The following is a 131,022-nucleotide window of genomic DNA, read 5'->3' as shown; positions in this document are numbered from 1 at the left end:
GTTGTAGTAAATTACAGGATTTAATATTTTTTGAATCCTGATTGACTAAAAGTGCTGCAGTTCAGAACTAACTTGTATAAAAGCTGAACACAGTTACTGTAATCACTGAACTAAACTCATGTGCGATAACTTTTAAAAACAGTGTAATGTGTTGAACTTTCATTATATATTATATATCTTTACATTTCTATTTTTATACCTGTATAAACATTTTATATCTCTATATTCTTGAAATCTGCTGAAACGTTTATCTTTTATCTTATCTACTTTTATCTTCTCCTCTCTTCTTTTATTTTCTTGTCTTTTCTTTTCTTCTCCTCTCTTCTCTTGTCTTATATTGTTTAATCCTATCTTGTTTTCTCTTCTCTTATCTTCTTTTATTTTATTTTGTCTTCTCCTCTCTTGTCTTATCTTATCTTACTTTACCTTCTTATCTCTATTTATCTTATCCTAATTAAATTATCTTGTCTTCTCTTCTCTTTTCTTCTCTTACCTTACCTTCTCTTCTCTTTTCTTATCATATTTTATCTTATCTTGTTTTCTTGTTATCTCTTATCCTATCTTGTCTTAATTTATCTCTATCTTATCCTAACTTGTCTTGTCTTCATTTATCTCTATCTTATCTTATCCTAACTTATCTCTGTCTTCTCTTTTCTTATCTTCTCTTATCTTGTCTTCTCTTTTCTTATCTTCTCTTTTCTTATCTTATCTTACCTTGTCTTCTCTTATCTCTATCTTATCTGGTGTTGTCTTACCTTACCTTATCTTGTTTTATCTTATCTTACCTTGTCTTCTCTTATCATATTTTATCTTATCTTGTTTTATTTTCTCTTATCTATCTATCTATCTATCTATCTATCTATCTATCTATCTATCTATCTATCTATCTATCTATCTATCTATCTATCTATCTATCTATCTATCTATCTATCTATCTATCTAATCCTTTTCTTTTCTTATCGTATCTTGTCTTATCTTACCTTATCTTATCTTACCTTGTCTTGTTGTCTTGTCATGTCTTACCTTATCATATCTTGTCTTACCTTACCTTACATTATCTTACCTTATCTTATCTTGTCTTGTCTTATCTTATCTTGTCTTCTCGTTTCTTCTCTTTTCTTCTCTTATATTTTATCTTATCTTGTTTTATTTTCCCTTCTCTTCTTATCTTATCTTAACAGAACGTGTGTAAAAAAACAAACAAGTGTTTTTAGTGTGGAAGGGAGTTTTGGTGCAACCATGAATCATTTAAACCCATTAAATAAAGTCACTGTGAGTTTTTATAATAAAATATATTTCTTTTTCTTTTTTGAATAAATCGACAAGGATTAAAGGTTGGATTTAAAAAATAATAATTTTCTCAGCGTGAGATGAAGCGAATTCATAACAGCGTGAATTTCTTATAACCGTGTTTACTCATCTTCAGCAGGAATGCCAATAATTATGGACAGGATGTTTTTTTGCTCGTGTTTACCCAGGGCACATGTGATTCTGGAACTGACTGTATAGAGCATGGTGGTGTTAATACTGGGGGATTTTTTCACATACATCATTGATGTGGCGACGTTTGTGTTGGCCGATTCAGGATACTGAAAACAAACGACGTTACTGCGGTCATTGTGCTCTGAACGTTATAAACCAGAGCGGTCAGTTTTTCCTTCACCTCCATTGATTCACTGGTCAACAGAGATTTTGTTTCTTGAACACTTTTGGGTGTGTCTTAGGTATTTTGAGCTGCTGATAACAAAAATCACCTCAAATTTTTCCTATCACGTACCATTTTATTGATTCATGCCTCAAGGCTGTCTTGTTATACAGTGACAATGTCTATCCTTCAGTACCTGTTGGTATGCTGCACAAATGAGGGAAACATACCAGAACATGGAACTGTTGTTGAAACACATCAAGTACAGCAACTACAACTGAAACAGCTGGAGATTTAGAGTGGCACTGCTTCTTGGATTGCAGCTCAGATATACCAAGTATTGCTGCTTCATTTGCAATTGGGACAGTCATAAGAAGAATCATATTACACTAAAAATAACTGGCCAATTCATCAGAATTTGACCCCAGGGCAGAACAATATTGCACATAAACCACTTGTGGACCCAAAAAAAAAAGATATTCACTTCACTTAAAACTCGGGCTGATGAAAGATTTTATAAAGGCAACGAACAAATAAAAAGCAAGAAGAGTTCGCAAGAATAACTGATACCATGATTAGTGAAGGCATTTCTGTTGGTCCACAAATGCGACACATCATGAATGATCAGTTCAAAGAGCTGGTGGTGAGACCTGAGAAAATCACTTGGAAATCATTCCAGGATGTTGTTGAAAAATTCTTTTTTTGCAACTATCGAGCGCCAAACTTCATCAAGCTGGGTGACAACCTTCTTCAAGCTTACAAAGTGATGAAGTGCAACGTCACTGAAAATTCATTTCCTGCATTTCTTCCCTAATCTTGGTGCAGTAAGTGATGAGCATGGCGAATGCTTTCACCAAGACATTGCCACAATGGAAAAATGTTACCAAGGCCACTGGAATCCGTCAGTGCTGGCTGACTATTGCTGAACACTAATACGAGATGCACCAGATGTTGAATAGAAACGAAAATCAGCAGCAAAACACTTTTAGCTCAGTTGAACTAATGACACGTATAAGATTTAAATGTGTTATAATCAGTAAAGTTAATCTCATGTTTCTCAAAATTTCTATGTGATACAGACAATCAGAAACTACATTTGTGTTCAGATCAAATGGGTCTGTCACAATCACCAAAAAAATTCAAGGTAACAGAACTTTGGCAAAAAATTGTTGTCCAGTGTTATTGGTGTATAAAATCAATTACATATAAAACACTGTCCATAAAGAACTGCACAGAATTCTGACCTCTGACCTCAACCCCATTAAACACCCCTGTAATAAACTGGAACGTCGATTGCGTCCAGCGTCCACGTTAATCAAACACACTCCTGGTCAGATGTCCACATACTTTTAGCCATATAGTGTTTTACAAGAGCTCAAACAAGCGAATATAGCATTAGTATTAACTCAAAATCCAAATAATTATGATAAAATGATCTCTAACTGGGTATCAGTGGGTAGGAACACTCAATTAATGTACAGTATATATTTACATTCATGCTCATTTTAAACTGAATATCTGCAACACGTTCCAAAATATTTATCTATCTACAGCTGCTGCTGTATGTCACGAATCCAGCCTCAATGAGCTCCTGGAGCTATGTTTAAGTGCCACGCCCCTCTCTCCAGGAGCACATGTTAGAGGTGTTTTCGTTTGGGTTTGAAGCCAACGCCCCTCTCTATGATTGGGCCCATGCTAAGTATCCACAGCTGCACCTTGAGAGGTAATGCTCAGGACATTTAAGAGGTAGCTGTGGATCCTGCATTGGAGACTATTTTGATTTGGTTTGGTTGTTGACCTTGCTCATGTTAGCACCTGTCTGTTAGCAGCTGTCTGTTTTCACCTGCAACAGGGTTCATACGCACATAGTGTCACGCACCGATCTCCATTATCCCCCGTCTCTGTGCAGCACCATCGATCAGCCAGCAGAGGTCGTAACTGCAGCAGTAATGAGAAACGAGCCAATCATTGTTTGTTTAGGCATCTGGCTGCCAAATATCAGCTAGTTTTTGGATGTAATAATCTATCACATGAGTTACTTTTAATACTTTTAATAAAGAGTTTTTTTTTTATAATGTTTTGGACTGTAGATGTGAAATCACTACATTCCTTACAATAGCGGGTTTAAAAAGTTTAATTGTTGGACCGTTCACCTACCAGTTGTTCTTCCATGTGCGGTTTATAACAAAGTAATGCCAGTAAAATAAAAACTAGAATTTTATCATCATTTTACTCACGTACAGCGTGGGTTTGTACATCTACAGCCTGTCAGGCTTCAAAAGCAGAACGTAAGAGTAATATTCATAATAAAAACTGTAAATATAGTCATTAGTCATGTTTTCTTTAACCCTGAAACTGAATCATCCACTGATTTACACACACACACACACACACACACTCACACACACACACTCACACACACACACTCACACACACCTGTGAAGATTTAAGTAGATCTTCTATAGACGAGTGTGTGAAACCTACGATACCCAGAATAGAGAGAAGCAGTAAAGCTGAACCGAGTACAGATGGCAGGAAACACACACCAGACCAGCACCTGTGTGTGTGTGAGTGTGTGTGTGTGAGAGCGTGTGTGTGTGTGAGAGCGTGTGTGTGTGTGTGTGTGTGTGTGTGAGAGTGTGTGTGTGTGTGTGTGTGTGTGTGAGCGTGTGTGTGTGTGAGAGTGTGTGAATGTGTGTGTGTGTGTGAGTGTGTGAGTGTGTGTGTGAGTGTGTGTGTGTGAGAGAGTGTGTGTGTGTGTGTGTGTGTGTGAGTGTGTGTGTGCGTGCGTGCGTGTGTGCGTGCGTGTGTGTGCGTGTGTGAGTGTGTGTGTGAGTGTGTGTGAGAGAGTGTGTGTGAGTGTGTGTGTGTGAGTGTGTGTGCGTGTGTGTGAGCGTGTGTGTGTGTGTGCGTGCGTGTGTGTGTGTGTGCGTGTGTGAGAGCGTGTGTGTGTGTAAGTGTGTGCGTGTGTTAGCGTGTGTGTGAGAGCGTGTGTGTGTGTGTGAGTGTGTGAGAGTGTGTGTGAGAGTGTGTGTGTGTGTGAGAGTGTGTGTGTGTGTGTGAGTGTGTGAGAGTGTGTGTGAGCGTGTGTGTGTGTGTGAGTGTGTGTGTGTGTGAGAGTGTGTGTGAGCGTGTGTGTGTGTGAGCGTGTGTGTGTGTGAGTGTGTGTGTGTATGTGAGAGTGTGTGTGAGCGTGTGTGTGTGTGAGAGCGTGTGTGTGTGTAAGTGTGTGCGTGTGTGTGAGCGTGTGTGTGTGTGTGAGAGCGTGTGTGTGTGTGAGTGTGTGTGAGAGTGTGAGAATCTGGTACAAATCACACCTACACACGCTAATAAACATTATGAAAATTGGAAAATACCACATTTGGCTAAAAATAAACAAAACTATACTATCATCACAGAAGGATCTGTTTCTCTGTGCCATTTATATTCCTCCGTCAGAGTCTCCATACTACTCTGAAGACATGTTCTCAGAGCTGGAGAGAGAGACCTGCCATTTCCAAACCCAGGGAAACGTGCTCGTCTGTGGAGACCTGAACGCCAGAACAGGAACCCAACCTGATATTATAAATGATCAGGGAAACAGATTCATCAATAACAACCAAATTCTTAATACTAATTCCACCCTAAACCACAGAAACAATTATGATCATGTTACTAACAAAAATGGTAAAGACCTCCTGCAGCTCTGTGGAACTTTAGGTCTGTACATCGTCAACGGTAGAACTCGAGGGGACTCATTAGGAAGGTTCACGTTCTGCTCACCTCTTGGTAATAGTACAGTAGATTATGCAATAACAGATTTAGACCCTTTCTCTCTCAGTGCATTTACTGTTAAACCTCTAACCCCTCTGTCTGATCACAGCCAAATTACTGTGTTCATCAAAAAGACAGAAACTAACCCCACCACACACACACGGCCCAGTAAGCTGTACAACATCTCCAGATCCTACAGATGGGCCGAGAACAGCGCAGAGGAGTTCCAGAAAGCAATTAGCAGCACAGAAATCCAAACTAGCTTAGATAACTTTCTGGACACTGCGTATATTCACAGTAAAGAAGGAGTAAATCAGGCAGTTAAAAATATTAATCAGATCTTTAAAAATACAGCAAATAAAGCTCAATTACAAATTAAATCTAAATCAAAACCTAAATCTACAAAAGATGACAGCTGGTTCGACAAAGACTGTCAAATCCTAAGAACAGAACTCCGTAAAATATCAAACCAAAAACACAGAGACCCAAACAACAGTAACACACGACTTCTTTACTGTGAAACCCTCAAACAATATAAACGTACACTCAGAACCAAAAAAGCTCAGTACACCCAAAAACAACTAACAATTATTGAACAATCAATCAACACACATCAATTCTGGGACAATTGGAACAAATTAAAACATAGAGAACAGGAAGAATTGGCCATTCAGGATGGGGATATCTGGACAACCTATTTCCAATCACTCTTTAAAAATGTAGAATTAGATTCAAATCCTGAACAAAATCAAATTATTAGTAAGTTAGAGGAACTGGAACGGGCTGTTAAAAACCACCAGAATCCTCTAGACTCTCTCATTACTGAGCAGGAACTTAAAAACAACATTAAAAAACTAAAAACAAAGAAATCATCAGGACCTGACGGGATCCTGAATGAAATGATCAAACACAGCAGCTCCAAATTTCACCTGGCGATGTTAAAAGTCTTTAACCTGGTTCTGAGTGTCGGTTCCTTCCCTGAAATCTGGAATCAAGGTCTCATAACACCCATCTACAAAAGTGGAGATAAATTCCACCCTAATAATTACCGGGGCATCTGTGTGAGCAGTAACCTGGGGAAGTTATTCTGTAGTATCATTAACTCACGATTATTACACTTCCTTACCCAACACAACGTCCTGAGTAAAAGTCAGATTGGTTTTCTACCAAATTACCGCACTACCGATCATATTTACACCCTACACACCCTGATCGAAAAATATGTAGTTCAAAATAACTCATGAAGGATTGTTTTATAAAATGTTAGAGAGTGGTGTAGGGGGTAAAACATCTGATCTTATTAAATCCATGTACACAGAACACCAGTGTGGAATAAGAATCGGCAGTAAGAGAAACATCTCATCTCTCAGGAGCGTGGAGTGAGACAGGGCTGCTGTTTAAGTCCAACTCTATTTAACATCTATATTAATGAATTGGCCTCCATGTTAGAGCACTCAGCCACGCCCGGTCTCACTCTACATGACTCAGAGATTAAACTCCTGCTATATGCAGATGATCTGGTCCTGCTGTCCCCCAGCGCTCAGGGTCTCCAGCACAAACTGGACCTGCTGCAGCAGTACTGTCAGACCTGGGCCCTGACCGTCAACCTCAAAAAGACCAAAATTATGACCTTCCAGAAAAGATCCAGATCTCAGGGAACCAAACACACATATAAATTAGGACACCATGAAATTGAGCACACTAAAGATTATACTTACCTCGGACTGAACATCAGTTCCACAGGAAACTTTAATCCGGCAGTAAATGAACTGAGAGAAAAAGCTCGCAGGGCGTCGACGCCTTAAAACGTCAAACATTCGTGGAAATTCCGATTAGAATTTGGCTTAAAATTTTTGAATCAATAATTGAACCGATTGCTCTATATGGCAGTGAAGTTTGGGGTTCACTTACACACCATCAATTCTGTAATTGGGACAAACATCCATTAGAGACCCTGCACACAGAGTTCTGTAAAAGCATCCTAAAGGTGCACAGACACACCACGAACACACACCAACACACACCAACACACACCAACACACCACTAACACACACCAACACACCACTAACACACCACTAACACACCACTAACACACACCAACACACCACTAACACACCACTAACACACCACTAACACACACCAACACACCACTAACACACACCAACACACCACGAACACACACCAACACACCACGAACACACCACTAACACACACCAACACACCACTAACACACACCAACACACCACGAACACACCACTAACACACACCAACACACCACTAACACACCACTAACACACACAGACACACCACGAACACACCACGAACACACCACTAACACACACCAACACACCACTAACACACACCAACACACCACGAACACACCACTAACACACACACACACACCACTAACACACACCAACACACCACTAACACACACCAACACACCACTAACACACACCAACACACCACGAACACACCACGAACACACCACTAACACACACCAACACACCACTAACACACACCAACACACCACGAACACACACCAACACACCACTAACACACCACTAACACACCACTAACACACACCAACACACCACTAACACACACCAACACACCACGAACACACCACGAACACACCACTAACACACCACTAACACACACCAACACACCACGAACACACCACTAACACACCACTAACACACCACTAACACACCACTAACACACACCAACACACCACTAACACACACCAACACACCACTAACACACCACTAACACACCACTAACACACACCAACACACCACTAACACACCACTAACACACCACTAACACACACCAACACACCACTAACACACACCAACACACCACTAACACACACAGACACACCACGAACACACACCAACACACCACTAACACACCACGAAGACACACCAACACACCACTAACACACACCAACACACCACTAACACACACCAACACACCACGAACACACACACACACACCACTAACACACACACACACCACTAACACACACACACACACCACGAACACACACCAACACACCACTAACACACACCAACACACCACGAACACACACACACACACCACTAACACACACACACACACCACTAACACACACCAACACACCACTAACACACACACACACACCACTAACACACACCAACACACCACTAACACACACACACACACCACTAACACACACCAACACACCACTAACACACACACACACACCACGAACACACACCAACACACCACTAACACACACCAACACACCACGAACACACACACACACACCACTAACACACACCAACACACCACTAACACACACACACACACCACGAACACACACCAACACACCACTAACACACACCAACACACCACTAACACACACACACACACCACTAACACACACCAACACACCACTAACACACACACACACACCACTAACACACACCAACACACCACTAACACACACACACACACCACTAACACACACCAACACACCACTAACACACACACACACACCACGAACACACACCAACACACCACTAACACACACCAACACACCACGAACACACACACACACACCACTAACACACACCAACACACCACTAACACACACACACACACCACGAACACACACCAACACACCACTAACACACACCAACACACCACTAACACACACCCACACACCACTAACACACACCAACACACCACTAACACACACACACACACCACTAACACACACCAACACACCACTAACACACACACACACACCACTAACACACACCAACACACCACTAACACACACACACACACCACTAACACACACCAACACACCACTAACACACACACACACACACCACGAACAATGCGTGCAGGGCAGAATTAGGCCGATTTCCACTAATTATAAACATACAGAGAAGAGCATCAACTTCTGGAACCATCTAAATAAGAGCGACCCCCAAACTTACCATTATAAATCCCTGAAACACCAAGAGCTGAGCAAACATACCAGTCCCCTCATCCAACTGGTCCTGAGTCACTACACCCATACACCACTAACACACACAGATACACCACTAACACACACAGATACACCAGTAACACACACAGACACTGTAATAACACACACAGATACACCACTAACACACACCGATACACCACTAACACACACTGATACACCACTAACACACACAGATACACCACTAACACACACCAATACACCACTAACACACACAGACACTGTAATAACACACGCCGACACACCACTAACACACGCCGCCACACCACTAACACACACAGACACTGTAATAACACACGCCGACACACCACTAACACACACTAACACAATAAAGACTCAGGAACAGGAGAAATATGTAAACCCAATTAGAATAAACCAAATTACACAAAAACTCCGAACTAAATATCTGAATGATTGGGAAACTGAAACTAAAACTCAAAGTAAAATGCAGTTATTTATTATTTGTTGTTATTTATTATTTGTTGTTATTTGTTATTTGGCCCTAAACAGACACTACAGTGCAGCAGATTATCTGAGCACAGTATCCGACCCTAAATTAAGAAACACCCTGACGAGGTACAGACTGAGCGCACACGACCTGGCCGTGGAGACGGGGCGACACACCCGGTCCTGGCTGCCCCGGGAGGAGAGGTCGTGTCAGCACTGCACTCTCAGTACAGTAGAGACGGAGCTGCACTTCCTCACCCGGTGTACCAAGTACCACCACGTCCGCTCCCAATTCTTCCCTAAATTCAACAACATCATCCCCAACTTCACCTCCCTCCCAGACCCCGACAAACTGCCCCACCTACTGGGGGAGCACAGAGAGAGCTGCACACTAGCAGCACTCTATACTTACACCTGCCACCAGGTGAGGGACAGTGGGTGACCATGTCTCATACACACACATACACACACACACACACGCACACACAAGCACACATACACACACACACACACACACACACACGCACACACAAGCACACATACACACGCACACACACACACACACGCACAAACTGATTGTTTTACTACCTCATTAATGTAAATATTATACTTTTTATTGTTATTATTTTGCACTGTTTTTATTAATATTTTATTCTATTCTATATTTTTTGCACATGTAACTGTTCTGTATATTTTTGTTCTTTCTTATTTTTATTGTTTACATTTCCCTGTAACTTGCTTTGGCAATACGAATGTCCTTATTTGTCATCCCAATAAAGCTTCTTTTGAGTTTGAGTTTGAGTGTGAGAGCGTGTGTGTGTGTGTGTGTGAGAGCGTGTGTGTGTGTGTGTGTGAGAGTGTGTGTGTGTGTGAGAGTGTGTGTGTGTGTGTGAGAGCGTGTGTGTGTGTGTGTGTGTGTGAAAGTGTGTAAGAGTGTGTGTGTGTGTGTGTGTGAGAGAGAGTGTGTGTGTGTGTGTGTGTGTGTGTGTGAAAGTGTGTAAGAGTGTGTGTGTGTGTGTGTGTGTGTGTGTGTGAGAGAGAGTGTGTGTGTGTGTGTGTGTGTGTGTGTGTGTGTGCAGGCTATTTCAGCCTGAGAAAACCCAATAAGAGTGGAACTAGATTATGCTCCTACAGCACGACCTCAACGAACCGATCAATCAAACAGAATTAAAGTTTAAAATGTAAACAGTAAATTCAGTCGAACACAAACGTTTAAGCATCAACGTTTAAAGTCGTCATGATCACTGTGTAATAATAATAATAATAATAATAATAATAATAATAACAACAATAATAATAACAATAATAATGATAATAAAATAATGTTTAATATAATAATACTAAAAAGAATAACTAATAATAATGTGTAATAATAATAATAATAGCAATAATAGTAATAAAAATACTAAAAATGAAAAAAACAAATGTGTAATTTAATAATATTGTGTAATTATAATAATATTAATGCTAATAATAGTAGTAGTAAGAATAGTAATATTAATAAAAACAAGTGTTTATAAATATTAATAATAATAATTATTATTATGTTTAATGATAATAATAATAATATTTTAATAATAGTAAATAATAATAATAAATATAATAACAAAAATAATGTTTATTCATAATAATAATAATAATGCTATAATAGTAGAATAATAGTAATATTAATAATAAAAATAGGGTTTATAAATATTAATAATAATTATAATAATGATTATGTTTAATGATAATAATAATCGTAGTAGTAGTAATAATAACAATAATAATAATAATAGTGTAATAATAATAAAAAAAGTGTAATAATAAGAATAGTGTAATATCAATAATAATATCAATAATACTAATACCAATGATAATAGTAGCAGTAATAATAATAGTAATAATAATAATAATATCAATATTAATAATAATAATTAAAATGATAATAGTAGTAGTAATAGTTGTAATATAATAATAATAATAATAATTAATAATAATAATGGATTGTCGCCTTGTTCAGGATATTCCTGCCTGGCGCTCAGTGTTTCCCGCTGGAACAGGACTCACTGCAACCATGACCGACTAAAGCGTTTGATGAAAATAAAAAGATCTGCGAACTGCAGTAGCCGAGATCAGACAGCAGAGGGAGACATTTAATAACATTTAATATTTATATAACTGACTCTTCCTGTACGCTTACCTGTTTCTTTTTTAATTCATTTTTTTTACATGTTGTAATACAGTGGAACACAAATTAAAACAAAATAATTTGCAGAAACGTGCAATAATATTATTATTTTATATTTTCTTAAAAATGGGTGACAAAATTACTTATGGTTATTAATGATAAATATTTCTGTATTGTAGGTGATCATTTCCTGTTTTTTCTTTATTTCTGTTAATATTTATAAAGAAAATGTGTCATAAAATGTTTTATTAGCCCCCAACACCTTCATAAAAAGAAACAAGCGGTCCATATTCCAAAATGTCTTGTAATATGCGGTTAAATAGACAAATGTTTATTTAATGCGGAAAATGTTTATATTTTTATTCTGAAATTTGACATTTTTGTGTCACAGTAATAAAACACTGCAGCACGTTTGCACCCAGTGTAGTTTCAATACCGTGCAGCTCCAGCGACCCAGGTTTGATGCCGTCCCTCAGTAGACCTAAATTTCTGTGGAAAATGTAAAAAATGATCCGAGGAGCCATAAAAGTTATAATGTACACTGATCAGGCATAACATTATGACCACCTTCCTAATATCGTGTTGGTCCCCCTTTTGCTGCCCCGTACGTAACAAACTGTGATGCTCGGTGTATTCCGACACCTTTCTATCAGAACCAGCACGAACGGTGGCTCGGTGGGTAGCACTGTCACTTCACAGCAAGAAGGTCCTGGGTTCGATTCCCAGGTGGAGCCGTCCGGGTCCTTTCTGTGTGGAGTTTGCATGTTCTCCCCGTGTCGGTGTGGGCTTCCATCAGGAGCTCCGGTTTCCTCCTGCAGTCCAAAGACGGGCAGTCAGGTTGCCTCTAGGTGTGTGTGTGTGTGTGGGATAGGCTCCAGCACCCCCGCGACCCTGATCAGGATAAGTGGCTTAGTGAGTGAGCCTCATATACATATACAGTACAAAACCATAAATATAAATGAATAGTGGAGAAATGTCTCCCTCTGCTGTCTGAATAAATAATGCAGGAATTAATTCTACCACCATCTCTACTGATCCGAGAACCAAGAGCACAAGCAGGAACACCCAGTAGAGGGCGCCAATCCATTACAGAGATAGTTTCTACACTCACTGTCCATGTTATCAGCTCCACTTACCATATAGATGCACTTTGTAGTTCTACAATTACTGACTGTAGTCCATCTGTTTCTCTACATGCTTTGTTACCTCCTTTCATGCTGTTCTTCAATGGTCAGGACCCCCACAGGACCCCCACAGAGCAGGTATTATTTAGGTGGTGGATCATTCTCAGCACTGCAGTGACACTGACATGGTGGTGGTGTGTTAGTGTGTGTTGTGCTGGTACGAGTGGATCAGACACAGCAGCGCTGCTGGAGTTTTTAAACACCTCGCTGTCACTGCTGGACCGAGAATCGTCCACCGACCAAAAACATCCAGCCGACAGCGCCCCGTGGGCAGCGTCCTGTGACCACCGATGAAGGTCTAGAAGATGATCGACTCGAACAGCAGCAATAGATGAGCGATCGTCTCTGACTTTACATTATTATTATTACTTTATTATTATTATCGTCTCTCTGATGTTGCCTCCGCTCGGGTACGTCAGCAGGTCCGACCCGAGGAGGCACCAGAGCGGGAGGCAGAAGTTAATGATTAAAAACAGGTTCCGGACAGCGAACTAGCGTCTATTTTGGCACCACAGAATATTCGGTTTATCAGCGTGAACCGTGACGTCATCTGTGGGCGTGTCACCGTGTCGAGGTTTGGGTGCTTCCCAATTTTATAATTATAACATTATATAGAATTTAAACCACTTTCAGCTTCTAAAGTCACCTGATTACATCCTGATCCAGTTTGTCGCTGATATTTTTAAAGAGATGGACTGTGTGATACGACGCGGTAAAAGTGACCCGGACAGAACGAACAAACGCTTAACGTGAAAAATAAAGCGTAACGTGGCTTATTGTACTAAAACAATGACCGATAAATTTGGGCAGCACAGAGTGCTTATAACCAGTACAGAGAAACTTATAACCAGTACAGAGTGCTTATAACCAGTACAGAGAAACTTATAACCAGTACAGAGCGCTTATAACCAGTACAGAGCGCTTATAACCTGTACAGAGCGCTTATAACCAGTACAGAGCTCTTATAACCAGTACAGAGCGCTTATAACCAGTGCAGAGCGAGCGCTTATAACCTGTACAGAGCGCTTATAACCAGTACAGAGCGCTTATAACCAGTACAGAGCGCTTATAACCAGTGCAGAGCGAGCGCTTATAACCTGTACAGAGCGCTTATAACCAGTACAGAGCTCTTATAACCAGTACAGAGCTCTTATAACCAGTACAGAGCTCTTATAACCAGTACAGAACACTTATAACCAGTACAGCGCGCTTATAACCAGTACAGAGCTCTTATAACCAGTACAGAACACTTATAACCAGTACAGCGCGCTTATAACCAGTACAGAGCACTTATAACCAGTACAGAGTGCTTATAACCAGTACGAGCGCTTAAACCAGTACAGAGTACTTATAACCAGTACAGAGCACTTATAACCAGTACAGAGTGCTTAAAACCAGTACAGAACACTTATAACCAGTACAGCGCGCTTATAACCAGTACAGAGCACTTATAACCAGTACAGAACGCTTATAACCAGTACGAGCACTTATAACCAGTACGAGCACTTACAACCAGTACAGAGCGAGCGCTTATAACCAGTACAGAGCGCTTATAACCAGTACAGAGCGCTTATAACCAGTAAGAGCGCTTATAACCAGTACAGAGTGCTTATAACCAGTACAGAACACTTATAACCAGTACAGCGCGCTTATAACCAGTACAGAGCACTTATAACCAGTACAGAACGCTTATAACCAGTACGAGCACTTATAACCAGTACGAGCACTTACAACCAGTACAGAGCGAGCGCTTATAACCAGTACAGAGCGCTTATAACCAGTACAGAGCGCTTATAACCAGTAAGAGCGCTTATAACCAGTACGAGCACTTATAACCAGTACGAGCACTTATAACCAGTACAGAGCACTTATAACCAGTACAGAGCACTTATAATTAGTACGAGCACTTATAACCAGTACGAGCACTTATAACCAGTACAGAGCACTTATAACCAGTACGAGCACTTATAACCAGTACGAGCACTTATAACCAGTACGAGCACTTATAACCAGTACAGAGCACTTATAACCAGTACGAGCACTTATAACCAGTACGAGCACTTATAACCAGTACAGAGCACTTATAACCAGTACGAGCACTTATAACCAGTACGAGCACTTATAACCAGTACGAGCACTTACAACCAGTACAGAGCGCTTATAACCAGTACAGAGCACTTATAACCAGTACAGAGCACTTATAACCAGTACGAGCACTTATAACCAGTACGAGCACTTATAACCAGTACGAGCACTTATAACCAGTACAGAGCGTTTATAACCAGTACAGAGCGCTTATAATCTGTAATAACAGAGTAGTTGAGAGTTCCTGTGTGGTACTGTTAGCAGAGCGGTAGAGAGAACAGAGCGGCGACTCTCCCGTATAGGGAACCGCTGTAACGGGGGCGGTGACATTTATTCTGCGCAGCTTCCGGGTCGTGGAGCTCTGAATAGTTCCAAACATCCCATAGAGCCCCGTTCATCTCCACATGTTGCTTTGTTTTAACAAAATTATGAATGTAATGTCATTAATATACTTAATCCTGTTATTGTTTAGCATTTGCTCAGCACTAAATGTTACATGTTTATCTTCATTAATAACCGAGTCAGTTAAGCTTAATTAATGCCACTAGAGTCTTTTCACCTAAAACGAGTCTTGTTACAGAAATGATCATAAAACATCAGAGCCATAATAAATCATGATACTTTTACTGTCATACTTAAGTACATTTGAAGGTAAATACTTTAGTACTTTTACTCAAGTGGAGGTAAAGAGTATTTTTACTTTTACTGGAGTAATATGTTACCCTGGATATCTCTACTTTAACTCACCTGCATGGTTTGTGCACCTTCACCACCACTTACATCAGACAAAATGAACTAGTGCATATTAATAATGAATTCATTCATGTGTTACATGTAGCTGCACTATAATGTTACAGGTACGGGAGTGTGTTTATAACCTGTTCATTCAGTGCAGGTAAACCTTATGAACCCAGCACATGACTTAGTGTTTAACCAAAATGATTATTATTATTATGAATCCTCAGGAAAGTGAAGGGAGATTATAGTTTATGTAAAAAACTAAACATACAAAAACTTTAATCTCTGTGCTGTGTATCGTCTCTACTACTTAATGATATGGCATTATGTCATGTATGCTAATATAATGTACTGTGTGTTATTAGTCATTATAAACATCAATCTTCCACTTTATATACCAGATTGACATTAAAGCAGATGCAGTAAATGTAAACGCAGGTGAAAACACCCAGAAATTGTAGAAATGTTTATTATTTACGGTTTAATATTTAATTCACTGCTGCCGGTCCCATATGAGAACGTGACGGCGCCGGGTTTGTTTGGAACTATTGGAGGGTCACACGAAGGAATGTCAAGGAGCGTCGCAACTCTCTCTCTCTCTCTCTCTCTCTCTCTCTCTCTCTCTCTCTCTCTACGCCTCTGACTGTTAGTACATTCGGCCACGTTACGCTTTATTTAGTTGAAGCTCTTTGTGGATTCAGAACCTGGAGCTGCAGAACCAGCACACGTGAAGTTAATCCAGTTGAACACGGATACACGTGGAGCTGTTAGACTGGGCTTGATGGGTTTGATGGTTATTCCACACAGACGTTTGTTCGTGTCGTGGAACTTCTCATCACCGACAGCTGATCCACGCAGCAGCACAAATCCCCACAGTCGATCTACACGCTCCGCCATCGTGTTACTCTTTACATTCGTTATGCGACGCACGTTGTTGGTTCCCAAAAACTGGCGGAAACGCGGGTCGGTTCTCTACAGGACACCCGAACGGAACCGGTTCAAGAACCAGAACCAGGGTTCTTTTTTTCCTCCCCTTTTTAGCGCATCCAATCGTTCAATTAGCATCGCGCTTCCTCTCCGTCTATGCCGAACCCCGCCCCGACGGAGGTGACCGAAGCCAACCCGTATCCCCTCCGAAACGCGAGCAGCAGCCGGATGCATCTTTGCCACCCGCACGTCGACGGGTTTGGCGCCACCCAGCGTCGCATGGCGGAGAGACACACCCTAAGGGCACCCCCTCCCATCTCTGTGCAAGCGCCTCCAATCGGCCCGGCAGAGAACGCGATCGCATTCCGACAGAGAGAGACCCACATCCGGTCCTTTGTCCCGCCCCCCCGCACGAGCGACCGGCCAATCGTTGCTCGTACAGCCGCTCGGCCTCGAACCGGTAAAGCAAGGCTGGATTCGATACCACGCTTCTCAGAATCCAGCCCTGGTTGCAGCGCGTTTATTTTGGTGGAAAAGCGCTATCTGCGGACGTCGTATTTAGTTCCGCTATCCCTTCGTTACTCTGTATTTATTAACTGGGCGCTTAATTTTTTATTTATTACGGCTTCGTAGCCACAGTGTCGCTCGACCTTGGACTGAATATCTATTTTACTTCTGCCCGGTGTGTGGGGATTTGCCTCGCTCTACACCCTTACAGCGAAACCGAAGGTCAATAAAAAGACAGCCGGACGTCACGGTGATCGTTTCTCTTCGATATTTCAATGGACGTGATTTAAACATCTTAGCAAGTGCAAACAACAACACAAAGCGAAGGAATGTGATTTTTTTTTTACAGCAGCCTATCCTTGCCAATATAATAAAGGATCCGTACAATCCATAATCTGTAAGAGGCCAAAGTTATCGTTCATCTGACCACTTCAAGTGGACCAAAGTGAAGCTATCTCGTCATATCAAGGTTCCTCGTGAATGGAGACCAATTGGGTCTCGGACATCACGGACCTAAATGCTGGTCTGCAGGTCCCCATTGAGCAGGGCGGCGTTGTGAGTCTCCGTCGCGATGTCGTTGACCGTGCGCGTCCTGTCCTGCCGGCTGTCGCTCCGCTCGATTCCGTCCGGCCCGCCCGCCCGCCTCAGGCACAGCACGTTCCGGAAGCTCTTCTTGAAGTTGTCCGACAGGAAGGCGTACAGGACGGGGTTGGCGCAGCTGTTGGCGTAACCCAGCACCACCACGAAATCGAAGGTGCTCTTCAGGACCGGCGTGGGCACCAGGACGCTGGTCACCGAGGCCACGTTGAACACGTAGAACGGCAGCCAGCAGAGCACGAACGCCGCCACCACGACGGACACCATGCGCGTCACCTTGCGCTCGGAGCGCCTGCGCTTGCTGGAGGACACGCGCGCGCCCGAGGACCTCACCTCGATCACGATCAGGAGGTAGCACATGCAGATCACGATCAGCGGCAGGAAGAAACCCAAGAGGAAGGTGTAGAAGATGAAGGCGGTGTAGTAGGTGCTCTGGGGCTCCGGCCACAGCATGGTGCACGTCCGTGCCTCGTTCTTATTGGCGTTCAGGCCGCTGAAGATCATGATGGGCAGATTGACCAGAAGGGACACGCCCCACATGGCCAGGCTGATCGTTTTGGCCACGCGAGGCTTGCGCCACTTGGTAGACTTTATGGGGTGCACCACTGCGAGGTAGCGATCGATGCTCATCACGGTCAGGAAGAAGATGCTGGTGAACTGGTTCAGCGAGTCCATGGTGAGGACGACGCGGCATACCGCGGCGCCGAACGGCCAGCGCAGCAGCGCCAGCTGAATCGCAATAAAGGGCAGGCTGAGCATGCACAGGACGTCTGCGACAGCCAGGTTCAGGATGTAGATGTTGGTCACCGTTTTCATTTTGGCGTAGCGAAGGATTACGTAAATCACCAGGGCATTGCCACACAGTCCCACGGCGCACACGACAAAGTAAACGAACGTGATCACGACCGAGCTGGTCTGGTCAAAGGCGTGACGGGTGATGTTGTGAGGGGAGTCCTCCAGGCCGAAGTCGGACTCGTTCCCAGGGAGGAAGCCGTCGTAGAGAAGGGGCTCGGGAGCGGCGGAGAGGTTCGGGAGCGCAGGGGGTAGTGTCCATGATTCCATCTTGATCGTGTGTCTGTTCGCGTCTCCTATGTCCACGTCATTGCGTAAAACCTGCACATACATGCGGAGAAAAGGACACAGGACCGTGAGCAAGAGCCGCAGAAGCGCCGACGAAACGACGACCTGTTCCTCAAAACGGGACGACGGGCCGCGTCTATCTCCGCCCCGTGCTTTTTAAACCGGACGACATCCATAAATGCAGGTGGAGATGCAACCCGGGCTTCATCGCTATTCAAGAGCCCCCGTCCCGAGTGATTAAACACGCACGGCGGATACGGGGGGGGGGGGCAGATCTGCAAATGTATTCCGCTCTGGGGTAACTTGATACTTTGGACACGTAGGACTTTACACCGAGAGTCGCGTCCCCTCTGTTGCGCCCGCCGCGGCTTGCGTACGGGGCTTCGGCAAATGTTGATTTAATTGATCCGTGTTAAGCAAACGATTCGGAGCGCCCTCGGAGACGCTCCGACGCGGCGTAAAGTTTTGCGAGCGCTTTGCATTCGGGTGATTCTTCAATTGGGGGGAACTTTTACGTCCCTAGGTTATAAATCTGTGTTAAAAATACTTTATTACAAAACAAATAGTTTAGGTATTAAAAAGATCATTCATTAAAGATCAATATTTTGCTTTAAAACTTCTCTGCTCTAATAAAATGCTAAAAAGTCATCAAGTCATTATAAAAATCACAATATGAGTTTTATAATAACTTAAAAAGAAACAAAATGTAATTTTTCTTTTCATATTTGTACAACCTGTGCATATTTTTGAGCAATATATTACTGTCCCCGGCGTTATCGTCATTACCGCAGCAGCGTACGGTTTCTGTAGGGAATCGTTTGAAGGTAACACTTGTTTATGTTGTAACTAGAGACACACGAGTACCGATACTAGTATCGGGTATTATCCCGATACCGCGCTCATTAACTCGTACTCGTACTCGCAAACGAGGCTCCGATACTAAACATCCGATACCGTGTGCCTGGTGCACGTCGCTGCGTTAACGCCGGGGTTTTCAACCTGTGGGGCGCGAGTGCCTGACCGGGGGGGGCGTGACATTACGAGATTTTTTTACTTCTAAAACTAAAGCGATTCATTTTTCACCCACGGGAGACAGATTGAATTATTCTCACTGACCGCGACGCTCACACGCACGTTTAATGTTATTTAGTTCCGTTTGAAAGAAAAACAAACCTTAAAATAGAGCTAACAGTGAAGATAACCGGTTACAAAAGCAGCGACCGCTGTTACAGGACGTGTTTGTGTTCAATACTCTGTTCACAGTGTCGATACAAGTGATTCAGGAGTCGACTCATTTTAAGCTTCTTTTCTCAGTCATCTCTCCGTGTTTACTGTTATAATAAACGATGCGGTTGTAAATAAACACCGACTACTACAGAACATTCTGTGCGACTCGCTTACATTATAAAGCTCAGGCTTAATTATACTGGTTATTACCACAGAGCGGGAGTCGACTCGGAGTCGTTTACGATTTACCGAGGTGAACCACGAATGTACAGTACGTGCCGATAGAATCGGCTCAGATGGGATCGGACCGTATCATCCTTTTTAAAGTAAATATCTCAATCAGCAGAATCGCATCGCGTGTACGATGCGCACAGCGTTAATGACGTGCGTTTATTAATGAACGTTAACGTTAGCTTGTCGGAAGCTTTCTCAATCATGTCTGTTCCACTGCACTATTTTACACTAAAAACTACACTATCCCATAATGATCCAGATTGCATCATTCTAAATAGGTATCGGTATCGGCGAGTACTAAAATACATGCACTTGTACTCGTACTCGGTTGGGGAAAAAATGGTATCGATGCATCCCTAGTTGTAACCATGGAAACAAAGACTCGCAAGGAAGCACATGCTTAAAAGTTAAGATGGTGAAAAGAGCCAGTAAGGTGTCGGTAATAAAAGTATATTAATAATATAAGCTCGCTAAGAGTCGCATCTCACGCTCTCATTCACGTTTGTGTACGGATTTGACCTGGGATAGGATTAATAAACGTTTCTGACCACAGCAGGAGAAATAACGCACATTTCACTGATCTGAAATCAGCCAGTGACGTTTCATTACGACCTCGGTCATCAGTTCTGCCCTAATTCTGCGGCTTCCGTTTAGACGTTTTACAATCCACAGACTGCTTTCATGTCCTGCCGATCGTTACTGATATATATGGATCGATAAAGAAGTCGTGAGTACTCGAGAGTAATTTAAATACTGAACCCGTTGCCACAAAAGTTGGGACGTTAAGTAAAACACAATAAAAAGAAGAATCTGTGATTTGTTAATTCTTTTGTCTCTTTATATAACTGATATAAGTAGAATAGAGACACGTTCGGAATTTGATGCCTACAACACACTCCAAAAAAGTTGGGACGGGGACAGAATAAGAGCATTCAACAATGAGCAAGTGAGTTGGTAACAGGTGAGGGACTCATGCTCATGTATAGAAGAAGGATCCACCTGGATCAGGATCAGTCTGTACAAGCAGTGATGGGTCATGGCTCACCACTGTGTTCCAAACTTAAGTAGAAAATCATCAATCAATTAAAAAAGAGCAGTCTTTGACCATCTACAGTACTGTCCATCATATTGTGAAAGATTGAGGGCATCTGTAGCGATCCCAGTCCAAGTGAGCTGCCGTGATGGACAAAGCCACACGGGCGTGTGAGTACCTTGGAAAACCATTGTAACTTCACGCAGTCCACCGCTGCGTCAAGAGATGCAACCTGAAACTCACTCACTCACTTTCTTAACTGCTCGTCCAGTCAGGGTCGTGGGGGTGCTGGATCAGCTATCTCAGCTTTTCAATGGGCGCAAGGCACACGGTAACACCCTGGGCCCTGGGCCCCCCCCCCCATATCTAACTACATTAGATATCTTTTCTTTCTACTTTCATCAGCTGAATTAAGATTTAAGAGAATGAACACATCACAGATTCTTCTTTTTATTTCACTTCATAAAATAAACTCAGTGAACGAAAGTCCCAAGTTTTCTGGAAATGGGATTTGTAATAAATAATAATAAAGATGTACCACAGCTTCACCTCAGGATCGCTGTACGGATTACTGTTACTAATAACAGCAATCCGTACAAAGTGTGCTTCAGTCAGTCAATATTACACTTTATTTTTCATTAGACTGATCAAAACTCAGGTAAACTGGACTTAAATACATTCTAAATTCTTGCTTTGTCATAATAAATTGACATTTTCCTCAAAAAGTGTGAAGAATCACTGAAGTGTGCGGAACACCGTGACATCGCGCTAATCGTCGTTTCCAAAGAATTATTAACGCATCATAAATTCCTCTTTTCTTGGGCTTTATAAAACGTCCCAGCTTTTCTGAGAATGAGGTTTATAATAAACATTTACTATGATGGTTAAATGTAGGTTATAAAAGTACCAGGTCGTGTTAACTGACGCTGTACGGATTACTGTTACTGATAACAGCAATCCGTACAAAGCTTCAAACAGCTCATTTTAGACTTTATTGTCCATTAAAATGATCAAAACTCAGGTAAACTGGATTTAAATACATTCTAAATTGTTGCTTTGTCATCATAAATTGACACTTTCCTCAAAAATGTGGAAAATTACTGAAGTGTGCGGAACACTGTGACATCGCGCTAATTGCCGTTAACTGTCTAGATTTCATCAAAAGTCGATGTGTTTTGTTACCTGTTCGATGGAGCAGGATTAAAATGGTCATTTTATCCACTTTAATTCATTTAAATCCGTATTAGTTGTGGAAATGTAGTAAAAACTCCCCAAAACATCTCCGCGTCTCCTCAGCGCACTTCATACACCTGCTTCACTTCTCCAGCCCGGATAATGTACCGTTATTCCTGACCGAACCGCTACATTCGAGTATAAAACAGCAAAATCAGCTCTGGAATACAAAATAAGCAAATAAATCCGTCGATATTTAAGAAATTTAAGCTTTTAAATGGATTTTCCGGCTCGTCTTGGTGAAGCAGCGTTAGCGTTCACTCTTTACCTCGGGCTGCTTTTGAGAGGCGCGCGACGACTGTTCGCCCCGAGCGCGCGCTGCAGCTTTCAGTGGCGCGTGCAGATGGAGCTGCAGCTCTTCCAGTCGGTGCGACCGAATAAAGTCCGTGCAGAGAAACTCTACAACTCTTAATATATACTCTATATATAACACAAAAACACGGTACGTGAATCTGCACCACGATCAAATCCAGCCTAATTTAGGACATTATCTCTTGTTCTTCCGATTAGGACCAATAACAGGGCTCAAAGCAATCCGTCACGAATCCAAGCCTGGGAAAGAGCCCTTGGATGTGGGATTAAAATAAACGCATGTGGGAAGATGTCACGAGGTCTTGGCATGATTTACAAACCACACCAGCCAGACCTTGGCACACCGTGTATGCATTGTGGGTATTGCACAAGGTAGGAAAACATTGGGTGTCCTAACATGAAGAAAACTCCATGCTTTGTGCAACTAGAAGGTTCTACGCAGAGATGGGGGTGCAGTGGTGTGACTAGGAGCTCATGGGCCCCAGTGCAAAAAAACTTTTTGGGCCCCCTCAACAAATGTCATATTACACACGCATTATATATGTATATCAGTGGTTGTTATATATTTCTTGTTTGGCTTGCCATAATACATGCATAATACGTTCATCCAATGGGAGGGCAGTGAGGTGACCCCCTACCCCCCACAGTGTAGTTACGCCACTGTGGGGGTGGCACGGTGGCCTCACAGCAAGAAGGTCCTGGGTTCGATCCCCTGGTGGGGCGACCCGGGTCCGGGTCCTTTCTGTGTGGAGTTTCAGATCAGAGCAGATTACTTAAATAAAAGTCCCCAAGGGGCAATTAAAAGGGCATAAAAGTAGTTTAAGAACACACACAACTCTCAAGACACATAACAGCACACACATTACAATGGACACTCTCTGCACCAACCAGTCGACCGCAAGAGCAGTGCCCCGGATTCTACATGTCCACTGCAAGTGCATGTTCTCCCCTCGTTTGTGTGGGTTTCCTCCGGGAGCTCCGGTTTCCTCCGACAGTCCAAAGACGTGCAAGTGAGGTGAATCAGAGATACAAAATTGTCCATAACTGTGTTTGATATTAAACTTGAACTGATGAATCTTGTGTAAGCAGTAACGACAGTTCCTGTCATGAATGAAACCCAAGTGAGTAAAACACGACATTAAAACCCTAATAAATGAATAAATAAATAAGGTACACAGAGATGACCTGTAGGTTTGTTGCACTTGAGGTGAAAGTTTGAACATGGGCCACTTAGAACCCTTTTATACCTATTAACATATTGCCTGAATCAAAACAATATATTAAATTCACATTTGGACGGTTTCGGTGTCAAATAATTTGGGTAAACATAAACGGTAACAGCGGACATGTTAGAAAGCTCTCAATGACTTACACCAGCAGTCCTCAACCTTTTTTGCACCACGGACCAGTTTCATATAAGATATAATTTCACGGATCGGCGGGGGCGATTTAAAATGGAATAACTGTACTACTCACAAATGAGCTTTTTTTGCTGCAACAAGATGCTGCTCCCACCTAGTGGTGATTGGAGACAATAACACTACAATAAAAAAGTAGTGTTTTCATTGCTGATGTAGCGTCTCTAATTATTTATTCTTTCTGTGCGGCCCGGTAATAAATGACCCACGGACCGGTACCGGTGGTTGGGGACCACTGACTTACACAACAGCTCCACTCGGGTGGAGTAGAGGTCTAACGTGCTAGCTCATCACCGCTGATATCTCCAGCTCTCAAGTTTGAATCTCAGGTGGTGCTATCAACCTGGCCGGGTGCCCAAACAAAAACAGCAACGTCTGCTGTCTGATCAAGTCACCTGCACTAGCAATGGGGTATACACGGAGTTCATAGGGTGACTCTCTGTGTGCAGTATGGCTTTTTGTGAGAAAAGATATGCCTTGAGACTGTGTTCATGTCGGAGGGTACACGTGATAGTCTCAGCCCTCAGCGGGGATGGTACAGACAACAAAAGGCTGATGGACGCTGTCATCTAAAGCTGTCTGTCTCATGTCACTTGTAGCAGACCAGCCCTGATTATGCACTTCACGTCGTGATGTTGGAACTCAGGTCTGCTGTTGGCTTTCTTTGCTTTTTCTTCCCACTCAGCTTGTTCGTCTCGTCTGAGCATCTTCTGCATTTGGAGATTCACTGTTTGTTTATTCGAGATTTAAAAAGATATTAAGACCACAAAAAGCTTAATGTTCTGCTACGTGTAGAGTAGCTGACCACTTCTCTTCACCTGCACCAGCCGGGTTCATACGGAGATCCGTATTGCGCATAGAGAGTCGCACACTGATCTCCTTTATCCCCCGTCTCATTATGTTAGTGCCATCGATCAGCCAGCAGAGGGCGTAACTGCAGCGGTTATTATGAATCTACTCTTGGCCAATTTTTCGGTCTGTTATCTCTTTAAGTTTGCCACCACATGACTTTACTACACGTTCAAATAGAAGTCGTAAAATGTCATGAATGGACATAGCTGTCTAATCTGACATGCTGTTGGAAGATCTACGGTACTTAGCAGACACCTTTATCTAAGCAACTTTAAATAAATACAAGCTATTAAGGTTTAAAGACCTTGCTCAAGGGTCCAATAGTGGCAACCTAGCAGAGGTGGGGCTATATCCGCAACCGCCAAACCCAGACTCGTCCATCAGAAGACGGAGAAGCGTGATTCGTCACTCCAGAGAACACGTCTCCACTGCTCTAGAGTCCAGTGGCGGCGTGCTTTACACCACTGTATCCGACACTTTGCATTGTGCTTGGTGATGCAAGGCTTGGATGCAGCTGCTCGGCCATGGAAACCCATTCCATGAAGCTCTACACACTGTTCCTGAGCTCATCTGAAGGCCACATGAAGTTTGGAGGTCTGTAGTGATGGACTCTGCAGAAAGTTGGTGACCTCTGTGCACTATGTTCCTCAGCATCCGCTGCCCCGCCCTGTCATTTTACGTGGTAACACTTGGTGGCTGAGTTGCCGTCGTTCCCAATCGCTTCTACTTTGTTATACCAGCACTGACAGTCGACTGTGGAATATTTAGTAGTGAGGAAATTTCACCACTGGACTTGTTGCACAGGTGGCATCACGGTACCACGCTGGAATTCACTGAGCTCCTGAGAGCGACCCGTTCTTTCACTAATGTGTGTAGAAGCAGTCTGCATGCCGAGGTGCTCGGTTTTATACACCTGTGGCCACGGACGTGATTGGAACACCTGAATTCATGGATTTGGATGGGGGAGTGAATACTTTTTGCAATATAGTGTACATGCAAACCTACTGTATTAACCGTCCCAATTGGGCGGCTAAGTGGGTAGCACTGTCGCCTCACAGCAAGAAGGTCCTGGGTTCGATCCCCAGGTGGGGCGGTCCGGGTCCTTTCTGTTTAGAGTTTGCATGTTCTCCCCGTGTCTGCGTGGGTTTCCTCCGGGTGCTCCGGTTTCCTCCCACAGTCCAAAGACATGCAAATGAGGGGAATTGGAGACACTAAATTGTGTTTGATATAACCTTGTGAACTGATTTACATTTTCAGCATTTAGCAGACGCTTTTATCCAAAGCGACTTACAGTTATGACTGAACACAATTTTTTTTGAGCAACTGAGGGTTAAGGGCCTTGCTCGGGGGCCCAGCAGTGGCAACTTGGCGGTGGTGCGGCTTGAACCGGCAACCTTTAGATTACTAGTCCAGTACCTTAACCACTGAGCTACCACTGCCCTGATGAATCTTGTGTAATGAGTGTAGTTCCTGTCATGAATGTGGCCAAGAGTGTAAAACATGATGTTATAATCCTAATAAACAAACAAACAGTGCGAATTAAGCAATTGCATTTATATTTATGACATTCGACCAATTAAGGGTTAAGAGCCTTGCTCGGGGGCCCAACAGTGGTGATGGTAGGGCTTGAACTGGCAATCTTCTGATTGCTAGTCCAGTATCTTCACCACTGAGCTTCCTGCACAGGTTAAGGCACAGGACTAGTAATCCAAAGGTCGCTGGTTCAAGCCCCACCACTGCTAGGTTGCTGCTGTTGGGCCCTTGAGCAAGGCCCTTGACCCTCAGTAAATGTAAATATGAGATATAAGTGAATCTGTGGCTTGTTCATGACAAAACTGCAATGGCTAATAAAAGTAGATGAATAAAATGAAATATTTATTCCCACTGCTGGACAGAGAAGAGTTATTACCACTTTTAAGTCTTGGTTTCTCTTAATAACTGTGTAAATGTGGTACAAATGACTAAAACATTGCTCCATGTAGTCAGAGCACCTCATAAACCTGCCTTACTTCATTAGCATGGATGATTTTACATTTCTTCTAATAATATGTTTTAAATACAGTTTATAAATCAAATTCCAGACTCCCAGTTTCTCCCAGTGAGCATTTTTCCTTTTCTTATGAAGTGTATTTTTCCTGCCAACAAAATGGTTTAACCTACACAGAGTGTAAGTTATCAGTCACACGGGGTCCTTCGCCTTTAGCTCGAGTCCATCAGTCAACCAGAGCAAAGAGACGCTGGGAGTTTATAGAAGTCGATGGCGACCGATGGCTGTTGGGGCTTGAATAACCTTGGTGGAAGGTAAACGATAGTAAAACAAACATGCGAATGCCGGGCAAACACTGCAGTACAGAGGTACCTTGTAACTCGACGCCCTTTGAGGAGAAATTTGTACCTTAAATTCGTCTTGAGCTGTAAAACGTGACCAAAGTGTGAATCTGAGCTGAATCTGAATCAGTGTGGAATAAGCGTCAGATCCAGGGTTACAGCTCCACATGTATCTGTGTTTATCTGGATTCTCCTCCCTGTTTCACTTTTAAACTTGTGTTACAGCTCCAGCTTCTGAGAAATGGTGAGAATCAGAATCAGCTTCTGGTTCAGAGTCTGAAACGCTTCTGGTTGAAAATAAAGCTTAACGTGGTTTAATGTAGTAAAAGAAGGAGACAGGAGCACTAAACTTCTCTTCATTATTACTGCTCATAAGTTCCTCCACTAATCACATTCCTCACTCGCTGTTTTACTACAGTAAGTCACGCTAAGTTTTGTGCACCGCCGTCACACTTCATAGGAAATAACGGCACAGCGGCTTCTCATGTGAATGCGCCGGTGCTCAACGGAAGATCGAGCATCTCCACCATTAAGAAGTGTCAGGAAACAATAAAGAAGTAAAACTAAAGTGCAGCTTTTATTGTATTTTTATTGATGGTTAACTGTTAGTAATTGTATTTCACTGTGTTTATATTATATTTGTGTTATTTTCAGTGTTTAAGTGTCAAAAACAACCTCATTATTTTACATGAGACTAAAATATCTGCAGCTCCACGGGACCATGGACGCATTAACAGGTTCTCCCAAACATCCTTATGGGGAAAAATACCTCGAAACTCAACGTCTTTAAAACTCGACGCCACTCCCAGAACCACCTGACGTCCAGTTTAACGTACCACTGTATATTTATTGACTTTTTGTTGTATAAGCCTGTCTAAAAAAGATTGTAAATGATATGTTCAATGAGAAATGTTCTGAGCGGAGCATGTATACAGTTTTAGGAGAAACGTTGGAGGCTATCTGTGAAAGCTTTTATTTTAGTCCTTATCTGAAGGGTTTCTAAACAAAGCTTATTTTAGGGAATTTGACATTTGGAGACTTGGAGTCTTTATTGTGTGGAGTTCATGCTGATAGGGGTTTTTGTATCATACAAACCTGTCAAGTCTTTAGGCTAGAGTCCGAGTCTAGTCAGGAGTCACTATAATCTACACAAAACATATATTATAAATGTAGCGTAGAAATAAAGAAATAATCTGTAAGTTCAGATAAAAACAACAACAGATTAGCGAGTGTATTTAGCCGTTTTACTTCGTGTCTTTACTTTCCTCCTCATTGTGTAAATGAATGTAATTTCTGTAACAAGAAGGTTCCAGTTAAAAGCTTCAACTGATACGTTTTGTTTTCATTACAGAACAAAAGCGCTCGATAAATCACGGCACAGCGGCCAAAATCCCAAACACGGCAAAAACCATCATAATCGCTGCTTACCTTAGCTTCTGTTCTTCCAGATGCTATTACATTTATAAGCGTGCGTCCCATTAGGAACAGAATCCGTTATTTTCTAAATGTGCTTATAATTAAAAACCTCCAAACTTTTCCCGGTGGTGAAGTAAAACAGGAAGTCGTTAGAAAGCCGATCGAGCGTTTCATTACCGCGTCATCTGTGTGACGCAAACCGAATAAATGCAAATAACAGCATTTCTTACTAACAATTACAATCAGAAGCTCTGATTGGTTCAGAAAGCGTCTTTCAACCATCAGCACCGATTCTGTAGGAGCGTTCCATTCACCCCGGTCGTTCCTGTGAAGTGCACTACGTAGGGTACTCCACCATTTTAAGTGAGATTCCGATCCAAAGGTAACGAGAATGTTCAAATGAAGTGAACTTCAGACTGTGTAGGGAGTAGGGAGCGACGCTTCATCACTACACGGGCTAAGTGGGTAGCACTGTTGCCTCACAGCAAGAAGGTCCTGGGTTCGATCCCCAGGTGGGGCGGTCCGGGTCCTTACTGTGTGGAGTTTGCATGTTCTCCCCGTGCCTGCGTGGGTTTACTCCGGGTGCTCCGGTTTCCTCCCACAGTCCAAAGACATGCAAGTGAGGTGAATTGGAGATACTAAATTGTCCATGACTGTGTTCAATATAATCTTGTGAACTGATGAATCTTGTGTAAGAGTAGCTACCGTTCCTGTCATGAATGTAACCAAAGTGTAAAACATGATGTTAAAATCCTAATAAAACAAATCATCACTACACCGGAAGCTGCTGGAACATTTACTTATCGTGTGTGTTGTGGGTTCAGACGGCCGGAGCGTTATTATTATTAGAGAGCAGAAAATGACACGATCAGAATATAATATATAATTAATTATTACACGTAACTAATGTTGCTGACTTTTGTTGTCTACGAGTTATTTTTTTGTGAGTCACGAGTCGAGTCTGAGTCATTTGAAACGACTCGAGTTCCCCATCTCTGCTGCTACGTAGGAAGCGTGTACTGATATATAATTTTACATAGTTTGGTGCAGTGCTAGCACAGTGGTCAGGGGCGCTGAGCTGTCGAATAGAACGTCAGAGCCATTAGAACGAGCCCTGACCTCTACACACAACTTAACGAGGGTAGAACAACAACATCCGTTACCGACATGTTTGCTTACATTGCTCAGAATGTATTTATTTAATATTTTTGTAATGAGAAATGAAAGATATTCATCTCAGATTTCTCTCATGAGAACGTCGTGACCTCACGGTGAGAGAGATCCCGTAATCTCATGAGAGAACTCGATTAAACAAAAGGAGAAGTTGTTTATATGCGAGGATGGGTCAAGATTTGGCAACTGCACGAGTCGGACAGTTTAAGAAAAACATTATTCCTCATAGTTGTAAGAAATTTAAGAATTTTATCGTCTACAGTGCATGAATTATTGAAAGATTTAGAGAGAAACCTCTGCATGAACCTCCAGCCACTACTTCTGCTTATGACTTGCGGGTATTACATTTATCTGTCACATTAACATGGTAATAACATGGCGTAATAACATGTGTGTAGTTCTGGTATGAGTCTATCAGGTGCAGCAGTGTTGTTGGGATTTTTAAATACTGTTTAAACTCCCTTTCATTAGTAGTCTTTTATTAGTGGACATTTTCTGATCATATGACTTTTGGTTTCCTCCAGGCATTCACAGTAAGTGTGCAGAAACCCCAACAACACTGCTGCACCTGCTTCACAACACTCACTACCATGTCATTATCACAGAATTGTTACTGCAGTCTCGAGAATGGTCCACCATCCACATAAAACGTGGTCACCGGGGGTTCTATGGGGTGGAAGTTCGATTGATAACTGGGGTACAAAGTGTACCAAGCAACAGCTCTATACAGTGGGTATACAGTCAGTAATTGTATACCCACAAATGTCATCTGTATGGTTGATTTTACATCAACATTTGCAGCATTTATTTACATTACATTTACATTCTCTGCATTTAGCAGACGCTTTTATCCAAGGGCCTTGCTCAAGGGCCCAACAGTGGCAACCTGGCAGTGGTGGGGCTTGAACCAGCGACCTTTTGATTACTAGCCCAGTATCTCAACCACTAGGCTACAACTGCCCTAAGATGCTTTTATCAGACACTTGTATCCAAAGCGACTTACATTTATGACTGAATACAGTTTGAGCAGTTAAGAATTAAGGGCCTCGCTCAGGGGCCCAACAGTGCCAACTTTGCAGTGGTGGGGCTTGAACCAGCTACCTTCTGATAACTAGTCCAGTTCCTTAACTGCTCAGTGGTTAAGATACTGGACTAGAACTGCACTAGGGACGGTGAGTGGTATCTCAGTGGTTAAGGTACTGGACTAGTAGTCGGAAGGTTGCCGGTTCAAGCCCCACCATCATCATGTTGCCACTGTTGGGCCCCTGAACAAGGCCCTTAACCCTCAATCATTCTAAGTCTTGGATAAAAGCATCTGCTAAATGCCACAGATGTAGATGTAGAACTCAGAAGGTTGCCGGTTCAAGCCCCACCACAGTGGCCAAGCTGGCACTGTTGGACCCCCGAGCAAGTTCCAGATGGTAGGCAGAGTGTTGGCGACACCATGTACGTACCTCACATCCAGCATTTCCCTCAAATGAGAGTTAAGGGCCTCGCTCAGGGGCCCAACAGTGCCAACTTAGCAGTGGTGGGGCTTAAACCAGCAACCTTCTGATTACTAGGCCAGTTCCTTAACTGCTCAGTGGTTACGATACTGGACAAGAACTGGACTATAGAACAGTGGTATCTCAGTGGTTAAGGTACTGGACTAGCAATCGGAAGGTTGCCGGTTCAAGGCCCATTATCATCATGTTGACAGTGTTGGGCCCCTGAACAAGGCCCTTAACCCTCAATCATTCTAAGTGTTGGATAAAAGCATCTGCTAAATGCCAAAGATGTAGATGTAGAACTCATAAGGTTTCTGGTTCAAGCCCCACCATTGCCAAGTTGCCACTGTTGGACCCCTGAGCAAGTCCCAGATGGTGAGCAGAGTGTTGGCGACACCATGTACGTACCTCACGCCAGACGTTCTCCTTTATTGGTCGTTATTGCTGGTTTCCTTGGCGCCCCTCATTAGAGCAACGACTTTCCACCCAAAGTCTGAGCCGAGTGCGTCTGAATTTCGTTACACACACCATTAACTGGCACGTCGGTGCCAGAGCGCCGGCCATAACATTAAAACCACCACCTTGTTTCTACACTCACTGTCCATTTTATCAGCTCCACTTACCATATAGAAGCACTTTGTAGTTCTACAATTACTGACTGTAGTCCATCTGTTTCTCTACATGCTTTGTTACCACCTTTCATGCTGTTCTTCAATGGTCAGGACCCCCACAGAGCAGGTATTATTTAGGTGGTGGATGATTCTCAGCACTGCAGTGACACTGACATTTACATTACATTTACATTTTCAGCATTTAGCAGACGCTTTTATCCAAAGCGACTTACACAATGAGTGGAACACGATGAGCAATTGAGGGTTAAGGGCCTTGCTCAGGGACCCAACAGTGGCAACTTGGTGGTGGTGGGGCTCGAACCGGCAACCTTCTGTTTACTAGTCCAGTACCTTAACCACTGAGCTATCACTGACATGGTGCTGGTGTGTTAGTGTGTGTTGTGCTGGTATGAGTGGATCAGACACAGCAGCGCTGCTGGAGTTTTTAAACACCTCACTGTCACTGCTGGACTGAGAATAGTCCACCAACCAAAAATATCCAGCCAACAGCGCCCCGTGGGCGGCGTCCTGTGACCACTGATGAAGGTCTAGAAGATGAGCGACTCAAACAGCAGCAATAGATGAGCGATCGTCTCTGACTTTACATCTACAAGGTGGACCGACTAGATAGGAGTGTCTAATAGAGTGGACAGTGAGTGGACACGGTATTTAAAAACTCCAGCAGCGCTGCTGTGTCTGATCCACTCATACCAGCACAACACACACTAACACACACTAACGTCTGGTTTTTAACCAGCCCAAACACTGCCACATCACCCCACTTCTGCCACATCATCACCCCACTGCTGCCTCATCACCCCACTGCTGCCACATCATCACCCCACTGCTGCCACATCATCACCCCACTGCTGCCACATCATCACCCCACTGCTGCCACATCATCACCCCACTACTGCCTCATCATCACCCCACTACTGCCACATCATCACCCCACTACTGCCTCATCATCACCCCACTACTGCCTCATCATCACCCCACTGCTGCCACATCATCACCCCACTGCTGCCACATCATCACCCCACTGCTGCCTCATCATCACCCCACTGCTGCCACTGCTGCCACATCATCACCCCACTACTGCCTCATCATCACCCCACTGCTGCGTTCTCTTCACTGGCTTCCTGTAGCTGCACACATTCAGTTTAAAACACTGGTACCACACAACCTCCGAGCCACCAGTCTCGCTTGACTTGAGCCTCCACCCAGGACTCAAGGAAGACGAGCATCAAGGCTCTTCTCTGTTCTAGCACCCAAGTGGTGGAATGAACTTCCTCTGTCTGTCCGAACATCTGAGTCTCTTGCTGTCTTTAAAAAACGATTAAAAACCTTCATCACCTTTTTACTGAACACTTAAGCTGACTTGTATTTATTTACTAACATTTTTTCCATTTCCAAAAAAAAACAAAACACTTTGGTTCTAACAGGTTTTAGCAGATTTGTATCTTCAACTGTTGTTTACTAAAACTTGAGAAATGAAATGTTTACTATGGAAGCTCTTCTGTAAGTCGCTCTGGATAAGAGCATCTGCTAAATGCAGAAAATGTAAATGTAAACACACCACCACCATGTCAGTGTCACTGCAGTGCTGAGAATGATCCACCACGTAAATAATATCTGCTCTGTGGTGGTCCTGTGGGGGTCCTGTGGGGGTCCTGACCATTGAAGAACAGCATGAAAGGGGCTAACGAAGCATGCAGTCAGTAATTGTAGAACTACAAAGTGCTTCTATATGGTAAGTGGAGCTGATAAAATGGACAGTGAGTGTAGAAAAAAGGAGGTGGTTTTAATGTTATAGCTGATTGGTGTACATACTGTATGTTAAGCCACACAACGATGGAAAACAGCTTCAGAAAACATTTAGTAAGTAAGTAAGTAAATTTGATTTATAAAGCACTCTTAAAACAACTTACGTTGACCAAAGTGCTGTACATTGAACATTATGTAAAAAAAAGTAAGAACCAAATAAAAATAAGTAAGAAAAAAAACAAAAAACAGATACAAATAGACTAAACAATTATTATTACCACGGCTCCTTACTGTTCAAATTCCAGCTTATAAAGGTATGTTTTTAGGAGTGATTTAAAAAAAAAGATCATCATATAAAGTTTAATATTTATAACTGAAGGTTAAATGATGGAAATATTACAGATTCATCAACATATAAAAGTAGAAAAATAATAAAAGTTACTGTAAAATGCAACTCAGACAAAACACAAGTATGTAAAATATATGTACACGACTGTGTACACTAGTAAATACCCAGTCTAGATCGTATGATCGTATGATAACTTCTGCATCCAGGGCTTCTCAGCGCCCACATTTTTCATTCCTGTAGAACATCACAACAGTCCAACAGTCAGTCCTCGTTCCCAGCTATCAGCCATGGCAACATTGACATATTATTATTTCCACAGCGGGTTGAAACCACTTGTACGGAGGGTCAGGGCACGGCAACCGGACACATGATTTGCCTAATCTCCCCTCGTCCTTCGTGATATTCCACCCCCAGAGGTGACAAAGCAAATCTACTTTGTTGACAACCTATGAGTCTGTAACGACGCTGTTTGCAAGCAAATCTCAAAAAATAAACCGTTTTTATGGCCTCACAAATGTGAAGGAGGAAATAAGCACAACAGAAACAGGTTATCTATAAGTCAGGTTATATATATATATATATATATATATATATATATACTGTATATATATAGTATATATACACATTTTCTGATTGTATTTGTGAAGTTAGGTTGGCACACTTACATCCTGCGCGTTAGTATAGGGTAGGTCGTAACCCTCGGTCTCTCTGTTACAATGCATGCTGGGAGAGTTTTTGTGAGGGCAGAGCAGCGTGCGGAAGTACCTGCCGAAGGTCTCCGAGAGGCAGGCGTACAGGATGGGGTTGGCGCAGCTCCACGAGTAGGACAGGAGCACGGCGATTTCGAAGCCTCGCGCGAACGCCAGCGTGGTGTTCGTCCCGTACAGAGAGCAGAAGTTGAAGATGTAGAACGGCAGCCAGCAAATCCCGAAGACGACGATCACCGCCACCACCATCTTGGTGACCTGCTTCTCTAACCTCTGGCTCTCCGGTGAGGTGGAATTCCTGCCACGCTGTCGAGACGACCTCAGAGCGACCACCAGGCTGGTGTAGAAGATAATCATCAACAGGAAGGGCAGGACGAAGCCCAGCACGAACGTGTACGTGAGGAACGTCATCCACCACTTCTCCACGAACATGTCGGCCATGCACAGGCCGTACTGCACGGTGAAGTGGAGAGCCATGGGCAGGACGGGAATCAAGGAGAAGAGCCACAGGAAGGCAGAGATTATCTTGGCACGCTTGGGCGTCCTCCAGCGCGCAAAGCGAAGCGGGTCCACCAGCGCCATGTACCGGTCCACGCTCATCACCGTCAGGCAGAACACGCTAGTGAACTGGTTGATGCCATCCAGCACCATGACCAGCTTGCAGGCCAGATCGCCGAAGATCCATTCGTTGTGGAAGTTCTGGAAAGCCACGAACGTGAGTCCTACCATGAAGAGTCCGTCCGCCAGGGCGAGGTTGAAGATGTACACCGTCGTAGCGGATGCCATTTTATCCAGCTTGAGGATGGCGACGACGACCAAGAGGTTTCCTCCCAATCCCACCACGCACACCACCAAGTGGAGGACAGCCATGCTCACCCTGAAGGCGTCAATGTTCTCTGGAATGTCAAAGCTGTGAACTGAGTTTCGGTTCACGTCCAGAGCCGACTGATTGTCCGAAAGCATCCGGAAAAGTTCTGTGGTCTCCATCATTCCTTTAAAGTCCAGCATTGATGCCGGTCAGTCTTTAAACGGAGAGAAAGAAACCGAGCTGGGTGTCAAGTCCAAGTCCGGTCTGTCCGTGCGATATCAAGCAGATATTGGTGTCAAGTTGGAAATGAATGAATAAATAAGAGTTGGATTAGATGTTAGGTGAGCAGAAAACCTAAAGAGCAGCGAGAGAAAGCCCTTCAGAGAAAAGTCCAGAGAGAGCCCTCCCGAGGAGTTCTTATATAGCTCACCAGCCTCTTCCACGGGGCGCGCCGTGCGTCCTGAGAGAAGTAACAGCTTTATTCCGTCCCGGCTGTTTATTTGATAAGCCGCGCCGGCTCACTCCGATCCGCTGGCATGTGGTTTCCAAGGTGCCGCCACGGTTCCTCCACTTTTCCTTGTCATAACTCAGGGCTTCTTTTTTCTCCTCTCCAGCATTTCTTCTACACGTTTCCTCCCTCCGTGGTCTCCTTTTCTTGTCCATTTCCTTCCTCCCTCCACCCCTCTATTTCTCCTCTTTCCTCCCAGTTCAGTGGGGGGTCAGTCTGAGAGTATCGACCCCCAGCTTCCCCCTTAAGGCCACCCACCTTCCAGACGCAGCCGAGAGGACTCGAGATGGAGACACTCCGGGTTCTTACCCTCCTCTGTAATTTATCATTATCGTTATTATTGTTATTGTCATCGACGCCGCTGTTAATTACCCCGGCCGTCTTTCTGAACCTCTCGCGTGGTGACCGGGGTATCATTTATCACCGGGAGGCGGTGCACAGAGCCGCGGCGCGGTACGAGGAAAGGCAGGGGATAAAAGAGAGTGAACGGTGAGTGATTACCTTAGTGCTGTTCCTTCTCAGACACGCATTGCTGGAATGCATGCCCGAGGCATGGACTGGCATGCAAACCCATTATATCCCCCTCTCACACCTTTCATGATAGGAACACAAACATTCTCGCCCAGCGATGTTTTCACACCAGACCTCGGCTGTACTTTCCTCCAATTTCTAAAGAACATGAGATTCCAATCAGTGATTAAAATATACAACCCCATTTATTAATAAACATCCATTCCTGCATTTCAGACCTGCTTAACATTCCAAGTAAAGTTGGGACGGTAAAGCATTTACCGACACCTAAAAGACGTTTCGGCACCGAGGACGCCGAGCGATGACGTGTTTCCGTTATTTTGTACCGTTCTTCCTGCAAACACGTCTTGTGGTGAGAGACAGTTCGGGGTTCAAAATTCTCCTCACGTCCTCTATCGGGGACAGAGAAGTTGGGATAGGGGCAATTTAGGGCTAAAAAGCAGCGTCCACAAAAGGCTTCAGAGTCTCTGAGGAGCAAAGATGATCAGAGGATCCAGTTCGTCCACAAATGTGTGATAGAAGGATTGAAATGATTAGAAACGACGTTCCTCACAGAAAGATTGGAAGGGATTTGCATGTTCTCCTTCTACAGTGCAGAATATCATTAAACCATTCAAGGAATCTGAGGGAAGTTCAGTGCATAAAGGTCAAAGCTGAACACTTTGGCACAGAATTGGACAAAATAACGGAAACACGTCATCGCTCGGCGTCCTAACTGTCCCAACTTTTTTTGGAAGGTGTTGCAGGTCTGAAATGCAGGAATGAATGTTTATTAATAAATAAATGAAATGAAGTCGAGCAGAGAGAAGATGAAACATCAAATAAAAAAAACTGCATTTTATATTAATCTCTATTTTCCATCCTGTCCCAACTTTTTCTGATTTGTGGTTGTACTTCTTTGCCCCCCCCCAAAAAAAAAAAATTCACTAATGTATGTTCTCTATAGATTTATGTAATCATTTCTGAAATCTGCTCTGTCAAAAATATACAGAACAGGTCACTTTATGCTGAGAGGAAATTTGTCTGGATTGTTAGATGTCAGAACCACCCAAAAAATCCACTTCACCCATAATTGGAAGCTTTGATAACACTGACCACAGTCAAGCATGCTTTACTTTTCACTTTAGAGGCTGATACATACATATGTACACAGTGGGGGCCTACATAATTGTGTGACCACATATAAAATGATTCTATTTAGCATTTTTTTTAATTGAATTTAATAAATTTATATGGCCAAATATATGTGGACACCTTTCCTAATTATGAAGTATCAGGTGTTTCAGCCACACCCAAAGCTTACAGGTGCGTGTAGAACTAACTGACAGTGCACATGTTCCAACATTCACACTCCAAAGTCTTCTGCCTGTGGTTTTACACTTGGATATCCAACATACTCATGGTCGTGGGTACACTGGACACCTGACCATGAGCTTGTCGGATGTCCCATTTAAAAAACAAATGGTATTACAGTAGAGCGACCTCTGTGTGATTATTTCAGCTAGAACAACAGCCAACATTGGAAGTATGTGCGTATGGGAATTTGTGCCCGTTTAGTCACAAGATGACAGTATTTGTACGGCTGGGCGCTGATTGATCAGTCGATGTTCTGGATCATCTCAGAGCTGTTGAGTGGGGCTGAGCTCAGAGTTTCTTGGTTTGTCTTTATTGAGCTTTCTTTATAAGGAATAGGAAAGGGCCTTCCCTAAACTGTTGCTGCAAAGTTGGAAGCACAGAATTTCCTTGATATGATTGAAAGTTATGGCTGAAACACATGAATTCCATCATTAGAATGGGCGTCCTGATACTTTTGTGCGTCTCTGGTACCTATTTGTTGTGAAAATTGAGTCAGTGATTGTTCTCGTGTTTGGAAAACCAGAACCATGGCTACAGAACTCGTAAAACTGGAACTACTCGTGTGATTCAGTATGTGTTTGAACATTAGTCATTATAACCCGATTATACGTGCACGGCAGAAATGCGATTACGCTCGGGGGGGGAGAAAAAGCCTGAAATTTAAAAGCTCGGCACCATGTCTCCCAGTCGCCACCGTAAACTTACAAATGCCTCACGGTGCGATTGGGTTGCAAACTTAACGAGTCCCACATGGCTCGTGTTTCCAGACAGGTACGTGTTTATTCGTATCCGACGAACCTGAAAGTGGATGAATTCGGTTTCATTAGTCTGGGCACCAGTGTTTACTGTAAAGTACATTTACTGATCAGCCATAACATTAAAACCACCTCCCTGTTTCTACACTCACTGTCCATGTTATCAGCTCCACTTACCATATAGAAGCACTTTGTAGTTCTACAATTACTGACTGTAGTCCATCTGTTTCTCTACATGCTTTGTTACCCCCTTTCATGACCACCACAGAGCAGGTATTATTTAGGTGGTGGATCATTCTCAGCACTGCAGTGACACTGACATGGTGGTGGTGTGTTAGTGTGTGTTGTGCTAATATGAGTGGATCAGACACAGCAGCGCTGCTGGAGTTTTTAAACACCGTGTCCACTCACTGTCCACTCTATTAGACACTCCTACCTAGTCGGTCCACCTTGTAGATGTAAAGTCAGAGACGATCGCTCATCTATTGCTGCTGTTTGAGTCGCTCATCTTCTAGACCTTCATCAGTGGGCACAGGACGCTGCCCACGGGGCGCTGTCGGCTGGACGTTTTTGGTTGGTGGACTATTCTCAGTCCAGCAGTGACAGTGAGGTGTTTAAAAACTCCAGAAGCTGATAAAATGGACAGTGAGTGTAGAAACAAGGAGGTGGTTTTAATGTTATGTGTATTATGATCAGTATATTTAATAAAGACAAAAAAACCCTGGTAAATTTCTAAGAACGATGATAAAATCTGTTTAGAGAAACGTTTATCGGAAGAACCGAGGAACTAATTAGAGCCAGATGTGTTTCACTGAAGATACGTCTGTCGTCATGCTGAGCGTTTATATAATTAATTACCCTTAAGTAAATCCATGTGCTGATGTGAAGCGTGCTGGCTCGCCTTATTCATCGGTTTGTCAGCGTGACCTGTGCTTGTTGACAGTAGGATGTTATTAAATATGAAAATGTCCCACACACTTAAATATGCCACTTAAATATGTTCCTCATAAACATATGTCCACTTTTAGCGTGTATGTTTTGGCAGTCTTGGAGCCTGATGACTGATTTCAACACTTTGACACTCCAACAATGTTTATAATGGGTCGTGGATTTACATAAATAATTGTTAGTTATTAATTTGATAGTGAGGATGTTTTTATGAAGTCATTGTTAGTGCTGATGATGAACTACAGCTTGACTGTATTTACTTTTTGCCCTCATATCCAGAGCTAGTTCGACTTCACCATTACTGTCAGAGAGAAACAGAACTGCATTTATCTAATCGAGAGACCACCAAAACATTCATACATGTACACTATATTGCCAAAAGTATTCACTCACCCTCCAAATCACTGAATTCAGGTGTTCCAATCACTTCCATGGCCACAGGAGTATAAAACCGAGCACCTCGGCATGCAGACTGCTTCTACACACATTAGTGAAAGAACGGGTCGCTCTCAGGAGCTCAGTGAATTCCAGCATGGTACCGTGATGCCACCTGTGCAACAAGTCCAGTGGTGAAATTTCCTCACTACTAAATATTCCACAGTCGACTGTCAGTGCTGGTATAACAAAGTAGAAGCGATTGGGAACGACAGCGACTCATCCACCAAGTGTTACCATGTAACATGACAGGGCGGGGCAGCGGATGCTGAGGAACATAGTGCACAGAGGTCATCAACTTTATGTAGAGTCGATCACTACAGACCTCCAAACTTCATGTGGCCTTCAGATGAGCTCAGGAACAGTGTGTAGAGCTTCATGGAACGGGTTTCCATGGCCGAGCAGCTGCATCCAAGCCTCACATCACCAAGCAGTGGTGTAAAGCACGCCGCCACTGGACTCTAGGGCAGTGCAGACGTGTTCTCTGGAGTGACGAATCACGCTTCTCCGTCTGGCGATCCGATGGACGAGTCTGGGTTTGGCGGTTGCCAGGAGACGGTACCTGTCTGATTGTATTGTGCCGAGTGTAGAGTGTGGTGGAGGGGGGATTATGGTGTGGGGGTGTTCTTCAGGAGTCGGGCTCGGCCCCTTAGTTCCAGTGAAAGGAACTCTTAATGCTTCAGCATACCAAGAGATTCTGGACAATTTCATGCCCCCAACTTTGTGGGAACAGTTTGGGGATGGCCCCTTTCTGTTCCAACATGACTGCGCACCAGTGCACAAAGCACAAGGTCCATAAAGACGTGGATGAGTTTAACTGTCCTGACCCCACCCCCAATAGAACACCTTTGGAATTAGAGTGGAGACTGTGAGCCAGGCCTTCTCGTCCAACATCAGTGTCTGACCTCACAAATGTACAGTACTTCTGGAGGAATGGTCAAAAATTCCCATAAACACACTCCTAAACCTTGTGGAAAGCCTTCCCAGAAGAGTTGAAGCTGTTATAGCTGCAAAGGGTGGTGACATCATGTTAAACCCTATGGATTAAGAATGGGAGTCACTCAAGTTCATATGAGTGTGAAGGCAGACGAGCGAATACTTTTGGCAATATAGTGTGTTTGTTCATTCACTCTCTGTTTTACCACCAGTTCATCCTGGTCAGGGACGCAATGGGTCTGATTCATTAAACGAAAGGCAGGAAACACCCCAAACAGGTCGCCTGTATGTCACAGAACACATTCACACTTAAAAGGAAACCGGAGCATCCAGAGGAAACCCATCTGATGTAACGATCATGATTAACTTGTCTGTCGTTGGCTTATGAACACGTCAAAAGAAACTACTGGTATTTCACTGGTTTAAAGCTCCACTCTCCGTGATCACGTCCACCTCTGTACTGTGGAACGTCCGGCCCTGAAACACTCGTTAATCACTAAGTTTTAATAACCGTCACGCTGTCGACACACCAAAACTAAAACCAGCGTCCAGCTCTGAGTGTCGCTCAGCACCGACTCAATTAGAAGATTCAGGAAAGATGAATTTCAGGATTTTTGTACTAAAGTCACAAGTCGAGTCTAAATGTGGTGAGAAGAACCTTCATTACTGTGCTGATTTATACTGAGTTTAGTTTCATCACAATTACATCAATTCAGCTTTTAATTCTGTGATGTGGAGATGATCCTGACTAACCATTGTCAAGTCCGAATTTTTGGGGGTCTGATGTTCCTCCTTTTTTGGGGTCTGATGTTCTTCTTTTTGGGGTCTGATGTTCCTTCTTTTTTGGGGTCTGATGTTCTTCTTTTTGGGGTCTGATGTTCCTTCTTTTTGGGGTCTGATGTTCCTTCTTTTTGGGGTCTGATGTTCTTCTTTTTGGGGTCTGATGTTTCTTCTTTTTTGGGGTCTGATGTTCTTCTTTTTGGGGTCTGATGTTCCTCCTTTTTGGGGTCTGATGTTTCTTCTTTTTGGGGTCTGATGTTCTTCTTTTTGGGGTCTGATGTTCCTTCTTTTTTGGGGTCTGATGTTCTTCTTTTTGGGGTCTGATGTTCCTTCTTTTTGGGGTCTGATGTTCCTTCTTTTTTGGGGTCTGATGTTCTTCTTTTTGGGGTCTGATGTTCCTCCTTTTTGGGGTCTGATGTTTCTTCTTTTTGGGGTCTGATGTTCTTCTTTTTGGGGTCTGATGTTCCTTCTTTTTTGGGGTCTGATGTTCTTCTTTTTGGGGTCTGATGTTCCTTCTTTTTGGGGTCTGATGTTCTTCTTTTTGGGGTCTGATGTTCCTTCTTTTTGGGGTCTGATGTTCCTTTTTTTTGGGGTCTGATGTTCTTCTTTTTGAGGTCTGATGTTCCTTCTTTGTGAGGTCTGATGTTCCTTCTTTTTGGGGTCTGATGTTCTTCTTTTTGGGGTCTGATGTTCCTTCTTTTTGGGGTCTGATGTTCTTCTTTTTGGGTTCTGATGTTCTCCTTTTTGGGGTCTGATGTTCCTTCTTTGTGCGGTCTGATGTTCTTCTTTTTGGGGTCTGATGTTCTTCTTTTTGGGGTCTGATGTTCTCCTTTTTGGGGTCTGATGTTCCTCCTTTGTGAGGTCTGATGTTCTCCTTTTTGGGGTCTGATGTCCTTTTTTTGGGGTCTGATGTTCCTCTTTCTTGGAGTCTCATGTTCCTCTATTTTGGGGTCTGATGCCCTCTATTTTGGGGTTTGATGTCCTTTTTTTGGGGTCTGATGTTCCTCTTTTTTGGAGTCTCATGTTCCTCTATTTTGGGGTCTGATGCCCTCTATTTTGGGGTTTGATGTCCTTTTTTTGGGGTCTGATGTTCCTCTTTTTTGGAGTCTCATGTTCCTCTATTTTGGGGTCTGATGCCCTCTATTTTGGGGTTTGATGTCCTTCTTTTTGAGGTTTGATGTTCTTCTTTTTGGGGTCTGATGTTCCTCCTTTTTAGGGTCTGATGTTCCTACTTTTGTGGTCTGATGTCCTTCTTTTTGAGGTCTGATGTCCTTCTTTTTAGGGTCTGATGTTCCTACTTTTGTGGTCTGATGTCCTTCTTTTTGAGGTCTGATGTCCTTCTTTTTGGGGTCTGATGTTCCTCTTTTTTAGGGGTCTGATGTCCTTCTTTTTGGGGTCTGATCTTCTCTATGTTGGGGTCTGATGTTCCTCCTTTTTGGGGTCTGATGTCCTCTATTTTGTCCTATATTTCACCCAAAAAACCCACTTCACCCATAATTGAAAGCTTTGGTAACACTGACCCCAGTCAAGCATGCTTTACTTTTCGCCTTAGAGACTGATACATACATATACGTATATGACCATGCAAAAAAATGTCTTTCAAAACACTGTTTTATTGAACCAGGTACACTAGATGGCCAAATATATGTGGACACCTTTCCTAATTATCAAGTACCAGGTGTTTCAGCCACGATCAAAGTTTACAGGTGAGTAAAGAAAATGCTGTTCTTCAATGGTCAGGACCCCCACAGGACCCCCACAGAGCAGGTATTATTTAGGTGGTGGATCATTCTCAGCACTGCAGTGACACTGACATGGTGGTGGTGTGTTAGTGTGTGTTGTGCTGGTTTGAGTGGATCAGACACAGCAGCGCTGCTGGAGTTTTAAAACACCTCACTGTCACTGCTGGACTGAGAATAGTCCACCAACCAAACATGTCCAGCCAACAGCGCCCCGTGGGCAGCGTCCTGTGACCACTGATGAACGTCTAGAAGATGACCGACTCAAACGGCAGCAATAGATGAGCGATCGTCTCTGACTTTACATCTACAAGGTGGACCGACTAGGTAGGAGCGTCTAATAGAGTGGACAGTGAGTGGACACGGTATTTAAAAACTCCAGCAGCGCTGCTGTGTCCGATCCACTCATACCAGCACAACACACACTAACACACCACCACCATGTCAGTGTCACTGCAGTGCTGAGAATCATCCACCACCTAAATAATACCTGCTCTGTGGTGATGAAAGAGGACTGACAAAGCATGCAGAGAAACAGATGGACTACAGTCAGTAATTGTAGAACTACAAAGTGCTTCTATATGGTAAGTGGAGCTGATAAAATGGACAGTGAGTGTAGAAACAAGGAGGTGGTTTTAATGTTATGGCTAATCAGTGTATATGAATGCATGTTGTTTTACACTGAGATGCTTATTCAAAGCTTATCGAACGCCCTTAATCTTAATCGCTAAGCCTGAAACTTTGTGTTATTTTAATGCTTTTAATTGAACACAAGTGTAATTACAGGTCCAAAAAAGATCAGAGATTAATCAAACCGTAAAAGTAAAGCAGAGAGAACAACAATCAAACCGGAACTCAACGCGTTTACATTTTCAGCATTCAGGAGACGCTTTTGTCCAAAGTGACTTACAGTACTGTGACAGTATATAGTCAAAGCAATTGAAGGTCAAGGGCCTTGCTTAGGGGCCCAACAATGTCAACCTGGCAGTGGTAGGCCTTGAACCAGTGACCATTCGATTACTAGTCCAGTACCTTAACCACTAGGCTACAACAGATGGATACTTAATTGAAGTTGAGCGAAGTTTAAAAGTGGAATTCGTATCTAAACTGGAGAAGTGCAGTTAAATGTTCATTTTACAGGTACATTTATTAGTTTTATAGTGTTAATGTGTGATTTTATGCTTTAAACCGTGTACAGTTAGCAGTTAGCTTCCTCAGAGGCTTAGCGCCACAGTCGTTTGTCTCTAGTATCGCGAGAGATCCGAGTCTCGCGTGATCACGAGAAGACACGTGTACAGAGGAGCAGGAAGTAAATACGGCGCACTGTTCGACTGTAAGTAGTTCACATTTAAATAAATGTATAAATTAATGCAATTACACCTGATTATGATTGTATAATTTATAATAAATTAGTGCGTTTAAAATCGGGCACTTTGGTAATGCTGTTTTGAATGAAACTGACATAAATGATGCATTAATAAATCAGATAAAATTAAACAGCGATTATTTTCAAATCAATACAAATGAAATATCTAATGTTTAAACTATTTAACTCTATTTTTCTTTTTATTTAGTATAAGTATACACTTATTTAAAAAATTTGGCTGCAATACGTTCCAAAAAAGTTTGGACAGGAGCGTGTTTACCAGTTTGTTACGTCATCTGTTACGTCATATTTCCTTCTAACGCTATAATTTTCAAACTGAGGACACTTGTTGTTATTGTTGTTGTTTTTTTACATTCTTACTTGCTATAACACTTCAGCGGTGTCTGTGTATCTGCTGTTAATTACTGCGCTGCACGTTTTGAATATTGGAGAGATCTGGACTGCAGGCAGGCCGTTCAAGCACCTGCACTCCCTTTCTATTAAGCCATGTTTTTGTAGCTTGTGCAGGCAGAATGTGGCTTGACGTCGTCTTACTAAAACAAGCAGGGAAGTCCCTGAGCGAGACGTCACACCAGCGGTGTATTTACAGATGCTGAGTTTTGCTTTTATATTAGTAACAAGACACATTTTTATTTTCCTTTTTGGTAGCACACACAGCGACTTCAGACTCGACTCAGACTCGTTTCAAATGACTCATAAACAACAAGAGTCTCTAGCGTCAGCATGTGTTAACATTAGTTACGTGTGATAATTATATATATATATAATTATTATTATAATAAATATTCTGCTCTCTAATAATAATAATAATAATAATAATAACGCTCCGGCCGTCTTAACCCACAACACACACAATGTGTAAATGTTCCAGCAGCTTCCGGTGTAGTGATGAAGCGTCGCTCCCTACTCCCTACACACTCTGAAGTTCACTTCATTTGAACATTCTCGTTACCTTTGGATCTGAATCTCACTTAAAATGGTGGAGTACCCTACGTAGTGCACTTCACAGGAACGACCGGGGTGAATGGAACGCTCCTACAGAATCGGTGCTGATGGTTGAAAGACGCTTTCTGAACCAATCAGAGCTTCTGATTGTAATTGTTAGTAAGAAATGCTGTTATTTGCATTTATTCGGTTTGCGTCACACAGATGACGTGGTAATGAAACGCTCGATCGGCTTTCTAACGACTTCCTGTTTTACTTCACCACCGGGAAAAGTTTGGAGGTTTTTAATTATAAGCACATTTACAAAATAACGGATTCTGTTCCTAATGGGACGCACGCTTATAAATGTAATAGCATCTGGAAGAACAGAAGCTAAGGTAAGCAGCGGTTATGATTGTTTTTGCCGTGTTTGGGATTTTGGCCGCTGTGCCGTGATTTATCGAGCGCTTTTGTTCTGTAATGAAAACAAAACGTATCAGTTGAAGCTTTTAACTGGAACCTTCTTGTTACAGAAATTACATTCATTTACACAATGAGGAGGAAAGTAAAGACACGAAGTAAAACGGCTAAATACACTCGCTAATCTGTTGTTGTTTTTATCTGAACTTACAGATTATTTCTTTACAAGATATGTTTTGTGTTTATTATATCGACTCCTGACTCGACTCGGACTCATATTTTGTGACTTGTGAACGTCTCTGATCGTAGGTTACTGTGACAGCACACAGTCGAAGCAATTGAGGGTTAAGGGCAGTACAGACCGCTTCTTATCACCTGCAGCCGGCGGGTTCATACAGAGATCCGTATCGTGCACGGAGAGTCATGCACTGATCTCCGTTATCCCCCGTCTCTGTGCAGCACCACGATCAGCCAGCAGAGGGCGTAACTGCAGCGTCTTTATCGTTTAGTTCTAGCGCTCTCACTCGGTTTTTTAGACGTTTATTCTTTGCGGAGCTTCTTGAGCTTCTAAGCAAACAGAATTTGGTTTCCACCCCTCCTGTAAATAACGTGCCGACGTTTTACATCCTGCTCGTGTTCAGCTCTGGCTTGTGTTGACGTTAGGTTCGGCGCCATGCTCGCACACTACAGTCCTTTGCTGCAGGCTCTGCTGGGGACGCTGTTCACGTGGGGACTGACGGCGGCGGGGGCCGCGCTCGTCTTCGTCTTCTCCGGCACGCAGGTAGGTTTGGGTAGATCTTTTTCTGCTTCTGTCTGAGCTAAACAGATTTTAATTGAGTTATTTGTCGTATTTGGATCCTATTTATGTAAACACATTTAAAAAAACAAGATGGGACGGGTTTTATTCTGAGAAAGAACTTAAATATCACATTAAATTAGGTTCAAATTGAACACTTTGGGCAGGACAGCATTTATGGCTAAGAAATGTACAGGCCCTGCTTGTATAATACCCTCCCTACTGTAAAGCATGGTGGTGGCAGCATCGTACCACAGAGACGCTTTTTAGATGCAGGGACACGGAACCGGGAAGGAATTCAGGGACGACTAAATTGTCCTTGGTGGAGCACCAATCTCAGCTGGGCGCCCCCTAGCGGGCACGATCGGCAGTGCAGACGGTGCAGCAGACAAAATCGGCCACTAGTCTGCTGTGTGGGAAAAGCCGGGACTAAAAAGCGGGCGGGGTCTTTGAGGCTGTGTAAGGACCCTGGTTAGTAGCCCGAGGCGCCTGTACAGAAGTGGAGATCGGTGCGAGGCCGACCTCAGACGCAGATCCACCGAAGTACGGGGGGATAAAAAGGAGTCGCCTCGGAGGGAGGGCGTGTCTGGAGAATATACCCTCCTCAGTACGCCATCGGGGTCTCCAGCAGAAAAAGAGGAACTGGATACGACTAAACTGGGAGAAAAAGGGCAACACGTGAAGCAAAACGATCGCAACAACGCTGGATCGGCTTCAGGGTCGAGTCGCCGAACGTCCTCGAGTGACTTAAACCAGACTCTCGCTTTCCAGAGGATCTGTGTTGAAGAATGAGATAAACCGCCTAAATACAGCGTGCAAAGCTTGCAGGGTTATGCAAAAGGGTCTGAATACTTTCCGAGTCCTGGCTCACAGTCGACATTCCAATTCATTCTGGAGGTCTTCGATAGGGATTACGGTCAGTGGACCAGAGGGGATCGGTCGTGCAGGAACAGGAGAGGATCTTTTTCAAACGCCTGACCTCAATGATTAGGAGTGGTGTCCACATTTACATTTTCGGCATTTAGGAGATGCTTTAGTCCAAAGCGGCTTACAGTTCTGTGACCGTGTACAGTCTGAGCAACTGAGGGTTAAGGGCCTTGCTCAGGGGCCCAGCTGTGGCAACCTGACAGTGGTGGGGCTTGACCCAGCAACCTTATGATTACTAGTCCATATATAGACATACACGGCATTTAGCAGATGCATTGATCCAAAACGACTTACAGTAGCTTGGGCCTTGCTCAGGGGCCCAACTGTGGCAACCTGACAGTGGTGGGGCTTGAACCGGCAACCTTCTAATTACCTAAGCACTTCCAGTATCCTAACCACTAAGCTACCACTGCCCTGTCCGCATACTTTTGGCCATGTAGTGTTTTTTACTATATGTTGTCGTTTATTCCCAAAAAATCACACAAAATTGATGATGTGTGTTAACTAGGGCTGAAACGATTCCTGGAGAAACTCGAGTAATTCGATGACTAAAAATCATTGATTTCACATCGAGGCGTCGTTTACTCCACACATCTACCTACATACAGCTCACGGTGTTTCACACTTTTGCACAACGCGTTGGCGCTGTAGGCAGGTAACGTGACGAAGCCGAGGGCTGCGTCCGAAATCTCATGCTTAAACAGGACTTAACAGGACTTGATCCGGCTACTTTCCACATACAGGTTAATGAATACTACGTATTTGGACACGCTCACCGCTGCGATTTGAGACACAGCCGAGATTTGACAGCGCGGACTGCAAAATATATAGAGGGAGAGAGAGAGAGAAAATAGCGAGGGGAGAATGGACGAGAACGGACAGAGAAAACCACAGAAAGTTTGAGATCATTTTAAGACTCAGAACAACATCCGCACCATCAGAGCGTCGTGTCGATACGCCGACATTTCTTCATTGCAGCCACCGCACACGCACACAATCACCAGATCTACCTCATCTAGGAGATACGATCCTGACAGAACCTCCTACAAACGCCACAGACCCTCCCAACTAAATATTAAAGCTTTATGTTCTGCGTGAGCTGGAGCTGAAACGTTTAGTTCCGATAGTTGCACAAATTAGAGGCGATGTTCATGTATTATTGTTTATTATTATTTATGCCTTAGTTTACATTTTAAAAGTAAATTGATTATTTTTGCATTTCAGTAATGTTCTCTTTAAACTGTCCTGTATGCAGGAATAAAAATGTGCAGTTTGTTTTAAGAGACGCGTCTTATTTAATCTTATACGTATTTATTTTTGCTCTTTATTAAAGCAGAAGTATTCCTTATCCGATTACTCGATTAATCGCTGGAATAATCGATAGAATACTCGATGACAAAAATAATCGATAGCTGCAGCCCTATCCTCGAGTGACTTAATCCAGACTCTCGCTTTCCAGAGGATCTGTGTTGAAGAATGAGATAAACCGCCTAAATCCAGCGTGCAAAGCTTGCAGGGTTATTCAAAAGGGTCTGAATACTTTCCGAGTCCAGTGTATGTGCAGTATATTCACTACATGTGTCAAAAGTTTGTGGACACCTTACTCTAAAAGCATGGACACTGAAATGCCACTCCCCCCTTCTTCAAAAAGATTTAGGAGTGTGTGTGTGTGTGTAAGTCAAGAAACGTTTAAAGATTCGTTTACCAACGTTCGGATGGGAAGGCCTGGCTCACAGTCTACATTCCAATTCATTCTGGAGGTTTACGGTCAGTGAACCAGAGGGGATCAGTCATGCCGGAACAGGAGAGGACCTTTTTCAAACGCCTGACCACAACAATTGGGAGTGACATTAGCGGACGCTTTTATCCACAGTGACAGTATAATGTCTGAGCAATTGATGGTTAAGGGTCTTACTCAAGGGCCCAACTGTAGCAGCCTGTCAGTGGAGGGGCTTGAACCAGAAACCTTTCGATTACTAGTCCATTGGGCTACAACTGCCTACAAATGATCTATTACTATTTTACATTTGCAGCACTTAGCAGACGCGTTTATCCAAACCGACGTACAATTATGACCAAACACAATTTGCTTAAGGGCACAACAGAGGCAACCTGGTGCTGGTGGGACTTGAACCGGCAACCTTCTGATTACTGGTCCAGTACCCTAATCACTAAGCTACCACATACTTTTGGCCATGTACTGTTTTCTTTATATGTTGTTGTTTATTCCCAGAAAATGAAACAAAAATGATGATGTGTGTTAATTAGAAGTGGGTTTTTGTGTTAGATGTAAATTATTTAACGTAATGTAGAAGCGGTTCTTAACCAGCGCTTGTGCTGGGCTCTACAGTTAAGACAGGTTCTAAAATATATATTTTTTGGGTCAATATAGAATAAATAAGATGTGTTCTAACGCTTGTCTTTTTTTTTCTCTGATTCTGTCCTCATGATTCTCTCAGAAGAGGATTTTGGATGGGAGCCTGGGCTTTGCAGCAGGGGTAAGAGAGAAGTTCTGAATCTCATCTTCTGTCTTTCCTGTCTCGGCCGTTTCTCATTTATCTCAGAATAAAAGAAAAGCTCTGAAATTGAGTGAAACTCAACAGCCAATCATTTCCCGGGGCCACACATGACAACATCCTAACAACCACCTAGCAACATCTTTTTAGCTACTAACATTTTAGCATAGCAACCGACTAGCAACAACTTAGCAACCACCTGCAAAAAAACATAGCAACCACATCGTAACATAAGCAACCATGTGGCAAGATCATAGCAACCACTTGGTAACGTAAGCAACCACCTAACGACCATAGCAACCACTTGGTAACTTAAGCAACCACCTAGCAAGACCACTTCGTAACATAAGCAACCACCTAACAGGACTATAGCAACCACTTGGTGACATAAGCAACCACCAAAAATGACCATAGCAACCACTTGGCAACATAAGTAACCACCTAACAAGACCATAGCACCCACATGGCAACATAAGTAACCACCTAGCAAGACCATAGCAACCAAGTAGCAACCATATAACCATAATACTTTCTAAGAGAGGGAACACACCTCACACACCTTGAAAATGAGATTTTTATAAACTCTCGAGCAGCATGTAGTAGATTTTATTAATGTTAAAGAGAATAGTTTGTTTATTTGCTCTATCACAGTCGTCACTTGGGAATAATTTAAGCCGCGCGGTCGCTCTGCCTTTTCTTCAGGAACTGCGTTTTCCCCTTTTTTATTATTAGTTTTTTCTCGTCCAGGCTTATTAAGAACATTTTAAATATCTGTGCACGATTCCTTCTCGTCTCACAGCTTCTCGAACCGTCGGTCACACGAACCTCATGCCGCCGAGTGAGGCGCAAAGTGCGTTTCGTTAAAAGGAAATGAATGGATTTAATTAAAAAGGCCGTGGATGTAAAACACACCCCGCAGAGCCGGCGTGGAAATCAATAATGTATTAGAGAGACGGAGAGAGAACAGAAGGACGTACCTTCCTTTTTTATTTGTGTTTTATTCAGGAGCAGATCGGATCGTTTCTGTTACAGAAAGCTATAAACGTCGGGACTAATTGTTTGGTGAGCACAGTTTGTAGACGGCTTTTATTAATGAAAATGGAACGCTTGCTTGTAGAACAGCGATCCTTGTGGATCACCACGGAGTTCATTTACATTTACAATTTCAGCATTTAGCAGATGCTTTTATTCAAAGCGACTTACAATTACGACTGAACATGATTTTGAGCAATTGAGGGTTAAGGGCCTTGCTCAGGGACCCAACAGTGGCAACTTGGTGGCGGCGGGGCTTGAACCGGCAACCTTCTGATTACTAGTCCAGTACCTTAACCACTAGGCTACAGCTTGCCCTATTTATTGATGGATGATCGTTTTTTTTCTCCCTTTTTCTCTCAGTTTAGTCGTAGCCAGTTCCTCTTCCTCTGCTGGAGACCCCGATGGTGTACGAGGAGGCTGTATTCTCCTGACACGCCCTCCCTCCGACGCATTCACGCTCCACCGACCCCTTCTTATTCACCCGTACTTTGGCGTGTGCTATTGTCCGAAGCGACTTACAGTACTGTGACTATACAGTCTAAGCAATTGAGGGTTAAGGGCCTCGCTCAAGGGCCCAACAGTGGCGACCTGGTAGTGGTGGGGCTTAAACCAGCGACCCTCTGATTATTAGTCCGGTCGGTATCTTAACCACTAGGCTACAACTGATATTCTACACATTAGCAATTTTTCATCATTCATTATTTTGTCCCACTTAATCTGGCAGCAAAAAAAAAGTCCCAGAGCATAATACTACCACCACCATGCTTCACAGGTCAGACTTGTTTGCAACTATTCCATCTTTCTTCCATCTGCCTACAAAACCATCCTCCAGGCGTCAGTTCTTACAGCCTCTGAGTTCGCAAAGCTCTCGGCTCAGTCGAATGAGCCCTTTTTATATGGGCACAGAGAAGCCACCGTCTGTAGCCGTGGAGGCCGTGCGACAAGGCGAAGTAACACGAGATGAATCAGTCGGTGACGGAAAGAGAAACAAGTTTATTTGTAAGATGCTTCGCTATGAATGCGCTGTGTCCTGACCAATATTAGGGTCGTGGTCAGGCGTCCAAAACACACCAGTCTGAAGGGGCTCTAGGACTCCACTGGACCACAGTAAGAGAACATGGAATTGTGGTGAATCCTTTTAAAATGCCTCCAGACATCCATGCAGATGAAGGAATCCAGAGGTGCTTGTTCGTCCACCAGTCTCTCATCCTCGGCTCAGCTCCGTCTCTGCGCGGCGGTAATTAGCTGTTAACCGAGCGTTCGGAGTCCGGGCGTGTCCCGCCACATTCCGTCTGCGCTCCAGGAAGCGCCTGATTACACGCCCGCGTGCGCTGCCGCTCTTCCTCCGGACGTAAATGAAGGAATCTGCTTTACCGCGGCGTTTCTCAGACACGTGACGTCAGATCTCGGCCTGATCGACCTGAAACATTCCTCCGAGCGCGGCTTCGTTATTCCTCCCGCCGCGGTTCCAGGAGGGCGTTAGATCTCCGGTCCGAGTGGCGGAGCGTGATGATGATGATGATGATGATGATGATACGATCAGTGGTGTATAAAGAACCTGAAGTCTATACTTGAGTAAAAGTACAAGTATCTTACCAGAAATTTACTTTGATAGAAGTAAAAGAGTAAAAGTCTTAAAGTATCTGATGTTTAATGTACTTAAGTATCAAAAGTATCTGATATTAAATGTATTTAAGTATTAAAAGTAGAAGTAAAAGTAAATGCTGTTAGTATAAACTGAAGCGGTCAGAATTTTGAAACATATGAAGATTGTTCTTTTAAGCCTGTAAAGCACCTTAACAATGGAGCCGAGCCTATTTCCCTCCATCTGAACATGATTTGTGCCAATGCATGATTATGATCAGCTGTTCACATCACCTGTTTGAAATCACGTCATCATTTATTTATTTATTTTACCTTATTACTCGCCCTTAATTGCCATGTTCCAACTTTTTTGGAATGTGTTGTAGCTTAAAATGCATGTTTATGTATGTTAAGAGTTTAAATGAAGTTAACCAGACAAAACATGAAATATTTTGGGTTACGATGGAATAAGAGTGGATGTAAATGTAAGAAACACTGCATTCATTTCATTTGCATTTTCTATACTGTCCCATTTTTTTTATTTGAGTAGTACATTCAAGTCATAGATACATATCAGCTCAAGAGAGTTTAACGAAACGTGCGGCATTTTTAACCCTTTAATGTTCTGCTCAACTTTTCGTTTAAATCGAAATTAGGGCTGCACGATATATCGTTTCAGCATCGTCATCGCGATGTGTGCATGTGCAGTCGTCACTTCATGCACATTAAATCAAATACGTCACGCTACAACTTTTTTGCTGCTCGACACAAATCCCAGTGAGCCGCCTCGCCGTCTTACTGCCTACACATGCAGCCGCCTCAGTAGAGAGGATTCTAATCAGTCATTAACTTTTATAAGGCAGGTTATTCGAACGCGCTACTTAGCGATTCCATCGGGTTTCAGCGTTTAGCATTTAGCCATCTTGCCATTAAAAGCAATGGAATGAGGTGGGACGGTGCTAACATGTCAATATAGCATCTGGATTCGTGTACAGAAAACATCTGCTGACGAGCCCAAACTTAATAAATAAAAACACTCGTTAAAAATCGATAATTATTTATTTACGTTTGAAAATAACTTTGTCCGCACCGTCAGCCATGTTTATTTTTCTGTGAGAGAAGAGATGCCGCAATGAATTCTGGGATTGCCTTCATCACTAAGGACGCGACGGATTCTCACTCGTTCTCGAGTCAAAATAACACTGAAATATTAAGACGCCTCAGTAGTGAGCTTAGTAACTAAGGCATCTCGGATTTGGAACAGGTGTACAGCTGCTCTTTTGTTTGTATAGTTTATTTTTTACACCGACGGGCACCGTGTACGGAGGGCCACACCCCCATCAGCGTTATTCCTCAGCCCCGTGCAGGCGCCATCAGTCAGCCAGCAGGGGCCGCAGTCGCACCGGTTATGAGGACCTACGATCCGACTCTTTACCCTCTAACCCTGAACAACAGCCGATCGTTGTTCATGCAGCCGCCCAGCCCAGTCGGAAGGCAGAGCCGAGATTTGATGCGATGTATTCGAGACCCCGACTCTGGTGCGCTGGCGTACTTTACCGCTGCACCACCTGAGCGGCTACCACTCAATCAACCTTTACCTTTCTGATATGTGTGGCAAATTATTTTATAATATTTTACCATGCATGCAAAATTGAATGAGCGGCAGTCACCCGGCTGCAGGCAGGCCGGTCAAGCACATGCATTCTGCACACTACTGTATAACGAGGCCAGAATCGTCCTCATTCGACAGTGTAGGTTCAGTAATTGTGTTTAAGTAGATCTAAAATGTGTGTTATAATGTTTTTGGATCTGATCAGTCTTGTTAAATAGGTGGAACTTTTTACATTTCTTTTATTACCATCTAAAAATGTTATATTTTTATTTTCAGTAGCATCAATTCATCAAAAAATCCATCAGCGATCATCAGAAATGCGCTTTACCTCCCTCCGCCTTTACAACCCCGGATTATTAAAGGATCCTTTTTCATTTTCACACATCGGATACGTCTCAGTGTGGTGCGAAGCTCTTTGTCATCTTCATGAGATGTGAAGGAAATGAGTGGAGTTAATGTTCTGAGTCCTCGATAAAAGCCGCCGGATCACGGCGTCTTGAAACAAACGAAAAACAGTCGTATCCGATTCCCTGATGTGACCTCCACTCCTGACCGAGGAGGGTCGTGACTAACACACGCCCCCTCCGACACGTGTGCAGCACCGACCGCTTTATTCACCTGCACCGGGGTTCATACGGAGATCCGTATAGCGCACAGAGAGTCACGCACTGATCTCCGTTATCCCCCGTCTCTGTGCAGTACCATCAGTTAGCCAGCAGATTGTCACCTGTACAGCCGATTGTCGTCCGTATAGACGCCCGGCTGGCTGGTAGCACAGCTGAGATTATGAAAGTGGCTTGTCTTGACCCCCCCGGCTCTTTTTTGTACTTGCAGGAAGTCCCACTACTACCCCGAATCAGAAAAAGGGACGATATTAAAATCCGTTCCTTTTCCCTTTGACTTTGATGAAGCTGAGATGTTTCATCTTCTCTCTGCTCGACGTCTTTCCATTTATTAATAAACATCCATTCCTGCATCTCAGACCTGCTTAACATTCCAAAAAAAGTTGGGACGGTAAAGCATTTACCACGACACTTAAGAGACGTTTGGTTTCCGTTATTTTGTCCCGTTCTTCCTGCGAACACGTCTTCATGTGTGGAACAGTTCAGGCTTCAAGATTCTCCTCACGTCCTCTATCGGGGACAGAGCAGGACTGCAGGCGGGACACTCCAGCACCCGTACCCTCTACTTTTGCAGATTCCTTGAATGGTTTAATGATATTCTGCTCTGTAGAGGGAGAAATAAGCAAATCCCTTCCGAACTTTCTGTGAGGAACGTCGTTTCTAAACATTTGAATCCTTCTCTCACACATTTGTGGACAGACTGGATCCTCTGATCATCTTTACTCATCAGAGACTCTGAAGCCTCTCGTGGATGCTGCTTTTTAGCCCTGAATTGTTGCAGTCCTGACCTGTCCCCGATAGAGGACGTGAGGAGAATTTTAAACACGTTAAGACGTTTTCGCAGGAAGAACGGGACAAAATAATGGAAACACGTCATCGCTCGGCGTCCTCGGTGCCGAAACGTCTTTTAAGTGTCGTGAGAAGGAACGGAGACGGTACAGAGCGGTAAATGCTTTACCGTCCCAACTTTTACTGGAATGTTAAGCAGGTCTGAAATGCAGGAATGGACGTTTATTAATAAATGAAATGAAGTCGAGCCGAGAGGAGATGAAACATCTCGGCTTCATCCCGTCTGCATTCTCATACCGTCCCGACTTTTTCTGATTCGGAATCGCACCGAGAGAAATTCCTGTGTGTGTTTGCGTAGTCGTGGTTATTTAACTGAAGTCGTTTACATCCACAGGTGATGTTGGCAGCCTCTTACTGGTCCCTGCTGGCACCCGCTATAGAGATGGCAGAGGAATCCGGCCGGTACGGGGCGTGGGCATTTCTCCCGGTCGCCGTCGGTTTCGCGCTGGGCGCGGCGTTCGTGTACTTCGCCGACGTGATGCTGCCCTTCTTGGTGAGTCGTGTTTTCATCCCTGTATCGTGGCTGGGTTGCTATGGTTACCAATGCTCACTGCTGGGTGTATAGAATTGAAAACGGAGATTGTTTCTAATCCCCGACCCGCCGGGCCCTGGGCTCTGGGAGCCGGACGTTCCGGAGGGATGAGCCACCGCTTTCATTTATATTTTGTGACCCTTGAGAACGAGAGTAAAGAAGGTGCTGGATGAGGAACGCACTCAGACGTCCAAAAGTATGTGGACACCCTCTCTTATTATTGATTTTTGAAGTCACATAGTGGTAAGTATGGTGTTATTGAGCACGTTCGGGATGAAGTGGAATGCTGACTGTGAGCCAGGCCTCTTCGCCCAACACCGGGCGTGAGGCGCAGGCTATCACACACAACGTCTGAGAACCCGTCATGCTACTGTGATGAATATAAATAAATCCACATGGGTTTGAAAGTGCTTCGGAAAACCGAAAGACAGTGGACATGTGTTCTTGGGTCAGATGAGTCCATGGTTCAGCTTGGACGTCATGTTCTCTGTACCAAATGTGAAAAAGGACCAACCAGACTGTTATCAGTGAAAGGTGCATCGGGGCGGGGGGGGGGGGTATGGTATCAGCGGCCTCGTCATGGGTGACCTGCACATGTGTGAAGGAACCACTGACATGGGGGAGTATTTTGGGGTTTTAAAGAGACTCATGCTGCCGCGTACGGTGTTATTGAACGTGTCTGGGATGAAGTGGAACGTCGACTGTGAGCCAGGCCCCGTGAGTCGCAGGCTAGCACACACAATGTGTGAGAAACCGTCACACTGCTGTGATAAATACAGCCGGGTGGACTCAGGAGCGCTGCAGAAAACCGTCGTCACTTAACACAGGTCGCCGCTGCGTCAAGAAATGCAACCTGAAACTCACACAGAGAAAGTCGTACATCAAGTTCTCTGGGCTTGAGCTCATCTCAGATGGACCGAAAGACAGTGGACACGAGTGCTGTGGTCAGATTAGTTCACAGTTTAGCTTGGATGTCAGATTCTCTGTGCCAAAGGTAAACAGGACCATCCAGACAGCGCCCACGTCATGGGTGACCTGCACATGTGTAAATTCATCCCAAGGGTGATGAGGTGTGAGTGCCGACCACATTTATATCTACGGCATTTTTTATCCAAAGCGACTTACAGTTATGACCGAATACAATTTGAGCAATTGGGGGTTTACGGGCCTCGCTCAGGGGCCCGACAGTGGCAACTTGATGATGGTGGGGCTTGAACCGACCAATACTGCCTTACACCAAACCTCATCATGATCACCCTCCCCAAACATCTGACCTGCGATGATTAGTGTCCTCAGTTCCACACACATTAAAAAGTAGAATTAAATAGGAACGCTGATGGAACACAGGGGGGAACACGCCCCCGTACGCCCCCGTACGCCCCCACACGCCCTTGAACTCATTTGGAGATGAGGTTTGTGGTAGCTGAGCGGTGATCATGACCGTACGTTCTGAAGAGGACGTTGTTATTGTGAAGCGCAGGTGTGAACGGCGGGGGGTCGGGCGGGGCTTTTTGATCCGGCGTTGTTCGGGTCAGCGGGGTTCCGTGATGTTTTTACGAAGCCTGGCAGCGCCGGCCTGGATATCTCGGTCATTTCAGGAGGCTCTGGCCTCACTGTGAGGGTGGTGATGGATTAAACCGCGCTGATGAACCGGCGTGAAGCGTTTGAGTGATTTGTTCATGCTGGTGACGTACCAACTTCAGATCACCAAGCTGATGCAATATTGACGTCTAGTCTGGTATTATATTACATACACTATAGTGCCAAAAGTATTCGCTCGCCTGCCTTCACACTCATATGAACCTGAGTGACTCCCATTCTTAATCCATAGGATTTAATATGATGTCACCACGCTTTGCAGCTATAACAGCTTCAACTCCTCTGGGAAGGCTTTTCACAAGGTTTAGGAGTGTGTTTATGGGATTTTTAACCACTGATGTGGGACGAGAAGGCCTGGCTCACAGTCTCCGCTCTAATTCATCCCAAAGGTGTTCTATCGGGTTGAGGTCAGGACTCTGTGCAGGACAGTTAAACTGGCTCATCCACGTCTTTATGGACCTCGTGCTTTGTGCACTGGTGCGCAGTCATGTTGGAACAGAAAGGGGCCATCCCCAAACTGTTCCCACAAAGTCGGGAGCATGAAATTGTCCAGAATCTCTTGGTATGCTGAAGCATTAAGAGTTCCTTTCACTGGAACTAAGGGGCCGAGCCCGACTCCTGAAAAACACCCCCACACCATAATCCCCCTCCACCACACTTTACACTCGGCACAATACAGTCAGACAGGTACCGTTCCCCCGGCAACCGCCAAACCCAGACTCGTCCATCGGATCGCCAGACGGAGAAGCGTGATCCGTCACTCCAGAGAACACGTCTCCACTGCTCTAGAGTCCAGTGGCGGCGTGCTTTACACCACTGCGCTCGGTGATGTGAGGCTTGGATGCAGCTGCTCGGCCATGGAAACCCGTTCCATGAAGCTCTACACAATGTTCCTGAGCTCATCTGAAGGCCACATGAAGTTTGGAGGTCTGTAGTGATGGACTCTGCAGAAAGTTGGTGACCTCTGTGCACTATGTTCCTCAGCATCCGCTGCCCCGCCCTGTCATTTTACGTGGTAACACTTGGTGGCTGAGTCGCCGTCGTTCCCAATCGCTTCTACTTTGTTATAATAGCACTGACAGTCGACTGTGGAATATTTAGTAGTGAGGAAATTTCACCACTGGACTTGTTGCACAGGTGGCATCACGGTACCACGCTGGAACTCACTGAGCTCCTGAGAGCGACCCGTTCTTTCACTAATGTGTGTAGAAGCATTCTGCATGCCGAGGTGCTCGGTTTTATACACCTGTGGCCATGGAAGTGATTTACCAGTATTATTTACCAGTGGTACCATTTACCAGAAATGAAGACGTCTGCGTCTGCTAGACACGTAGCATGGGGATTTGTCTGGCAGTGTAGTACCCACTTTATTCACGCTGCCCGTTAGATAAAATCGAACCCGCCGTAAATCAGTCCGGCACAAACATCATGACCTCACACTCGCCAGTTCCCCATTTTTTTTTTGGAGGGGGACCCAAAGAGACGCCACAAAGGAAGAACGTTTAAGTGTTTGTAGACCTAGCCTCCCACGGAGCTCCGCCGCTACACAGATACCCGCCCCTCCGCCCATAACGTGCCTCCTTCACCATGCCCGCCGTCCATTACGCGGCTCTGAGTGTTGATCTAGCGCTCTAACAATGCCGCTCTGGATCTGTTTGCCGACGCTCAATCCTGCAACAGCTTGCGTTCACATGGCACGAATCACGAGCGCCCGGTCCGGGCCCCTCGCCCCGGAGACGCGGAGCTACGACGGCGCCTGTGTGTGCTCTGCTGATGCATGGTGGCGGTAATGGCTTCGCTGGGGGTTACCGCTCAGGCGTTACTCAACGATGCGTGTTTGCCGAGCTGCTAGTAAAAGATCCTTCCACAGCTGTCCAAACTTAAGCGCTAACTCCAGCCAAGTGCTGCTAGCATGAATCAGAGTAACGGCGGAGCGTATTTTAACCGTTTAACGGTTCGCTAAGAGCCAGAAATGCTGAAACGTTGGAGCACGGTAAGAGCATTAGCGATACAAAAGCTACGTCATGACAGACTTGAGGCCAGTTCACATCGGACACATTTTTAAAGCAGATTTCCAACCAATCGTGAGCTGCCAGACTGCTGGGTAGAATTCTCCACTGCTCCAGAGTCCAGTTGTGGCGTGCTATATACCACTTTAGCCCCACCTACTGCTCAGCAGCTAAACGTGGCTAAACCCGTTTCAGATTTTCACTAAGAAGGTCCTGATGCACGGCTGCGCTGATGTTGCTTGCGAAGCCAGTTTCAACGTGGCTGCTCCAGAGTCCAATGGGGGCATGCTGTACACCGCTTTAGCCCCGTCTAATGCTCGTCAGCGGACCATGGAAACCCGTTTCAGTTTCATAAGGTCTTACATTTACATTTACAGCATTTAGCAGATGCTTTTATCCAAAGCGACTTACACAATGAGCGGAACACGATGAGCAATTGAGGGTTAAGGGCCTTGCTCAGGGACCCAACAGTGGCAACTTGGTGGTGGCGGGGCTTGAACCGGCAACCTTCTGTTTACTAGTCCAGTACCTTAACCACTGAGCTATCACTGGCCCTTGATGGTCTTGATGTACAACAGTCCAGTGAGAGCTTGCTATACACTGCTTTAGCCCAGGCTAATGTTCAGTAGTGGAACGTGAAAACTGTTTCAGAAGGTCTCGACGCACAGTTGTGCTGATGTTGATTGTGGAGGCAGTTTGGACGTGGCTTCTCTAGAGTCCAGCTCCAGAGTCCAGTGGTGGTGTGCTATACACCACGTTAGCCCCAGCTACTGATCAGCAGCATAACGTGGAAACCCGTTTCAGAAGGTCACAATGGACGGCTGCACTGATGATGCTTGCAGGGGCAGTTTGGACATAGTTGCTCCAGAGTCCAGTGGTGGTGTGCTATACACCACTTTAGCCCCGCCAGCTGCTCAGCAGAAGAACATAGAAACCTGTTTCAGAAGGTCCCGATGCACGGCTGCGCTGATGTTGCTTGCTGAGGCAGTTTGGACGTGGCTGCTCCAGAGTCCAGCTCCAGAGTCCAGCTCCAGAGTCCAGCTCCAGAGTCCAGCTCCAGAGTCCAGCTCCAGAGTCCAGCTCCAGAGTTCAGTGATGATAAGAGCTCCAGAGTCCAGCTCCAGAGTCCAGCTCCAGAGTTCAGTGATGATAAGAGCTCCAGAGTCCAGCTCCAGAGTCCAGCTCCAGAGTTCAGTGATGATAAGAGCTCCAGAGTCCAGCTCCAGAGTCCAGCTCCAGAGTTCAGTGATGATAAGAGCTCCAGAGTCCAGCTCCAGAGTCCAGCTCCAGAGTTCAGTGATGATAAGAGCTCCAGAGTCCAGCTCCAGAGTCCAGCTCCAGAGTTCAGTGATGATAAGAGCTCCAGAGTCCAGCTCCAGAGTCCAGCTCCAGAGTCCAGCTCCAGAGTTCAGTGATGATAAGAGCTCCAGAGTCCAGCTCCAGAGTCCAGCTCCAGAGTTCAGTGATGATAAGAGCTCCAGAGTCCAGCTCCAGAGTCCAGCTCCAGAGTTCAGTGATGATAAGAGCTCCAAAGTCCAGCTCCAGAGTCCAGCCCCAGAGTTCAGTGATGATAAGAGCTCCAGAGTCCAGCTCCAGAGTCCAGCTCCAGAGTCCAGCTCCAGAGTTCAGTGATGATAAGAGCTCCAGAGTCCAGCTCCAGAGTCCAGCTCCAGAGTTCAGTGGTGATAAGAGCTCCAGAGTCCAGCTCCAGAGTCCAGCTCCAGAGTTCAGTGGTGATAAGAGCTCCAGAGTCCAGCTCCAGAGTCCAGCTCCAGAGTTCAGTGATGATAAGAGCTCCAGAGTCCAGCTCCAGAGTTCAGTGATGATAAGAGCTCCAGAGTCCAGCTCCAGAGTCCAGCCCCAGAGTTCAGTGATGATAAGAGCTCCAAAGTCCAGCTCCAGAGTCCAGCCCCAGAGTTCAGTGATGATAAGAGCTCCAGAGTCCAGCTCCAGAGTCCAGCTCCAGAGTCCAGCTCCAGAGTTCAGTGATGATAAGAGCTCCAGAGTCCAGCTCCAGAGTTCAGTGATGATAAGAGCTCCAGAGTCCAGCTCCAGAGTTCAGTGGTGATAAGAGCTCCAGAGTCCAGCTCCAGAGTCCAGCTCCAGAGTTCAGTGATGATAAGAGCTCCAGAGTCCAGCTCCAGAGTCCAGCTCCAGAGTTCAGTGATGATAAGAGCTCCAGAGTCCAGCTCCAGAGTCCAGCCCCAGAGTTCAGTGATGATAAGAGCTCCAAAGTCCAGCTCCAGAGTCCAGCCCCAGAGTTCAGTGATGATAAGAGCTCCAGAGTCCAGCTCCAGAGTCCAGCCCCAGAGTTCAGTGATGATAAGAGCTCCAGAGTCCAGCTCCAGAGTCCAGCCCCAGAGTTCAGTGATGATAAGAGCTCCAGAGTCCAGCTCCAGAGTCCAGCCCCAGAGTTCAGTGATGATAAGAGCTCCAGAGTCCAGCTTTAGCTCCGACTAATGCTCGGCAACTTAACGTGGAAACTTGTTTCAGTTTCAAAAGGTCTTGATGGACGACTGCACTGATGATGCTTGCAGAGGCAGTTTGGACATGGCATCTCCAGAGTCCAACTCCAGAGTCCAGAGGTGGCGTGCTATATACCACTTTGACCCCGCCTACTGCTCTGCAGCGTTTGGGCATTTGGACATTGCTGACTGAGGGCGTGCATCAACAGGGTCTCGTTAATTTAGGAGAAATGATTTTGTGCAGTGTCTGACCGGGTCTGAAGAACGTCATTACAATGGGCTATACTGCCTCACGAGGTCAGTAGAGAGGTCGAGAGAGAGGTCAGACGAGATTTTATCCAGACACACACTCCGTCCTTCCCCAAACTGTTGTTGCAAAGTCGGAAGCTAGTACCTGAACATCAATAAAAAGAGCGTCCACATACTTTTGACCGTTTATTCATACAGATCTCGTCATGTTATCAGCATGTGTCTAATAGAACGAGACCTAGTTGTAGCCTAGTGGTTAAGATACTAGACTAGTAATCAAAGGGTCGCTGGTTCAAGTCCCACCACTGCAAGGTTGTGCTGTTGGGCCCTTGAGCAAGGCCCTTAACCCTCAATTGCTTTGACAATACACTCGCTTTGGATAAAAGCGTCTGCTAAATGCTAAAAATGTTCATGTAAAATGCATGTTAGCATTTACAGCATTAACAGATTCTATACCCACAGACTCCAACCCCACAGACTCTATACCCACAAACTCTAAACCCCACAGACTCCAACCCTACACACTGTTTAACCCACAGACTCCAACCTCACAGATTCTAGACACACAGACTCCAAACCCTACAGACTCCAAACCCTACAGACTCCAAACCCTACAGACACCAATCCCACAGACTCCAAACCCCACAAACTCTAAACCCCACAGACTCCAACCCTACACACTGTTTAACCCACAGACTCCAACCTCACAGATTCTAGACACACAGACTCCAAACCCTACAGACTCCAAACCCTACAGACTCCAAACCCTACAGACTTCAAACCCCACAGACACCAATCCCACAGACTCCAAACCCCACAGACTCCAAACCCCACAGACTTCAAACCCCACAGACTCCAACCCTACACACTGTTTAACCCACAGACTCCAACCTCACAGATTCTAGACACACAGACTCCAAACCCTACAGACTCCAAACCCTACAGACTTCAAACCCCACAGACACCAATCCCACAGACTTCAAACCCTACAGATTCCAAACCCCACAGACTCCAACCCCACAGACTCCAAACCCCACAGACTCCAACCCCACAGACTCCAACCCTACACACTGTTTAACCCACAGACTCCAACCTCACAGATTCTAAACACACAGACTCCAACCCCACAGACTCCAACCCCACAGACTTCAAACCCCACAGACACCAATCCCACAGACTTCAAACCCTACAGACTCCAAACCCTACAGACTCCAAACCCCACAGACTCCAAACCCTACAGACTTCAAACCCCACAGACTCCAAACCCTACAGACACCAATCCCACAGACTCCAAACCCCACAGACTTCAAACCCCACAGACTCCAAACCCTACAGACTTCAAACTCCACAGACACCAATCCCACAGACTCCAAACCCCACAGACTCACAAACTCTAAATCCCACAGACTCTAAACCCACAGACCCCAACCTCACACAGACTTTAATCCCACAGACTCCAAACCGTACAGACTTCAAAACCCACAGACACCAATCCCACAGACCCACAAACTCTAAATCCCACAGACTTTAAACCCACAGACTCCAACATTACAGACTCTTTAACTCACAAACTCTTTAACCCACAGACTCAAACCCTACAGATTTCAAACCTCACAGACCCACAAATTCTAAACCCCACAGACTCTAAACCCAGAAATGCATGTTAACAGAAAATTTAGGGCAGTTGTAGCCTAGTGGTTAAGGTACTGGACTAGTAATCAAAAGGTCGCTGGTTCAAGCCCCTAAGCAAGGCCCTTAACCCTTAGACTGTATACTGTCACAGTACTGTAAGTCTGTAAGTGGATAAAAGCGTCTGCTAAATGCTGTAGATGTAAATAAATGTCGCGCACCGTCCCAATTTCAGAAGTTTCAAGCAATCACATGACCACTGTGCCACATTTCCAGAGCCTGGCGTGGGCGGGGTGGCAGACAGTCGGGGCCGCCAGAGAAAAAACGAGCGTCCTGGGTGCAAACTATCCGAGGCGCTACGTTCCAGATGGTTGTTTTTGGGATTTATAGCTGATGGGACGTGTTAATGTCGGCGGTTTGGTGCTTCTGCGCTGGATGTTTTGCTCTAAACAGTTCTTCTGGTTCTCATCCAGACTGAAGGTGCAAAATGATTCATTCTGTTTTACTGTGGGAGGTAAAAATCGCCCGACACCATCTTCTGCTGACGAGGAGCGAGGAACGCCAGATAACTACAAGCTCACAGACTCCAACATTACAGACCCACAGACTCCAACCTTACAGACCCACAGACTCCAACCTTACAGACCCACAGACTCCAACTTCAGACCCACAGACTCCAACATTACAGACCCACAGACTCCAACCTTACAGACCCACAGGCTCCAAACTTACAGACCCTCAGACTCCAACCTTACAGACCCACAGACTCCCAACTTTAGATCCACAGACTCCAACCTTACAGACCCACAGACTCCAACCTTACAGACCCACAGACTCCAACCTTACAGACCCACAGGCTCCAAACTTACAGACCCACAGACTCCAACCTTACAGACTCCCAACTTCAGACCCACAGACTCCAACCTTACAGACCCACAGACTCCAACCTTACAGACCCACAGACTCCAACCTTACAGACTCCCAACTTCAGACCCACAAACTCCAACTTCAGACCCACAGACTCTAACTTCAGACCCAACCTTACAGACTCTAAACACCACAGACTCCAACCTTTCAGATTCACAGACTCCAACCCTGTTCCCTTCATGACCGTTTCCATCATGATTGTTCCCATTGGGACTGTTTCCTTCATGACTACTCTTTATGATTGTTCCCATCATGATTTCTTATCATGACAGTTCCCGTGATGGCTGTTCCCATTATGACTGTTCCCATCACGACTGTTCCCACCATGACTGTTCCCACCATGACTGTTCCCATCATGACTCTTCCCATCATGACTCTTCCCACCATGACTCTTCCCACCATGACTCTTCTCATCATGACTGTTCCCACCATGACTGTTCCCACCATGACTGTTCCCATCATGACTGTTCCCATCATGACTGTTCTCATCACGACTGTTCCCTTTATGACTGTTCTCATCATGACTGTTCCCATCATGACTCTTCCCACCATGACTGTTCCCACCATGACTGTTCTCATCATGACTGTTCCCATAATGACTGTTCTCATCACGACTGTTCCCACCATGACTGGTTCCACCATGACTGTTCCCATCATTACTGTTCCCATCATGACTGTTCTTATCACGACTGTTTCCTTTATGACTGTTCTCTTTATGACTGTTCCCATCATTACTGTTCCCATCATGACTGTTCTTATCACGACTGTTTCCTTTATGACTGTTCTCATCATGACTGTTTCCACCATGACTGTTCTCTTTATGACTGTTTCCTTCATGACTATTCTCATCATGACATTCCCATTATGACTGTTCTCTTTTTGACTGTTCTCATCATGACTGTGCCCACCATGACTGTTCTCTTTATGACTGTTTCCTTAATGACTGTTCTCATCATTCATGACTGTTCTCATCATTCATGACTGTTCTCATCATGACTTTTTCCTTTTGACTGTTCTCATCATGACTTTTTCCTTTTGACTGTTCTCATTATGACTTTTTCCTTTTGACTGTTCTCATCATTCATGACTGTTCTCATCATTCATGACTGTTCTCATCATGACTGTGCCCACCATGACTGTTCTCTTTATGACTGTTTCCTTAATGACTGTTCTCATCATTCATGACTGTTCTCATCATGACTGTGCCCACCATGACTGTTCTCTTTATGACTGTTTCCTTAATGACTGTTCTCATCATTCATGACTGTTCTCATCATTCATGACTGTTCTCATCATGACTTTTTCCTTTTGACTGTTCTCATCATGACTTTTTCCTTTTGACTGTTCTCATCATGACTTTTTCCTTTTGACTGTTCTCATTATGACATTCCCATTATGACTGTTCTCTTTTTGACTGTTCTCATCATGACTGTTCCCATCATGACTGTTCCCATGTGCATCTGGTCTGGTCTGAGGAAACCTTGATGCTACTGAGCACCTTTGGGATGAATCGGGACACTGATTGTGAGTCAGACCTTCTGTCAGTGTCTGAGGTGCGTCTCATGCTAAGGTGGCCACATACTTTTGACCTGGTGCATGTTTAAAACGTGTTTATTTTGTTTATAACGTTTATTTACTGCGCCCGGCGTCTCATTAGCCTCCGCTCACGTTTGCACTCGCCGGCGGCCCGTGCGGGTTGCGCTCGGCGACGGCTGCACGGCAACCGGCGCCATGACGACCGCCTCCCTCCACCTTCTAATGTTTCCGTGGTCCAGCCTTATTTTCCCTCTCTGCTGGTCACACTGGCATGAATGTGAATGACCCCGGCAGGAACTGGTCTGGGTGGAATACGGTGCTTTTACTCAAGGGTCAAAAGTATGTGGACGCCAAGAGTGATGCCTGACACAACAAGATGCTTTTATTCAAAATGACTTACAATTGTCACTAAATACATTGCTAAATTTGAGCAATTTAGGGTTAAGGGCCTCGCTCAGGGGCCCAACAGTGGCAACTTGTTAATGATAGGCTGGGACCAACAACCGTCTGATTACTAGTCCAGTACCTTAACCACTGAGCTACCACTGCTCACAGATGCACAAATCTGATTTTATCAAATGAATCAAAATCTTCCAACAGATTAGGGAAGGTCCTTTAAACACAGTGGAGAGCGGAGACTGTTAAAGCTGGGAAAGGCAGCTCAGTATAAACGCCTGCGGTTTCGGAATGTAATAACCATCAAGCTTATGGTCAGGAGATATAATATATAATCTGTGCTGTTTATTATGTTTACTTTTACATTTTCATAATTTAGTGGACGCTTTTTATCTGAACAGACTGATGAAATTACAGGACCATGGCAATTTGGCAGTGGGACTTAAACCAGCAGCCTTCTGATTACTAGTCCAGTACCAATTTATGTGACACTCATTGTCCACTTTGTTTTGATTCGCACGTCTTTGACCGTACGTGTTCCAAAAACACGCGCAGAATGATTTGCTCAGGTCTTTTCGGTGCTCCGAGGTGTGACACGGGTTCAGTACCGGATTTAAAAGTCTGTGGACGTTCGTTTTTCTTTATCCGCCCTGAGGCGCGTCCACCAGAACCTCGGTTCCAGCCTGGTGAGATTCTATAACTATAAATAAAGGAGATGAATATTGTAGTCCAGCACTGACGGCTCATATCTGAAGATTTGTGACGTTTCATAGCCAGATATTTTTATTCCTGTCCAGAATGGCCGGCGTCTCCCGGGAGACGAGAGCGTTCAGATTAATTCCAGTATTTGGGTCCGAGTTCTGAGCACGACGGGAAGTCTTGGGGTCCTGTGGAGTGTGGTGGTGCTGCTTAGCTTGCCGCGGCGCTCAAACTTCACCAGATTGAACTTTGACCCAGTTTGCTGCTGACATTTTCAAAGCTCCTCTAATGAGACGAACTGTTTGATAGGAGGCGTTAAAGCGACTCAGGCTCATGTTTCTTTATCATTCTTATGAATACCATGATACACCCTCGTACTGACACACCCCCATACCATGATACACCCTGGTACTGACACACCCCCATACCATGACACACCCTGGTACTGACACACCCCCATACCATGACAGACCCTGGTACTGACACCCCCCCCATACCATGACAGACCCTGGTACTGACACACCCCCATACCATAACAGACCCTGGTACTGACACCCCCCCATACCATGACACACCCTGGTACTGACACACCCCCATACCATGACAGACCCTGGTACTGACACACCCCCATACCATGACACACCCTGGTACTGACACACCCCCATACCATGACACACCCTGGTACTGACACCCCCCCATACCATGACAGGCCCTGGTACTGACACACCCCCATACCATAACAGACCCTGGTACTGACACACCCCCATACCATGACAGACCCTGGTACTGACACACCCCCATACCATAACAGACCCTGGTACTGACACACCCCCATACCATGACAGACCCTGGTACTGACACACCCCCATACCATGATACACCCTGGTACTGACACACCCCATACCATGACACACCCTGGTACTGACACACCCCATACCATGACAGACCCTGGTACTGACACACCCCCATACCATGACAGACCCTGGTACTGACACACCCCCATACCATAACAGACCCTGGTACTGACACATCCCCATACCATGACAGACCCTGGTACTGACACACCCCCATACCATAACAGACCCTGGTACTGACACACCCCCATACCATGACAGACCCTGGTACTGACACACCCCCATACCATAACAGACCCTGGTACTGACACACCCCATACCATGACACACCCTGGTACTGACACACCCCCATACCATAACAGACCCTGGTACTGACACACCCCCATACCATGACACACCCTGGTACTGACACACCCCCATACCATGACAGACCCTGGTACTGACACACCCCCATACCATGACACACCCTGGTACTGACACCCCCCCATACCATGACAGACCCTGGTACTGACACACCCCCATACCATGACAGACCCTGGTACTGACACACCCCCATACCATGACACACCCTGGTACTGACACACCCCCATACCATGACAGACCCTGGTACTGACACACCCCCATACCATAACAGACCCTGGTACTGACACACCCCCATACCATGACAGACCCTGGTACTGACACACCCCCATACCATAACAGACCCTGGTACTGACACACCCCCATACCATGACAGACCCTGGTACTGACACACCCCCATACCATGATACACCCTGGTACTGACACACCCCATACCATGACAGACCCTGGTACTGACACACCCCATACCATGACACACCCTGGTACTGACACACCCCATACCATGACAGACCCTGGTACTGACACACCCCCATACCATGACAGACCCTGGTACTGACACACCCCCATACCATAACAGACCCTGGTACTGACACACCCCCATACCATGACAGACCCTGGTACTGACACACCCCCATACCATAACAGACCCTGGTACTGACACACCCCATACCATGACACACCCTGGTACTGACACACCCCCATACCATAACAGACCCTGGTACTGACACACCCCCATACCATAACAGACCCTGGTACTGACACACCCCCATACCATGACAGACCCTGGTACTGACACACCCCCATACCATGACAGACCCTGTTACTGACACACCCCATACCATGATACACCCTGGTACTGACACACCCCCATACCATGACAGACCCTGGTACTGACACACCCCATACCATGACAGACCCTGGTACTGACACACCCCCATACCATGACAGACCCTGGTACTGACACACCCCCATACCATGACAGACCCTGTTACTGACACACCCCATACCATGATACACCCTGGTACTGACACACCCCCATACCATGACAGACCCTGTTACTGACACACCCCATACCATGATACACCCTGGTACTGACACACCCCCATACCATGACAGACCCTGGTACTGACACACCCCCATACCATAACAGACCCTGGTACTGACACACCCCCATACCATGACAGACCCTGGTACTGACACACCCCCATACCATAACAGACCCTGGTACTGACACACCCCATACCATGACACACCCTGGTACTGACACACCCCCATACCATAACAGACCCTGGTACTGACACACCCCCATACCATAACAGACCCTGGTACTGACACACCCCCATACCATGACAGACCCTGGTACTGACACACCCCATACCATGACAGACCCTGTTACTGACACACCCCATACCATGATACACCCTGGTACTGACACACCCCCATACCATAACAGACCCTGGTACTGACACACCCCCATACCATAACAGACCCTGGTACTTACACACCCCCATACCATAACAGACCCTGGTACTGACACACCCCCATACCATGACACACCCTGGTACTGACACACCCCATACCATGACACACCCTGGTACTGACACACCCCCATACCATGATACACCCTGGTACTGACACACCCCCATACCATGACACACCCTGGTACTGACACACCCCCATACCATGACACACCCTGGTACTGACACACCCCATACCATAACAGACCCTGGTACTGACACACCCCCATACCATGACAGACCCTGGTACTGACACCCCCCCATACCATGACAGACCCTGGTACTGACACCCCCCCATACCATGACAGACCCTGGTACTGACACACCCCCATACCATGACACACCCTGGTACTGACACACCCCATACCATAACAGACCCTGGTACTGACACACCCCCATACCTTGACAGACCCTGGTACTGACACCCCCCCATACCATGACAGACCCTGGTACTGACACACCCCCATACCTTGACAGACCCTGGTACTGACACACCCCCATACCATGACAGGCCCTGGTACTGACACACCCCCATACCATGACAGACCCTGGTACTGACACACCCCCATACCATGACAGGCCCTGGTACTGACACACCCCCATACCATGACAGACCCTGGTACTGACACACCCCCATACCATAACAGACCCTGGTACTGACACACCCCCATACCATGACACACCCTGGTACTGACACACCCCCATACCATGACAGACCCTGGTACTGACACACCCCCATACCATAACAGACCCTGGTACTGACACACCCCCATACCATGACAGACCCTGGTACTGACACCCCCCCATACCATAACAGACCCTGGTACTGACACACCCCCATACCATGACAGACCCTGGTACTGACACACCCCCATACCATGATACACCCTGGTACTGACACACCCCATACCATGACAGACCCTGGTACTGACACACCCCATACCATGACACACCCTGGTACTGACACACCCCATACCATGATACACCCTGGTACTGACACACCCCCATACCATAACAGACCCTGGTACTGACACACCCCCATACCATAACAGACCCTGGTACTTACACACCCCCATACCATAACAGACCCTGGTACTGACACACCCCCATACCATGACACACCCTGGTACTGACACACCCCATACCATGACACACCCTGGTACTGACACACCCCATACCATGACACACCCTGGTACTGACACACCCCATACCATGACACACCCTGGTACTGACACACCCCCATACCATGATACACCCTGGTACTGACACACCCCCATACCATGACAGACTTTGGTACTGACACACCCCCATACCATGCATGCAGTAGACACTATTTGGCTACCGTTTCTGCTAGGGCAGAAAGACCGTACTATGTGGGTGGGGTTATCTAACCCTGTGCAGGGACCCCGGTTAGCAGATAGCATGGGTGAAATAGAAAGGGTAAGGACTGCGCAGGGGCGTGAGCAGCAACACGCCCTCCTCGAATGCAATCAGGGATCCACAGCAGCTGAAGACAAAATGACTACAATAAATCGGAAGAAAATGCAAACAAATAGAGAAAAAAGAAGAGAAGCACTGGGGTGTTGACTGTGTGTTGGGAATGTGGTGGATTGAGTAGCTGGGTGACAGATGTGAAAGCCCTGGCTCGCTGGTAATGTTTCTATCCATCATAAAGGTGTTTGTTAGGGTTGAGCTCAGGCCCTGGAGCTCTGCAAACCGTAAATAATTAAATCGTTTGTTTGTTTCCGTGTAGGGTTTTAATCTAATCATGCATTATAAATAAGGACACAGTAAACTATGGAAACTATGGGGGGGGGGGTGTATAGAGGACTGAGGTTCAAGATTCACGGTTCGCTACTGACCCATGTTACAAAATTTGTGAATTTGTGTTTATTTAAAATAATAATAATAGTAATAATACTGATACTGTAAAACATGTAATATTTATTATTATGAACGATTATGAACCAATCACTGCGTTCTGTTTTTATTTGCACTTTACCTACCGTCCCAGCTTTTTTGGAACTGTGTTTGCTCATGTACTTTACACCGAACACGTTTCAGCACAAATTCAAGCCGTCTGTTCTAAACCTAAAGCAAACAGCGTGAAACTGATTTGAAAGATTTTGCCCTATAATGCCAAGCGTATCAAGGCAAGTTTATTTGTATAGCACCTTTCATACACAGTGGCAATTCAAAGTGCTTTACATAAGGAAAAAATAATTAAAAGCATTAAAACATTCCTGAGATCTAAAACCTCAGAAAGACTTCTTGCAAACATTTAGTTACAATTAAGACAACATGAAATTCAAACAAGAGATATAAAAAAAAAAAAATTAAGGACATGAAAAATTAAAAGAAAATATTGTAAAGTATAACCTACAATTTAGGGAATATGAAATTAAAATAAGAGAGATAAAAAATTAAGAACATGGAAACTAAAGGAAAATATAGTAAAATATACACTATAATTTAGAAGAGCATGAAAAACTAAAAGAAATATGGTAAAATGAGGGTAATAGCAAAAATTTCAAGCTCAATCATAGGCACAAGAAAAAAGAAAAGTTTTTAACCTGGATTTAAAGATTTCTACATTTGAGGAACATCTAATATCTCCTGGCAGTCTGTTCCAGTTATATGCAGCCCAACAGCTAAATGCTGCTTCACCGTGTTTAGTTTGGACTCTGGGCTCAACTAGCTGACCTGAGTCCATGGATCTAAGAGATCTACTGGGTTTATATTCTCTAAACATTTCTGAGATGTATTCTGGGCCGAACCCATTCAGTGATTTATAGACCAGTAGCAGCACTTTAAATTCTATTCTGTAACTAACCGGAAGCCAGTGTAGAGATTTTAGAACTGGAGTGATGTGCTCAGTTCTCTTCGTCTTAGTTAGAACTCTAGCAGCAGCGTTCTGAATGAGCTGTAACTGTTTAATGGTCTTTTTGGAAAGTCCAGTTAAGAGACCATTACAATAGTCCACCCTACTGGAGATAAAAGCATGGATCAGCTTCTCTAGGTCTTGTTGGCACACTAGACCCTTGATTTTGGAGATGGTAGAAGGCTGTTTTGGTGATGGTTTTTATATGGCTGGTGAATGTGAGATCTGAGTCTATTAGAACGCCAAGATTTCGGACTTGGTCTTTGGTTTTTTAGAGCCCGGAAACTGAGGTGTTCACTGACACTGGTCCTCTTTTCTTTGCTGCCAAACACGACAATCTCTGTTTTGTCCTTATTTAACTGTAAAAAATTTTATCAGATTTGATACATGAGTATATTGCTTTACTTTCGTGGACATTACGAATGCATGGAGGTTTCAGGTTGAACCAAAAATGGACAAAACCAAATGAAATGTATTTTTTCCACCCCACCAATCCCACTGGCAGGTTGAGTGTGTTTTTTTTTTTTTTTTAAGAGACCCCAGTTATTTGTTTATAAGTTTTAAATTACTCGAGTCCAAAAAACTAAAGGAAATTAAAAGTGAAAGGGGTTAAACAAAAACATGCAGTGAAAAGTAAATAAAAAAATAATAATACATTTTAGTTTCTCTTTTTTTGTGTTTCATAGAGGGTCAAATAATCGCTTATTAAAATAAATAAACAAAGTTTTGAGGCATTTTTAGGCAGTGTTTTGGTGGTTTAGGCTTTAAATATTTAAAGCAGTCGGATAGATTTTTAACCTCAGTTAAATGGTGTGTAAATTGTTATTTTGTTCTCGTACAAGTGCGGGTGATTTGGATTCTAATTTAAATCTCAACACTTCATAAACCTGAGCTGATAATTAAACGGCTCTGCGCTTGTGGACGCCTGCGGAGAAGCATTATTGGTGCGATGAGAATATAATAATGATTATTATTATTATTATTATAATGACAGCTTGGTTCTGATTGAGATCCTGCGGCTGCAGAAATGAACAGATATTCTAACTCTGGCTGAGATACAGTATATGATATGTGATAAATATGTTGGGGGTTTTTTATAGGATAAGTAGTCCTGTAGGCTCGGATCAGCGGTCGATACGGTAAAATGCATTAAACTACTCGCAGATATTGAAGCGACCGAGTGAGAAGCGCCATCGGTAGTCGTGTTGAATAAGAGCGCCGGAAGTAAAGAAGAGACTTTGCTAACGTGGCCAGAATTAGTCGTTTCCTTTTCTCGTGGGTGATAAACAGTCAAGCCCGGAAAGTCTGCACACCCCTGCCACCTTCTCCATGTATTATTACATTACAGACTCATTCTATAATTGATTCAGTTCATTTTTTGTCACAATTCTACACAAAATCACCACAATGACAAAGTGAAGCAGGTTTTTAGACATTTGTGCTCATTTATTAAAAATCTAAATGTAAAATATCATACATACACGAGTGTGATACGACACCCAAAAGTGAGCCGAGGTGCATTTTGTTTTCACCGATGCTGCTTGAGATGTTTCTACAATTTAATTGGAGTCCGTCTGTGGTCAATTCTATTGATTGGACATGATTGGGGATCATCAACACCTACCTATATAAGGTCCCACAGTCGACAGAGCATATCAGAGCAAACTCCAAGCCATGGGGTCGAAGGAATCATCTGCAGACCTCAGAAACAGGATTGTGTCAAGGCGGTTTGGATCCACCAAAAATCCTCCTAGACCTGAAGCCGCCCGGCCAAACTGAGCGATCGGGGAAGACGGGCCTTGGTCAGGGAGGTGAGGAGGAACCTGAGGGTCACTCTGACAGAGCTCCGGCGTATCCTTGTGGAGATGGAAGTACCTATCAGATCATCAACCATCCAGGCAGCAACTCCACAGATCACGCCTGTATGGTAGAGTGGCCAGACGGAGGCCACGCCTCAGTAAAAGGCACCTAGAGGACTCTCAAACCATGAGGAACAAGATTCTCTGGAACTTTTTGGTCTGGATACCAAGCGTCACGTCTGGAGGAAACCAGGCATCGCTCATCACCTGGCTAATACCATCCCTACAGTGAAGCATGGTGGTGGCAGCATCATGATGTGGGGATGTTCTTCAGCAGCTGGACCGGGGCGACTAGTCCTGATAGAGGGAAAGATGAATGCATCTCAGTACACCCAGATCCTTGATGATAAATAACCTGCTCCAGAGCGCTCTGGTCCTCAGACTGGGGTGAAGGTTTACCTTCCAACATGACAACGACCCGAAGCACACAGCCAAGAGAACAAAGGCGTGGCTTCGGCCCAGCCAGAATCCAATCCAACATCTGTGGAAGGAGCTGAAAATGGGCGTGTACCGACGATCCACACCAACCTGACGGAGCTTGTGAGGATATGCCGGGAGGAACGGGCACAAATGTCCAGAAACAAGTGTTCCAAGCTCAGAGCTTCTTTCCCAGGATGCCTTAAAGCTGTAATTGCTGCCAAAGGTGCATCAGCCAGGTATTAGGCTCAGGGTGTGTACAGATCTGTACGTGGAAACGTGGAGAAGGTGAAAGGGGTGTGCAGACTGGACTGTAGGTGTTGCGTAACCTTTAATAACTGGGTTTGTGTATTAAACTACAGGGAGAATAAATGATATTAGTAAATCGGAGCAGAACGGCGACTTGGTCACGACTTCTCTGCGTGATCTCCATCACGACCTCTCATTTCCCCGGTTTATAAAGAGGAGGTGATGCACATTCCAGCACTTGAACCCATTTATCATGCTGGGGAAGGTCACCGAACACCCAGAGGACGGAGATGGGAGGTCGTCGACCTCAGAGGAGACCGGGACTGTAACGGAGCGCTCGCCCGCCTGTAAATACCGACTCCATTATAAGGGTTAGTGACCTCATCACCACCGCGGTATTTACAAGCACCCGATCGCTTCGTTACGGTCGTATAACTCGCCTTCATACTCACGTACGGTTCCGTCTCTGTACCACGGAGGTCTGAAGTTATTTTATAAATTTTACCCTCTGGGATCATTTTTATCCCGTTATTCAAGTTCAGTTCAACATAATGACCCAACAAACCGTTTTATAGTGTAGAAAGCAGCACCCGGTCGGTTCTTACCGTATTCATAACCCTAATTCAGCACATTTTAAAATGCAAACACGATTATACGCCGTGCTCCGTCTCACCGCATCACCACCATCATACATCAGCTGAAACACTCGGATCATCCTGAGAACGTCTGTGGAACAGACGGAAGTACTGCTAGTGCATCAGTGCTGGGATTCTGGACTCTCCGAGTTCAATATCAATAATAATAATAATAATAATAATAATAAATAAATAAATAAAAATAAATAATAATTAGTAATAGTATCATCATTATCATTATTATCATTAATTATTATTATTATTATCATTAATTATTATTATTATTGTTATTATTATTGTTATTATTATTATTTATCATTATCATTAATTAGTATTATTATTATCATTATTATTATTATCATTATTATCAGTATTATTATTTTTATTATTATTACTATTATTATTATTATTATTATAATCATCAGTATTATTATTATTAATAATATCATTATTATTATTATCAGTATTATTATTATTATTATCAGTATTAATATTATTATTATTATTACTATTATTATTATTATTATTGTTATTATTGTTATTATTTATTAGACTGTATTACTGGAAGTCATGTGATTTTCAGTATAAATTCCTAACTGAGGGTCAGAAGTGGTTCAACTGACGTTAGCGTGTTAGATGAACAGTAAAATTTTCACTCCGCTCGGCTCTGATTCTCCCAGTAACCGTAACACAGAACTGAGTTATTCATGTAGCACACACACGTCATGAATATTTCAGCCAGGTTCCAGGTTCCATTTTCCCACACATACAGCCGGAGCTCTGATTATTCTGAACAGGGTTCACGTGCGGTTCATCATCCACACCAGAGCTTCCACACACAGCTCAACAATCAAGGGCTGAGGAGCAAGAACCCTGAAGACGTTCCTCTGTTCTCGTCCGGTCACTCTTATCTCTGCTTCTGCTCGACGTGGAATAAAGCCAGAGTGTTAAATATCCAGAACTCTCATTAGGACAGAAAATAAAAACTAAAATAAAATCCAATTTTTGAACTAGAAAAAAAACAAAAAAAAACAGAAATTAAATTCAATATTTGGACTAGAAAAAAAAAAAATCTTTTTTGGACTAAAAAAACAGACATAAAAGTCAATTTTTTGACTAGAAAAAAAATTAAAACAAATGAAATTAAAATTTTTGGACTAGAAAAGAAACTGACATAAAATCCATTTTTTAAACTAGAAAACAAAATTAAAACAAATAAAATCCATGTTTTAAACTAGAAAAAAATCCAAATAAAATCAGTTTTTTAAACTAGAAAAAAATAGAAATAAAATCCATTTTTTAAAACTAGAAAAAAATAAAAACAGAAATAAAATCCAATTTTTGGACTAGAAAAAACACAGAAATAATATCCAATTTTTGGACTAGAAAAAAAAGATCGCTTAGTTTAACCGCTCGTCGCCTTAGCGTTCATTTTTGTTTTGAATAGATGGAGCTAGATGCTAAGTGCCCCTCCCACGTGCATACATTAGCATGCTAATACGCCAGCTGGAACGCTGCAGTCACTCAGAGGTTAATGAAGAGGCGTGACCAGGGCTCGGTGTTCGCTCCTCTTTTAATTGGGATGAAATTGAGCAACAGAGGAACTTTGGTCTGATTAAATCTCTGTGTCGCTGAAAGTCAGATCTCGAGCAGCTGCTGAAAAGATCTAAACCTAATTTCCAAAAGAGTTGGGACACTTTATTCAGAGGCCAAATAAGAGGTTATAGAAGCCCCACTGTTCCAGAAGGTTCCATGATTAGCACTGTACCTGGTAACAGGTGATCATCAAACTTCCTGAGAAAGTCTAAAGCGCAAGATTGCAAAGAATTCAGATCTTTCACTACCTACAGTTCATAATATCATGAAAAGATTCAGGGAGTCGAGGGTGGAAACTGCTGCTGTAACCGTTGAGCTATCAGATGGTACCGTTTGAGAAACCATTTCATCTCACCAGCTTCTCTTCTTATAGGCTTCTCGTCTCACTGGCTTCTTGTCTCATTGTTGTCTTATCTCACCAAATTCTCCGGATTCTCGTCTCACCAGCTTCTCATTTCATTGGCTTTTCTTCTTATCGGCTTCCCATCTCACTGTCTTCTCATCTCACCTGATTTTAATCTAATTGTTTTCATCTCACCGGCTTTTAATGTCATTAAATTCTTTTTTCATTGGCTCCTCATCTCACCGACTTCTCATCTCTTTAGCTTCTTATCTCGCCTGATTCTCATCTCACCGACTTCTCATCTCACCGGCTTTTAATGTCACTAAATTCTTTTTTCGTTGGCTCCTCATCTCACCGACTTCTCATCTCTTTAGCTTCTTATCTCGCCTGATTCTCATCTCATCGTTCTCTCATCTCACCAACTTCTTATCTCACCTGATTCTCATCCTACCAGCTTCTATCCACATCTTGTCTCACCAGCTTCTCCTTTCACCTGATTCTAATTTTATTGTCATCATCTCACCAGCTTCTTTTTTCATCAGCATCTTTTCTCACTGACTTTTCATCTCATCATTTTCTCTTCTCACCGGATTTTCATCTCATTGTTCTCTTATCTCACTAACTTATCTCACCTGATTCTCATCCTACCAGCTTCTATCCACGTCTTATCTCACCAGCTTCTCATTTTATCGGCTTCTTATTCTGAGTTTATCATCATCTTATCTCACCAGCTTCTCATCGATGTCTTTTTTTTATCAGCTTCTCATCTCACTGACTTCTCATCTTATCATTCTCTCAGTTCATCGTCTTCTAATCTCGCCTGATTCTCATCTCATCGTTTTCCATTCTCACCATCTTCTCATCTCACCAGATTTTCATGTCATTGTTCTTTTCATGTTCTTTTATCTTACCAACTTCTCATTTTATCTTCTCGTCTCACCAGCTTCTCATCTCACTGGCTTCTTATCTCACCTGATTCTCATGTCACCAACGTCTCATTTTATCGTCTGCTTATCTTACTAGCTTCTCATATTACTGTCTATTTATCTCACTGGCTTCTAATGTCACAAGTTCTTTTTTCATTGTTCTCTCATCTCACTAACTTCTCATCTTATCGTTTTCTCTTCTCACCAGATTCTCGTCTCACCTGATTTTCATGCCATTGTTCTCTTATCTCACCAACATCTTATTTTATCTTCTTCTTGTCTTACCGACTTTTCATGTTGTCAGCTTCTCATCTTATTGGCTTCCCATCTCACTGTCTTCTAATGTCACTTCTCATCATTCACCCATCTTCTCTTCTCACCTGATTCTCATCTCATCAGCTTTTCATCTTGCTCAGAAGAATCTGGCTACCGTGGTACATATAGCCACACGAACTTGGGAGCTCTTCAGAAAATCATTATCACTTAACACAGAAAAGAAGAGTTGTGGAGATCCTTGGTGTCCGTGTCTTGTACACATATAGGTGCACATTTCTCCTCACCTGTACTCTGGGGCATCAGATCAGTTCGGACCGTTATTGACCGGTGGGGTTGAGGTCAGGGTTCTGTGCAGGCCACCAGAGTTCCTCCACACCACACTCGTATCTTCATGGACCTGACTGTGCCCAGAAGCGTATCATTAGCAATGTAGGAAGGCCTGGTGTCCACATACTTATGACTAGATCTGACCATGACTCTGGTTCAAGTGTTTTGGACAGTGCAGTTTTGCCGTTATGAACACACACACACACACACACACACACACACACACACACACACACACACACACACACCCGCAGAATAACACATCATCTCACCCCCCTGAGGACCCAGCTGCAGATGCCGACCAATTAAGCTCAGCTCGTTAAGGGGCGCAATTAAAAAGGACAATTTCATTAGAGCCGCACGCTGAGACTCGGCCCGTCGGCGCCATCTAAACCTCCTCATTACTCTGGAGGAACTAAATGTCATTCTGTGAACTTCTCACAGCTTCTCATCTCAGCAGAGTCTCTTCTTACTGGCTTTTTATCTCACCAGTTTCTATTCTCACCGGCTTTTTCTATCGGCTTCTCATCTCACAATCTTTGTGTTACCGCTTCCCATTTTACTCGCTTCTTATTTCACTGGCTTTTTTGTTTCGGTGAATTCTCATCTCACCAGCTTCTCATCTCACCGACTTCTAATCTCACCAGCTTTTCTTTACACCAGTTTCTCATTTCACCAACTTCTCATCTCACTGGGTCTCATTTTTTGGGTTTCTTATCTCACCGGCTTTTCCTCTCATCGGCTTCTCATTTTACTACGGTCTAATCTTACAGTTTTGTAATCTCACCATCTTTCTGTGTTACCGTTTCTCATCTCACCATCTTCTAATCTCATTGTCTTCTAATCTTACCGGCTTCTAATCTCACAATTTCTAATCTCACCCATTTCTAATCCTACCGACTTTTCACTCATTTCACTGGCTTCTAATCTCACTGGCTTTTTTATTTCACTGGATTCTCATCTCACCAGCTTCTCATTTTACTGATTTCTAATCTCACTACCTCCTAATCTCACCGGCTTTTCATTTCACCAGCTTTTCTTCTTAATGTCTTCTAATCTCACTAGCTTCTCTTCTTAATGTCTTCTAATTTCCCTGGATTTTTATTTCACCAGTTTCTCATCTCATCAGTTTTTCATCTCACTGTCTTCTAATCTCACCAGTTTCTCATTTCACCAGCTTCTAATCTCACCAGCTTCTCTTCTTAATGTCTTCTAATCTCACAGCTTCTAATCTCACCAGCTTCTCTTCTTAATGACTTCTAATCTCACCAGTTTCTAATCTTACCAACTTTTCATATCACTGTCTTCATATTTCACCAGCTTCTCTTTTCACCAGCTTCTAATCTCACCAGCTTCTCTTCTTAATGACTTCTAATCTCACCAGTTTCTAATCTCACCGACTTTTCATATCACTGTCTTCTAATCTCACCAGCTTCTAATCTTTTTTTATTTGCCTTCCTCCTATCTCACCAGGTTTTTCATCTCACCAGATTCTCATTTTACCGTCGTCTTATCTCACCAGTTTTTCATCACTTTGCTTTTTTTCTGTTATAATCGAGTTGCTCACGTCAGTTCTGAGATCCGAGTAGCTGCGATATCTTTAATTTCTCCTTCATCTCCACCTACTTCATCATCGTCAGATCTGGTTCTCTGTTTTGCTGACTGACCTCCAAACAGGTCTTATCTTTTTATTTATTTTTTTCTCGTCTAAGCGAGTGTAAATCTCAGATCGGTGTGGAGCGGATGTGTGCTGTTTGAAGGGAACGTCAGAGCTGGTTTATAAAACCGCTACACAAGCGATTAGCTTTTTTATTTTCAGGCCTGTTTGACAGAGCCGGCGGGACTGGATATCACTGATAAGCCCCGACGGGTGATTTATCGGCCTGTGGTGTTGTTTTTTGACTCTAAATTATGCTTACGGCCCGTCCAGCAAGATAGATTAAGAGTGTCGGGCATGAACGGGCGGCGGCGGCTCGCGTGATGAACGCAAGGCGCCCACAGGTAAACACACACAGATTGAGAATAAAGCCTGGTGCTGCTCACACTGGGATCCGCTCAATAGGGTCAAAATGGCATTTATGTTTTTGTTAGGAGATTTCAATTACCCCTCACACCCCTGCACACACGATTTCAATTACCCCTCATACCCTCGCACACACCCCACACCTCCAACGGCGAGTGCACCTGTTTTATTATTTAATGCTGCATGTATTGGGTAAAAATTACACACCAAACACACTTTCCACAAACACATGGCTTAAAAACACAACCACCGCCCCCCACGCTGCCATCCTAATTCTGTCTCATTAGTTTTCCTTCAACGTATTTACTATTTGGCATTCTGAGAGAAGGTAGGACGCCTCCTTAAATCCTGCAGCTCCACCTGGGCACTGGTTTCCAAAGTGGAGGGCATAACAGGGCAAATAAATCAGGCATGTTTGGGCACCGCTAGCTCAGGTGAGGAATCGTTTGTATTTTTGCAGTTCTGATTCCGATTCTGATTCAGCTTCTCGATTCCGGTTCTAATTGATTCCACGATTCGATTCCAAAATTGTAGAAATATAACTGAACATTCACAAAGTAAATAGACTAAAACAAACTTTATGAAATGTAAGAAATAATAAACTCTGATATCAAACAAGTCATCGCTAAGTAGGATTCGGTATCGTTTTCTGCGATTCTGAATCCGATTCTGATTCAGCTTATCGATTCGCTAAAAAGGTAAAATGTTTAGATACCAAAACTCTTTTAAAGTGTTAACTGAACATTCACAAAGTAAATAGACTAAATTAAACGTTAAGAAATATAATAAATATTGTAATAAATTAAGTGTAGCATATATTGTGCATTATTTTTTTTGAGATTCGGATTCTTTTTATCGACTCTCGATTCCTCGTTTCGATTCCAAAATTTTAAAAAGGTGAAATGTTTAGTTAGTAAATAGACTAAAATACACTTTTAAATAAACTTTAATATCTAATATACAAAAATTTAAGTGTGATATATCATACAAATTATATCTGAGTAGTGTTTGGTATCGTTTATATTTTGGCGATTCTGATTCAGCTAATTGATTCAATTTCTTGTTGATTCCCTGAGTCGATTCCAAAATGTAAAAAAAGGCCAAATGTATAGATACCAAAATATCTTTATACTTTTAGGTGTTAACGGAACATTCACAAAGTAAATAGCCTAAAACAAACGTAGGTAAACTATAATAAATAAACTCTTATTTAAGTTGTCCCTGAGTGGGGTTCGGTATCGTTTGTAATTTTGCAATTCTGATTCAGCTTATCAAATCTGGTTTCTATTGATTCCCCGTTTCGATTCCAAAATTGTAGAAATATAACTGAACATTCACAAAGTCAATTGACTAAAATAAACGTTATGAAATAATAAACTCTGATATATATATATGCAGAAACACACACACACATCAACATACACACATGGTTAAGTATAGGACCCTCAGTCTTTAGCTGCAGCCGCCGCCCCTGCCTGTTGGAACTGTAGAGCCTAATGGTTCTGGGGACCAAGGACCTTCTAAACCCGTCCGTGGAGCAGCTCTGTGACAGCAGCCTGTCGCTGAACATACTGAACATTATTGCGCCCCACCAGGCTTTGTGACTAGAAACACTTTAGATATTTTTATCTACAAAATTGGGGCATCGCAGGAACAGTTTGGGAACCACTGAGCCTCCGAGTTCTGATCCGGGAACTTTAGTGTAGGCTCGGATTGCAAGACAACACTCGATATCAGAGCCTGTCGAGTTAAAGGTCAGCGATGAGTTTTGTAACTGTTTTTGGACTTGAGGGTGTGTTTGCTGGACGTTTGGGAAAAGTAAAGGTGCTGAACTATTGACTGATGACCACAAGCTGAACTATTGACTTATGACCGCTGGGTAACGACTCCAGTGTGTTCAGAAATATCGAGCAAGTGCCAGTTTTTACTCTGTGGGACTCAGGAGAGTAAAGTTCAAAAGTAAAAATAAATACTTTATGTTGTTTTGATAGTTCTGTCACCATTCGGTGCACTTTATCATGAAAAACAAACACTGGAACGTCAACTCAAGTTACGCACACCACATAAAAACAAGACTTTTCAAATAAGATGAAAATAATTCACAAATCTAATATTAAATCTTTTCATATTTATCCTTTCAAATTATTAACAGTGCTGATCGAGGAGGGTCGTGACTAACACACGCCAGAGATGTTCACGAGTCACAAAATACGAGTCCGAGTCTTTATAATCTCCACAAAACTTATATTATAAATGTAGCGTAGAAATAAAGAAATAATCTGTAAGTTCAGATAAAAACAACAACAGATTAGCGAGTGTATTTAGCCGTTTTACTTCGTGCCTTTACTTTCCTCCTCATTGTGTAAATGAATGTAATTTCTGTAACAAGAAGGTTCCAGTTAAAAGCTTCAACTGATACGTTTTGTTTTCATTACAGAACAAAAGCGCTCGATAAATCACGGCACAGCGGCCAAAATCCCAAACACAGCAAAAACCATCATAACCGCTGCTTACCTTAGCTTCTGTTCTTCCAGATGCTATTACATTTATAAGCGTGCGTCCCATTAGGAATAGAATCCGTTATTTTGTAAATGTGCTTATAATTAAAAACCTCCAAACTTTTCCCGGTGGTGAAGTAAAACAGGAAGTCGTTAGAAAGCCGATCGAGCGTTTCATTACCACGTCATCTGTGTGACGCAAACCGAATAAACGCAAATAACAGCATTTCTTACTAACAATTACAATCAGAAGCTCTGATTGGTTCAGAAAGCGTCTCTCAACCATCAGCACCGATTCTGTAGGAGCGTTCCATTCACCCCGGTCGTTCCTGTGAAGTGCACTACGTAGGGTATTCTACCATTTTAAGTGAGATTCAGATCCAAAGGTAACGAGAATGTTCAGATGAAGTGAACTTCAGACGGTGTAGGGAGTAGGGAGCGACGCTTCATCACTACACCGGAAGCTGCTGGAACATTTACACATTGTGTGTGTTGTGGGTTCAGACGGCCGGAGCGTTATTATTATTAGAGAGCAGAATATTTATAATAATAATAATTAGATATATATATATAATTATCACACGTAACTAATGTAACACATGCTGACGCTAGAGACTCTTGTTTTTCACGAGTCATTTTTTTGCGAGTCATGAGTCATTTGAAACGAGTCGAGTCCCCATCTTTGCTTTCGGCATGCCTCAAAGAGAGCTAGGATTGTACAGCGGCGATGAAACCCAGCCAACGGTGCCTGTTTGGATGCCCGGCCAGGTCTATAGCGCCACCTGGGATTGGGCTTGCGCATGAGCACCCTTGAACATTTGTAAATCACTACAGAACGGGAACGGGTTCACACATACGACCCCAGTAACAAAACCCAAATACAAAACATGGAGTGGGAGGGTGGGATTCATCATAACTGCTGCAGTTACGCCCTCTGCTGGCAGGTGCTGCACTGCACAGAGACGGGGGATAACGGAGATCGGTGTGTGACTCTCCGTACGCTATACAGATCTCCATTTTCGTATGAACCTGCCCAGTGCAGGTGAAAAGAAGCGGTCTGTGCTGCACACGTCAGAGAGGGTGTGTGTTAGTCACGACTCTACTCGGTCAGGATTGGATGGAAATTGGATACGACTGGATTGGGAGGAAATGGGTGCAGTCAAACTATTCGTATTTATTTGGGCACAGAGAAGTTCGCAGGTTGCAGGTTTGCATCTCGTGGACGTACTGTTTACACCTGAGCTCGATAATCAGCGGACAGTGGGAGACTGGTGGGTAGAGCTGTTGGTTATCCAGTAGAAGGTTGTAGGTTTGAATCCCAGCTCCTTAGCCCTCTTAACCTGCACTCTGACCCCAGCAGGAGGGGCGTCGACATAATAATGATAAAGTGTGTCAGCCTGTTTATTAGGTCGCGTGTTTTGTAATAAGTGACTACAGAGGGAACTGGGTTAAGGGTTCGAATCCCCTCCCGGAGGAACCCGCGGCTCTTGCTCGATAAACATACAGTGTAGGACAGAGGTTCATGTTCCGTCCTAGTGGCGCAAAGGTTGTGGTTTCAAATCCCAGGGCGGTAAAAGCGATGAGAAGACGAGACGTGTCCGTTTTTATTAATATAAAACACACACTAGGGCCAAAAGTATGTGGACGCCCTGCGTAAATATTTAAACAGCCAGTCGTCTGTTGGACACCTGGCCAGGTTGGTAGCGCTGCTGGGATTCGAACCCGTGATGTACTAGTGTGTCCGTCTGTGGCGCTACCCCTGGCACCCCTAAAGAGCTGGGACTCTGGACCTGAGTGTGTCTGTGGGAATTTGTTCCCATTCGGTTACTCATTTATTTCTGCATTTTCCCCCAGTTTAGTCGTAGCCAGTTCCTTTTTCTTTGCTGGAGACCCCGATGGCGTACTGAGGGGGGTATATTCTCCTGACACGTCCTCCCTCCGACTCCTTCTTATCCCCCCGTACTTCGATGGACTGGCGCGTGCACGGAGAGTCACTCTGATCTCCATGTTCTTCCACTTCTACTAACCAGGGTCCTGACACAGCGTCGAAGGCCCCGCCCACTTTTTAGTTCCGTCTTTTCCCACCCGGCAGACCATAGTGGCCGGTTATGCCCAGTTGACGGGTATCAGAGCTGAGATTCGAACTTGCTTTTTTTTGGGTAGTTTTGTGCATGCTTTTAGTATATACATGATAAATAATATGCTTCCAAATACTTTAGGGAAGGCCCTTGACTAAGCCCCGGGCACAAAGCCAGCTCTATATAAGTATTTGATTTGTTTTCCAGGGTGTCGGCGCGGACGGCCACTTGGCCTTGGCCCTCTCTTCAGACGCCAGACCAGCCAAGGAGAAAGCGGAGGACCCGGCGACACCGTGGGCGGCAGCGGACGAGCTGTCGGTCAGGATAGGTAGAGGAGGAACTCACTCAGGCAAGCGCCACTTCATGTGCCCGTTTTCTGCCATCCTAGCCCAGCCTGGACACACACACTTGTACGTTGGCTCTCTGTGGGTTCGTTGGTTCTGCTGACTTTTTAATTAACACACGTATATACACTGGGTTGCCATGTTGGTAGAAACACCTCCCTTTTTATTTTACATTTGTTACGTAAGTGAACCGTAGTCGCAGTGGAAAGATCTAGAGCTCGAACTGAGCCCCACCACTGTCAGGTTGCCACTGTTGGGCCCCTGAACAAGGCCCCTAACCCTCACGCTTGAATTATTTGCTGTCACAATAAATGCCGCAAATGTCAATGTAAATTTGTCTCTCAATACGCTATACGGCTCTCTATGTAGGCAGTTGTAGCCTAGTGGTTAAGGTACTGGACTAGTAATCAGAAGGTAGCTGAAAGTAACTCTCCTGTTTTCATCCGGTCAGTCCGTTGTCCGAATGTTTACGTACCTTATAATATAAACGAGCAACCCGGTGTACATACACTGATCAGCCATAACATTAAAACCACCTCCTCACTGTCCATTTTATCAGCTCCACTTACCATATAGAAGCACTTTGTAGTTCTACAATTACTGACTGTAGTCCATCTGTTTCTCTACATGCTTTGTTACCCCCTTTCACCCTGTTCTTCAGTGGTCAGGACCCCCACAGGACCCCCACAGAGCAGGTATTATTAAGGTGGTGGATGATTCTCTGCACTGCAGTGATACTGACATGGTGGTGGTGTGTTAGTGTGTGTTGTGCTGGTATGAGTGGATCGGACACAGCAGCGCTGCTGGAGTTTTTAAACACCTCACTGTCACTGCTGGACTTAGAATAGTCCACCAACCAAAAACATCCAGCCAACAGCGCCCCGTGGGCAGCGTCCTGTGACCACTGATGAAGGTCTAGAAGATGAGCGACTCAAACAGCAGCAATAGATGAGCGATCGTCTCTGACTTTACATCTACAAGGTGGACCGACTAGGTAGGAGTGTCTAATAGAGTGGACAGTGAGTGGACTCCAGCAGCGCTGCTGTGTCTGATCCACTCATACCAGCACAACACACACTAACACACCACCACCATGTCAGTGTCACTGCAGTGCTGAGAATCATCCACCACCTAAATAATACCTGCTCTGTGGTGGTCCTGACCATTGAAGAACAGGGTGAAAGGGGGTAACAAAGCATATAGAGAAACAGATGGACTACAGTCAGTAATTGTAGAACTACAAAGTGCTTCTATATGGAAAGTGGAGCTGATAACATGGACAGTGAGTGTAGAAATAAGGAGGTGGTTTTAATGTTATGACTGATTCTAATCGCTGCTTTCCGGATTGTTTCTGCTCTTCTAATGATCAGATCTTCTCATTCTTCTCCGTCTCTAACAGATCTTACTTTAGGTTTTATTATTAATTTATTTATTTATCTTTATTTTATAAATATTCTATATTTTATTTATCAAGGCCTGAAACCAGCAAGCCAACAGTAAAAAAAAATAAAACCTGCGCCAAAAGTATGTGGACACCAGACAGCTTGATAGAGATCCTGTCCCAAAACCGTTCACACTTATATCCTCAGCAGGATTTCTACCAGATTTTGGAGTGTACCTGTGGGGAGTTTTGCTCAGTCGGTCAGGCACTGCTCCTGTGCATAGTCAGACAGCATCTGAGACCCTGACCACAGCAATGAAACATCCATTCCACCAGCAGACTGAGATAATGAAAGTATCTGGTGCTCCTGGTCTTCTGCTCATCACCGGGCTGCCTGATTATAAAACCGTTGGCATTAATATGATCAGAGTTGCCTCTCTTCAGCTCATTGCGGTTATAACAGCCTCCGCTCTTAGGATTTAATAATATGTCTACAGGGATTTGAGCGGTCCAAAAGAGCAACAGGGTCAGGGTGGGCAGAGTGGAGGGAGTAATTATGAGCGGTGTCCGTATACTTTTGACCATATAGTGCTTGTGCGTTAAAAATAAAGACGCACAGACGCGTAGCGCGGAACTATTCATACGTTACGACAGCCTATAAACGTAAATCCTCCAGCGGCTACGAAGCTTGAAACGAACGGAGCCGGACGCATCCATCGTAAAAAGCACAGACGCGACGGCTAAATCGGACGAGGCCTCGGGCGCCCTTTAATCACCCGCTCTGAAGCCCGGCGCTTCGATCCGGTCGCTCTAATTAGCGCAGCTTAATGCGCTGAAGAACGCCGCGCCGCCGGCTCTGGTTATTAAACGTCTTTATTCGTCCTCGTCCGCCTCTCAGCCGGCGCCGAATGTGCAGCAGGGGGACGAATCGGGATCAGAACTGCTTCCTGAAATACGCCCGGCGGTGAACTAACTAACTAACTAACTAACCAACAATGGTGAAACGGTTACGGTCGGTGCGACCGGTGGCTCCACCTTCAAACCGTGACGGACGTTCTGTTCCAAAATCACGGGCGTTCCCGTCTTCGTGGCTTCTTTGTGCCATCGATTCTGAACAAAACCGAGAGAGAGAGAGAGAGAGAGAGAGAGCCTGGCCTGCAATGGACGTTCCAATTCATCCCAAAGGTGTTCCGATTCATCCTAAATCTCTTCAGTGTCTGTGAGATTGGCGTCGTCGCTCTGAAGTTCCTCCACACCAAAGTCTTCAAACGACGACTTCACGGACCTCGCTGTGTTCCCAGGGATACAATCATGCTGGAACATGAAAGGACCTTCCCCAAACTATTGCTGCAATGTTTAATACACACAGTCTATGGTGTATTATTGATTTTATACGCCTGTTATGGATGGGCGTGGCTGAAACATTGATTATGGGAATTGATATGAAGGCTGTTACTGTTCTGAAGAGGCTTTGCTGCTCGATTTCGGATCATGACTGCAGGGATTCACTTCTTGCAGGGGAAGTGAAGGAGCACTTTCTGGAACTCCTCAGTAACCCCCCCCCCCCCAGTCTCTGGAATCTCTGGTGTCTTAAGAGCTCCTGGAATGTCAAGGGTTAAATTATAGACGCCCACTGATCAGCGCTCCGATTTCAAAAGCCCCTCCAAATGGGCGTGGCTTCGTTATCTCTGACCTTGTTACGAATTCCGTACAAATCTGAGCAAATAAACCTTTCATACCTGCCTGATCAATTTGTATCACAATGTGAAGGGTTAAATTAAAGACGCCCCTCTGTCGCCCCCTGCTGTTACTGATCGGTGGTTCAGCTCGAGCAATTCGTTCCAATCAGAGACAGATTTCACATTACAGTAAAACTGACCAATCGTATCGTCCCTCTTAACGGGTGGGGCTTCGTTATCTCTGATTTTATGACGAGTTCCGCCCGCCGTGCTGCCTTAATATCCGTCCTCAGCGCGGCGTGGGTGTGAGTGTGGCGCGTTTTGAACTGGGACCTAAACAGAACTGGCGTTACTGGTGTTACTGGTCTTACTGGTCGTGTTTCTAAGGCTGAACTGACGTCTTCATTTTTTTCCTATTGGGTTACATTCCTCTCATGCTCCTCTTTCTGGTCTGTGATTGGCCGTTTCCTGTTTCCTTAAAATCTCCTCCGACTGCTGATTATGGTGCTTCAGGTTCTTCCTGGTGATTCCGATTCGGTTCTTCGGTTCTTCCTCTTGGAGCCATCGTAGTGGACGTGCAATAATGTCCAAAATTTTAAGAAAATCCAGCTAGCTGACCTACTTGCCAGTGCAACAGTGACACCTACTGTTTGGTAAAGGCGGAGGAATACGGAGAGACCAGCGTGGCACCTCCTGCCTGGGAGCCTTCTTAGCCAGCACGGGTGTCATGCAACTGGCTAGGGGAATTGAGTATATCCAAATGTGGACCATATAAAAAGAGAGAAAGACGTCCCTAAATAAAAGGTGCCAGATGGTGGAAATTTGGTACATGAAGGTGGAGAAGAGCTGCCGGTAAATAGATCACTTGAACGCTTTTGTGATGATTTTTTAATAATTAATTAACATTTTTTATCTTATGGACATTTTATCAGCTCCACTTACCATATAGAAGCACTTTGTAGTTCTACAATTACTGACTGTAGTCCATCTGTTTCTCTACATGCTTTGTTACCCCCTTTCACCCTGTTCTTCAATGGTCAGGACCCCCACAGGACCCCACAGGTGGTGGATGATTCTCAGCACTGCAGTGACACTGACATGGTGGTGGTGTGTTAGTGTGTGTTGTGCTGGAGTTTTTAAACACCCCACTGTCACTGCTGGACTGAGAATAATCCACCAACCAAAAACATCCAGCCGACAGCGCCCCGTGGGCAGCATCCTGTGACCACTGATGAAGGTCTAGAAGATGAGCGACTCAAACAGCAGCAATAGATGATCGATCGGTAGGTGTGTCTAATAGAGTGGACAGTGAGTGGACACGGTATTTTAAAATTCCAGCAGCGCTGCTGTGTCTGATCCACTCATACCAGCACGACACACACTAACACACCAGCACCATGTCAGTGTCACTGCAGTGCTGAGAATCATCCACCACCTAAATAATACCTACTCTGTGGGGGTCCTGTGGGGGTCCTGACCATTGAAGAACAGGGTGAAAGGGGGTAACAAAGCATGTAGAGAAACAGATGGACTACAGTCAGTAATTGTAGAACTACAAAGTGCTTCTATATGGTAAGTGGAGCTGATAACATGGACAGTGAGTGTAGAAACAAGGAGGTGGTTTTAATGTTATGCCTGATCAGTGTATATATAATAATACAATGTAATGTTCGATTCTAATTGTATTTTATCTGCTTATAATTTAACATTTAAACGAACATAAATCTGAGCAAGTAAATCTTTCATACCTGCCTGTTCAGTTTGTATTGGAATGTGAAGGCTGAGGAGGCGCCGGACGCTCCCTCGTTATTCAGTCAGGTCATCACTCAGTATGAAGGCGCCTCAGTAGGAGCATTTTAAAGGATCTAAGAACTTAGACACGCCCTCTTCCGGTCCTCTAAAATGACCTGGCGTCCACATACTTTTGGACACCTAGTGTACTCTCCATTTTGTTTCAGAACCTGTGTGTTTTTTTGTAGTGACAGATCTGAAGACGTGAATCTTTTCTGACAGGCAGGAAATTCGTTTCAGGAGCTTCAGTTCCTCTCTGAAGGCACCTCAGCAGTTTTAGGAGCTTCTCGGCTGGATCACTGAGCTCCTGCTTATCTGTAATGACCAAAATCTGAGACGATCCGGTCCGGCGAGCTGGAACTTCTGCTCACTTGATCAGTATTGATGGTCCAGTTAGGATCTGAGTGTGTGTGTGTGTGTGTGTGATAGTGAAGAGCTCGCTCAGCACAGGTTTGACACGACCTAAAAGTCTTAATAAATAAATTAATTAATTAATTAAAGACGTCTCTTTGTCGCCCCCTGCTGTCTTTAGAAGGAACATCGTGCTGTGATCGCTGGTCCGACAGTGGATTTTTAGGTCAGGGTCAATTGACAGGAATTTATTGAAGGACAAAATTCAAATGACAGTAAAACTGACCAATCATATCGTCCTTCTATATGGGCGGAGCTTTGTTATCTAACTTTATGGCGAGTTCTGCCCTCTGTGCCAGCTGCAATAATATCCGTCTGCAGAGCTGCGAGACAGAACTGCGCTGTGATGGAATGAAGGTGCAGGTTTGGTTCTTATCTTTCTCCAGACCAAACAAACGACTGAGTTCACTTATCTAACCACGTTCCACTGGGGTGTTGCGCAATATCAGGGTTTGGATTTTGACATGAAAGCAATCAGTGTGAGAAATATAAAAACACACATAACTGGGGACACACACACTGACACACACACACATAAACAAACACACACCGACACACACACACACACACACGTAAACAAACACACACAGACACATACACACACACGAACACACACCGACACACACACACGTAAACAAACACACACGACACACAGACACACATAAACACACACGTAAACAAACACACACCGACACACACACACACGTAAACACACACACACCGACACACACACACACGTAAACAAACACACCGACACACACACACACGTAAACAAACACACACCGACACACACACACACGTAAACAAACACACACCGACACACAGACACACATAAACACACACGTAAACAAACACACACCGACACACACACACACGTAAACACACACACACCGACACACACACACACGTAAACAAACACACCGACACACACACACACGTAAACACACACACACCGACACACACACACACACGTAAACAAACACACCGACACACACACACACGTAAACACACACACACCGACACACACACACGCAAGTAAACAAACACACACACACCGGCACACACACGTAAACAAACACACACCGACAGACACACGCAAGTAAACAAACACACACACACCGACACACACACACACGTAAACAAACACACACCGACACACACACACGTAAACACACACACACCGACACACACACACACGTAAACACACACACACCGACACACACACACACGTAAACAAACACACACCGACACACACACACACGTAAACACACACACACCGACACACACACACACGTAAACAAACACACACCGACACACACACATAAACAAACACACACCGACACACAGACACACATAAACACACACGTAAACAAACACACACCGACACACACACACACGTAAACACACACACACCGACACACACACACACGCAAGTAAACAAACACAAACACACCGACACACACACACACACACACGTAAACACACACACACCGACACACACACACGCAAGTAAACAAACACACACACACCGGCACACACACGCAAGTAAACAAACACACACCGACACACACACGCAAGTAAACAAACACACACCGACACACACACGCAAGTAAACACACACACCGACACACACACACACGTAAACAAACACACACCGACACACACACGCAAGTAAACAAACACACACCGACACACACACACGCAAGTAAACAAACACACACACACACACACACCGATACACACATTTACATTTTCACACCGACACACACACACACACACACACATGAGTAAACAAACACACACAGACACATACACACACACACGAACACACACCGACACACACACACGTAAACAAACACACACCGACACACAGACACACATAAACACACACGTAAACAAACACACACCGACACACAGACACACATAAACACACACGTAAACAAACACACACCGACACACACGTAAACACACACACACCGACACACACGTAAACAAACACACACTGACACACACACGCAAGTAAACAAACACACACCGACACACACACACGTAAACAAACACACACCGACACACACACGCAAGTAAACAAACACACACACACACCGATACACACATTTACATTTTCACACCGACACACACACACACACACACACACACACACACACACACATGAGTAAACAAACACTTGTTATGTGTGAGTCTGGGTTTGGCGGGTGCTAATGGCTCTGCGCTAGTTTTGATCTTCGGACCGCGGCTCCCTAACAGCCTCAAGCGCTCACACACACACACACACACACACACACACACACACACACACACACACTTCCTGTCGTGCTCAGTAGATAAGCCCTGCTGAATAATTTAGAAGTTGATTGGAGACTCTGAGCCTCTTCACAGCTCCGCTCGATCTCGTCTCTGTTTCCTCCTGAACACGTCATAAACACAAATAATCGTAATAATAATAAAATAACGTTATAAAAGCGCCGTGTGCACGTGTGTAGGTCAAAAGTATGTGGACACCCATCATCAGCACTGAGCTCAGGGGTTTCAGACACATCCAGTTATGGAGCTCATAAGGCAGATTATTTTCACCTGCACCAGGCAGGTTCATATAAAGATCTGTATAGCGCACAGAGAGTCACGCACTGATCTCCATTATCCCCCGTCTCTGTGCAGCGCCATCGATCAGCCAGCAGAGGGAGTAACTGCATAAACTAGCCCTGTTTTATTAGTAACCTCTGCTTTTGCAGCTATAACAGTCTCCTCTCTTTTGGAAAGGATTTCCACTAGATTTTGGAGTGTGCCTGTGGGAATTTTCTCTTTTTGGAAAGAATTTCAAGTAGAGTTTGCAGTGTATCTGTGGAATTGTTCAGATGTCTTTATATTCCTTCAATCTTTTGGAGAGGACTTTTATTACATTGTGGAGCAAGTCTGTGGGAATTTCTACTCATTAAGGATGACTTTGTATTGATCTATACTTTTGGAAGGGATTTCCACTAGAGTTTGGAGTGTGTCTGTGGGAATTCTTTGTATTTATTTACGCTTTTTAAAGAATTTCCACTAGATTTTGGAGTGTGTCTATTGGGATTTCTACCGGCTGTAGGAATTTATTTGTATCCATCCACTTTTTTTTGGAAAGGATTTCCACTACATTTTGAAACATGTCTGTGGGAATTTCTACCAATTTGAAGGATTTATTTGTAGTCATCCACTTTTGGAGTGAGTCTGTGGGGATTTCTACCAAATTCATGGCTACTTTTGTATTGATCTAAACTTTTTGAGAGGATTTAAACTAGATTTTGGAGTGTGTCTGTGGGGATTTTCTTTGTATTCATCTTCTGTTCTTGAAAGGATTTTTACTAGATTTTGGAGTGTGTCTGTGGGAATTTCGGCCAAATTCTTGGCTTTTTTGCATTGACCTATGCTTTTTGAAAGGATTTAAAGTTTGGAGTGTGTCTGTGGGAATTTCTACCAGTTTTCAGAATGTCTTTGTATTGATCTATACTTTCAGAAAGGATTTTTGAATATGTCTGTGGGAATCCCTACCGATTATAAGGATTCCTTTGTAGTCATTCACTCTTCTGGAAAGCATTTACACTAGATTTCCGAGTGTGTCTGTGGGGATTTCTACCAGTTCTTAGGATTTCTGTCTGGAATGTTCCTGCAGGTTCTTTAACTTCCTCGGTTTATCAGCTGGCTGTGATGAGTTTGAGCTCCTCCAGATGTTTACTGTGGATTGTTTGATTGTCAGTGCAGATCTTCTGATCCAGGCTGAGAGTTCTCGTACCCAGAGCTCTCGTCAGTGCAGCAGTTTGACTGACAGCCTCACAGCGCCGGGTTCAGGTGGAGATCTGAGCTTGAGCTTCTTCGGTCTTGGATGATGGAGCAGGAGGTTTCAGAGACTCGTTATGATCGACCTCCTGCTTCTGCTTCTGTGCATTATTGATGAGGAACCTGGAGCAGAACCCACCAGCCTGGGGCTGTCTCTCAGGAGATGTAACCCACCGGAGATGTGATCTAGTACGTCCTGCTTGATGGATCCAGTCCATGCTGTGAACCTGCTGCTGGTTCCGGAAGCTTCTGGTTTTCCACGTTCAGCAGACTTGGATGACAGTGGTGTGGTGGCACAAATCATCCAGGAGAACCAGCCCAAGCTCCTGAGATGCCTCCTAGAGGAGATCATCTTGATATTGGGCAGGAGAAACTGCACAGATAACTTGGGAGGTTGAGGTGGCAACCTGGGCATTTGACAATGGCAAGGAACCAATTCAGTTGGTCCTGGTCAGGGTCATGTTGTGTCCAGAGCCTTTCAGGAACATGTGACCAGAAGTGTGGATACACTGTAGACAGGGTGGCATCTGGGGGCCTGAGTGCTTATAGGAAATCTATGTGGACACATGAAGAACATGCCAAACTGTGGGTTTGAACCTGGAATCCTGGATCTGTGCAGCGTCAACACTTGATTTGTTCTGCTGTGATACCACATTTTTACCTGTAGTAATTCAGTAGGTCATGGTCAGGGTCATGCTGTGTCAGGAGCCTCTCCCAGGAACATGTAACCAGAAGTGTGAATAAACCATAGACAGCATGCTGACCTGAAAAACCTGAGCTTAAAAATAACGAGGGGCGTCCATATACTTTTGACCCTAGATTCTACAGCTCCCCTACGTGTGTGTGGACTTTTTTTACTCGTGAGTTTCAGATCGTTTATCATCGTCGTATCTGTCGTACGTTCTCGCTCTGTTCAGTCGTACGATGCGGCCGTTCAGCTTCACGAATTCTGGAACGCGTCTATAAGGGCTTTGTTCTGATTGGTTCCTGTCACGGTTGGTCACCAGGGGGTTGGTACAGATTACCAGCAGGGAGAACCGCCCCTCACCCCCTCCCCCAAAAAAAGATAATAAAATAATAGAAATAAACGGTTAGGGTTCGAATCTCAGCTCTGATACCGGTCGGCTGGGCGCCTCCTAGCGGCCACAGTCAACCCTGCAGACCAAATCAGCCACTAGTCTGCTGGATGGGAAAAGTCGGGACTAAAAAATAAGAGTGGGCGTGGTCTTCAGGGCTATATAAGGACCCTAGTTAGTAGCTCGAAGGCGCCTGTACAGATGTAGAGTAACATGGAGATCAGTGCGTGACTCTCCCTGCGCGAGACCGACCTCACACACGATCCACCGAAGTACAGAGGGCGGGCGTGTCAGGAGAATATACCCTCCTTAGTACGCCATCGGGGTCTCCAGCAGAGGAAGAGGAACTGGCTACGACTAAACTGGGAGAAAAAGGGAGAACATGCAGAATTAAAATAGTGACGTTGGACTTCCCGAGTTCCATCCTCAGCTCTGCTACCGGTCGGCTGGGCGCCCCCTAGTGGCCACAGTCAACCCTGCACACCAAATCGGCCGCTGGTCTGCTGGTTGGGAAGAGACAGGACTAAACAAATAAAAGTGGGCGTGGTCTTCAGGGCTATATAAGGACCCTGGTTAGTAGCTCGAGGCGCCTGTACAGAAGTGGAGGAACGTGGAAATAAGCGCGTGACTCTCCCTGCGCGAGACCGACCGACCGATCCACCGAAGTACGGGCGAATATGAAGGGGTCGGTGGGCGTGTCTGGAGATTATACCCTCCTTAGTACGCCATCGGGGTCTCTAGCAGAGAAAGAGGAACTGGATATGACTAAACTGGGAGAAAAAGGGAGGAAATGCAGAAATAAAAGAGTGTAAATAATTTGAGATGCGTTCCGATTAAATTCACGTGTTACAGCTACATCTAACAGACGTATAAAACACAACAGTTTGGGGAAGGTCCTTCTCTTTTCTCTTCAACCCTACTAAACACTCGCCCACTCGTCCAACAGAACGTACAAAACATTGGATTGGAGACCCCCTTGATTGGGATCTTTCTAAATGACAGACTTCATCCCACCAGGAATTGGGGATGTTCTCAGAGCAGAGGAACGCACTAACGCAGGAACCCCCAGCACCCCCAGCAGAGACCCGCCGCCTCCGTTTAGACGTAGCTGCTTCCCCTTTCCTCCTTCTGCCCTCATTTGTTTCCTCAGTGCTCAGATAATTAAGCGGCTGTAATTATTTCCTCACTGATTAATTCTTCGATCTGCAAATCCTTCAATAATTTAACGACTTTAATTACTGTAGAATCAGGAAGGAACAAAGGAAACGTGGTTCTGTCTGCCCATCCATCCATCATCCACTGTTGGGCCCCTGAGCGAGGCCCTTAATCCTCAATTGCTCCGTCCGACAGCATTCAGTCATAATTGTAAGTTTTGCTTTGGATAAAAGTGTCTGCAAAATGTTGTGAGCAGTTGTAGCCTAGTGGTTAAGGTACTGGACATGTAATCGAAAGGTTGCAGGTTCATGCCCCACCACTGCCAGGTTGCCACTGTTGGGCCTCTGAGCGAGGCCCTTAACTCTCGATTGCTCAGACAAGTTGACGTAAATGTAAATTTGAAAAATCTGTCCATCCATCTGTCTGTCCGTCCATCCATTCATCTGTATATCTGTCTGTCCATCCATCTGTCCATCTATCTGTCAATCTTTCTGTCCATTTATTCGTCTGTCCATCCATTCATCATCCATCTGTCCATCCATTCATCTGTATATCTGTCTGTCCATTCATTTATCCATCCATTTGTCTGTCTGTCTGTCCATCCATTTGTATATCTGTCTATCCACCTGTCTGTCTGTCTGTCTGTCTGTCTGTCCATCCATCTGTCCATCTATCTGTCCATTTATCCGTCTGTCCATCCATCCGTCCATCCATTCATCCCTCCATCTGTATATCTGTCCATCCATCCATCATCCATCTGTCCATCCATTCATCTGTATATCTGTCTGTCCATCCATTTATCCATCCATTTGTCTGTCTGTCCGTCCATCCATCCATCATCTGTACAGCCATCCATCCTTCTGTCAATCTGCCTTTCAATCATCCATCTTTCTGTCCATTCATCCATCCATCTGTATATCTGTCCATCCATTTATCCATCCATCCGTCTGTCTTTCTGTCCGTCTGTCCATCCATTCATCTGTATATTTATCCATCCGTCTGTCTGTCTGTCCGTCTGTCCATCTTTTCATCTGTATATTTGTCCATCAGTCCGTCCATGTAGGGCAGTTGTAACCTAGTGGTTAAGGTACTGGTTCAGTAATCAGAAGATTGCCAGTGCAAGCCCCACCACTGCCAGGTTGCCACTGTTGGGCCCTTGAGCAAGGCCCTTAACCAGGATTTAAACCAGGCTGTCGAGCCGCGTGCTGATTTGTGCTGTGATTGATCGAGTGTATTGATGTCGGGCGTGTCTGAACCCGTGTGTTTATCTGATTCTTATTGACTGACCGTTTCATTTACAGACAGAATCGAGAACGGCGACGTTCACCAGAGGAGAAAGGTCACCCACACTGACCGTACTGAAGGTCACGACCTTGCTGGTAGAGCTCTAGGTGAAAGCAGTTCCTCGGCCAGCAGCTGGAGACGGATCGTGCTGCTCATCCTGGCCATCACCATCCACAACATCCCCGGTGAGTCCGTCTCCTCCAACCTCCACCATACTTCACTGCACTACTAACCTTGGATATATACAGTAGCTTGTCCTTCATGTTCTCTGAACCTATCTTTAGCTCTTTTGCTGCCATAACAGTCTCCACTCCTCCAGAAAAGGTTGCGCAGAGATCTGTGTATGCCAGTGGACGCCTAACATATTCTAAAATATTATAATTAGAGCAAATAAATCCTTCATACCTGCCTATTCAAGTTGTGCTGGAATGTGAAGGGTTAAATTAAAGACGCCTCTTTGTCGCCCCCTGCTGTTACTGATCGGTGTTCCATCTCTTGAAATTCAGTTCAATCAGAGACAGTAAAACCAACCAATCCAAGCGTATCGTCCCTCTAAACGGGCGGGGCTCTGTCATCGCCAACTTTATGATGAGTTCCGCCCGCCGTGCCGGCTGCAGTAATATCCGTCTGCAGAGCGGCGTGAGCGTGGTGCGTTTTTAACTGGCACCCTGAACAGAACTGGTGTTACTGGTGTTACTGGTTGTGTTTCTTTAAATTCCTGATGGAGGAGCCACACCCAGATACATCTGCTCTGGTTTTGAGGAACACCAGCTCAGCTTCTGTGTCCACATACTTTTGGCCATGTTCTGTTCTCATGAGTAGTTAAATCTGTATTTGGGATGAGGGGGCATGCCAGGGGAGTTGGATATGCATAAGCTGACATTTAATAACACAGATCTGGTCTGTTTGCTGCGTTTCACTCTCGGTAAATATTCAGCGTTCCGGACTATGTGAACTTTGCTCCACATGGCCGAAAGTATCTGGACACCCTCCTGATCTTTCATTTCAGGTGTTCCAGCTAACAGGTGACGAAATATATATTATATCTATTATATAGGGACAGTGGGAGCATAGTGGGTGGGGCTTTGGGCTGCCAGTTGGAAGATTTAGGGTGCCGAACCTGCAAAGATTGCTTAAGCTTTTGGACCCGGATGCTCAACAAGCTCGTTCTCAGGCGTCCACATACTTTTGGTCCTCTGGTGTAAGACATCTCTGTACAGATATTTGTAAGAAGAGAGATTATGTGAGGATTATGTGATTATGTTTGTTTTGTCACTTCTCTGCTTTCGGTAAATCGATAATCAATAAATCAATGAAATCTCATCAAGCCAGTCGTAGGTGCGGAGTTTCACAGGGGGGTCAGGAGATGGTTACCTTTGCAGCTATAACAGCTTCAACTCTTCTGGGAAGGCTTTCCACAAGGTTTAGGAGTGTGTTTATGGGATTTTTTGACCGTTCTTCCAGAAGTGCATCTGTGAGGTCAGACACTGATGTTGGATGAGAAGGCCTGGCTCACAGTCTCCGCTCTAATTCATCCCAAAGGTGTTCTATCAGGTTGAGGTCAGGACCAAACTCTCTCATCCACGTCTTTATGGACCTCGTGCTTTGTGCACTGGTGCGCAGTCATGTTGGAACAGGAAGGGGCCATCCCCAAACTGTTCCCACAAAGTCGGGAGCATGAAATTGTCCAGAATCTCTTGGTGTGCTGAAGCATTAAGAGTTCCTTTCACTGGAACTAAGGGGCCGAGCCCGACTCCTGAAGAACACCCCCACACCATAATCCCCCCTCCACCACACTCTACACTCGGCACAATACAGTCAGACAGGTACCGTTCTCCTGGCAACCGCCAAACCCAGACTCGTCCATCGGATCTCCAGACGGAGAAGCGTGATTCGTCACTCCAGAGAACACGTCTGCACTGCTCTAGAGTCCAGTGGCGGCGTGCTTTACACCACTGCGCTCGGTGATGTGAGGCTTGGATGCAGCTGCTCGGCCATGGAAACCCGTTCCATGAAGCCCTACACACTGTTCCTGAGCTCATCTGAAGGCCACATGAAGTTTGGAGGTCTGTAGTGATGGACTCTGCAGAAAGTTGGTGACCTCTGCGCACTACGTTCCTCAGCATCCGCTGACCCGCCCTGTCATTTTACGTGGTAACACTCGGTGGATGAGTCGCCGTCGTTCCCAATCGCTTCCACTTTGTTATAATAGCACTGACAGTCGACTGTGGAATATTTAGTAGTGAGGAAATTTCACCACTGGACTTGTTGCACAGGTGGCATCACGGTACCACGCTGGAACTCACTGAGCTCCTGAGAGCGACCCGTTCTTTCACTAATGTGTGTAGAAGCAGTCTGGAATTTAATCATTTGGAGGGTGAGTGAATACTTTTGGCAATACAGTGTATTTACAGACGAACACGTCTGATCTGTAGATACGAGATGGTAAAATTAGTCGTATCGTCTCGGCACTTGCTTGGCATCAGTGAAACCATGGCAACGAGTTCAGAAACGCCCACAGGCGACGACGGTGCTGCCAGTGTGAACGCGGGGGGGATAAAATATCACTCAGAGGACGAACGAGAAGCTTCTGTAGGAACCGTAATGGACTGAAGTGGACGATCCTGATTGGCTGATCAGAGGAACACCAGGGTTCCGGTCAGTGGGCAGATGTTGATGAATAAATGGATGAACCCTAGATTAAACCTCAGATCGCTGGACGGATCGTGAGGAACCGCCTGACGAATGCCCGGTTGGCTGATAGCAGCTGTGGTCAGCTCAGCAGTGACCACGCCGCCCACCGCTTCATTAAATCAAACCCGTAACCACCAGCTCGGCTATTAATCACCCTGCTGTTATCGTTCCATGATGCCGCTGTGCTCGGTGACAGTCTGTTAGAGGTCCTAGGCTCCTAGGTAGCCAAAAGTATGTGGACGCCTGATCGTGAGCGGTATTAAAACAGACTGACCCTCAGCTGGAGCAACAGCCGCTCTTCTGAGAAGCTTCTCACGGGGCTTAAGTCTGTGAATGGAAATTTGCGCTGAGCTCAGGGCTCTGTGCAGTTCTCTTGGGACCTTCCCTAAACTGTTTCTGCAAAGTTGGACGGATATCATTTCCTTTATATGATTGATTTATTACACCTGGTAGCAGCTGGAACATCAGACGCTCTTCTGAGAAGCTTCTCACGAAGGCTTTAGTCTGTTTGGGAATTTGTGCTCTGTGCAGGACTCTTGGTTTTTAAACAGGAAAGGACCTTCCCTAAACTGTTGCTGTGGTAAGGGCTCTGTGCAGGACTCTTGGGACCTTCCCTAAACTGTTGCTTCTAAGTCAGAAGCATGTCTCCTCCTTTATATGATTGATTTATTACACCTGGTAGTAACTGTCAGTCGTGTCTGGAACATGTGGATTCTATAATTAGAAGGGTGTCCCAGTACTTTTGTTCTTACAGTGTATGATGGACAGTAGGGTCAAAAGTATGTGGACGCCTGACCGTGAGTGGTATTAAAACAGAGTGACCCTCAGCTGGAACATCAGCCGCTCTTCTGAGAAGCTTCTCACGAGACTTTAGTGTGTGTATGGGAATTTGTGCTGTGGTCAGGGCTCTGTGCAGGACTCTTGGGACCTTCCCTAAACTGTTGCTGCAAAGTTGAAGGAAGGGGCGTCCCGATAGTTTTGACCGTGTAGTATATGTAGTGTATGATGGACAGTAGGGTCAAAAGTATGCGGACACCTGAGCATGAGCTTGTTGGAGATCCCATTCTAAAACAATGAGCAAAAAAATGGACTTTGAAATACAGCTGAAGGAATTTGTGCCCGTTCTGTTAAAAAGAACATTTGAATGTTAATGTGAGGGACTGAGCTCGCAATCGGCGTTCCGATTCATCTCAGAGATGTTCAGTGGGGTTAAAGTGGAGCGCTGTGGCTGCCCGACACCTCGCCGGCGGTTTGTCAGAGAACTGGTCCTTATCAAAGTGTCATAAGCCATTACGCCCCAGGCGCTCTACTTAGGAAAGAGCTGGCAACCTTGTAGCTTTGAACTGCATTTCCCTGGGCACCTCGTGAGTGTGTGGAGCAGTAAAACACCTCCTCTTATTACCGAGCGGAGTAACAGAGCCGTTAATCCTCCTGCGCTCGATGCACGACGAACGATGGGCGTACATCCTCACAGTTCTTGTCCTTTACTGAAGGTTGAGTGGTACTACAGATCGATGCTGTTATAATTAAGCTTACTGGACATCCCGTTCCAAAACGGTGACCCCTCGTTTGCAACTACTTTCCAAAATGTAGGGGTGTGTCTGTGATTGATCGGCCCTTCCCTAAGGTGTTTAATCATATTTTGGTGAAAAGTGGATGACCTTCCTCACAGACACACTCCGAAATCTTGTGTAAAGCCGTCCCAGATGAGTGGACACTGCTCCACTCACCATCCAAAGCGACTGAACACAATTTGAGCAATTAAGGGTTAAGGGCCCTGCTCAGGGGCCCAACAGCAGCAGCTCTGTGATAGTGGGGCTTGAACCGACAACCTTCTGATTACCAGTCCATCGAGCTACTGCCACACTGTACAATGTAGGAGCGTGCATGGTTTTAGATGCAAAGCGACATACAACTGTAAATGAACACAATCCAAGCAATTCAGGGTTAAGGGCCTTGCTCAGGGGCCCAACAGTAGCAGCTTTGTGATGGTGGGACTTGAACCGGCAGCCTTCTGATTGCTAGTCCATTGTTTTAACCCCTGAGCTGCCACCACGCTGTACAATGTAGGAGTTCGCATGGTTTTAGACACTTTTAGCCAAAGCAACATACAACTGTAAATGAATACAATACGGATAAGCAATTAAGGGTCGGGGGCCTTGCTCAAGGGCCCAACAGTGGCAACCTGGCAGTAGAGAAGCAAGAGTTGGGTCCGAAGTCACCTGAAATGAACTGAAATGAATGAATGAATAAATCCTTCATTGTCATTGCACATTTTACTTGTACACTTGCACAACGAAATTGAAGTCTTGGAGGTGTTGATGACCAAGTTGTTGTCTGCACACCACCCCACTAGCCTTTGGACCTGCGAACTTAATTGTGACGTTGTCTGGATGGCTACTGACACAGTCGTACGTGTACAGGGTATAGAGTAGTGGACCCAGCACACAACCCTGTGGAGATCCAGTGTTGAGTCTGAGGGCTGTGGAGAGACGTGAGCCGACTCTAACTCTCTGTTTGCAGTCTGAGAGGAACTCTCTAATCCAGCAGCAGATGTTGGATGAAGGAGAGTGCTGTGGTCAGATAGTCCACTGTTCGGATTGTTTTTGGGAAAAACAGGCGTCTATGAGTCTATGGGCCAATGATAAACAGGACCATCCAGACTGTTATCAGTGAAAGGTGCAAAAGCAACATTTGTAATGGCATGAGGGGCGTCAGTGTCTACGACACGTATCTGAAGGCAGTGGTGTATAAAGTACCGGAAGTCTATACTTGAGTAAAAGTACAAGTATCTTACCAGAAATTTACTTTTAGAAGTAAAAGTCACCTTTCAGAACATTACTTGAGTAAAAGTCTAAAAGTATCTGATGTTTAATGTACTTAAGTATTAAAAGTAGAAGTAAAAGTAAATGCTGAAGCGGTCATTTTAAATATAAAGATTGTTCTTTTAAGCCTGTAAACCACCTTAACAATTAACCTGTTTTCTTCCTTTCATCTGAACATGATTTGTGCCAATTCATGATCATAATCAACTGTTCACATCACCTGTTTGAAATCATGACATTATTTTGTTGTTTTTTTAACTTATTACGAGCCCTAAATGTTCCTGTTCCAACGTTTTTAGAATGTGAGTCGATGTAAATATAAGAAACACTGCATCTATTTTATTTGCATTTTCTATACTGTCCCATTTTTTTATTTGGGTAGTATATTTCAATAACAAAAAAATAATTTTGGCATAATTAATTTAAAGCAAAACTCAGGAGAGTTTAACAAAACGTGCGGCACTTTTATCCCTTTAATGATCTGTTCAAGCATTAATTTAAATCAAAATATTTGAGTAAAATAAGCTGTATTTAAATAATCTTTTTTGGGCTGTATCTACTCACTGAATGGCATGTGTTAAACTAAAAAAAATATTGATATTCTTACTTTAAAAAAAAACACCATTTCTAACTTGAAGCCAACAGCTGAAAAATCATGAATAATAAGTTGAGTTCATGTTGAGATGATTAAAGGGTTAAAGACGTGCTGCATGTTCCTCAGCACCATGAATCTCTCCTCTGGTCTAATACAGAAGTTATCTGAGGATATATTTGTCTGTAGGTGAGTTTTTAAAAATAATGGACGTGTTTTCATGAGTTTTGCAGTCAATGAATTCCAAACAAATGTAATGATTTATGAAACGTTTTATTTGTGGTTCGAATGTAATCGGTAAAAATGGGAGGTAGATATCTGAACAATGTTAATGCTAATAATATAAAAAAAAACATTGGTGCTGCAGCTTTACTTTGTTAATCATTGTTAACTTACATCAGTGTGTTGGAGATTCTGAAATCTCCATATTTGCGGGTCTTTGGGTGAACGACGCACTTTTAGAAAACTCCGATAGCGTTTAGAGAACGTTTGCACATGCGCATTAATGTGTTTAATCACCGTCTAACTCACAGGCGCAGATTCACCAAACCAGCGTGCAGTCCGTCACACATCTCACATCATTTACCTTCATTCTGTAGTAACGAGTAACGAATTTACATACAGCGAGTAAAAGTACACAATTTCTTTAGAAAATGTAGTGGAGTAAAAGTGAAAGTTGCCGAAAATTTTTATACTCCAGTAAAGTACAAGTACTTCAAAAAACTACTTAAGTACTGTAACGAAGTATTATTACTTCATTACTATACACCACTGTCTGAAGGTACCATTGATGTGTAGGCCAGGCGGCATTCTGTTCACACTGCAACAGAATGGCTCTGTATATAAAGAGTGTGTGTGCTTGAGCGGCCTGCCTGCAGTCCAGACCTGTCCCCTAATGTAAACATCCGGCGTATCATGAAGAGGAGAATCAGACGACGGCGAGCACGGACTGTTGAGCAGCTGAAGTCTCGTATCGAGCAAGAACGGAGAAAAATTCCACTCGCAAACCTGCAACCATCAGTGTCCTCAGTTCCTCACACTTTAAAAAGTGGAATGAATAGGAACACTGATGGGATAATGAAGTTCCAGTGTTTCACAATGAGTAACAAGTCAGGGAATCATGATTGGGTATGAAAGGATCCACCAAAGAATCGTGGCTCACTACTGTGTTCCAAACCTCAAAAATACCTCGTAAATACAGAGTGTATGTGCTTGACTGGCCTGCCTGCAGTCCAGATCTGTCTCCTGTTAAAGAGGAGAATCAGACGACGGCGAGCACGGACTGAACACAGCGGTAAACAAGCCTCCGCCCCAACTTCTAAACGTGTTTATATTTACAAAACACGTCAACGTTGATCAGATTTGCTTTGCTGCGTCCCATCTCTTCCGGAAACGCGGTTGTATTTGATGTTAATGCCGCACACTTACAAACTCAGATTTAATGCCGTGAACGCCTGCGCTATTAAACCCGCCGTGTGTTTCCGCGCGGTGCTCGTGGGAGCCGTTAGCATCTCATTACCACAGACGCAGACTCGTCTCCTCACACATCAGCTGTTTGTTTACATAATAGACTGAACGCCGCCGTCTCACAACTCTGCTTCCCATCACGCTGAATGGTGGCGATTCTTTCTCTCCTGTCAGATATTAGAATGCAAAATAAACAAATCGCTAAGCTTCAGATCTTCGAGAACACGCTCGTATCGAAGAAACGTATCAAACAACCGCCGGCAGTCCATCGGGTCTCTCCGGGGTCTCGTCTTGTTTCCGTTCTTCTGTCACGGTGGTCATTTTTATCACCAATTATGTTTGAAATTCTGCTCAATTTTTGAGCCGACTGCATCACACAGCAGTATAGGGCTGGCGTCTGTGTCCGCTGAGACAACCGACCACATCTCTGTATTATAGGTCACTCAAACTAACCAGATCTGGACTATAGGACACTTAAACTGGTCAGATCTGGATTATAGGACACTTAAACCGGTCAGATCTGCACTATAGGCCACGTAAACTGGTCAGATCTGGACTATAGGACACTTTAACTGGTAGATCTGGACTATAGGACACTTTAACTGACCAGATCTGGACTATAGGACACTTCAACTAACCAGATCTGGACTATAGGACACTTAAACTGGTCAGATCTGGACTATAGGACACTTCAACTGACCAGATCTGGACTATAGACCACTTAAACTGACCAGATCTGGACTACAGGACACTTCAACTGGCCAGATCTGGACTATAGGACACTTAAACTGGTCAGATCTGGACTACAGGACACTTAAACTGGCCAGATCTGGACTATAGGACACTTAAACTGGTCAGATCTGGACTATAGGACACTTCAACTGACCAGATCTGGACTATAGACCACTTAAACTGACCAGATCTGGACTACAGGACACTTAAACTGGCCAGATCTGGACTATAGGACACTTAAACTGGTCAGATCTGGACTATAGGACACTTAAACTTACCAGATCTGGACTATAGGACACTTCAACTAACCAGATCTGGACTATAGACCACTTAAACTGACCAGATCTGGACTATAGACCACTTAAACTGACCAGATCTGGACTACAGGACACTTAAACTTGCCAGATCTGGACTACAGGACACTTAAATTGGCCAGATCTGGACTATAGGACACTTAAACTGGCCAGATCTGGACTATAGGACACTTCAACTAACCAGATCTGGACTATAGGACACTTCAACTGACCAGATCTGGACTATAGACCACTTAAACTGACCAGATCTGGACTATAGACCACTTAAACTGACCAGATCTGGACTACAGGACACTTAAACTTGCCAGATCTGGACTACAGGACACTTAAATTGGCCAGATCTGGACTATAGGACACTTCAACTGACCAGATCTGGACTATAGGACACTTCAACTGACCAGATCTGGACTATAGGACACTTAAACTGACCAGATCTGGACTATAGGACACTTCAACTGACCAGATCTGAACTATAGGACACTTAAACTGACCAGATCTGGACTATAGGACACTTCAACTGACCAGATCTGAACTATAGGACACTTAAACTGACCAGATCTGGACTATAGGACACTTCAACTGACCAGATCTGAACTATAGGACACTTAAACTGACCAGATCTGGACTAAACCCTAATATAACGTTCATGCCTGTATAAAATAATCGTGTATATTAAACATCTCACCGTCTCTCACTCAGTTTTTTTCTCCTGACTTCCTTTCATCTCGAGTGTTTGTGTTTTCTCGCTCGCTGGGTTCATTAGCGTTGTGGATGAAAGCACTAACGTCCCCTGACGGGCGTGTTTACGTGTTTGTTTGTGTTTTTTCTCTCTTTCAGAGGGCCTGGCTGTCGGCGTGGGCTTCGGAGCTGTCGGTAAAACGCCTTCAGCTACGTTCGAGAGCGCCAGGCAAGTCTGCAGCACCATCCTTTACCTCAGCATCAGTGTTCCAAACAGCTTTAAGAAGTTCTTAATATATAGCTGGTACCAAATTACAGCGGAACCTTGGTTCTCGAATGTTTTGTGTATCGAACAGTTCGGTTCTCTACCAACCGAGCGCACTTTGTTGAAACGGTCGTTCCTCTGAAGCAAGAATGCTGAAACAAAGGCCGATTGAGTCAGTTTGACCGTGTCTGATGTTCAGTGTGCCTGTCATTCAGTAAAAAGTCCATCTGTTTCTCTACATGCTTTGTTACCCCCTTTCACCCTGTTCTTCAATGGTCAGGACCCCCACAGGACCACCACAGAGCAGGTATTATTTAGGTGGTGGATGATTCTCAGCACTGCAGTGACACTGACATGGTGCTGGTGTGTTAGTGTGTGTTGTGCTGGTATGAGTGGAGTTTTTAAATACCGTGTCCACTCACTGTCCACTCTATTAGACACTCCTACCTAGTCGGTCCACCTTGTAGATGTGAAGTCAGAGACGATCGCTCATCTATTGCTGCTGTTTGAGTCGGTCATCTTCTAGACCTTCATCAGTGGTCACAGGACGCTGCCCACGGGGCGCTGTTGGCTGGATGTTTTTGGCTGGTGGACGATTCTCAGTCCAGCAGTGACAGTGAGGTGTTTAGAAACTCCAGCAGCACTGCTGTGTCTGATCCACTCATACCAGCACAACACACACTAACACACCACCACCATGTCAGTGTCACTGCAGTGCTGAGAATCATCCACCACCTAAATAATACCTGCTCTGTGGTGGTCCTGTGGGGGTCCTGACCATTGAAGAACAGGGTGAAAGGAGCTAACAAAGCATGTAGAGAAACAGATGGACTACAGTCAGTAATTGTAGAACTACAAAGTGCTTCTATATGGTAAGTGGAGCTGATGAGATTGTGGTTGCATTGATCCCAACAGTCTCTGTTCTCATATGAGCTTGATAAGAAAACATTCAGTCCAGTTGTTTTGGCTAAATTGTGGTTGCATTGATGCTAAATACAGGGGTGGCAATATTTTTATTCTGATTTTATCGCGATCTGTGCCTGTTATGCACGTAATAATGTTCATATTGTGTTTATGTACCATTCTGTTGGGTGATGCTCCCATCTAGTGGTCAACAGCGGTATTGCCGACACTCAGACAACAAAGCCGACACACACACACACACACACACACACACACGACAATTACCATTAAATTCGATCACGTGTTATTATCTTCGTGGCAACAGTTTAGGGAAGGCCTAACTGCATGACTGTGCCCCTGTGAACAGTCAGTATCAATAAGGAACTTGGATCTGGCTACTGGGTGCTGTGTCAGTCTGGATCACCTTTACCTTGATAAGAGACTACTGTTTCATACACGCTAACACTCGCCCCTAAAGTTATGCAAGTGCCCGGTCCAGAAAAGAAGAGGTCTGTGCTGCAGCAGTAGAAGTGAGACGCCATCAGAGAATTGGATACGACTAAATTAGAGTAGAAACAAGAACATGACCCTAGGTGTTCCAATCCTCCAGTCAGAGGAACAGAGCAGTTGCAGAAATCATCTCATCTTCATCCAGCGTGTGTCTGTATTTCAGGAACCTGGCCATAGGCATCGGAATCCAGAATTTCCCAGAAGGCCTTGCGGTGAGTCTGCCACTCAGAGGTTCCGGGGTGTCCACATGGTGGGCCTTCTGGTGAGTGTTCTGCTTTATTATATTAAAACCTCATATAGGGTCAAAAGTGCCACTTAAACTGACCAGATCTGGACTATAGGAAACTTAAACTGTCAGATCTGGACTATAGGCCACTTAAACTGACCAGATCTGGACTATGGGAAACTTAAACTGTCAGATCTGGACTATAGGCCACTTAAACTGACCAGATCTGGACTATAGGCCACTTAAACTGACCAGATCTGGACTATGGGAAACTTAAACTGTCAGATCTGGACTATAGGCCACTTAAACTGACCAGATCTGGACTATAGGAAACTTAAACTGTCAGATCTGGACTATAGGCCACTTAAACTGTCAGATCTGGACTATAGGACACTTAAACTGACCAGATCTGGACTATAGGCCACTTAAACTGACCAAATCTGGACTATAGGCCACTTAAACTGGGATTGTGTGGCGGTCTAATATGTTAGCCGGCAACCGCTACGGTGGCCGTGTCTGAGGGAGGGATGGAGGAAGGGTCGGATGTGCTATTACCTTCTTGCGGGTGAAACAGTGACTCCTGCTGTCCGGTTGAGGTGCCGGCGGGTGTAAAGAAGCCAGAATTCCACTTAGGGTCCGTGTAGCGCAGTATAGAACCAGTAACACCAGTAGAACCAGTAGAAATGTGAGATTCAGGCTCGATTCACTAGGCTTGAATGGTTGAATTATTGGTTATAATATGATGGTGTGTGTGTGTGTGTGTGTGTTTGTGTGTATGTGTGTGTGTGTGTGTTTGTGTGTGTGTGTAGGTACGGGCAGCTCAGCGGGATGGTGGAGCCGTTGGCAGGAGTGCTGGGCGCCGTCGCCGTGACGCTAGCCGAGCCGCTGCTACCCTACGCTCTGGCCTTCGCCGCCGGCGCCATGGTTTACGTCGTCGTGGATGACATCATACCCGAAGCTCAAGTCAGGTGACTAACACGGGATTCGTGTCTGGTGCTACCGGCCTGGTGGGCTGCCGGACAGACACGATGGGTCGGGTCTGAGTGAGGGGAGGCGGGACGGCTAGATTAATCCTCCTCCTGCAGCAACAGCGACTCCTGGTGAGCGGTCGAGGCGCTGGCAGGAGCGGTGGAGGATTAAAAAAGGAGTAGTGGGATCCTCCTATCCAACAGCGCCATCTCTGTCCACTGTGGACACCGCAGGCAGAAATAAAGCTGATCGCTGATCGATTCCTCCTGTTTTTCCTGTTTTCCTGAATGCTTGGAATAAACAGAATGTAAACAAACAAGCTGCTCCAGCAGGTACAGGTACAGAGTTAAAAAGGCGCTTGGGTGTTGTGATGATCTTTAGACACGTTTAGTTCTTAGAGGTGGGAGGGGCTGGACTTAGTGTCTCCTGATCTCACTACTGCTCTCTTAATAAAACGGGCACAAATTCCCACAGGCGCACTCCAAAATCCTTTGTTAAACCTTTTCAGAAGAGTGGAGACTGTTATGCCTGATAATTTTGCGGCATTAAAGATGGTTTGCCGAAAGAAACGGGCCAAAATTGAACCACAGTGCCGCAAGAGGGAGCTGGTTACGTCTCAGGCTGTTTTGTGGCGTTTAAATAGGCTGCCTACAAGATTTTGGAGTGTGTCTGTTGGGAGTTGCGCACATTCAGTCAGAAAAGCTCCATGAATCCATGAATGTCAAGTTGTCGGTACGGTCAAAGGAAGCACGTGTTAGCCACTGTGATGAACGAGAATTCCAGATTCTCGCTGGGCCCTTCCCTAAACTGTTGCCTCCTCGATTTCATATTAATAAGGGTGTCTGTATACTTTTGGCCACCCCTGGTGTCAGTGTAGTGAACAGAAGAGCTGCTGTGTTACTGGGATTACTGGGATCACTGTGTGTACTGGTGCACAAATCCACCTGCCGGTATGCAGTAATAAACACCCTGTGTCTCCTCCTGTGTAGTGGGAACGGGAAGCTGGCGTCCTGGACCTCCATCCTGGGTTTCATCGTGATGATGTCGCTGGACGTGGGTCTGGGTTGAAGGTTCTGAGCGGCGACTCTGATGGGACGTCCAGACTCTCGTCTCTGCACTCTGACGGGGGAAACGTTTACATCTAAATAAAATCAGGGTTCATCAGGTGGTGGATCAGAGGGTCGTTTATCTTTTATTATTTTTATTTTTCTGTTTCAAGTTTGACCATAAAAAAGCGTCACGTTTGTGTATGAGGGACCAAATACTTGAATAAATAATTCACTTTAATGAGAGGTGATGATGTGTGTGTGTGTGTGTGTGTGTGTGTGTGTGTGTGTGTGTGTGTGTAACTGGGTGTTTGTGTGACTGTGTGTGTGTTTATGCCTATGTGTGGATGTTTGTGTGTGTAAATGAATAAGTGCGTGTATGTGTGTGCGCGTGTGTTTGAATGAATGTGTATGTGTGATTGTGTATGTGTGTGTGTGTGTGTGTGTGCTTATGGTGTGGAATGAATGTGTGTGTCTGATCGTGTGTGTGTTAAATTAATGGGTGTGTGTCTTTGTGCATGTGAGTGTGTGTTAGAAAGAATGTGTGTGTGTGTGTGTGTGTGTGTATTTGAATGAATGAATGTGTGTGTGTGTGTGTGTGTGTGTGTTTGAATGAATGTGTGTTTGTGCTTGTGTGTGTATGCATACGTGTGAAAAGTGAGTGTGTGTATGCCTGTGTGTGTCTGTGATTGCGTGTGTGTGTGTGTCTGATATCCTTGATGAATTGATAATGAAGCTGATCGATTCCTCCTGTAATGACTGGATTTAATAAATCATTTTTATTATGATCATGATTCCGTCTCTCTGATTACTTTATTATTTTACTGAACGCGTTTTAACAGAGATTTAATAAACTGAATGTAAACAAACAAGCTGCTCCAGCAGGTACAGAGTTAAAGGCGCTTGAGTGGTGTGATGGTGTTTAGTCACGGTTAGCTGTTAGAGGTGGGAGGGGCTGGACTGAGTGTCACCTGATCTCACTACTGCGCCTTTGATGGAATGGGCACAAATTCCCACAGACGCACTCCAAACCTGTTAAACCTTTCCAGAGGAGTGGAGACTGTTATCCCTGATAGTTTTGAGGCATTAAAGATGGTTTGCCTCAAGGAACGAGCCAAAATTGAACCACAGTGCTGCAAGAGGGAGTTGGTTACGTCTCAGGCTTATTGATTTATGGCGTCCAAATACTTTTTCTGGCTACAAGATTTTGGAGTGTGACTGTTGGGAGTTGTGCACATTCAGTCAGAACAGCATTTTGTGAGTTCTGGAATCGACTGGTCAGTCGGCGTTCCAGTTCATCCCGAAGATGCTCAGTGGGCTTGAAATACGCCGATCAGACCGGGTCTTTACGGATGTCGTTTTGTGCACGGCGCAGTCGTGCTGGACCAGGACGGGACCTTCCCTAAACTGTTGGACGCATTATTTAGTTCAGAGAACTTGGAATGAAAGGGATGTCCACATACTTTTGGACATACTGTATATCATATGATAGAGATTTGCTAAGTGTTACCAATATACAGTACAAGTTCATGTGAATCACAGATTCCTGACCGTGTGGGTGCCGCACGGCTGAGGTTCTGGGTTCGAGCTCGCTTTCGGGAACCCTCTGTGCGCAATTTTGCATGTTCTCCACCTGTTCGCGTGCAGAGTGAGTGAATGACTTATGAATCTGTGTCTAATCCTGCGTGTTCCTGCCATGCGCTCAATGTTTCCCGGATCTACCGCGACCCTGACCAGGCGTTTAATAGCAAGGTATGAATGAACGAATTTCAGACACACCTGCTCACACGCGCTCATTAGGACGACCAATCATGCCTCGAGTTTTTTTTTTCTGAGCGCTGTGATTGGTTGATGCTGATGAAGCTCGCTCCCACTCCGCGTCCATCAGTCTGATTGGAGATGAAATGGAAGCACGACCGCGAAGACGGGTGTATTACGCGCTTTAAATCTAAATCTACCGGTTTTGTGGATCTGCTGCTTGTTTTAGCGCTGGATGAACCTTCAGGAGAGACGTGAAGGGACTTCATGGTGCTTTAGAAGCTTCCGACATGTTGAAGGACACGAGGAGTTTGGGATTTGAAGCGTTTGCGTGGAATTCCACGATTGTGAGAAGAAACCACGCTTCCACACTGATGTTCCGTGGTCATCACTGAAGCTGGAAACCGGTGTTAAGTCAGAGTTTGGATTTTAATGGACGCAGGAACGCGAAGAACATCGAGGAACCTTCTGAACCGGGTAGGTGTTGGGAACGCTGTTTCTCCAAAAGTTTGTGGACACAGTTTTGAATGATTAAGTTCAGGTGCATGAGCCACACCCACTGCTAACAGGTGCACAAACCAATTCTATGAACTAAATTCGATACATTCAACTTAAATCGAGGTCCAAGGGTCATCATGGTTTGGTGTTTGGTGTGCACCTGCACGGAGACCTCGCCTCTTTTGAGCTGAACTGGAATGCCGACTGCGAGCCAGGCTCTCTTGTCGCTTTTCCACAGACATGCTCCAAATGTATACAGAACGCCCACCCAAAGAGTGGAGGCTGTTAGAGCTGCAAACTTCAAGTCTGTTTTAATTAGAATGGAAAGTTCAAAAACCTTAATCTCAAGTGTCCACAAATCTTTGGCTATGTAGTGTTTGTGTAATTCATACAAGGTGATCTACATGATCATGTACTTTTAAATGATGCACTGCTGGGTGTTTAGAAGTCCAGTCTGCCATGTTTACATTTGATGTACGCACGGCAAGCATTTGAGGTTACATTAGTAACGTAAACAAGCCTTAGATGCTGTTTTTTAGTCTTCAGGTACTTGCTTTGATCCTATTGTGTGGACAGTTCTGATGTACTTCTTGAGCTTGAGTCTGCCATGTTTGTGTTTGATGAGCCGTATAGATTGTGGTGTTTATAACGTGACTATCAGTAGTAATGTAAACCGGCCCGGTTCTGTGTTTGTTAATCACATTGTTTCAATTACGTGTTTTTTTTTTTTTTTTTTTTTTTTTTTTTTTTTTAAAGCATTTTCTTCTTAATCTAGTCATATCCAATTCCCTGATGGTATTTCACCTTCACTCTGACATGTACAGTACCGCTTCTTTTCACCTTCTCCTGTAAACGTTAGCATCGCTACTATGAGCTGGTTAGCTGAGTTCTAGGTTTATACTGGGACGTGATGTGAGTTCCAGATCATTCCTGTAAGATAATTACAGTACACACAGATCTAAGGCCACGGTGGTCCTGGGTTCGATCCCCAGGAGAAGCGGTCCTTTCTGTGTGGAGTTTGCATGTTCTTCTCGTGTCTGTGTGGGTTTTTAAACATACAGAATTAATAGATCAGTAGATTTGATGCCCATTACTGAAGTTTTGAACCGAGTTTGGACCGAGTTCGTGGGATTTTCTTAGTATTTGCCGCCACCTTGTGGTGCAGTTTGGTACTACAGCAGTAACACCAACTGTGGATTTCCTACAAGGCTCGTTCTACAGTACTTTAAAGTCAAAGTGAACTTTATTGTCATTCAGACTATACAACTAGCAGTGCACAGCTGAACGAGATTGCGTTTCTCAAGCTCCAATGTGCAAAATATGAAAAAAAGAGAGCATATAAAAGACAAAATATACATTACGTTAAAAAAAAGGTTAAGTAAAAAAAAAATACTGCACAGACCTTGTAGACACATAAAATACACGTTAAGTAAAGTACAATATATATATATATACATACACACACATTAAGTAAAAAAATAAATATTGCACATAATTAGCAGTGGTGAGGTAATTGTTATCGCACAGTGTTACTGTAAACATGCTACCGGTAAAGTAATAAATAGAATAAGATAAAATAAAATGCCTGGTATTAGATACTTAAGTTATTGCACAGAATAAAAGAGTAGCAGCATGTATGGCCAAAGGTTTGTAGGTACCCCTACCTATCAAATTCATGATGTTTCAACCACACCTATTGCTAACAGGTGTAAACAATTATTTATATGCTTCTAATGTTGGGAAATACAGTTTGGGAAAGGTCCTTCCCTGTGCACAAAACAAATCCCATAAAGACAAGTCTCTTGATGCATGCTCAATAATCCAGGTACACAAATCCACAAAGTTGAATCAGTTCATCTGGACACAAGTTTGTTGTAGAGAAACGTTTCACCACTCATCCTAGTGACTTCTTCAGTTGTTCTGTGAATGAACGTTTCTCTACAACAAACTTGTGTCCAGATGAACTGATTCAACTTTGTGGACCATAAAGACAAGGCTTTATGAGTTTAATGTGGTGTCCTACACAAAGCGCAAACCTTAACCCCACTGAACACTTTTGGGATGAATGGCTGGTAGCACTACGACTCGAGCTGTCTGAGGTGGTAAGCTGGCATATTAACAATGCTTTGCCACCCGAGTGCTCCCAAAAAGTTAGATTCAGCTTTTGCACCTTACTTTTGGGTTATAATATTTGTAAGGTGGAGAAATTTCCAAAACAGAAGTCATCAGCTGGGTTAAAATCTGTTGACTTCAGTCCATGACCTGAATTGTTTTCTGAGCACCATTTAGACATCCAGCGATTCAGCGACAATAACCTGCTGTAGGTTTCGCCACTGGGTGGAATCGGTAAGGGGCCAGAACACACTACTGCCTCAGACATCGACCTAGCTAACTCACACACCTCTTTAACATTACTCTTAGTAACCTCAGACTGCCGTAAACGAACATCATTAGTGCCGACGTGGATAACGATCTCCGGTTAGCATTAGCCAGCACTTTTAGATTTGCCCTGATGTCGGGCGCCCTGGCCCCCGGAATACAGGTGACTATGGTTGCTGGTGTCTCTATGGGGGTCGCAATACGCACGTGTCGGAGCTGAGAATCTCCTATAACCAGAGCACTTACATTAACAGGCTTCTCAGCGGGTGGCTCACTGAGTGGGGAAAACCTGTTGGACACGTGCAACTGAGATGGTCGGTGCTTTGCCCTACGACTATGTCGCCGAGACGTCACCCAGTCGCCCCGCTGTGAGGGCTCTAATGCCGGAGTCTGGGGTTCTGTACCTGAACTGCTGGCATTCGGGACTGCTACAGCTGAATCTAAGCCCTCACTAGTAGTAGTCTGTTCTAATGCCCGAATGCGCCCTTCTAACACTGATATCTTCATCATAACTGGCAAGTTTCTAGTTCTGTGTTTCATCATAACTAGCAAGTGATCAGATATAAAGGCTTTGTATTGACGGATTGTTTCTTTGAGTGTCCCTCTGTATAATTCCAAGCTTGTGGTCATTAAATATTGGACAGTGGGTAGAGCTTTGTTCTAGAATTCTGGTTCAAATCTGGTGTGAATATTTTCTCCCATCCTGCCCTTTCAGTGACATGAGATGGTAAGGCTTACTATTGTACGGACACCCACGTGGGTAAAGCCATGTTGTAGAGGAGACTTTAGGGCACTGCACCTCATTTTGTTCAGTGGAGTTTTTTCTCTTTCCATTGCAAGGGCATGATTGTGTGTTCTTTCACTTGGCAGGACGGGCATCTAAAAGCGCACCACGTCACATTCTCTCTACTGGAGGGTCACTTTGCCATTCTAGATGTTTTTTTTTTTTTTTTTAACCGTGGGTCACTATACCGATGTTTTTAACCATGGGGGTGCTGGGGGGGTTTCCTTTAATTTGTCACCTGTCTATCCATTCCAGACCTATTTAGATGACCAGTTTCCCCACTAGATAGCTGATAAAAGTATATTTATAATTAATATACTTACAAATATTTATATGATAAATATTTACTATTTAGATATTTGTGAAAACCATAAAGAGATTTTGAACCTATTTTCTCAGTGGGTAGCACTGTCACCTCACAGCAAGAAGATCCTGGGTTCGATCCCCAGGTGGGGCGGTCCGGGTCCTTTCTGTGTGGAGTTCTCCCCGTGGTTCCGCATGTTCTCCCCGTGTCTGCATGGGTGTCCTCCCACAGTCCAAAGACATGCGAGTGAGGTTAATTGGAGACACTAAATTGTCCATGACTGTGTTTGATATAAACTTGTGAACTGATGAATCTTGTGTAATGAGTAACTACCGTTCCTGTCATGAATGTAACCAAAGTGTAAAACATGACATTAAAATCCAAATAAACAAACAAACATAACTGTAGATCTATGTCCTAACCGTGGGATTTTTTACTTCGACTTGTAAAATTGTCTTACAGTTTTTTGTATATAAAATATAGTTATAGAGTTTTACAGTGTTCAGTGGGGTCAGTCAGATCAGGGTTCTGTACACACCACTGGAATTTCTTCATAACAACCTTGTCCAACCATGACTGGATCACCTTGACTTAATCATTATCAGGAATGTCCGTCTATTTTGGCTGTATAGTGCACATGTTTGAAACATAAATACATCATGGTATTAATTTGAAGGTCCAGTGGAGCAGGTTCCTGAAGAACCCTTGGTAAAACAATTTCGGTAAAGAAATCAATACTGCTGTTGTTCTGCTTTGAAAAAGTCTGTTCATGTTGAGTCGATGTTTACCCATTTTAATCCATACCAATTTTGGGTCACCATAACATGCCAGAGTATTTTGTTTTGGGGTACAAAGAACCTCAAATTAAACTGGGTACCCAGTGGTTAATAACCACTTTTCAATAAGACGTACTTTTACTTTTAATTTATCATGATGGTTAGTTTCATCTGGGATGAACAACTGTACAACAATAGAATAATCATCATAAATCATTAATCCACCGTTTTAATAATCGATGTTTATCTATTTTGTCGAGAATAATCGGGACTGACACCTAAACTGGGAATATGAATAGTAGCAGTACCGGTATCTTCCACAAGGTGACAGCAGTGTACAAAAAATAGAACAGAAACTGATCGTCTAATTCAGCTGAACCAAAAGCTTTTAGTTATTTGTTAAAAACTTTATATAAATAATGATCAAGCTGATTCAGGTGTCATTTAATCTATCAATTATTTACAATTAAAAATCTATACACAATATATGGTACCTGGACACCCTTAATATAGCATTTTTAAATATACATTCTGCAAATATTGTAATATCAACAAACAAAATGCAATTTTTTAATCAAATAAAAAGTAATATATTGAGTTACTATAGAACAGAAGTACAAGGTTGTAATAATGGCTTTTTGAGCTGAAATTATAAGATAAATAGGTAAAAAAAAACTCTAATTAAACAACTGACTTTTTACTGCACAGTAAGAATTAACCATATTGCGTCTAAATTTGATGTTTTAACCCAAATGTTAATCAGTGTTGTTGTTTTTCTGGAATATATCTGAACACTTGTGGTTATTTTCATTTCATCTAAGGGATTAAAGACCACAGAATGCACGGAATTGCACTTGTATGTACAGAGATTTTTTCTGGATTCTCTCAGTCTTTTAATAATGTTATGGACTGTAGACTGTATAAATTGTTCCTAAAATAATAGAAATTCTAGGTTACAAATCACTGCTTTCTGTTTGTACTTGCATTTCACCCACTGCCTCAACTTGGTGTTCGTTTATTTTACTTTTATTTAACCAGGCAATACAATAAGAACAAGCTCTTATTTATGACGACAGCCTGTCAAGTAAATAATCGCACAACACGTCACATAAAGCAATTATAAGTATCATTAAATCCGCCTTTGATTATTAAATCCCTAAAAGCAGCAACTGGAATGAGTTTATCTAGTTGAAGAGTTCTTTGGAACAGATTCCAGTCGTTGGAAGGTGCAAATTGAGATGATATCTGATTGAAGAGTGTGTTTGATTTAGGGGCTTTTACAGAGTCTAAAGCTTTTCTACATTTTTATTGATTCACTAGATCAGTAAATATTGCTGCACGTACAGCGGTCCCTTGTAACTCGACGTCCCCTAAACTGTTCAGCGCTCGGTTTGAGCGGTAAAACCTGATCAGTGTGTGAATCTGAGCTGAATCTGCATCAGTGTGGAATAAGCGTCAGATCCAGGGTTACAGCTCCACATGTATCTGTGTTTATCTGGATTCTCCTCCCTGTTTCACTTTTAAACTTGTGTTACAGCTCGAGGTTCCAGAGATGGGGACTCGAGTTTCAAATGACTCGGACTCGACTCATGACTCACAAAAGAAAAGACTCGTGAACAACAAGAGTCTTTAGCGTCAGCATGTGTTAACATTAGTTATGTGTGATAATTATATATATATATATATATAAAATTATTATTATTATAAATATTCTGCTCTCTAATAATAATAACGCTCCGGCCGTCTTAACCCACAGCACACACAATGTGTAAATGTGGAAGGTGGAATACCCTACGTAGTGCACTTCACAGGAACGACCGGGGTGAATGGAACGCTCCTACAGAATCGGTGCTGATGGTCGAAAGACGCTTTCTGAACCAATCAGAGCTTCTGATTGTAATTGTTAGTAAGAAATGCTGTTATTTGCATTTATTCGGTTTGCGTCACACAGATGACGTGGTAATGAAACGCTCGATCGGCTTTCTAACCACTTCCTGTTTTACTTCACCACCGGGAAAAGTTTGGAGGTTTTTAATTATAAGCACATTTACAAAATAACGGATTCTGTTCCTAATGGGACGCACGCTTATAAATGTAATAGCATCTGGAAGAACAGAAGCTAAGGTAAGCAGCGGTTATGATGGTTTTTGCCGTGTTTGGGATTTTGGCCGCTGTGCCGTGATTTATCGAGCGATTTTGTTCTGTAATGAAAACAAAACGTATCAGTTGAAGCTTTTAACTGGAACCTTCTTGTTACAGAAATTACATTCATTTACACAATGAGGAGGAAAGTAAAGACACGAAGTAAAACGGCTAAATACACTCGCTAATCTGTTGTTGTGTTTATCTGAACTTACAGATTACTTATATTAACTCCGCTGTACTGTTTAGCGTTTTTATTACGGCGCTCGTACAGCTCTACCCTGCAGGTGCGCGTTTCTTTATTTTATTAGCATTATAAACATTCCACAGTCGTCTGTTCACATCTCACACTCACTGTTCACTCTTAGCACGATCAGCTTTCCACATTCACGTCTCCTTTTCATCCTGATTACGGAGCGAGGCCTGAAATTCCTCTCTCGGAGGATTAAGACGGATTTGGCTGCGTGTGGTTCATAATCCGGCTCTCTTCAGAAAACCAGACAACCTTTACCGTGTGTTTCATCAACGATTCCAAGCTAATTCACCTTCGTTTCTTTATATTTGGTTGAATTATTATTATTATCTATATTTTTCCAGTTCACTGGATACTTGTTCCAGTTCCCCGGAATGTCAGACACCAGTATGTGGCTGGGGATTTCTGTCTATCCTCTTCATTCCTCAGCAGCCCATGAAAGGAGCAGGTCGGTATTAAATCTCAGTAATGGCTGCTCCGGCTTTAATAGGATTAAAATTCAGACAGGAGTGCGAGTCAGACACGGCCGCTCCCGTCAGCTTAGGACCACCAAGGCCGACGCCGACAAATAATGATAAAACTTTTACTCATTTAAGTGATTTACTGGATTTAATGGATTTGAATGAAGAATCGGATCGGGGGCAACGAATAACCCAGTTAAGTCTCTGGTTTCCAGTTTACATACACCTGTATGGGACACGCCCGTCGTGCCAGTCTCAGCATTTCAGTATTTTTATCATTTATTGCTATTTTATTTCTGCATTTTCTCTTAATTTACCTGCTGGTGGATCCCTGATTGCAGTCGAGGTGGGTATATTTGTGCTCACGCCTCCTCCAACCTTGTGCAGTCCTAGTGGAACCTAGGTCTGCTAATCAGGGTCCTTACTAGGGATGTAACGATACACTCTACCCACGATATGTTGTGATTCACGATACTGGGTTCACGATACGATTTTTTTCAGATTTTTTTAAAACTGAAATTGAAGACAAATGATGAAAAATGTTTCCTTTTATTAGTTCTCTTAAAAAAAGAAAAGAAAATACTTTATTTGTGATTATCTTTTATTTATGTAAATAATTAATGCCCTTTTATTTCTGAGGTAGGTACAAACTATGCAAAACAATTTTGAATTAAGACCAATTTGGCTGAAAAACCCCGAATTTGGCAACCAGGCGTATGGCGCCAGTGACGTCATCAAGGCGAGGTGTATAGCACCAGCGCCCTCTGCTGTTCAAAGTGAATATCGATTCATTTTACATGTCAAATCGATTTGAATCGTGGAATTTTTGAATCGGTTATTAACTGTATTGTGGTGCATCGTTACATCCCTAGTCCTTACACAGAGTTTGAAGACCTCGCCTTCGTAGTCCGGGCATCCCGCCCTAGCGGAAACGGTAGCCAATTAGAGTCTGCTGCAGGCGTTGCCGATTATGCCCGCTAGATGGCGCCCAGATGACCGGTGGTAATGCAAAGTTAGTTCAGAATCTCAGCGCTGGGTGCTAGTGGAATATCCCGCTGCGCCACCTGGGTGCCCCGTTTTATCATGTTTTAATGATGTGCTTGCAGGACACCCGACACGACACATGCTTCCTCCTTCTCATGTACAGCCGTTGACCTTATTTTAGATGCCACCCAGTGGCGGATTCCTACAAAATTATAACTTATTATAACCAGTAGAGGTCGAAGCAGCAAGAAGTTTTTTGCCAGTTGAGCATTCATGGTTCTCCGCGCTTGTTAGACTGCCGTGCCACCTGAATACAACATTACATTAGTGCTTATGATAACCTTACATTAGTGACTTCTCTGTGCCCAAATGAACAGGACTAGTTTGACTTCAACCATAAAGGTTAACAAAATCATTGCGAGAGAAATTAAGAAAAAAAGACAATCTAGTCATATCCAATTCCTTGACGGATTCCCCCTCTACTGCTGCAGACATCCACTCCTGACCGAGGAGGGTCGTGACTAACACACGCCCCCTCTGACACGTGTGCAGTACAGACCGCTTCTTTTCACCTGCACCAGGCGTGTTTATAAGATAAGATAAGATGCCTTTATTGTCACTGCAAAGTGTACAACGAAATTAAGCAGCAATTTTAACGGCACTTACACATACAATAAGTAAACATAGGGACAAGAAGTATATACATATACTCAATACATGTATGTATGCCTAAAAATCTTATATATTAATATATAGAATAAGGACTGAAACTATAATTATAAAAAAAGACAATAGTTGAGGTAGCTTTGGGAGTGAGTAGCTTAAGGAGATATTGCACTGAATATATTGCACATTCTAGAAACAATAGTGCAGTCATTATAAGTGTATGGACAGAATAGTATGGAACATTGATAACTGAACTCCTTTAAAAACATGGGACAGTGTTGTGTTGTGATTGTTCAGTTCACTTGTGTAGTGTTTTATTTGAGTCAGTTGTCAGTGTGTGGTTTGGAAGTGTTCCGTTCCTGTATGGCTCCGAGGTAAAAACTGTTTTTTAGTCTGTTTGTCCGGGATGTGATGGACCTAATAGATCAGACCTGGGCATTGTACGGCCCGCGGCCCCCAACCGGCCCGCATGAGGTCCGTGGCAATTAAAAATCAGACGTAAATAAATGTACATCACACATGCCATATAACAGGATTGTTTTTGACGGGAGCGCTATGTCTTTAAATCTCCACAAGTTTTGTATTTACGTGTGTGCGAGTGTATCGGGCTTCACCGTAACGTGACGGCGAACAGAACTGAGTGTGATTGACGGTCGAGTTTTTAACAAGACATGAACTTCTGAAGTATTTATTTACTGAAGCTGTTTAAGGATCACAATTTAGGCTTTAAATTGCTGTTACGATATTAAACAGAGAAATACAAGAACATGAACGATGCGGAGTGTCACACCTGAAGCTTCACTCACTAAACTGCAAAAGCAACACAGACTTTTTTATAAAGTTTAACACATCCAGGACTGAAGCAGTCAGGACCAGCTTTGTGATTTTAAAAAGAATATCCAACAATAACAACGGACTGAAAAACAGCAAATGAGGTGATTAGACTCCAATCAAAATAGTTTAAAGTTTAAAAACCTGCACATTGTTTACATTTGTTTTTGAGAAATTAGTTGATTACATAGTGAAATAATGCTGATGTTTTTACTCTGCCTACTTCTGATTGTAACATCTAAACAGTAACAGATTATCAGAACTGTACAATTTACTGCTTTTTATAAAGAGATCAAATGAATATTGAGCAGAATTAAGTCCACCTTATTGGTCCGGCCCTCCACAACAGTCCCAGTTTCTTATGTGGCCCCTTGGAAAATTTAATTGCCCACCCCTGTAATAGATACATACGGTACAGAGTCACGCACTGATCTCCACTATCCCCCGTCTCTGTGCAGCACCATCCATCAGCCAGCAGGGGGTGTAACTGCAGCACTATGAGGAATCCCCTCTGGCATTCGTTCCCACCCTCGGACCAAGGGCTGGTGTGTTGTACCATCATCTTTTGTCAAAATTTTTTAGGTATAAAATTGAAACTGTCGCTCGAGAGAAAATTATGATGTCAAAGTAAACATGTATACTGTGAGTTTTCGGTGATGCACCATGGGGTCAAACAATTCCAGTGATACTCGGCGTACAGCTGAGTCACAGAGCCGCTTCTGAATATCGATTCAGCAATTACACTGGGTGTAGTGCAAGGGGTTTTGGGAAATGTAGTCAGTGGTCCGTTGTAGCGTCTCCACATGTGAACCACTGAAGAAGTAAAAGACACAAATCTGTATAAAATCACCTGTTTTTACATGGACCTGGAGAAATGTGAAGAGCTCTTTAAATCCTGAGCTTCGCTCGTGGCTGGAGCCCAGGTACCATTAGCGGTTTATTCGCTGTAATTGCCAAATTCGAGTGAACCGCACTTCTTGGCTTTTATTATTTTAGACTCTGATTTCTTGAAGTTCAGACTCAGCAGATTATTTCCTTCTGTTTTGTTTTACTTTTTTATATTTTACAGTCGAAGCAGATCAAGACTTACAAGGTCATGAAAACCGATGCATGTTTACACACTGCTATTAGATACACGGGTACCTTAAAACTGGACGTCAGTTGGTTCTGGGAGTGGCGCCGAGTTTTAAGACGTTGAGTTTCGAGGTATTTTTAACCTGTTAATGCGTCCATGGTCCCGTGGAGCTGCAGATATTTTAGTCTCATGTAAAATAATGAGGTTGTTTTTGACACTTAAACACTGAAAATAACACAAATATAATATAAACACACTGAAATACAATTACTAACAGTTACACATCAACAAAAATACAATAAAAGCTGCACTTTAGTTTTACTTCTTTATTGTTTCCTGACGCTTCTTAATGGTGGAGATGCTCGATCTTCCGTTGAGCACCGGCGCATTCACATGAGAAGCCACTGTGCCGTTATTTCCTATGAAGTGTGACGGCGGTGCACAAAGCTTAGCGTGACTTATTGTAGTAAAACAGCGAGTGAGGAATGTGATTAGTGGAGGAACTTATGAGCAGTAATAATGAAGAGAAGTTTAGTGCTCCTGTCTCCTTCTTTTACTACATTAAACCACGTTAAGCTTTATTTTCAACCAGAAGCGTTTTAGACTCTGGGAGAAGCTGATTCTGATTCTCAGCATTTCTCAGAAGCTGGAGCTGTAACACAAGTTTAAAAGTGAAACAGGGAGGAGAATCCGGATAAACACAGATACATGTGGAGCTGTAACCCTGGATCTGACGCTTATTCCACACTGATGAAGATTCAGATCAGATTCACACTCGTATTGTTTTTATTGGGTTTGAGATTAGAAGTCGTCAAACCATGGTCTAATAAACAGCACTTCATGCACAGATGTGCTGTCTACATATTTTTGGCTATGAAGGGTCTGTGTGAACCTGGTGACCCGCCCTACTCTCCTATACCTACCTACCTGATCAGCTCCTCAGTAGAGAGGATTCTAATCAGACCTGGAGCTCATAATCAGATTATTTAAACGCTCTACTTATACAGAGATATACGCCCATTACATCACCACAGTTAGCATCAGGCCAGCTAACGTCTCCCTCCGTGTACTTGACGCTCTAATTTACAGATAAACCCACACTCGTATAATTACACCTTTATACAGATTAAACATCAGTGAGAATTTATTTACATTTGAAAGGAACTCCGTTGGTTGCTCCGCATTGATTCGTCCGCCATGTTTGTAGTTCTTTGTGAGAAAAGTCGTGCCGCACTGAATGCTGGGATTGATCTTCAGCGCTGAGGAGGCGTCGGGCGCTCCCTCGTCATTCAGTCAGATCATCACTCAGAATTAAGGCGCCTCAGTAGGAGCATTTTAAGGGAGCTAAGAATTTAGACACGCCCTCTTCTCTTGTCAGGAGTGTAGGATGATGGGAAATGTGTCTGTGTAGAGAGAGAGCTAGGGTTTCAGACAGATCATCGGGGTTCCTTTATATTCATAAATGGGCTACAGTGGACTGAGGGGGTGGTGTGGAGCTAAAAGTACCGAAAACACGCCGCCTCGGCCAGCAGGAAGTGAAAACAAAAATAAATCCAGTCTGTCCTGGTGGTGGTTAATAAATCTATTAAATTTTAACTCTGTTTTCCCAAGTTAGTGAGTTATTTCTGTGTGAGGCGTCCTGATGAAGTCATGATGACCGGTACGTGATCTAATCTCTGACTAGCAGGATTACGTAAACTACTATACAAAGACGATCAGGTGGAATAAAAAACCCCACACATTTATCAGGGGCTTTCAGGTCATTACAGTGTCGGGATGTTATCAGAGGGGAACCGTCGGGGCTTTGTTCCGAACTGTGAGCGTTCGTTCTCAGCTGGAAGCAAAAAATACCAGGGGTTTTCAGCTCTGTGGCGTCATCCGTGGGCGTGTCGAGATGTAGAGGACAGAGAAAGCGACACGTTTCACCGGTCATCTCACACGGAAAATCTACTGAATCAAAACGTATTATTTCAATTAAGATTATTATTTTGGTGGCATTGATTAGTTCTGTAATTATTATTAATTATTATTATTAATAATAATTCTTATTATTGTAGTATATTATTATTATTGTAGAATATTATTATTATTATTATACTTGTTATTATTATTTTTTAATAATTATTATTACTGTTATTATTAGTTCTGTAATTATTGTTATTATTATTATATATATATTATTATTATTATTGTCATTATTTTTTTTATTATTATTATTAGTTCTGTCATTATTATTATTATTATTATTAATTATTATTTAATATTATTATTATTATTAGTTCTGTAATTATTAGTATTATGATTATTAATTATTATTATTAATGATTATTATTATTATTACTGTTATTTTATTATTATTTAATATTATTATTATTATTATTAATATTATTATTATTATTATTGTTATTATTATTATATATATTATTAATTATTATTATTGTCATTATTATTTTTTTAATTATTATTATTAGTTCTGTAATTATTATTATTATTAATAATAATAATAATAATTATTATTATTAATTATTATTTAATATTATTATTATTATTATTAGTTCTGTAATTATTAGTATTATGATTATTAATTATTATTATTATTATTACTGTTATTTTATTATTATTTCATATTATTATTATTATTAATGTTATTATTATTATTATTTGTTTTGTAATGGCACTTATTTTTGTGATGGATTTCCTATTTTTTTGTTACCAATTACTCGCATGGCCACGAATCAAGATGGTTAAATATCATCAAAAAACGATTACAAACTGCTTTTAAAATCGCTGGTGCATCGGCGGCACTGTCCACAGTCGAGCAAGCTTTAATTAGCACTGGCTCAGAGGCCAACGTGCATAACAGAACCCTGTGCGTCTGCTTTTCATTAGCTGTACGATCAGCAACAAACCTCGCTCAAGCTACAAGACACTAATGGAGTTATAAAGCTGGTTTGACTGTGGACAGTGACACAGATGCGCCAGCGGGTTCTAACCCACGGCTGAACCCTGACCGGAGCGCTGGGTACGAATCTCACTGAGCGTGACGTGACCGCGGCTAGTTTTTTAACGGGTGCGGTCAAACTAAACTTATTTACTTGGTCAAAGAAAAGTCGCCGGATGAAATCTGGAACACTAACAAGGAACAAAAGGACCACAAAGATAAATGACATTAAAGGACTTTCACCAAATCAACAGACGTTCCAGAGATTTAAAAGTTGTATTAATTACAGTGGGAAGAATTGTGATGTCATCATTTGACACATTATGACATCATAAGGTCATAAAAACTGTGAAAAAAAAAAAACAGGGCACATTGAGGGTGCCGTGTTGTGTAAGCTGTGTAGTGTTTAGTCCTATGAGGTCAAAGAACTACTAAATAATATGTGCCAAAAGTATGTGGACGACCCTCCCAATGATTAACTCCAGGTGTTTCCGCTCACCGATTGGCCAAACCGTTAAATCCAACCCAACACGCCCAAATCCAAAAAGACCTGACCTGAACTAACCTGTACCTGTAACCATTCTGGCTGTCGCTCTTTGATTCCGGATGAAAAGCCAAGCCGCGAGTCCTGCATGTGGTTCGAATAAGAGCTGGTTGGTGGTGCCAGCGTGCCAAGCTGCAGGAGAAGGTGGGTCAGGTCTGGATGGCGGCTCCTGGCGCGTGCTGCGTCGATAGGGCACGCTCATCTCAGCCTCCAGATCAAGATCAGGATGGATGAGGTCAGCGTTTGGAGAGCTCGGACGTGTTGGGGCGGATGGAGCGAGGTGGTAATGATGATGTAGGTGGAGGGGCGGAGGGATCTGATCGTTTGGCGCCCGGAGAAACGCTACGAGATGATGGGCGCTGGCTCGTATCCACGGCGACCACTTATCTACTTATCTCCGTTTGCCACCCACTTTAATTGGCTATAGCGATCTCTTCCAACCGAACGGTGCACGTAGCTTTCACTACTCGTAGGTATGATGTAAGCTCGGGAACAGCACGAATTATGATGTCATCATCCGTCAAATGATGACATCATAATGTCCTTACAACTGTACAACAACAATAGAGATAACTGAGGGCAGTGGTAGCTTAGTGATTAGGATACTGGACTAGTAATCAGAAGGTTGCCGCTTTAAGACCCACCACCGCCAAGCTGCCACTGTCGGGCCCCTGAGAAAGGCCCTTAACCCTCAGTATTCTGTATTACAATTATATATTCAGTCATAACTGTGAGTCACTTTGAATGAAAGCGTAAATGAATAAACATAAAGGAATTGAAT

General features: G+C 44.0%; 3 protein-coding genes across 7 annotated transcripts; 1 reads left to right on the top strand and 2 right to left on the bottom strand.

Moving 5' to 3' along the window:
- Positions 1-15,935: 15,935 nt before the first annotated feature.
- Positions 15,936-23,358, bottom strand: sstr2a (somatostatin receptor 2a). 3 transcript variants are annotated; one of them, XM_063003318.1, is made up of 2 exons: positions 22,853-23,358; positions 15,936-19,209 (listed from the first exon to the last, which is right to left on the bottom strand). In XM_063003318.1, exon 2 carries the CDS (start codon positions 19,156-19,158, stop codon positions 18,013-18,015), a length of 1,146 nt encoding a protein of 381 aa, XP_062859388.1. In that variant the 5' UTR covers positions 19,159-19,209; positions 22,853-23,358; the 3' UTR covers positions 15,936-18,012. The 3 variants fall into 3 exon arrangements, with proteins under 3 accessions (XP_062859388.1, XP_062859389.1, XP_062859387.1); XM_063003319.1 differs by lacking the exon at positions 22,853-23,358 and adding an exon at positions 20,350-20,427; XM_063003317.1 differs by lacking the exon at positions 22,853-23,358 and having other exon boundaries at positions 15,936-19,722.
- Positions 23,359-34,613: 11,255 nt separating this feature from the next.
- On the bottom strand, positions 34,614-36,310 carry LOC134322159 (somatostatin receptor type 5). The gene has a single exon (XM_063004029.1). The coding sequence runs from the start codon at positions 36,308-36,310 to the stop codon at positions 35,264-35,266; it is 1,047 nt and encodes a 348-aa protein (XP_062860099.1). The 3' UTR covers positions 34,614-35,263.
- Positions 36,311-45,397: 9,087 nt separating this feature from the next.
- Positions 45,398-114,639, top strand: LOC134321526 (zinc transporter ZIP11). 3 transcript variants are annotated; one of them, XM_063003321.1, is made up of 10 exons: positions 45,398-45,452; positions 47,514-47,631; positions 51,033-51,071; positions 57,127-57,285; positions 87,880-88,000; positions 100,642-100,809; positions 110,086-110,155; positions 111,768-111,866; positions 112,640-112,798; positions 113,789-114,639. In XM_063003321.1, exons 2-10 carry the CDS (start codon positions 47,524-47,526, stop codon positions 113,865-113,867), a joined length of 1,002 nt encoding a protein of 333 aa, XP_062859391.1. In that variant the 5' UTR covers positions 45,398-45,452; positions 47,514-47,523; the 3' UTR covers positions 113,868-114,639. The 3 variants fall into 3 exon arrangements, with proteins under 3 accessions (XP_062859391.1, XP_062859390.1, XP_062859392.1); XM_063003320.1 differs by having other exon boundaries at positions 87,880-88,021; XM_063003322.1 differs by lacking the exon at positions 57,127-57,285 and having other exon boundaries at positions 87,880-88,021.
- Positions 114,640-131,022: the final 16,383 nt, after the last annotated feature.

This window comes from Trichomycterus rosablanca, chromosome 10 (assembly GCF_030014385.1).
Source record: "Trichomycterus rosablanca isolate fTriRos1 chromosome 10, fTriRos1.hap1, whole genome shotgun sequence".
NCBI classification, from domain to species: Eukaryota; Metazoa; Chordata; class Actinopteri; order Siluriformes; family Trichomycteridae; genus Trichomycterus; species Trichomycterus rosablanca.
Note: the sequence above shows the minus strand (reverse complement) of the source record. Positions and strands in the feature narration are given on the sequence as shown.

Coding starts and splice junctions, on each gene's coding strand:
- sstr2a (XM_063003317.1), bottom strand. CDS start 19,221: ATGTATGTGCAGGTTTTACGCAATGACGTGGACATAGGAGACGCGAAC.
- LOC134321526 (XM_063003320.1), top strand. CDS start 47,524: ATGCTCGCACACTACAGTCCTTTGCTGCAGGCTCTGCTGGGGACGCTG. Junction 88,022..100,641: donor TAGAGGAGGAACTCACTCAG/GCAAGCGCCACT, acceptor TTTCATTTACAG/ACAGAATCGAGAACGGCGAC. Junction 111,867..112,639: donor TCCACATGGTGGGCCTTCTG/GTGAGTGTTCTG, acceptor GTGTGTGTGTAG/GTACGGGCAGCTCAGCGGGA.
- LOC134322159 (XM_063004029.1), bottom strand. CDS start 36,310: ATGGAGACCACAGAACTTTTCCGGATGCTTTCGGACAATCAGTCGGCT.